The sequence below is a fragment of the Perca fluviatilis genome, chromosome 17, assembly GCF_010015445.1.
Source record: "Perca fluviatilis chromosome 17, GENO_Pfluv_1.0, whole genome shotgun sequence".
NCBI lineage: Eukaryota > Metazoa > Chordata > Actinopteri > Perciformes > Percidae > Perca > Perca fluviatilis.
In genome coordinates, this window is record NC_053128.1 from 12037127 (window position 1) to 12181305 (window position 144179).

A 144179-nucleotide genomic window follows, 5' to 3' on the forward strand; every position below is an offset into this window, starting at 1 on the left:
GCTCATTTTCAGGTTCATAACTGTATTTTAAGGTTGTACCAGAATAGGTTTACATGGTTTAATTTTCAAAAAACACCATATTGTTGTTGTACTGCACAGCTCTCTCTCACTGCTGCAGATCCTCTTTTCACCTGGTCTCTGTTTTAGCTACAGAGTTAGACCTCTTTTCATCTTCTTCTTCTGTACTATCTTTGATTGCACTCGCACATGCGCAGTAGCTCAGATGTAGAGCATGTCAGCTAGCTAACTCTAGAGACAGTAAAAGAAAGCCTGTTTCTCCAACTTTGGTCAGTTACAAGGCAGGATTAGCTGGGAGACTTCTAAAAAAAATTTTTTTTGTGTGTTGAATTTTTGTAGCAGTGCTTTGCTAATGTGAGAACAACGTAGCGTGCTGCGTTAAGCGTTAACCCCATTCGCGCTAGCATTAGCCGGCTAACGCTACGAGCTAACGGTTGTGGTTAGCCAGCTCATTTCGGACTGTGATGTCACAGTCCGAGCCGATTTTGAACAGCTCACTAGGAGACTGAAGGCAGGACACATTCAGAAACCGTATCTCACTCAAAACAGCATGGATGTTCTTTTTTCAAAGTTTGTATGTGTGTGGAAGCACCAGAGACACAAAAGAACACCCCAAATCCCAGAAAAAGTGTTTTTTTCATAATATGGGCACTTTAAAGAGAGAAAAATGTACTGCATGCATCCTCGTGGGAATTTCATTTCATGGGGCACATTTACACATCTTCGCTGTTCCACTTGTACACTGTGTAGCAGCATGTATGGGATGTAAGTAGATAGTAGAAAAGAATACATTAATATACCAGTGCATCAGAGGTTACATTCCATAGACACTCATTAACCAACACATGAAAGCTTGTTTCTGGGGTAACGTTTAATGAGTTCCTCTATGGATATTACATGTACGTGCATTTCATTTCACATGTTTCCCACTTATCGTGACACAATTAATATTAATATTTTTATATATAAGGGTCATGGCATTTTACGGAGAAGCCGTCAGATGATCCATCTGCCATTTTTCCTTTGTGCTCCACTGACTATTTTTATATGCACATAATATTTAAATTGTTATGAATCTCCCAACAGTGACAGCAGTCTGACTTGTGTCAAAAAGATTCCATTTGGCTTGACTGCCTCATGACTGACACCAATACTTTAAGTCTCAGTCAAAATTTATATTTTGCCAATATTTCAATATTTTGCTTTCCTCTATGCAAATAAGGATCTTCTGGTGGTAGGTCAGCAGACAATATAAGATGATGATGTGAAAGGGTGGCCCAAGCACAGCAGCAGACCTTTTCACATTTCAGATTTATTTGATTCATACAAATTGATGCTACACCAACACAGACCGGTTGCAGTGTGGGATTTCCATATTGTGTCTACTGCCAAAAAAAACAACCTCAACGTTTTCATGCAAACCTGTCTGTTCACCTTGCTGTTGCTGATGAATTACCCTTTACCATGCGATACTGTATGCAGTGCTTGATGTTCAGAGGCAGATAACACTGTCATTACCAGATAGGCCATTGTAGCAGATGGGGTCAGACTAAAGCCCTGCACACAACATGAAGATGATGAAAAAGCTAGATGGGGAAACTAGTGTGCCAGATTGAGGAGGACGAGTAGCTTGACTCCCTGGTCCTGCTGTTACATCCTACTGTAACTTCTACAAGAGCAGAGTTAGACTTGTGTGTCCTGGCTGCTGCCTCGACCCATGCTAAGGACCCCTGGCAAAAGCTAGGAGCAAGACCCACGGCTGCGCTTACATCTACTCCACTCCTTTCTAAGCCCTGACTGCAGCCTGTAATGGTTCACATGATAGCAGGCACAGATCTCTTGCTCCGCCACCCCCATAAAGCCAGTTACAGATCTTGATTTCACTAAAGAAAAAGCCACTCGGATATTGTCGTACACTGAGGCAATAGTGCAAATCTCACCAGTTAATCTTGATTTCCCTGACCTCGTTCAGCTACAAATGATGTGCTGGCATTCACTGTAACACGCCAAGCAGATTATATCTGTCACATTTTAATGATTATCATTACACTTTATATTTTTATGGCACAGAGTAATATAAGATCTTAGATTGTAGATTCCCTAACCACCAGGGAGACTTTGGTTACATGTCATGTCATTGTGATGTGAAAAACGGCTTCCAAAGACTCAAACGCTTGACATAAGTAACACATCACAGTTGATATGTAGCCTATAGCCCCATTAAGTCTCTGTAAACATGACATTGTCGTTGCATAGTAATGCAGTTATGAGCATGAATGATCTGACGCCTACACCAAGACTGTAGCCGATTGCTAGCTGACGGCTGACACGCAGTAAATACGTAATTTAAACTTTCTTTTATCAAATTGCATGAAATCTGATGAATGGCTTCAAGTGATGTCACTTGTCTGCAGCGGAGTTGAATTGTGGGTAATATAGGCGCCAGATTTTGACTGTATCATTTTTTATTTTTTTTTGTCTAGTGGTCTTTTAACACTCTACCTCCCATTCCACTGTATGTTCCTAACCCAAACAACCAATCCCTCTTCACACAAGACTAAACACAGTAGGGCTGTGTGAAATACATGCTGAATTAATAGGACCACAGCTCTTATGGGACAGTAAAAATCCAAGACGTAAGAGGCCAGACACAATAACACTGTAAAAGAGCCAGTGCATAGACATGAGATGTATACACTATATTATTTGTTGTAATTATTTCAATCAAGGCAGAAGGTAACAGGATTGTAAGTTACAGATGTATCATTGTGATATGATTTGTAAAAGTGAGAATTGCCAAAGTACATCCAGACATAATCCACTTACACTGCACTGCTGAATTTATTCAAGGTAAAGATATTCAAATATCAGAACATTCCTGGAGGTTACTCAATGTGATTTTGAAGGACGGCATTGAATTCTCCACCATGTCCCATTAGCCGGAAAGGCCTATGATTGAAGGGAGCGGATTTTCTTATTGAAATTTGTGGACCTTTTTTTATTTATTTTTTTTATTTTATAATCTAAAATCACTATAAAAGTATGGCCGTACTTATTTTTTTCTAATATTGTCAAAGACATTTTACTTAAGACTATGAGGCAGGTAAGGGTAACCTCAAAATTGACATAATATAGACATGAGAGATGGACAATATTACATTTATTTGCAGATGAATTTATGCTTATCTTATCCATCCACATACCAGAATATAATATCTATCTATCTATCTATCTATCTATCTATCTATCTATCTATCTATCTATCTCAAAGATGTAACCACACGTGCATTATGTCTTCTTAACATTGTTTTTACACCTTTTTCTGTTTCACATCATTGGAAATACAACTTACTGGACGGTTCTGCAGGATTAATGTTTTAAAAAAAAACAAGTGCAGCTCAGAACGTGATAAAAATAAAAGAAAATGGAAAAAGACAGAAAATCTATGTATTCAGGGAAATATAACAGGTGGGATTATGCTTTACTCCTGCCAACATCTCAAGGAGTATAATTTAGAGACGCATCTCTTGTCCTGTTATGAGCCGTCCCCTCACAGTGGACAGGAGTCCTCCCTTCTCTTCCCACAGGAGGGTGCTCCTCCCATATCCCTTCTGGCTGCGTAGAAAGTCAGCACAAACGATGATGGAGGTCCTGCAGGGTGCTATCTTCACTCAGCCAAGGGTGGTAATGGGGTTACATTGTGCAATTTTCTGCTCTACCCCTGCAAGCTTACATCAGCCTCCCTCATCATTCCTCTTAAAAGCGGTTCTAATCGTTCTGCAGGCAGAAATATAGTTTGGGCTTTGAAGATGTTATTTTCTTTCCGCCAAAAGAAATAAAGTTTTGGCTTTGAAGATACAATTATTATAGCTATATATTTATTTATGTATTTTCTCAGAATGGACTTGAGTCTTAAAGTGTCTGAGGCATTTCAGATTTTAAAATTAAAACTTCAAAAGTGTTTTAAGCATAATATCCGACAAAGTAGTTTGCAACAGTGTATTATATTTTCAGATAAAGTTATATTAAGTATGGAAATATGGTATAGATGAATCGGTACATTCATTCCCCAATAAATTGTAAAAACTGCATAAATGAATACCCATCAAATAATTGATGTATTTTGTATTATCTATAATTCATTACTAAGTTTGTAACATACAAGAAAATATTCCACCAAAATTGGAGTATGAGAACTTTTTTAGTAATCTCAATATTTTGAGAAACACTTTTCCTCTTTTTCTTTATTTTTATTTCATTTTTTTTTTCTATATTTCTCTGTCCTTCTTTGAAATCCTTTCTTGGCTGTTTTCTTATAATGACATTCATTAACGGTAGGAACAACACCCTGAGGTTTCAGCCTACACGTTTTTGCACTCAGAAATATTTATTGTATTGTCTATAAATGACTGGAAAAAATAAACCAATATGTATTTTACATCAGCAATGTAACTCCAGCTGTGAAAAGTATTGTGTTGATATAGTGCAATGGGGAAAAAAGGGAAATCTAAGTTGTTGATTGCTGGTTACTGCACACATGCTACACATAGACATCCACAAAACCAGTGTGTGAACTACAGGGGAGTCAGGGGGAGCTTGGCTCCTCTTGATAAGGCATGACCTCCCCTGAAAACATAATTTGTGGAAGTTTGGGGGGGGTCTCTGAAATATTGACAGTCTGTTATTTCTATTTTCCTGTATCTTCATCACCATGGAACATGCATATGGCTATTATTGATGAATGATTCATGTATGAGGGTGATTCATCACTAAGATACCGGCATGCTATTCCTGCCTTCATCATTTAGTGGCAGCGCAATATCAAAAACGTCACTAACTTTAACTCAGTGATGAGAGAAAAAACTGACTTTCTTAGGCCTTCAGATGTGCTCACATAAAGCAAGTAGACCTACGTGCTTGCAGCTATGAATGTTTCTTGGAATGGAATTCAGAGTTTGCCATTATTATAATTTTAAGAATAAGACTGTTGATGTCCACAAAAAGGATGATCCCAACACACAATTTTAAAAGAAATGATGCAACAAGTAACAAATCACAGAGACAAAAGGAATCTGCTAATCGGTGTACTGTTGTCCATCCTTGCTTTCAGGTTGGTTTGGTTTATGAAGGAACACCCATATTAATGTGGATTATTTGACAACAATGAGCCGTGTAATTATGCTGTTGCGAAAGCCACTTTTCACATTCATGTCAAGGCTTGAAGGGCGCAGTGGAGGCAATCCTCCAGCGTTAGTTCATAGTGCACAGTGTAACACAGAGCTGGCGAGGATAAACACATGAGGAACAAAGAAAAAAAAAAATGCATACTTGTGGTTGGTGACATTGTGGTGAACTCGCCAGTGAAAGGCTAAAAACGTGTCTCACTGACTGGACACTGTAGATTCACCTGTATGATTATATTATTTCTTTCCTATATGAGCAAACATGCAGAGACACACCTGAACAGTCCAACTCGGATCATTATTGCCTTCATAAGCAAATGAAAAAAATACATTTGCAAACAATCATTTTTTTTAAACGTCTTTCAAAGCATGCAAATAGGGGCCTAATTTGTTTTGTCACAAGCTAACCCCCGTAACTCCCTGTTGTATGAGAACAAACAGCTCAGCTTACCTAACATGCACTCCTAATGTGTTGTTAAATGAGTGTTTATGAGGGAGAGAGCATGCTGCAGTGAAATTACAAACGAATAGTTGATCCCACTAATAGTCAAAAACATGACAAATACAAATGTCTTCTTTAAACCCATTTGAGCCCATAGTAATGACACAAGAAGAAATCTAGACACACAGACAGATAGACCGACGCTATAAACTGAGATTAATGATGCGTGCCGTATGACTCAATGTGAGCTCATTGAACATCTGCATCTGCAGCAGACAGCAGCCAATTGGTTTGCATCATGACTTTCTATGTCATGCTTCTATGACTGGGGGGAGGACCAGCTGGGAGAAGTCAGATTAATTTATTTCATTACGTGCTATATTGGATTCATGAGCTTTGCATATCATAATATAGTATGAGGTGAGGTGAGTAAACCGAAATCAGACAGTAAGATCGAGAGAATCGACAACCACCTGTAGCTCATATATTGATGAATGTGTCTTTATGATGAATACAGCATAGATATGTGAGTTATAGTGCCTATATGTAATAATAATTATGATGATGGTGGAAGCATTCATTGGCAACACTTTTAGAGAATTTAAGTTCTTTGACTTGACAAAGTGCCGAGATTGTCATGTACTGAAGTGGAAAAAGCGAGTGCATCCGACACTACAGCATCGGCCCTTCTGCATACTGCATAAGTAACATGACTCTGGAGGTACTTTAGGTTAATATGATACGAGGCTACCATGTGAAATATATTATTTAAATATAGAAAAGAGATTCTGAAACTAATTGATTCTTTGTACATTTATCGAATTGAATGAAAAAGCCTTTTTCTGAAGCTGTTCTCAATGCAGCTGTTTATTACTTGTATTTCGAAAATAACTTTCACTTGTGCTCTCTATATGAAAAACAAGCTGACTCTTAATTAATAATTTGACCCCAAGGCTCTGGCCTTAAACCCAAAATTTCCATTTAAAACAAGTATTGCTCCAAAATATGAATACTCCTAAGGTCCCATATTATGCAAGTTTCCAGGTTCATTCTTTTATTTCGGGTTTCTACTAGAACATGTTTGCATGCTTTAGTGTTCCAAAGACACATTATTTTTCTCAAACTGTCTGAAACGCTTCGTTTAAGCCACCGTACGGAAGTCCTGACTGCTCGTTTAAAGACACTGTTTCTGAATACAGGCTGTGTGCATTTCTCTGTGGGTTGACCATTTTGGGACCATCTTTCCCAGTATACAGCACCTTGACCTGCTTCATAATCAACAAAGACATGTTAATCTCACTTTTTACAATACGGGACATTTAAAGCATTTTGATCACTGCCATGTTATAATCAGATCTGAAAAGTAAGGCACATTTGAAAAATGAGCCCTTATAAATAAAGGGGAAATAAAGCATTTTGTGAAGGCACAGCTGGTGGTGGAATAGACAATATTCATATAATGGTATTGCTGAACATTTACTGTATACCTGCAAAAGTGGTTATGTTCAAGTTTCATCATTGTTATATATTTATACGCTATAGGCACAAAGCCAACCTGTATTAACCATAGTGAAACAGTAACAAACATATAGGAAACAAACCAGCACTTTCTTTGTTATCCTTTAAATTCACAGCCCAAACATTTACTAGACTGACATGAGTGTCCTACTTTTACATTTTTGCCAACTTTGGGTTGTGGTACAATCCATAAAGGGTATTAGCATACACCTCTTTTCATGAGGTTGAGCATACAGCCCTTTTTTTTCAGAATACACCCAAATACACATCTCATGAGAGCAAGCAGGTGGAAACCAAACCATAAAAGAAGATCCCATATCTGTCAATCGGAAGGTTGGTGGTTCAATCCCTGGCCCTGCAGTCCCATGTCGAAGTGTCCTTGGGCAAGACACTGAACCCCGAGTTGCCCCTGATGCTGTGCATCGCAGTGCGAATGTTTATCTGATGAGCAGGTGGCACCTTGTACGGCAACCTCGGCCACAGCGTATGAATGGGTCCTGTACTATGTAAAAGCGCTTTGAGTAGCAAAAAGCGCTATATAAAAACCATTTACCATTTACGCACAAATTGCTGACGTTATTCAATTGTAATTCGTCTTGCCATCATCAGGTGCTGATTGGCACAATCTACCACCAGACAAGCTGCAAGACAGACAGACCAATAAAGTGAGACTGAAGACAGATACACTGAGTGCAGGGGAATGTGTAAAGCCTTACTCACTGTTTCGTTATGTGACCTCACCTCACTTGTGAAAGTCTGCATAAAGGCCATACCATGAAAGCTTCACGTGTGTGTGTGTGTGTGTGTGTGTGTGTGTGTGTGTGTGTGTGTGTGTGTGTGTGTGTGTGTGTGTGTGTGTGCGCATTTATTTATTTATTTATTTATATATATATATATATATATATATATATATATATATATATATATATATAGGCCAAAAGTTTGGACACACCTTCTCATTCAATGTGTTTCTTTATTTTCATGACTATTTACATTGTAGATTCTCACTGAAGGCATCAAAACTATGAATGAACACATATGGAATTATGTACTTAACAAAAAAGTGTGAAATAACTGAAAACATGTCTTATATTTTAGATTCTTCAAAGTAGCCACCCTTTGCTTTTTTTGATAGCGCTGCAAACCCTTGGTGTTCTCTCAATGAGCTTCATGAGGTAGTCACCTGAAATGGTTTTCACTTCACAGGTGTGCTTTGTCAGGGTTAATTAGTGGAATTTTTTCCCTTATTAATAAAAAAGCAAAGAGTGGCTACTTTGAAGAATCTAAAATATAAGACATGTTTTCAGTTATTTCACACTTTTTTGTTAAGTACATAATTCCATATGTGTTCATTCATAGTTTTGATGCCTTCAGTGAGAATCTACAATGTAAATAGTCTTGAAAATAAAGAAACACATTGAATGAGAAGGTGTGTCCAAACTTTTGGCCTGTACTGTGTGTGTGTGTGTGTGTGTGTGTATGTATATGTGTGTATGTATATGTGTATATATATATATATATATATATATATATATATATATATATATATATATATATATATATATATATATATATATAGTAGTATGCAGCCTTCATGACTCTTAGCTTTGCTGTCTCTCTGCAAAGGTCAAACATTGCTGTACTTTAGGTGCATAGGGAAAGGCATACAAGATTGATTCACCTTGTACAACCTATATCATTTTTATATATTTTTTGGACATTTTAACACATGGCTATTGTTTATAGATTGTTGATTTGCACAAATAAATACATATACAATGTGTTGCTCAAACAAAACACTTAGACCGGTGTACTATCTGTTTTCTTAGACAGCGCCTAAAAATTATTGGAAGTCTCTCTCAGTTAATTAACATTATTGTTACAACATTGGAATGTTGCACCTGGGGTGCAGCATGGTGAAAACTCCCAGACCGGCCTGAGCCTGTTTTCAGCAATGTGCCAGTAGAAACTGTAACACAGGAGATATATACAACATATTAAAATATATCACAAATTGGAATTTTAGGAAATGCACTTAGCCTGCTAGCTCTCTTGCTGAGAGTTTGATAAGAAGATTGTTACTGTTCTTTTAAGGGCATTCTCTCCTTCGCCAACATCAAATCTTAATGTTGGGCCATTTCTTTTTATGCATTAGAATTTTCTCTTGAGGTCCATCCCTTTATCCACACATGATTAATGGGAAATTCTATTTTTTAAAATTTAGAGTCTACTTGGATATTGTGCTCTCAGCTATCCTTTATCTGAAACTGGGTAAAGGAGTAAAATGTAATTTGATAGGGCTATCCATTTATATTTTTCATTTTCTCAAGAGGCTTTGGCATATGTTAGGCCTACATGTGTAAAAATACATGGCCCAAACTGTATGGATACGTGTCGATATGTTCCACTTTATTATTTATCTTGGGTTCCACCATAAACTAGGGGTAATGTCTTTAACTACATTTAGAAAAAGGAAAAAAAAGTTTATATTTGTTCAAAATTTGAGCAACTGGATCATGACAGGAGAATTCCATGAAAGGAGAGCTTGGAGGCCATCCATGAAACAGTTCTTTGGGGGCAGGACAAAAACAAAAGAGGCTTCACTTCATTGGCTGAACTCTACCCGCATGGTGTTGTCACAGAAGTATGGCCTCGTTTCTAAACACACAGTAAGCTCCAGAGAGAGCCGAGACAGACCAGAGCCACGATCCTCTGGTCCACCCATTGTCGTTTCAAGCCTGTAAGTATATTTTGCTTTGGAATTCTTCTAGACATTTGTATTGTGTATATTGAATCTGATTGGGGTTTAATTTAGTTTCAAGAAGTTTTACTTGTTCACTAAACCTGATTTCTGCGTATAAATTATTTTTTTTTTGCTTGCAGCCCTCCGGTGAAGACAAGATACGTACAGTGTAACAGTCCGTAGAAATGAATTGTGCAAGGTAAGATATTGTGCTTTTCATTAAACTCCTTTTACTGCAATTACACTGTGCATTTGGTAAAAAAATAAAAAATACATGTAAGGTATTAGAGCAGTGAAATCAGAATTATGCTAAAAGAGAAATATGTGTGACCACTCCTTCTTTGATCTCATTTTAACCCCATCATGTCTTCCTTCTCAGAGTTCTCCATGCCTTCGGGAGTCACCCACCGCCAGCTGTGATGCCAGTTGACCTCGCTAAGTGTCTGAGCCTCAGCAAGCGTCAACCTCTTTATCAGCGGCTGTCCACGTCTCCTCTGAAACCCACACAGCGTCGTTATCAGCCGGCCAACTGCCTGCCGAGGACCGGCCTTCGCTCTCCGCACCCCTCCTTCTCTTCCCCCTTCGCTTCATCCTCATCGCTGCCCTCATCCCCTGTGTCGTCAGAACCTCGCAGCTGTTTCCGCAGGGACAGCAATGGCCTGAACAAGAAGCGTGTGATCTTCGCAGACGCCAAGGGATTGGCCCTCACTGCGGTGCGGCTATTTATCCCTGAGGCCTCTTCCCCTGCTTCCACTCTGGTGATGAAACCGTCCCTTGCCCAACTGCAAGGCCAACAGCTGACCTCAAACAAACTGCAGCGCTACAAGTTGCGCCTGGGTTTCCCTCAGCCAACGCTCGACTTCAAAGCCTTCCTTGCACGTCTGCGAGACATGCGTGTACAGTTGGAGAGATGCAAAGTTTCCGAGCACTCCTTGAGCGGCAAAGTGCGTGTCTCCCATGTCGGTATCGACAAGGCTGTGCATGTGAGGGTGACTTTTGACTCTTGGCGGAGCCACCATGACATCCCCTGCACATTCCTGCAGAAGCAGCGCTACGGGGGTTGTGATATGGACGTTTTTGCTTTTGACTTAAGCTTACCGAAGAACATAGATCCGAATGAGCGAGTCGAGTTTTGTGTGTCCTTAACGCCTGGACCTGGCTCAACGCCACACTGGGACGACAACATGGGGCAGAATTACAGGGTGTGCGTGGAAAAAGACGGATCGGATGGTTATCAAGGCAACGCTTTCCACTGTCACCCCACACTTTCGCACCATCGGGCGCCATCGTGGCCTTCACATGTGTCCCTCAGGATGCAGAACTCTGCTGATCTACAACTTCAGAGGAGTTTGTCAAAGCAGAGTCAGAACAGAGTGGAACACTGTGTTCAACAAAACAGAGAGTTGAAACTAGCCCTCTCAACACAGCTATGAAAATATATAAATAATGTATATGCGTTAATTAAGAAATTAGGGCTTTTAGGGATGTATGGACTTTCTGAAATCTCCAGTGTTGGATGGTCTGAAGCCTACTGTTCAGAAACAGCTCACCCACATTAGCTCAACTACCCTGCTGGAATATGAATAATACATGCTGCCTTAATGTTCTGATTAAATACATTTTTTTTAAAGAAGCTTTTCTTGCGCTTTTCTTCCCTCTGCAGAAGTGAAAGCCTAATAATTTAAACACATGCCCTTTTTAGTAAATGCACCTTCAGGTTTTAAAGTGTGTTTTTGTGTATTGTAGCATGACACTTGCTTGATTAAGCAAGTGGGGGGCATGATCATGATGTACTTTCACACAGACGTTCTTTCTCTTGGCTCAGATTTCCTGTGTGTCATGCACACCAGACAGAGTAGTAAAGAAGACAAATCCTTTATTGTGATTGCAAAACGAAGTACAACTAAATTTGTTGCAATTTTAAAAAGTAGCAATCCTGACAGCGTATACGCACATATTAAAACAGTAATTAGAAATAGAGAAAAATTTAAAATGGGTAAAAACAACAACATAATTAAATGTTATAGATCAAATATTGCTGTGACTAAAAGAGTTCATAGCTATTGTACTTGTAGTGGATTTATATACAGGTAATACTTTTGGGAATAAATATGTAAAAGTTATATGCTATGGTGCAGTTGGTTAACATCTGCCCCATGTTTTTTTTTATGTGTGTGTGTGTGTATATTTTTTATATATATATATATATATATATATATATATATATATAAATAAATACAAAAATCAATACAAAGGTGCAGTTGAAATGTCCCAGTGCAGATGATATCAGTGTAAACAGTCAAGAGTCAGTGTTTGACCGTGTTCAGTTCTCTTATGGCTCTGGTAATAAGTCAACAAACTGAAAACTCTTCTGGGCACACATGCTTTGCATGAAACAGCCTGTTCTAGACACTCCGCTTCCTGCTGTGAAAGGTGGAATAACACGCTGGTAAATGTTATTTATTGTACTGTTCCTGATTGGTATGGCAAATAGCAAAGTAACCATGGCAGCATCAGCGCCAGTATGTACTTTGCATAAATGTGTGGGCCTGTGTTTACACGCAAGGGTGGAGTCCTCATTAGATAGTGTTGAAGCCACAGTGAGAACGTCTCTCTGTCGGCTTCTCTTGTTCCACTCCTTCTTAGTCACCTTTCTGTTAGACTCGTTTCTTTGTGCTTCACTTTCTTTTCTTTCAGGCTGGTGTCCTGCCAGGACCACCGCCTTTGTGAATTATAACAGTGACATCAACTGGAATGTCGCATCAAAAGCAGTTCGCACATGTGGCAGGTTTACACACCTTGTACCCTATAAGCACTTATTTATTGATAAGGCTCAACAGTGTCGGGCTGGTGTCAGATGTTAGATCTTTCCCCTCTTAACATCCAATGAATAATAAGCTAAACCGAGCCATGGAACAAGACACATTATCACAACTACAGTAAAGGTAAATTACAGAGCCTTTTGGCAGCCTATAATCTCAAGTGCAATACACTATTAACATTTTAAAGGGGTTTGTTTATTTATTCTTTATTTATTTGGGACATTTTAGCAAGATCATGATCTCAAGAGACACCGGTGAACAAATTACATGTTGAACAGTTCAGTCACACAAAAAGAAGTAATCACGCTAATTAAAACATTCACAAATATTCAAACTGGCAGGAAAAGGGGCATGCTGATAGTCTATTGTTAAGCTGCATTCACACCAAGTCAGGCGTTGCGGCGATTAGCGCAGGGTTGTGCAGCGGTGTGGGGGTGTCACTTAAATGGCTCATTTGTGTCTCCTTTGTGTTCCCCATGGCGCTAGTATTTAACCATGCTGCTAGTATGCTGGGTCCTATGAGTAATTGTCTGTCCGCGTCGACAAAAATAAAAGTAAAAAAAAAACATTTCATTTCACACAAACTACCCACATTCAAATAAATCAGAGGACTGGCGTTTTGGCTGCAACACCTGATTTGGTGTGAATGCAGCCTTTTGCTGAAAACACACCAAGCAGCGGCGAAGTGCCGCTCATCGCAATAATTACTGTTCTTTTGTAGCCGAGAGGCGTGTTCCGGGTTGGAAATTAACTTTTTTGTCTACCTGCCACTGTGGCTGATGGATTCCAAAATGTTCCAACCATTCAATGGACCTTTTTTCACAGCAGACATTTCGACCTGTCATACTAGGAAAAGCACAGCAACTATAAATTAATAATCTTAATGATGGCTCAATTCCATCAAATGTCCCAGTAAGCTAGTCACAGTGAGTCAACATGCACAATACCAGGGCCTCTCCTAAGTGGAATGCAGCCATCAGTAATGGTTTTGAATACACCTGTGCTTTTCCTACCATGACATGTCAACATGTCTGCCGTGAAAAAGGTCTTTAGATTATTATTTTTTTTTATTTTGCTGGTGAGTGAAGCAAATCTAGCAGCCACTTGCCAGCATTTGGCTGGTGGCTGCTGTTAATTTCCAACCCTGGGCATGTTCATGTGTTTCAGGCAGGAAGGATTTTCTCACAGGACTCTCTGGCCACACTTCGCCAAAAAAAGTTATACCATCCCCAACTTTTAGTTTGGCCGCACTTCACTGCAGAATCAATCAAAAGACCACAGCTCAGACCTATTGTCATTTTGTTTTGGAAGACTGTAGGAAACACTGTTTTGGCATCAAAGTGTAAATCATGTTCATCAATTTGACTTCAGACAACATGTCTCCTGCGAGGCACAACCAGGTGCCTTAGCCACTACTACCAACCATAACAACAGCAAAGCTACATATAATAACAACTAGTTGCACACATTTACAAAAGGTATTAGGTTAGATAAAGGTTTTTCAGTGGTCAATATGTATTTTTTCTCTTTGCATTTGTCGTTTCTCTCATTCTATCTTTAAGCCAGCAGAAGGCACAGCTGGCTTGTGGCCAGCAGCCAGCTACAAGCTGCTGGTGCTTACAGTGCTGATGCTTAGTGCTGTCTGCACAATAGCCTGAAGACTGATTCCAGTAGGCTGCAGCCACAGCTGTGATCACAAAGAGTGAGCTGCTGGGAGCAAACAGTGGTGGCTTGCTGAAGCTAAAGACACTAGGCTGCAATGACCAGAAATTGTTTTATTCTGGTGCCAAGTAACTTCAAAAGCAACCAAAATGTCACTTGCAATCGTCAGTTGTGTTTAGCAGCTTCCATTATAAAAATAGCCAGCGGTTGTGTAACCAGCTGTGGTGCCAGCGATACAAAAGCAGTTGGAAATTGACTGTTTGTTACCCAACACTGTGTTTGTAATGTTTTTGCCAAAAGTGGCTGATGGCAGAATTAATATTCTGGTTTAGAGCGACCCAACCTCACAAAAGTAGCCATTTCATGGTTGGTTTGCAAACTGTAAGCCTACATACAGTACTACATGTGTACATTTGTCAGGCAAGAAGACGTGCTCAGTAAGTGTCAGAGCCTCTGAAACAGCCTTGGCCCGTTTCTCGAATTAGATTTTAGACAATGGTGAAATGGATCTTCTACACTTAAAAGTTTCATGTGATCAACCTATTCAGATTTTTTTCTATCTAATGTAAATTAATTAAGAATAAATGACATGCAACATGCAAATGTATGTTGTGAATTTTTTTCAAAGTATCAAAATATGTGTTCTACTATACATCCAGCCAGAACTGCTTACGGACAAATCAGAAGTTAAACAATAAGCAAAAATAGTATTGGATTTTCATTATTTGATTAAGTACAAATATTAGTAGTTAACAGTATATGGGACTTTTACAGAAAGCCTACCAGCGGGCGCCTGGATAGCTCATTTGGTAGAGCGGGCGCCCGTATGTAGACTTAGGTTTGACTCCGACCTGCTGCCCTTTGCTGCATGTCATTCCCCCTCTCTCTCCCCTTTCATGTATTCAGCTGTCCTGTGGCCTAAATAAAGGCCTAAAATGCCCCAAAAATTTTCTTTTAAAAAAAAAATAGAAAAGAAAGCCTACCAGGACAGCTGACACGGACACCAAATGTTGGGAGTCTGCTGTAGGCTACTCTACTGCCAATTTCATCCTGCAAACCAGGAAAGAAAAAAGATAGACTGCAGTGCCCCTCTATGGTTAAAACAGCATGTGAGGTAAAATAAGAGATCAAACTGTGTTTATCATCAGAATAATTCCACATTACATAACAAACCCAGCAAAAGTAATTCAACAGATGCAGAAATTGATATAAGGTGAATATTTCTAATGAGCCAACAAATTGACCAATTGATCTGTCACTTTTTGTGAGCTGTCTTTACTGACAGCGGTCGCTGGGCAGGTGCTCGTGCTCAGGGTTCCAAGGTGACACGCCAAAGCACTCGGCGGCCTTCCTGTCACACTCACAGATGAACATCTCGCATTCGTTGTTTTTGTCTGAGGGAGATAAAGCAGAGAGCACTCTGTGATTACCAAAAGGCCCATACATTCCTAATTCCTGAATTAAAGGAACTGAGAATTGGCAGAGAATTGCCAGTTTCGCTGAACTCACTGCCACAGGTGACCTTCTTGTTTTCCTTGTCGCAGCTGTAGTCATAAAACTCGCTGTACGGGTTGTCGAGGATGGGCCAGCACTCAGGGTGTTGCATTGCATCATTGAAACACTGATCATGCACTTGGCAGCACCTTCAAGTCAAAAAGTAAAACAAGATGTTTTTTTTTGTTGTTTTTTTAAATGTCGTCAGAGTATGAAGCAGAGTGAGGAAAATATGACCTGTCCAGATCATCCACAGGTGTGCCGGAGCCTCCCTTTCCACAGTAGCAGCCGTAGTCGGCGTAGTCAAAAAGAGGCCAGCTATCAGGCATCACACACAGGATCATCTTTCTAAACTGGGTGAGTGCCCTGTAGTCCAGTGAGTGGGCTGAAGCACAACAAGCAGAAGCAATCAGAATTCCGTTTATACTGGACGATGCATCTATTCACAACTACCACCACGCGTACAGATGGACAGCTTTTGTTGATGTGTACTCACAAACAGAGAGGCCTGCAGCCAAGAGAACCAGAGCCTGGAGGGTGTTCATCCTGTAAGTCAGACAGCAAGTGACAGAGTAGCTCTCACTCTAACATCAGCCACTCTTTTTATATCAAGTAGGAGACCTTGGGAAGTGCTCTGTCAGCTGTTTACACCACACAGGGTCTCACGGCTCACAACGCACGGACTCTGAGAATTAAACACAAGCCAGCATTATGTAAAGGCAGCTAAAACTCTCAGACTCTCGAAACCCTGAACCCTGAGCCGTGTGTTTGATGTTCTGTCTGGACTAGAGTTGCTCAGCTTTGGAGTTAGGGCTAAGTTATGTTCCAGACTCATTTAAAAGGTTTGAAATGTCTCATCCGCCTTGGTTGAGTTATTTGCTCTCTGAGTGATTTTCTAGTCTCTATGTCCTATATTTGTATGCAATGCTTAAATTCACAATGACACTCGAAGGCTGTAATTGATAATTGGATGTGGTTGTGCCTTAAACATGGGGTTGAGGGTTCCGAAAAAGTCGAGAAACCCTGGTCAGACATTTGTCAACTCTGTGTGCATGACTCCATGATAAAGGGAAAATTATCACAAAGCAGACAGCAATGTGCAATACCCTCATGTTCAATATAGATATGAACATGGGACAAATAAAACCTGCAAGTCTAAACGTTCTGCCATGTGTACAGAGACAAAGAAAATCCCAGACTACATGATCAGTGGTGATATAAATGGGGACGATATAATGAGCACTCAGATGTTGGGAGCAAAGTGTTCAAAGGTTATACTGTACACAATATGTTTTTTTTCCCTAGGATGGCATAGACATGACACATCCTACTCTGCCTCTAATTGCCTTACCTTGGTATTCTTGCCCTAACCCTAACCAATCTCACTCCTCATGCCTAAACGTAACCTATCCAACCAATGAAGGCAACAACTACTAGCCAATCAGAGGGAGAGTAGGGTGGGTCATGACTCTGCCAACCTAGGGAGAAAAAAATTGGCTAAGTGTAGAGTAGCTGTGGAGGAGAATGTGTCAGATTTTCACACACATCTGTGAATTCAAAACACCTTTTATTGATAATGGGATTTCACATTATAACCTTTCAATAAGTGGCCATTCGTAAACAACAAGTGAGGTAAAATGAGAGAAGCAGATCAAAATGTGTTTATTATCAGGATAGCTGCAAAATTACAAACACAACAACAACAAAAAAAAATCAGCAGATGAAAAGTGATGGATGGTTATGGGTCGCCAATATCAGTGGACTGCCATACAGTAACTATGAGACATGCATGGGCAAAATGTATACGGTCAATATGTGAATATTTCTAATATGCCAAGGATAATCAACACATATATTTACTACAGTAGTTTGGTCTTTACTGACAGCGGTTGCTGGGCAGGTGCTCGTGCTCAGGGTTCCAAGGTGACACGGCAAAGCACTCGGCGGCCTTCCTGTCACACTCACAGATGAACATCTCGCATTCGTTGTTTTTGTCTGAGGGAGATAAAGCAGCACTTTGTGATAACCAAAAGGCCCACAAACATTCCCATGAATGAATTTTTTTTTTTAAAAACCTGAGAATAGTATCGATTTGATGATAACAGATGGCAAGATAACAGTTTTTCATCATCAGCATTTACATACTTTAACACTGATATGTACAGTGTATTACCTGAGACGATAACTAAAAGTAGGGCTGGGCAATATGGAGAAAATCTGGTATCACAATATTTTTGGCCAAATATTGTTACGATTTTCACCATTAGATTTAAGATAAATAATAATCAATAATGATGGAAATAATGACTAAGTTGTTTAAAGGCAAATAATAGAACAGCCAGAACAGTCACAAAGCAATATGATATTGATATATTGCCCTGCCCTAACTTAAAGTATACTGATAGAAATGGAGAAAAAAAATCTGCAACTTTAATGAGCAAAAAAAAAAGTTAAGCAAGTTTATAAGATCAAGTGAGCAGGGTACTCCCTTGGTGTCGGTGTACTCACTGCCACAGGTGACCTTCTTGTTTGCCTTGTCGCAGCTGTAGTCATAAAACTCGGTGTACGGGTTGTCGAGGATGGGCCAGCACTCAGGGTGTTGCATTGCATCAGAGTAACACTGGTCATGCACTTGGCAGCACCTACGGGTCAAAACGTCAAACAAGATGACTTTTGAAAACCCAAAATATTTTATTTTTTAAAATTACGTCCGAGTGTGAAGCAGAGTGAGCAAATCATAACCTATCCAGATCATCCACAGGTGTGCCGGAGCCTCCCTTTCCACAGTAGCAACCGTAGTCGGCGTAGTCAAAAACAGGCCAGCTATCAGGCATCACACACAGGATCATCCTTCTGAACTGGGTGAGTGCCTTGTAGTCCAATGAGTGGGCTGAAGCACAACAAGCAGACACAATCAGAATTCCATTTATACTCTATTGCAAATGTGTCAAACTCAAGGCCCGTGGGCCAAACGCGGCCCCTGGCAGGTTTTGATTCCGGCCCGCATATCAATTTAGGTTCACGATAAATGTTGGCCCGCCTAGTTGTGCACCAAAACAAAAAGACAGGAAACCGTTTTTCAAACGGTAACTACACGACACTTAGAGCATAATTTGGTAGATTTGCCGACTTTGAGACTCCCAGAAATTCCCACAGAAGCAGAGATTTTTCGAAATTAAAGCTGGGAAACAGGTTGCTGTGAGTCGACTTTTAAAATGTAATCTTTGTTTTGCTTGATTTGCTAAATTCCAAGATTTCTAAGGAAATATTTGCTGCCTTTTTTTTAGAGCTTTATGTGGACGAAACTGTAAGTGAGAAGACTATATGAGACATGGAATAATACAGTCAAAGATATTTGACTTTTTCAAAATAAAAGCATGAAAGTAAACTCTACATGTCTGGCCCTTGATGCAATTCTCCCTTTCCAGTGTGGCCCTTAGTGAAGTTGAGTTTGACACCCCTGCTCTATTGGGAGGATGCATCTATTCACGTCTACCACCACGCGTACAGATGGACAGCTTTTGTTGAGGTGCACTCACCGACAGAGAGGCCTGCAGCCAAGAGAACCAGAGCCTGGAGGGTGTTCATCCTGTAAGTCAGAGGGCAAGTCACAGAGTAGCTCTCACTCGAACATCAGCCCCTCTTTTATATATAGTAAGAGACCTTGGGAAGTGCTCTGGCAGCTGTTTAAACTAGACAGGGCTGCACGCCTCATAATGCATGGACTCTGAGATTCAAACACAAACCAGCATATGTAAAAACAGGTACAAATTCCCACAATCCGTGACGTGTGGGTTAGGGCTCCTAGATATAATAAAGAGGGTCACAAGTTACGTTCAAGACTCATTTGAAAGCTTTGAAATGTATCATCAGCCTTGGTTGACGTATGTGTTCTCTGAGTGATTTTCTATTCTCTATGTTACGTATCAGTGGTGGAATGTAACTACTGCATTTCTTGAAGTACTGTACTTATGTACAAATTTGAGGTACTTGTACTTGCCTTGACTATTTTCCTCTGTTTCCACTTTATACTTCTTACTCCACTACATTTATTGGACAGCTTTAGTTACTAGTTACTTTACAAAGATATTTGCACACAAAATATATGAAAATATACAAGGATAGCTGAAGCAATAAGTCTATTGACAATACATTTATTAAAAAAAGTTTTTCAAAAATGGTTTAGTAATTTTTCATGCAAAAATGCCAAACATTCCATTCTTCCAGCATCTCCAATGTGAGGATTTGCTACTCATTCTTTTAAATATTTTGATCGTTTGAATTGATCTTAATATTTTAGAATTTTTAAATATGGTTGATGGCATTTCTCATTATGTGTTTCTACAAACCAAACCATACATCCATTACTTAATAAAATAATCACGTTAATCCCTAATTCAAATAATCATTAGCTGCAGTCCTATACAAAATAAAAATAAATGTCTCTGAAAATGGAGAGAAAAAAAAGTGTACACACCAGCATGGTTCAAAGGGCCAACAACATTGTTAGCGATACTATCATTTCCGCATCAATCAAATATTACCATGTTAGTTCTGAGACAACAGCAGAAGTAACACAAACAAATTGGATCTTTTTTCTGAGGAGATCTGTCAGCCTCTACCGGCCTGTAGCATAGAACAAAAAGAATTAACACCATGGTCTCATTTTTTCATGGAAACTATACCAAGATAGCAATGTTTGACAATAATGACACATTGATGTAAAGGGATGCTACAAGTCATATATTTAACTTAAAACACATTCCAGTCTTTCATACTTCATGAAATACATAAACCATGAACAGTACAAACATGTCAACTATAAACAAACAAAAAACCCTAATAAACTCATAATCCTATGTTGGTCCCTTCATTAGTCATTTGGTAATGTCTACCTAAATATTAATGTCTTAAGTGTTTTATCATTAACCATCTGAAACTGGCACTGCTGCTGAAGATTGGGTATGTTCCATGTCACAAAACCAATGGTGCCATATTGACTAAGCCGGCGGGCAACAACTACCTCATGTGACTCTTAAATTTTTGGAATGCATTCATATAGAATTAAAGAAGGAACATTACGTTATTCAGTGTAAAGACCACTTAACCTTCTTTTGCATTCAAAAGGGTAAGCATCTTCCGATACATTGTCGTGCTGCAAGTGTACATACACTGTATGCATATTCTACATTAAAAATACACTTTGTTCTCGTAGTGCAAAGCTAATAAAGTTTAGACCAAAAATTGTCAGAAAATCATAAATCATTATGTTTTGGTCTAACTACGTTGTCTTGATCCCAACTAACAAGCTGCTCTTTTAAATCTTTACCACAATACCGCAACCAACTATAGAACACTTTTGACAACAAAACAAACCACATCATCAACCAAAGTAGAAAAAAAAGACAAAAGAAAATACACATTACTGAACACTTGAATGATAAAAACATATCTACTGTGTGCTTTTTCACTATCACTAAATAAAACTCAGCAATTTATCAATATAAACAGGCAAATGAAAACAGTGGAGAACTACTGCAGTGCATTTATTCCTTCTTTTGACGTCGACGTTCACATTCTTGATTGTAGCGCTGTTGTCTTCTCAATGGTGGGAAACACTACAGCAGCCTCAAGCATCTGAGGACTTTCAGTCACATTTTCCCAGCATTACCAATCCTCCTCTTTCTGTCTGTTTTGATCATAGACATGTCATAGTGTCCTACCTCATTAGTACTGCCTCTCTATGTCTACTAAGCAAAGATAGTGTTGAAAACCTCAGAGGGTAATCAGTGAACAAATTAAAGGCAGGGTATGTAGGATTGGAGTGACTGAGCGGCATTGTATCATCCTAAACAGATGTGTACGACAACTGGGTATACAGTGAGTGTACAAGATATAATCTCTGAGCTGTTAACCTCTCATTAGTTTGAGCTTAATCTGAGATTCTCATCCAGGCGTTGTGTCCCGGATTCACCTGCTCTCTCTGAGTTATAGAAAGAACAGGCAGAGCTAATATTTTGTACACTCCGTGTACAGTTAACACACTCGGTCGGAATTGAAAAGGCAAGTCTTCAGTCAGATGGGCTTATATAGCAAGGTGGTGACATACTTCTTCTTGTAGCGGTGTGTCGCACTGAGCACCATCACTCCATCCTGTGACAGAAAAAGACAACATAAAGGAAAAATTAAGTTACAAAAGACAAAACACTTGAAACAATGAAATGCATGCTTGCAGCCAAGATACATGTGGGCCAATGGGAACAATGGTATCACTAAGTGTCACAATACTGTAAACCATAGAGACTTGTGGGAGGGCCGCCCACTAATCTTGTAAAAACAAAATGTATAGAGAAACTTAAGTTACTCATCAGTTGTGGATGCAAAGCTGCAATAGAGTCTACTGCAACTATTACATGAAAGGATAGGTTCACAACCTGTTTTAAGTTTACAGAAAACAAAAACTGTTTCACTGTACATATGGGCATGTAAGCATTGTTTTAAGATTACAGGTGAGCAGGTCATTGTTAGAGAAAATTATCTACTATCCAGGTAGATAAGGACATGTTTCTGTGCTTTTTTCAAAGTAGATCACTTTCAACTATTGCAATTGCAAACGATTGATTACATAAAGGTAAGGAGGTGAACCTTCTGACATGTCATTAAGGTCAACTACACCTTTAACTTTGCCGTTCCTGTTGAATGGGGGGGGAAAAACAAACACTCAACATGGGCTCTGATTACGGTTGCACACAGTATGGCTCAGGTATGTTTGAACTTTCAATGCAAGGCATATATAGCGCCCTGTTTGTTCTATTATACAGCCAACAGAAATGTGGCTTTTCTATTAGGCTTATTTTAGCGTAGTAGCTATGAAACCATCCAGTAAGCATGCCATGCAGCAGCATTTGTCAGGCTTAAAGAGCAAACCTGACAGGCAGCATGTTGATTTGTGAATATTCAGAGCAACATGGGACAACTAACAGAGCTCCAGCAGGGCCATATCTGCTGTTCCCTAATTGCCAGTGCATCTATGAAACCTCTGGGAAAAAAACCAAAAGGAACAGTCTCATTATTAACTTCAAATAAAAAAAAAAAAGTTCTTTTTCATATATACAGTGGGGCAAAATTTAGTCAGCCACCAATTGTGCAAGTTCTCTCACTTAAAAAGATGAGAGAGGCCTGTAATTTTCATCATAGGTACACTTCAACTATGAGAGACAAAATGAGAAGAGAAAAAAAATAAATAAATAAATAAAAAAAAAATCCAGAAAAACACATTGTAGGATTTTTAATGAATTTATTTGAAAATTATGGTGGAAAATAAGTGTTTGGTCAATAACAAAAGTTCATCTCAATACTTTGTTATATACCCTTTGTTGGCAATGACAGAGGTCAAACGTTTTCTGTAAGTCTTCACAAGGTTTTCACACACTGTTGCTGGTATTTTGGCCCATTCCTCCATGCAGATCTCCTCTAGAGCAGTGATGTTTTGGGGCTGTCGCTGGGCAACACGGACTTTCAACTCCCTCTGAAGATTTTCTATGGGGTTGAGATCTGGAGACTGGCTAGGCCACTCCAGGACCTTGAAATGCTTCTTACGAAGCCACTCCTTCGTTGCCCGGGCGGTGTGTTTGGGATCATTGTCATGCTGAAAGACCCAGCCACGTTTCATCTTCAATGCCCTTGCTGATGGAAGGAGGTTTTCACTCAAAATCTCACGATACATGGCCCCATTCATTCTTTCCTTTACACGGATCAGTGGTCCTGGTACCTTTGCAGAAAAACAGCCCCAAAGCATGATGTTTCCACCCCCATGCTTCACAGTAGGTATGGTGTTCTTTGGATGCAACTCAGAATTCTTTCTCCTTCAAACACGACGAGTTGAGTTTTTACCAAAAAGTTCTATTTTGGTTTCATCTGACCATATGATATTCTCCCAATCCTCTTCCGGATCATCCAAATGCTCTCTAGCAAACTTCAGATTGGCCTGGACATGTACTGGCTTAAGCAGGGGGACACGTCTGGCACTGCAGGATTTGAGTCCCTGGCGGCGTAGTGTGTTACTGATGGTAGCCTTTGTTACTTTGGTCCCAGCTCTCTGCAGGTCATTCACTAGGTCCCCCCGTGTGGTTCTGGGATTTTTGCTCATCGTTCTTGAGATCATTTTGACCCCACAGGGTGAGATCTTGCGTGGAGCCCCAGATCGAGGGAGATTATCAGTGGTCTTGTATGTCTTCCATTTTCTAATAATTGCTCCCACAGTTGATTTTTTCACACCAAGCTGCTTACCTATTGAAGATTCAGTCTTCCCAGCCTGGTGCAGGTCTACAATTTTGTTTCTGGTGTCCTTTGACAGCTCTTTGGTCTTGGCCATAGTGGAGTTTGGAGTGTGACTGTTTGAGGTTGTGGACAGGTGTATTTTATACTGACAACAAGTTCAAACAGGTGCCATTAATACAGGTAACTAGTGGAGGACAGAGGAGCCTCTTAAAGAAGAAGTTACAGGTCTGTGAGAGCCAGAAATCTTGCTTGTTTGTAGGTGACCAAATACTTATTTTACCGAGGAATTTACCAATTAATTCATTAAAAATCCTACAATGTGATTTTCTGGATTTTTTTTCTCATTTTGTCTCTCATAGTTGAAGTGTACCTATGATGAAAATTACAGGCCTCTTTCATCTTTTTAAGTGGGAGAACTTGCACAATTGGTTGCTGACTAGAGCTGGGCGATTTTTTTTCCCTAAACAAATCTGCGATTTTTTTTTAATAAAAAACTCGATTTACGATTTGATTTTCCCCCTTCCATTTAAAACAAAAGAACTGTCAATATATTTTAAATATATATATTTATTGCATTTAATTAAAGTGCATCAACATAAACAAAATTGCAAAGGTAAACCCTTTCTCTAACTGAAAAGTCACTGTGCAGTGTGCAACAAAGATTGTTAAACATCCAAATTATTTATACTGTATTTGGATTGAGCTAATAAAACAACAAAAAATCCTGAGGTAACTCTTAGTTGAATTGAACATGTAAACAGTAACACCATTCGCCATAAAAAAATTTTAATTGCATTTTAAACATTCTTTGCAAGGAAAATGAGCCTATCAACAACAGCAGGCTTGAGGCAACCTCGGTGACAGGTGACAATACCCCCACCCACACTAAAGACCCTCTCCGATGGGGCGCTAGTTGCTGGAATGGCCAGGTATTTTCGAGCGTCCAAAACTTTCAGCATGTTGTTAAACCCTCTCTTCTCAACAGAATAAACTGGCAGCATATCCGTAGCTAGGTAGAGGGTAATTGCCTCCGTTATGGCTTTCCACCTTGCCCCGCTCTTCTCATACGGTAAACTGTTTGAAAAGCTTTGTTGAAGAGTTGTTTGCTTTGCGAACGGGGTGCTAGCGCTAACGCCACTAGAGTGGTTTTCTTTTCGAAGAAGACAACACTTCTCCCACTCAGCCACATGTCTTAGCTTTAAATGCTCAAACAGATTTGTCGTACTGCTACCAGCAACAACAAGACATAGTTTGCATCGAGGTGTTTTCTGTTCCTCATCAGATGCCGTAAATCCAAACCAACTCCACACGACTGAAGTCGAAGAGCATTTCTTTGGAAGGAGCTGCTCTCTTTCGCCGGCTGTTTCTGCCATGTTGTTTGTGTATGCATGCGCTGCCCTCGGGGGAGGGGAGGGGCAGAGGGCTGCGCCGCAGGGAGCGTGCTTAGGAAACCCTGAAGGAAGATTTGGCGAATGCAAAATGTATGTATGCTATACTGAAGATGGGGAGAAAAAAAATCAAAAAAATCGATTTTTTGAAAATATGAATCGATTTGACCTACCAACTCGATTTTTAAATCAAATCGATTTTTTTTCCCAGCCCTATTGCTGACTAAATACTTTTTTGCCCCACTGTACATTACAGCATTTTATCTGCCTTTTTGAAAAATTGTGGGATCACAGTTGCAAAGCTCCTAACAGCCGAGTCCCTTTTTTTTGAGAGAAAAACTCGTACTAAAAACAAAGTTAACCATTACAGACGCATACATACAGATGAAGCCAAAACAAATGTTAATAACTAACTGACTATCTGGCCAGCTGCTAACTCATATGGAAAATACCGCATGTGGTCTAGATGGGAATCCACGAGCAGGGTACAAGTGTGAGCTCTATTTATAAATATTTCCCCCATTTAGTCTGACACTGCAGTTAGTATTTATATCTATATATGCACGGTTAGTTTTTTTTCCCCTGTCACAATGTGATAAAAAGGGCAATTATCTGTCCTTCAGCTCCCTTATTTGCAGCGTGTTATCATTGTTGGCATTTCACAGATACAATCCGCTGTGCAAGCTATGCAGAAGCACGCTAACAGCTGGAGCAGCTCACAGTTTATCATTTATTAAAAATGCTAACAAAGCTGGTCATTTCTCAAATGTCACCACGGAAAGTTTTTGCCACAGTCCAGCAAACACTCAATTATTTATTGATGTGATTCAGTCAACTTGAGTCCTTACCTTAATGGAAAGAGCATAGAGGTGGTTGAGCATGACATGGTTGGGTTCTGGGAGTAATGCAGGGTCACACTGAATATGAAAAGATATAGAAAGAAAAAAAAAACACATGTTGAACCACATTCTCTTCATTTTTCCATGTACAATATTCATGTTTTCCGTTTCAATTGCATTCTGTAGATCTTCTGATGGTGTAATGGTCTCAGATGTTTGTGACTGGACTATTTTTATTATAGATCGGTTAGTTGACAGAGGCCTTTCTTCAAAAAACTTGTCATGTTTTGATTATATTTCAAGTTAACATATTGTATAGAATGTGACAGACATAGAAAAGAAAAATTAGGACAAAAAGCTCATTCTTCCAGGAAAAATCCACAGTAGAAATAACTGCGTGGAATAAGCTTCATATAACTGCATCATAGCTACTTACAGAAATCCCAGTGTCTTTGTTGAGGATGACCTGTAGCAGGTGGGGTGGGAGTATGGGTGGAGACTTAAACTTCTCTTCCTGTTTAGGAACATAGGCATCCTGGTGATAGGGCCCGGGAGGAGAGCTGGAGAGGTCTAATGAAGGGAAAAAGGCAGAGCAAGGGTGGAACAGTATGAATGAGACAGAACATAACTTTCAAACATATCCCACAGTTCTGTTTAGAAATCATGGCTACATTTTCATTTTAAAATTCAACTACTAATTTTTCATTTCTAAATGAACATGATTATCATGGGAAATAAGGCCCTTTTGACAAGAATAAGCACGCGGGTGAAAACGACAAAATATTTTATCAGATGTGCCTTTCGTTCAGACTTTTTTGGGGCTTAAAAACGCAAAAAAGTTAAACCACCCTCCAGAGTGGAAATCTTAAATGCTCCACCGTCGCGTTCCTGTCTAAAGGGTAAAACGCACTGTGCGTGTGTGTGTCTGTGTGTGCAATGTTTGGAGCAATAACTCCACCTTCCTCATCTGTCCAGACAAAATTGTCAGCTTTTGTTGTTCGCTTCGCGCTACTAGGGAGAGGAGAGGGAGAGAGACAAGTAGAAGAAAGGCGCGGGGACTTGGTGGCGTTGGGTCACACTACCACCTAGCCGCCTGGTGTGCATCCTACATCGCATTTCACACACTTTTGCGTCACCATATGCACGCAGATTTCCGCCCCCATAACCCTCGTCTAAACACAGAATAAAAAGTGAGAACGCAAAGCCACTTTTGCGTTTTCTCTCCAGATCGTTTCCGTCTAAAGATAGCCTAATTCAACATGATGTTGACTAATAGTGGCTAGAGTAGAAATTGACAAATTCATATTTCAGTTCTTTTTTGCACACTTTTCTGTACCGGGCCGTCACAGAATCTAACTAGGACGGACATTGATAAGGGTTGCCAGCACTCACCTGACATGTCGGAGCATTTCTGCGAGTCCACCATTAGAGCATCAAACACCTCAAAGTCCGTTTTCTTCACCTGGATGATATTGTTGACTGTCCCGAGCTGACTGGTGACAACTGGCTGTGAGGGAAAAAAAACATGAGGCAATCATATTCACAACTGAAACTCAGAAGCATAATCCAGCTAGACCCAATATCATTTCTAGAATAAATGTCCAATCACTGTTTAAATTGAAAAGCATTTTAAAGGCAAAATACAGGCGAACAATAGTGATGCAAGCCAGACCTTTAACTGTCTCTCAAAAATGTCTCTCACGGCACAATTTGCCAAGAGTTCAGGACAAATTAAATTCCTGTGTTGCTGTATTTCTACAGATAAACAGGACAATGCCTGTTATATTTACACAGTTTAATAGATATAGTCTCCCTCAGATTACTGCTTGCAGCCAGAATACACAATCTACACTTGCGGTTATATACTACTGATATTACTATAACCTACCGCCCTTCATAATGATTAATTATGTAATGCTGACCTCAGCTGGGTCGTGGGTCCACTGGCCGTCCACATAAAACTTGTACTGATGCTCCCCTTCAGGTAGATCAACAATGGCCACAAAGGTGTTCTGACTTTGACACAGATGACAAAAGGGAACATTTGGCACATCAGTGAGTTAACACAGCACCTCCACCTCATTAATAATGTGCACGCCCTCTATTTAGTGAGGGCACACAATGAACAAGTCATTAAACTGGATCTAGAAAATCATTCTTACTCCCAGGCACTTTGAGATGTAGTGAAATTCGGGGTATCACTTCACCTGTTTCATTCATAAAACATCCTGTTGTTTTGTGAAAATCACTCGCAACAGCTGCATTTGAGCTTTATTAGCTTAAATGAGAAATGAGAAATCTTTTCCCATGAGTTAACTAGTAATGGGTCAAGAATTATAACATTTCATACACTGAAACGCACTATTCCATAGAGTTTAGGACGCTCCCTCACCTTCTAATAAGGGGAATCTTGTTGGCCCAGTTGTTGAAGGATCCAGAGAGGTAGACCTCTTTGCCATCTCCAGTCCAGCGAAAGACTGTGGGGCGGTCTAGAGTTGGCCCTTTGTCATCTGCTTCTAAGTCTTGCTGCCATTTAAGGAACTCTTCTTTCCCTAAAGGTGCCTAAAAATACCCATCAAACAACCAGTATTAATAAACCTAATGTAAAATGGGCATGGCCATGCTGGCAACAGATAACCTGTCTCTGAGCCAACAGCACAACTTACTTTCATGTCATCACCATGAAAAATATCTGCGTCCTCAGGGCTGTCCATCAGGATTTTAGGCCCCCCTCCGTCCTTGGTTCCTCGGCTGTCCCTCCTCTGAGCCTTCTCTCCATGTCCCATGGCAGCCCTCTCACTGTTGGTATTCCCCATGGCGTTGTCTTCTTGTAGGCTGGTGCAAGGTCACTATAAGTAAAGAGCCAACACAGAGAAGACTGTACAAGACTTGACTTTTTTTCCATTCATAAGGTAGGCATATTAATCATTAATAGATAAAATACAGGAAACAAAAGTTGCTTTTTACGACCTCATCACTCAAATGAAAAGCTATGCTATACCTTGGGCACTAACGATCCTAACTAGAATGATTTACAATGAATGAGTTAACTCAAATGTGCAGATAGCAATTTACAAGCAACAGTGGGTCCGAGCCATGTAGAAGGACTTGACAGGCTTATAATTTACTCCATTTTAGGGAGAGACACAACACTTTTCACTACACCATATCACCGGACATCTGAATGTACCAGTTGTTTGCAAAATATGGCTTTATACACAAAACAAACTGCACGATCATAAAACAAATCCCTGTACCTGGGAACTGAATAGTAGTGGACAAGTATTTATTTATTTTTTTTTTTTAAACGCACCACCTGGGGGCCTGCAGTTATAATTTAAGCGTCTCGCTACGTTACGCTCCAAATTACCCACACATAACATTTCTTTCAGCGTGATACCATCTCTCTTTAAGGAACCAACATGTTTGTATGGATACCCTGACTATTACTACATTTTCAAAGTGTATAACACTTAACACTTAACTATAACACTAACTTGAAAGTTTTTCCTACCTACTAGAAACCTTCTTGAGATTGTTTTTTCATTTTTAGTTTTAAGTCAGTAATGGTTACATAACCTTGACAAAATAAAGGCAGATATGGCTTTTACAGCAATGGATTACCTATTTCCAGGATGTTTCAAGTCAGTGCAAATTCAGTTTCATACCTTTTGTTTAATGAAATGAAACCAACTACCAGAGGTGACATAGCCAAAGTTGTTTAAAGCTGGAGAATGTACTTTTTAAAAGCAGTATACTTGTTTCCCTACACGTTATTGACACGTGTTGTTGATTCAATTATCATTATTGGATGTCTCATTAATAAATAAACTCAGTTTAAAGTGATTCAAAAAGGGTGACAGAAAAGGTGTAAGTATTCAGTGTCTGAGTCAGGGTTAATGTGAGTGCTAGTGTTCAACTGCCCAACTACTGTAGGCTTTTCTGGTGAAATACAAACAAACAAATATGATCATTTCATGTCAAGGGTCTGATGATTAAAAAAAATCGTTTACTGCAGTATCTTTTCTATAATAATCGTTTGTACATAATTATAAGTCGTTATTTCAGGGTTTTGCTTTTCTGCATACATTGCTGGTGGAGTTGGGAGTAACCTACTTTCCCACTGTATGACAGCAACGCTATCAAGATTGTAAGTAACGTCACTGCTGTTTACACCTCATAGATATATAGCTATATCTATGTTTACACCTCTATTCACGGTGTTCTGACAATATTCATGTAAAACGGATGTAATAATATGCAGGCTATACTAGCAAGTTAGTCATCTAGCACAACGGCACTGCAGTGCTTCGGACGACTTCTTGTCAAGTTTATTAACGTTAAGGTTAACCTTAATTTTACAGCCTGTAAAATATACGTTAAAGGCAAAATTATATTTACATTAACGTTAGCCACCAATGGTAGCTAACTAGTGCCCCCCGACCACGGCTAACGTTAGGTTAGCTCATCTTAAAACCTTAGCTATGTGCAATAAAATAAGCTCCATAACATTACTAGCTAACTCTTGTAGGAATATAGCTGAAATCGCCTGTAATGACTGGACTGACGGCAGGTAATTTAGTTTCAGCCACCTGAGTGGCAATAAGAGGTACCGTTGTCTCCTAAAGCTAACGTCAGTTAGCAGCTAGCTAGGCTCTGTGTGTTGTGTAACGTTAGCCGGTTGGACCTCCTGTTAATTACTGGCTGCGACATAGAAGTGATACCAATTTAAACAATGCATGCATTGAGTATATATGCAGACAGTTGTTTAGTCTTTTACCTAAGAAGCGTTTAGCGTCGTAGCTATCCGTGTTAGCTCATCTGACCCATTTCATCGGGTTAGGAAACAAAACATTTTGTCACGGTAAACAAACTCGCCCCCTGGTTTGCGCACGCGCAGTTGTCCAAACGTAAAAACCTAAGCTATGGGTACACTTTATTAAGACTTTAATATTACACACTATAATATTTCCCAACATGTAATTGTTATTGTATAAACAGTTTATATCAATGGCTGTCTTGTAGTATTTTATAATCATGATTATATTTGAAAGGCTATGTAATGTAATGTAATTTGATATACTCAACACTAGATGGAAGCGTGGGTCAAGTACAGTGCAGTGAGGACCACAATGGAAATAAGTTTGTAACTTTCTTGTGTTATCCTCGACAGTTCTGATAAATGTACAATGTCACTGTGTTGGCATCTTGTTATGCATTTATTTCTGTTACTGTCTAAGAAATCAACAACAACAAAAGAGCCGATTAAAGGGTAAGCCTTAATTTTGTAATGTACTTAAAATGTTTTTGTTTGCTGTAAAACTGATGTAATTTAAGGGATGTCTGAATAAATGCAACTGTTACAAATAGTATCCATCTTAATTAAGTAGGTGAACCCTGTAACACTTCCCAAAAGAATATGAACTACAAAGACGGACCAAAAATGTAGTCAGGAAAAATGTCAATGCTGCTAAATATTAGGTGATAGAATAATAGCATAGCATATTGCACCATGGATCATTAGTAATGAAAAAAAAATATTAGGATCTGTAGTTTTTAATGTCATGCTGATTAATGATTTCTTTCAGCTTGCGAAAGTGCCTTCAGCTAAATTTAGGCTACTGACAGAAGAGGGAAAACACAACAGCTTTGTACCATCCTTGACATTTTACCGGGAGTTTGTTCAGCAGTACACCATGTGCAGTGGGTGAGTGCAACTTGCCATTCCCGAAAAAATAAGGTCTTTAAGTGGCCTTTGAACTATGGAGGTCCAGCTGTAGCAATGTCTTATAAGGTTACCTTCAAAATTCCAAGGCCACACTTTGTTTCCTGTAAGTTATGTGATGCCTAAAATATCACTCTCTATAGAGGAGAGTTCCTAATGTCAGGCAACCCAATCTGATCCTAGGACAGCGCCAACCCTCAGCACAGCTGTTGAGGTCACAATTGCTCAGAGCAGCTGTTGTGCCAGTATTCCTGTCAATAGATGAAGCAGATATTTTGAATTGTGGTAGCAGAAAATGCACAGATGTAATTAATAACATTAACAATGTTCCAATTCCGGTGCGCCAGTGAGCCAGCATGCACGGGGTCACATGCCTAATGGAGTGTAGCCACAATCAACGTTATTGGTTACACCTGTGCTGGACCACTTTAAAATATCTCCTGTTTGTCAATGTTCTCATTTTGTGTCATTTTCACATTGTTGTTTTTGGATTTCTTTAAAGGTCCAATGTGTAGGAATTTCTCCCATCTAGCGTTGAGATCATATATCGCAATCAACTCTCTCGCACCACGCAGTTCAAAGTAGGCCTTTGTATTACAGCTACGGTAGCCTTCGCGCTGCTAAAAAAGCCGGTTTTTTGTTTTTTTTCAATATCCTTTTTTTTTTTTGGGGAAAAAAAAACTTCTTTTTCTTAAATTTTTTTTTGTCCTCTCCCTTTTTTTTTTTTATGGGAAGAAAAAAAAAAACGAAGACTCTGTTCTGTTATATTCATGTCTTGACAGTGAAAATGCGCGAAGGTGGAGCAGTATGTCCTGTATGTCCCTTACCGGCTAAGATATTTCAAGATGGCACATGAATATGGAGCGTCTACCCCAGTTCAGATTGCAAATGTAAAATTTCAAGCCAAAATGAATACTTGGAATTGATGGTGGAGGTAAATATTCATGAAAAAGGACAAGTTTGTGAATGGGCAACACAGATTTTGATAATGAACAACTAAACACGTTACACACTGGACCTTTTAAAGCTGCACAATGAAAGCTGAACATATAAAACAGTAGCTGTTTTGTTTTGTTTTTTGCCATCAGCATTTTTCTTTTTGGGGATACAGTTCAGTACCTTCTCTTACAGTATTTTCTGTATGCAGAGTCGTGTTTAGCTGCAGCAGAAGCCAAAACAGCATCTTTGTTTTATCCACTCACCAACATTCTCTATAACGCCACCAATTATCTTTTCCTAAACTTCGACACAAATTTAATAGAACTAATGATGTTCACCCCCAAACAGCACACCAATATCCACCAGACACAGGGGGGCTGTGAATGCTGGAGGCTTTTGTCACATAATGAGGAGCTAAATAAAAAAATAAAAATAAAAAAGTGTCCAGCAGAGATGTGCAAACTGAAGGGAGGTTAGATTTCACAGGGCAATTTAAAAATGGAATAATCTACATTTCACAAGGCCCTGTTATCTACAATGTCACAGCAGACACAGCCCCAAATTATGGGCATGGTCACAGTTGAATGCAGTACACAGATGTCAGTTCACACCGGGTGTTTAATTACAGAGATTTAATTTTTCCCTTCACAGCCTTCATGACTTGTAATAACCAGCTTATATTGTTGGTTTCTTCTCAGATGGCTTGTTAACAGTGAGAAAACATTATTGAAAAGTGAAAACAAGAAGACTGTTCATGTATGATAAAATAATTTATATGTGCATGTTTTTGTTTCAATAGAGTAGAGGAGAGATACGTGCCACACATCAAATCTTTTTAAAAATCCAAGAGCCAGCCATTTTTGACTGCCGTCCTGGAACCAGACAGCTGTAATTGGCTCACGACAGCCAAGGAGACTGAGTGGGATCCAAGGAAGAAGTTGGGCTGGCTGGTGGATGTGGGATGTGATGTTTTCGATTGCATGCGGAGGTGGATCTAAAAATGGATCAGAGCTATGGTATGGCGCTGTTGTTAGTTTTGATGTGTTGATAATCGGTTGGCAATGGTAGAACAAGGACTGTGATGGGAGTGGGTAAGCCCTGATACTGGATCTTCTTGTGACTTTTTGTCATCCATTGTGATTAGAGCTGCTACTTTCTGTCCGTCTATACCTCCCTATATCAACCTTATACGTATCATGATTTATTATATAGATTAGGAGAATTTCCATCTTAATAACAATAATCTGAATGTCCACTTTGATAGAATTTCACTCTACAACCAAAAATACTAAAGCTAAAGCCCAAACTGGGAGAGCTCTCAAAGCCTCATTAGAAATCTTGAATTGGCCAACAGACCTGCTGATGAACTCTGTGATGTGACTGATGTGCTGACATTTTACTGTGGCTCCATTCTGATACCGCTTCCCCAGAGCCATGACCATAGTGCCCATTGTTGTTTACCCTTACTCATCCCTGCAGAGTGAAGCCATCAGACCGCAGCAGGCAGCACCTCAGAGCAGCTGGTCCTGATACATTCTCTGTAGGACAAGCCAGATAACCTTTATACTGAGCTCCTCTGGGCATGGCATGACTCACAAAGTCACACTTGTTGCCTTGGCACTCTTTTCCTTTGTGAACCATTGAATGAAAGTGTGTGTTATTGAAGTGCTGAAATTTGATTTTATGGAATAGGATTATCTTTCTGTCGAGGCGTGAAGGAAAAAAGTTGGTGTTATTCTGTGTTTTTCTTATCTTTCTTATCGTCCAAAAAAACCTATTAAGCCAAAAAAAACTTCCCTACCCTCCCTGACGTTATTTAAACAGGAGTAAATTGTACATTTCTTAAGGACTATTTTTAGAGGTGGATTTATACACGTTCAGTGCTATTTCAGAGTATTTACAGCAACAAAATGGTGTATGTGGGACTGATTTAAAAACTACAGTGCCCATGTTCATGGCAACGGAACGTGTCAGCCAGTGTAGCATTGTGGCTCATTGATGTGTATACTGTGGATTGCACAGAGGAAAAAGCTATAACAAACTTTGGCTGCACAACTTTGTTGACTACAAGAAAAAAATAGAATATTGCCAGCTTCATCCTTTTGACAGCATGACCTTTAATTAAATCCTGAAAACATATACTGTACAGCAGTAATTTCAAAATGTGTCAGTTTATTTTGTCTGAGTTTCACACTGCTTGCTTGGAAGCTTGCTTAGTCAAATGGCCTTGCAATGTACATCTTGTCAAGATTGGCTATTGTCTACTAGAAGTGGATGCTTTCACTGACACCTCCATCAAACTGTGTCATACGGACCACTGCAGCTGTAAAACTCTGTTGTACAGAATATAAGAGCTGTCAATATCCTCAGGCAATACAGGTCGAAGCTAGAGTGTCATATTTAGACGCACTTGGTTGGTCTTCTTGGCGTCACTTTTTAACGCTCTGGGTCGGGACGTACGTTTAACTAACACGCGGCACCAGAACGGGACAGTTAGGTTTAGGAAAAGAGTGTGGGTAGGGTTACAAAATGTACGTTTCAGTGACACGCCAGACAAGAACGGGACACGAACCCCGATCTCCTGGGTTAAAGTCCTGTGTTGTTGAAACGTAAATGTTAGGTCTTTCATACTACTCTCTACCATTGTCGCTCTTAATACTACGTCATCTTACAGCGCCGCAGCCAAGCAGCTGCTCTACCCTGTGCGTCCCGTACAGACACTAGAGGGTGATTTTTGCGTCGGTATCCGACGCTGCGAGCCACTGACCAAATGTCAGAAAGAACGGGTTGATTCTGAAGTGCTGGTGCCATTCAAATGGGTGAATTTGTTTCTGTGTGCTGGTTTGACAGCCACATTCTGCTTTATGATTCAGAAATTTGAGGAGCTGGTGGGATAAAATTCCACTGGAATTGTACGTTTTCATGTGACAAAAAAAGAAAGAAATTGAAATTACTTTGTAAGATTTGCTATTTGTACAGCCACAGTGTGTTTTATTAAGACGTTATAAAAGAACAAAAGAAATAAAGGCACATTTTTATGTTATTCACTGTTTTACATGCTGTTGTTTTCATGGTCTATTATCAAACCGGCTTTATTTTGAACCATTTTCAATATTTTGCTCCAACATTGTAAGTATACTAGGCCTTTGTTTGAAGAAACAATCTTTCTCATTAGCCCAATAATTTGTGAGGCTATTTGGGTGGGACAACCTTGGACTAATTCAGAGCTCAAGTTTCGCATTTGGCTGAGCATTAAATGTAGCAATTAGCCCGGTCAAGAACGCCATCATCAAATCTTTTATGAAACAATTACATAACATCCTCATCTAAGCAATTTCTCTCTCTCACACACTCACACACACACACACACACACACACACACACACACACACACACACACACTGTTTCTTTGTGTCCTTTTATCTCTATTTTCTGTTTTGTTTTTCTCTCTCCCATTCTTACTGTTTGACCTTCAGTTTAATATTTGGAGAGATGCTACTGCTGGACGTTCTATTTTTTGTTTTATTGACAGATAAAAAAGTAAGACAAGCTTCAGGGCATTTATAGCTACGCTATCTGAATACTACCAAGTTTACTTTTTAAAGCTTGAAAAGCCTTCGAAAGCTGCAAAGCACTGTTCAAACAACAACAGTTTCTGTCCACCTCTCTCTGGCAAACCCCTTAGTGAGAAAACTATCTATTGGTGTGATAGGAGTTGCTTTTTCATTTTAATTGTAGGCAGGTGAAAGGTCCAGTGGCCATGAAAGGCATGCTGTCGTCTTGATGTAAGCTTGAATAGACAGCTCCTGTCTGCTGCACAATTGCTACTTCTGACTGTCCCTGTGCTACGACCCTGTTGGGTAACGTTTTCAGAGAAAACCCTTTTCCCTCTGTGCAATATATAATCTGTGCAATCGCACTCGATGAAGCAGCAGTTACATCATGCCATGTTTTCTTCTCCAGCTACTTGGAATAGTAAGCAAAAGGCAATCAAATTGAGGAAGCTGATAACTGGCTGAATGTTAAATTCAGTGCTACTTTACTGCCACTTTAATTGACTGTTGGCTAATCCCTGCCCCCCAGAGTTATGTTTGCTACACCTGTCAAGCTTTCCAGTCTAGCATGGCGCTCATGCAGTTTATTGTTATGGAGCTCAAAAGTGTGGTTCTGGTAGTGAAAATCCCAATCATTTTCTCCATAAGGATTTTGTTTAATAGCCATAATGTCTAAACCATCCAAGGTAGACTCATCACGAACTATGGGATTGTGAAACAAAGGTTTATGCATCTGTAGAAGCCACAAGTATGTATGATTGTTGTTTGTTTATCACACATGTGAACCTACGAACGGCTATAGCGAGCTGCTACCACTAAAGTCTATGATCATTTATTATCGTAATAAATCAGTAAAATGTTTTTTGCAATGGGATGTGATGGAAGCTTCGTCCATTGTTTTTAACAGTCTACGGTCAATCCACATAGACCCCCATGTTAAAAAATTCTAAATTTACAGCAGAAACTAACATGTTTCTGTACAGGGTGAATTTTTTTTTTTTTTTTTATAACTCACATGTTCAAATTATATTAAGGCTTAAAGCCATGGACTATAACCATCTACACAAGATAAGGAATTTTATTTTAACCAAGTATCCTGTAGCATAAATGTCTGACCTTTGTAGCACAGCAAACTGCTCAAAAATCGATTGGGAATTCAGCGAGAAATTATGACTTTATGCATGGAGGAGTCGCTTGTATATCCCGATATGGCATATCGCTTCTATTAAAACGGCTGCGGCCATGAGGTATCTATCTATCTATCTATCTATCTATCTATCTATCTATCTATATATGTACACAGTGTTGTATCTTTGTTAGCCTTTTTCAAAATGATTAATGGTCACGATTCATCTCGTAGCTGGTTGGCTTTTTTCCAGGCTTAAAACTGCCTTTATGTAAGCATGTCAATGGAGAAATTAAATGGGGAAAATCACTTCGGGAACCAGAGGCATTCTAGTCTGGATCGACAGTTCGTTTTGTTAATCGTATAACAGCCGGATGTCCCTCGCCTTGCAAAACTTTGTTCGTTTTGGGAAACAACTAAAAGAATTAGAGCTAGCAAGCGACACGCTGAAAATGGCAAGTTTTTTGGATCGTGCAACAAGGCAGGCCTGCTTGGTTCTTTCAGGGAATGATTGTAAAGATTTACAACAAATATGTATACGCCATTTACTATTTAACTGGGACATTTAGGGACTGATTGGCAGGGATTTGCACACAAAATGCACACGGTGATACGCTGGTAGGAGCAAATTACGTTGAAGCAGCAGGTTGAACAGGCTGTGGATGGTAGACATTGGCTTTTAGTATCCTGGCTTTGGGCTCATCTAAACAATATCGCTGATGCTCGGTAGATGGGTACCATGATGTTCTGGTCTGTTTTAATCACGCTCTGCAGAGCCATCCGGTCTTGGGCCATGCACATCCCCTGCCAGTGGGATGTGCCACTTTGCCAGTTTCCAGTCACATGCCAGTTTCCAGTCAAAATGCTTTCTATTGCTCCTCTAGAAAAGTTAACTAACTTGGCACAGGGATTTTGCCTTCTTAAGTTTTCTTAAGAAGTTAAGCCATTGCTTGGGCTTCTCATTCCTCATGATGACAGAGGTTACTGTCAACTAAAAGTAAGCCATATTTTATCAGCTGTAACCTCATGTTATCCCTCTAACTCTGTGAATTGGTTGAAAACACTATCTCTAACTGACTTTGTAATGTTTCCAGTTGCTATGTTTTAAAACAAGAACCCTCTTAAAGAGTCTTAAATATACATATGATGGCAACATACGTCATACATGGCATGCTGTGGCATATGGGCAGCCCACCCAGGTGCAAAACTACGGACAATTGCTGCCCAAGGGATGGTTTTAGGGAACAATCAAGTGTCTTTGTTCTCCTTTTTTTTGGCCATTTGCCTCTATATTTTCTGCTCGTTTGACTGATTGTATATCTGGCTGTAACTTTTGCAAAATAAGTTTCAAACCTCAGTTGGACTTAAAATAAAATATAAAAAAGAATTACATACCCTCTTTGCCTAGATCTCCTACAGCAATCACTGTCAACAGGTCACCTGTGCCTCGCTAGGCACAGGGTGGAGCCATCAATCAGTTGGTTTATTTCTAATTTAATCAAAGAGATATGAAATGAAATAGGTTTTCCTTTGTTTATATGCTTGCCTATGCAAATAATAACCTTGGTGATGTTTTCTAAATTTAGATTTTCCTTTTCTTTTTTTAATAGTGTTATTGTGGTCAATTGGCAATTTGGGCTGAAAAAGCAGGGGAGGGCCCAGTAGTCTCTTCATCTTTCTGTGTGACCAGACACTGTTGGCTAAGAGTGGGAGGCATAACATTCATCACAGGGGGAAGAGTTTATTATTAGTTGTTCACCTTGAAATATAGTTGGCATTCAAATGTTTGCTATGTTCCTGTTGGGATCAGGTTTAAGTGGAAATGTCTTCTGGTTTATCTAATCCCCACGCATTGGTAAAGTCCAATTAGGTAATCCCCATGCAGTGGTTTAGTCCAATAAAGTAATCCCCATGCAGTGGTTTAGTCCAATAAAGGTGGAGCCAGGAGGAATATATAAAACCACTTAGGCGTTGACTGTGAGAGAGTTGTTGTTGGGAGCAACTTTCTGTGAGGCTGTGTTAGTTCATTGTTAGCAGTTCATTTGCTCTGTGTTTATTTTTTGATCTTCTCCTCTGTTCCATTGTGATTTTTGGTTTTTAACCCTTGTGTTGTCACCGGGACCCGAAAGACAACACAAGGGTTAATTCAACATCTGATTTTCTTTTTATACTCCCCTCCAGTGCCAGGCAGCCACACTAAATCCCCTCATTCATGTAGAATTACTGTCACTGATGCTACAAATAGCATTTTCATTATTAAAGAAAACATCATGGTCATTGTATTATACTGAACAGAAACAGACTTTGGTTTCCATATGACTACAATGCTAAGCAGCCCCATGCTACAGTAACAGTAGTGGACATAGCAAGTTCCACTTTCACATGATAGCAAACAAATAAGGAAGAAGATATGTGGGACAGGTGACAAAAACTGAAAGATAATAGTCTAAATACACAATTTTCTTCTTTAGTATCTTAGAAATGTATGCAAATCCTATGTAGGAAAATACTGGACTTTAATTTCATGTGTCCATGTTAATGATCCATACACATTGTAATTAGCCCTTAAGTGGAATGTCAATTTGATGATTACATATGTAAATTTACACACATTTTTACATAACTTATCGGGAAATTATTCTTATTAATATTATGATATCCCTACGGTAAATTGTTTTTGTCAGCATTCACGCTTAAAAAAAAGGTGAAAAGACAAGATTGAGGAGAGTAAATGCCATGCATTTATTTCAGCACTTTGACATATCCCTCAGACAAGATTCATGTCATAACCATACTTTTTTCGCTAAGAGGACCTGGCATTACATGGCATAAACACTACATGAAGATTTACATGTTACAGTATGTTTCCAGTGCTTCTATGGGCAGTATTATGTGCAGTAATTTAAATTGTTGTATAACCTGTAACATTATAGAATTCCAACCACATTTTCCATAACAATATTTTAAACAGTGCTTCTGCATATTGACAAAGGACAAATGTTTGCACCAGAGCTCCCATTGTCTTCCAGTATTTCATTACAGTGATTATGTCACACAGTAGTCCATCCACATCTCATTCCCACAGTGGAAATAATGACAGTAGAACAGGAGGGCAGACGTTTCCACATTGTCAAAGTGCAGCTCTGAGCACAACAGGAACAACATGTACTATATGGCAGTATATGCGCGTCTTTTTCTGGGTTAGCTTTAATCAACGTTCACATCCTTTTTCACGGTTAGTACTTCAGAAGAACATACACTCTTGGATGAGACTGGGGAAAACAGAGGATACATCAGAGGATACAGGAATAAATACAGCATTTTAATGCATGATAATAATTTATACTGGCATGAATAGCACTTCTTCTCATATAATAGTATGTACGCAGATAGCTTTGATTCCTGTTTGGTATACGTTCTGATAATGGCTGCAGAATTCTACCCACTCGTCAAACAGTACCAGTAATGATAATTTGAATTTGCATGTGCCTCTGTGTACTGTGATTAACAATTTTGATGGCGAATAACACAATTCATTTTACAGTAGCATAGAATTATTATTAGGACATGATGAGGCCCAACGGAATGAATACTTGAAAGAGTAACAGCATGTCACACTAATGTACCCGCATGGAGAGGTGTGTTATGCAGCTGGAGGGCCATACAGTGTGTGATGTTTGTCATTTCGTAGAGTCCAAGCATCCTAGGAGCTTGTCTGATTGTTTGGATGATCGCTATACTACTAAGTTTCAGAATTATCACTAACTGAGTCGTGGGTGGGTAGTTGTCTTCCTTTGTGCTATCTTTCACATTTGTTGGAAGCCGTCAAGTTTTTGGGAGTCGGGACCTGTGACAGCTGCTGTCACTTGCGTTGTTGGTGTGTCAATCAGCGCGCGTGTGTTTGTGTGTGTGTGTGTTGTCAAGTGTTGTGGTATTGTGGTGACGCAGAGGAGGAGAGATTCTGTCGATAGCTTGATCTGCTGTCTCTCAGTGCTTCATGCAGTTCGCTAAGTTGCCTTCCACATGTCATCGTGTCACCACGTCTTTCTTCCTCCGCTCATCTGTAGACTATAGGGTTCTCTCTCTCTCTCTCTCTCTCTCTCTCTCTCTCTCTCTCTCTCTCTCTTTCTCTCTCTCTCTCTCTCTGCTGGGGTGCAGTGGAGGATCCTGGACTATAGAGGCAGACGGATGTGCATGGCAGAACTATTGGCCCGCGCAGCCAAAATGTAGATGGCACTCTCCTTTAAAAAGTCTTCCCAGGTCACTGGCCTGTTGAATAAAGAGAGGTTTTTGTATTTAATAGTAAAAAAAAACAAAAAACACTTTGCAATCATTTGTTTTCAATGAATGACTAAAATTAGTGGTCTGGATAAGGTTAAGCCGCCTACACAAGAGCCGTGGCAAAACCGCAAGGTAGGGCGCAGAGCAAAGAGGTGCAGCGCAGTAACGTTCTGGAATTAGTTGCGCCTTGAAAGGTCAGCGGCAACGAGGTCAAAGTTGAAATAATTTGAACTTTAAAAGCCAAGGGTAGTGCTGCGCCTAGTTGGGCGGCAACGCTCTCCCCCAATAGGAAAACAATGGAACGGCCAGCGCAGAGCAGTTTTACCGCAGATCATGTGTAGGTGGCTTTAGGGTCATGAATCATGAGCCACTAAACACAAGAAATAGATGCCAACAGTGAAAAGGCTTTTGTTTGTTTGACTATAGTTTCTATACTTTTCTTAGTGTCAACAAAAAGCCCAAAATCAACAATGAATTGAATCTACTAACAAGTACACATCTGTAGCCAAATCCTGATGTATCTTATTTATGTGTGTAATAGAGCTCAAGTTTTGCCCCAAAAAACTATTAAAAACACATCAATGAGCTACACTGTTGCACTCTGTGACCTATCCCTTCATTACAATGAACATGGCCACTGTAGTTTATTTTGAGTCAATCCTACAAACACCATTCTGGTGCCAAAGATACTCACTATTGTGTGCCAAATGTGTATTTATCCACGGGTAGAAATAGTCCCCGACAAATGCATTGTTCACTCATGTTAGAGTATTTGCTGAAACCCATAGTGCCCAGCTGTTTTCACAATGTACACTTGAGTTACAACAACTTCCTTGTTCATCACTAAACACTCAAAATGGCCACCCACACTGTTTGACTTTAATTATTAATTATTCAAAATGAAAGTAAATAAATGGGACCCATTTTTAAACATTCATTATTTCTGTCTTCATAGGAGCAAATGGTCCATTCAAAATGGTATGAAAGTTGGAAAATACTGAGATGGACTAACCAGATTGTTGTTTTTTTTTCATGGATTTTTTTTGACAATCAGAAAAACAGAATTACACCAGCTTTTTCTTGACCGCCATAAAAAATATAATTCTGATCTTTATTTTTGGTCTCGCTCATGATAACCACACTAAATATGAGCATGTGAAGGTGTTACCCCACACAGCATACACCACTGTACGTAAGGGATAGTGTAGAGCGAGCTGCTCGTTATTGCGAATTAAAACCCCAACAAGGTGTCTTGAATCAGTCTGAAGTGTCCCGCTTTGACACTGCTTATTACACGGCTACTCATAGGTCACCCATCCCGGTCAGGACGGTTAACTTTACCAGTGATGAGCCACGGAAGCCAGGTCGCCCTGGTGAGCTAAAAATGGAGCTAACTAATGTTCTGCTTGCACGGTTGCCATTAGCGCCGTTAGCAATCCCTGTTTCCTCCACTCTCTCTCTCCCTTTGTGATCCTCTGATCAGTAGTATGAGCTCTGTATGAGCACAAATATTGATTTAAAAACAATTTTATTGATTTAAAAATGGTCCTCCAGAGTCCATGATCCAAATTCTGTCCATGGCAATGGCCTGTTATACAGAAATAACAGACCGTAGAGTGCCGTGATTGACCAATTAGAATTGAGTATTCAACCAAGCTGCGTAATAAAATTCAGTAACCATGCAGTAAAAAATTATTTGGTAATATCATTTGAATAAGTATCTGGCCTCTGCTCTGCTGTAATTTGCCTCCTGCTGCTTTGGAAATTCATTTATGAAACAAAAACAATTTTGTCAAACATTTTGTCTGCATGTTCTGCTAATTAGCATTCAACTTAATATGACTCTTGTGTAGCTCTTTTTTTAATTGTGGCTCCCTGTAGTCACTGCCTCAGTGCTGATGCATGAGCTGCAATTATTGCAAAATGTTCTAATGTGGCATGAAGAAAAGTCTCAAAAGTCATGTTATGCCAAATAGGATTTGTCTTCATTATCTGGGGATAGTTAGAAAGTGAGTTTCAGGTCACTTGAAGGGGCAGCGAAGCCTAAACCAGGAAAGCCGTTTCCATCCACGCTGCAGTCTTCTCGGTTGTTGCACTCAACATGAATCCTACTTTTGCTGCCCACAAAATGATTCCTGTATTTGCACAGCGGGGACCACTGCAGGGACACGACAGCCGTACGGTGGGAAAAAGGCTTATTCTAATAGGGTTAATAAGTTTATGCTAATTTCACTGCTGAAGGCAGTTTGCCTGCCTTTAAAGCCTTTTAGAAGCAAGAGCCTGTGAGAGGAGAGCTTCAACAAATTGATGTCTAATGCAAGGCTGTACTATTGTAAGGAATTTCTAACCATTTATTTCCCCGCCTCACACACATTCACTAAAAATATGAGAGGACAAACCTGCTGTCTTCAGTCTTGCTCCTTTCACTGCCAGAGCTGGCTGGGCTGCTCTCGCATATGGGGCCAACATGACTTATACTGTACCAAAGGACAGAAAAGTATGAGTTAGATAGGAGAATACATCAACGGTCAATGAAAGGATAAGACATTTCCTTGTGCTGTAAAAAGAGAGAAACAAGGGAATTTATAAAAAAGAAAAATGCACCCTAAATTGTTTAATCTTCTCAACTTTTTGAACAAAGGAGAACCCATGATGATATCCCTGCGAAACGAGCACATTTTCTGATCCACAGCTGTAATTTTTGCATGCAAATAAAACTCATTTGGTTGGAATATTGGTTAGCCCACAGTTAGTCAGTATGTCATTGTATTTAGACAAATCTGAGGTCATATGAAGAGGCAGAAGCCGCCACTTGTGAACCTGTGTATAACACTGTAATGCTTGTGAAGGATTCAAGTTTCAAGGATTGTACTTTCTAAGTGCTAAGAAATATGTCCAAGGGATCATGTGAAAGGTATAGTCACCAGATGTCTTAAAAATCCAGTTTTAACAGACTGCAAGAAGTCTTTTTTTTGGACTGTGCTGTTATCAGCTGCTCCAACAGTAAACTTCAACTTGGTAAAATTTGGAAAGTCCCAATCTCCGCTCCATAAAATTAATTTACCTCCCATAAATATCCACCAAATCCTCATGTTTATGTCAATGTTCATTGTGAGCTCCATGCCGACAAGGGATGGACCAGGAACCACACAGTGTAGAGAGGGGCACATAACACGTGAGCCATCACCCTGCTGATCTGATACAGTATGTGTTTGATTTTTATTACATGGTGCATTTCTTCAGAATAGAATGCAAGGAATCACAGTCATTCCTGGTAAAGTTAAATGCAATTAGCTACTCCAACCACTATACTTCATTTCCAGACTGTGGAGCTATGACCGAAGAGGTACCATTATTCTTCTGACCGGTTTCTGTCATAACGATGTTTTCAGCTCCACTCTGGCACTGCAATAATGGCCGCAGTGCTTGAGAGCACAAAACGTAAATCAGTCAACGGATTCATTTATAGGCCTAAAAGTGTCATGAGATGACATCACTGTCGTCCGCCTTAAATAAACTAACAATTGTTGTTTTTTAATCATGAATTAATCTTTTGATTGTTTTTCATGTATTATTGCAACACATTCTCACTCCCAACATACGGCCACTTGGTCAGGACACCTTAGCCGCTTGTTTTAATGCTCTGAATACCCCTTTGGAGTAATTTATCATGCACAGTATGGTTAGGTTTGGTCAACAAAACTACTTGGGTAGGTTTTAGGAACAGATCGTAGTTTGGGTTAAAATATGTTTGTAACGTAACTTACGTACATGTTAGTAAAGTGTTATGTACGTAATTTATCTAAAATAAGTCAACATTGATAGCGGTCCCCTGGGTGAATGTCCTGTGTTTGTTTTACCCATCCTTCCACCCCATCTTCCCCTACACTACTACACTACACTTTGTATTGATTTGTATTGATTTTTATTACTATCCTCCCTACGCGCACTTTGTTGCTCTTTGTACTACGTCATCTCACAGCGCCCCGGTCAAGCAGTGAGCACTTTTAGTTACGGTTACGGATCTGATTTGCTGACTTCCCTTAACTACCTTGATCTAACATGCCAGAGGCTGTTCAGCTTGGAGACCTGTAGGGTGCCTTGTGCGTCAGTATCAGACGCTGAGGGCCACTGTCCACGCTGCCGTATTTGGTGAGTTGGGAGTGAGAACGTGTTGATAATTGATTTAGGCTATATAGTATATAAAATATGAGAAAAGCCCATTACAGTTCGCCAGAGGTCATGAGGTAACCTCTTCAAACAACTTGTTTTGTCCACCAACGTTCTAAAAGTCCAAGACAATCATCTCACTGTCATAAAACAGAGAAAAGCATTGCTTTAGGATAATGACTTTACTGTCCAAATTCAGTGTGTTATTGGTGCAATGTAAATTCTGAAAAAAAAACTTTACTTTTTAAGGACAACCTACTAGCTTTTCTTCCTCAGCAGATATAGTCTGTTCCATTCACACTAATGGAAAGCTAGAAAGTGGACCTAAAGTAAACATCTGCCTGCCTCTATGGGAATTTAACATAGGGGTGTACTCACTTTTGTTGCCAGCGGTTTAGACATTAATGGCTGTGTTGAGTTATTTTGAGGGGACAGCACATTTACACTGTTATACAAGCTGTATACTAATAATACTAACTTAATAATCTTCAGTGTTGTCCCATTAAAAGATGTAATGAAATATTTAGTAAAATATGAGGAGTGTCTCACTTTTGTGAGATACTGTGTGTGTGTGTGTATATATATATATATATATATATATATATATTATAGAGCAAGAAAATGTTACTTCAGTTCACTAGAAACCAAAATGTCTCTTCCACACTTACATGAGTCATGAGTTTTTGATCTTTCAGAGTCAGACAGAATCTCTTTTGATGAACCTTCTGAATGATGTTCTCACTGAAAAACGTGCTTTCACTTCACAAGCAACTCACACTGTTGCTTGTGAAGGTCTATAATCCAGTGATCAAAGGGAGAAAAGTTTTCTAACTCATTTTTGTTTTATTTGCTTTTCAATGAGCATGCGAATGAGGTTGCATTTTGGTGTGGACCTGATGTGCCCAGTGCACACTCACACCCCTTTGGTCCACAATGTCCTCTTACATTGATAAGTGAGGCTTATAAAGTGAAGCTCCCCTAAAGAGAACTAAAGGCTTTCTATTTGATCCCTATGTTTAGAGGAATTTTCTCCATGCAAGACCTACATAATCATATGAAGGGCTCACATTCAAGGATGCATGTGTCTCTGATTGCTGTATTTTTGAAAACATAAAGCTTCTCTCTCTCTCTCTTTTTTTTTTTTTTAAGAGCGAGGGTGAAATTACGAATGAAATCTAAATCAAGGGGTTGTCTGAGAATACTTGCAGAGTGCTCAAGGGTTTTGAAGTGAGGAAAAGGAGGCAAGCCATGCAGTGCTGAGTCACACTCACCCACAATACAAAGGAGAGCAGAGTCCCATGAGTCTGTGGTGAATGGCGCATGTTGAATAGGTGAGAGGGACGAAATGGTACAGCATAGGAAATTTGACAGCACAAGGTTATAAGCAGTAACAAGCACATGCACACATACACATACAGTGAAAAGTACATCTATGCCAGTACAAATAGCATTTACTTTACAAATGCATTAGTGCAACTGCTTAGCAATTTAGCATATATATATATATATATATATATACATATATATATATATATATATAGTTATATATATATATGGTATGTGTAAAATGTATGTATGTATATGTGATGTATATGTGTGTATGTGTATATGTGTGTATATGTGTGTAGTATGTAGTGTATATATGTGTAGTATATATATATATATATATATATATATATATATATATATATATATATATATGTATATATGTGTGTATATATATATATATATATATATGTGTATATATATGTGTGTGTGTATATATATATGTGTATATTATATATATATATGTGTGTGTATATATATGTATGTGTGTATATATATATATATATGTATATGTGTGTATGTGTGTATATATATATATATATATATATATATATATAGTATGTGTATATATATAGTAGTATGTGTGTGTGTGTGTATATATATATATATATATATATATATATATATATATATATATATTTAAATTTCCCATGTATTGTGCAATATTGCATTTTCTGCCATAAATAATAGTAACCATCAAGTAGAGACTACAAGGCATGGACATCATACAAACAGCAGCTGTACAATGCAATCCAGTACAATAATCATCCAGTAAAGACAGCGTTTCTGAAGCTAATGATCTTCAATTTTTGATAAGACTTTGTCAGAAAGGCGATTCAACTCTCTGGTCATTTTCCCGGCTGTGCTTTGTGGTGGAGCTGCACCGGATTGCATTATATTGTGAAAAGTATCTAATATTGTGTCTCTCCTTTGATCTAGTAGGAACACAAATGTATTTGTTGCAGGGTTGCTGTATTGGATTTACCCTATAATGTACATAGGTTTCAGTTATTGTGTCCAGACCCTATAGACATTTCAGATCCGAGCCGAACAAAGCGCAAACAGCTATGCATTGAGTCTCCTTCAAAAGTCTTCAAAAGAACACAGTTCAAGTAAGTTTCAAGCAAAAGCAACCAGCTTCATAATTCTAATACATGACAATTTATTAATAGCAGGATACTCAGCATCAAAGCGGCGGATAACTAAGTGCCTGCTAAAGACATGAGTGGCAGCACAGAATACATTAAGTGAAACACATTAGTTTGGTGCGTTTTAATATGAAAGGAGGAACTGGCTGCATTAACTTTTCACTTTTTTTCTTTTCATATAGACATGATTTATATGTTTGATTTTGCTCATCGCAAGTCCCTTTGCAATTTCTCTTGTCGCGCTTGTGTGAGCATTCATTGCATTCTGCAATGGAGATGTGCCAGTGGAAAAGCAATGCCTTCAATTCTTCAGTGATCTGTCTCAGCAGAGAGCTCCTCTGCAGAGGGACAGAGAAACAACATTATTCCGCCCCATGTCTTGTTACAGCGCAGAGCGAGACAGAGGTAAACAATAAGTCCAGTTTGTGCTGCATTACCTTGGGGCAATTGTAGTCAAAGCAGATACCTGATGGTTCATAGCTGTGGGTTTTGCTGTGGTACTTATGGTACCGTGGTACAAGAATACCTGTAATAGCTGTTTTAAAGTTTACAGCATCTCCAAAGGCTGGAGCAAATGAGCCCTGCAACCTCGCAGATTGTCTTGATTGTGATGACATTTCAAAAGCTACTATATGCCTGGATGCCTTATTGACAGACAGTGCACATTACCCCCTTCATCGGAGGTCAGAACACTTTGGCGAAAAACACTTAGTTGATTAGGTTCAGGTTGTGATTTAAGGCCTTTCTCCTTAATATATAATATAATAAGATAATTTGTCAGTGAAGAGTGGCAGTGCATTCTGATGCATTAACATTCCATCTTAGCAATACTTTAAACAGTAACTGCAGTAACTAATTAGTGAACATAACATTGACATATCATCACCTTTTAGGTTGACATGGTGAACAGTTGCTTGATTACACATCTAGCAGTTACAGAAACAGTATTATTAATTTGGAGTTGTGGTTTTTTGTTCACCTGATGAATGTAAGTCTATTATGCACTCTTTTAGTTGTTTTTGGTTTGTATTAACTCTTGAAGAAAATATGTGCTTTGAAAATGAAAACATGTCTTATATTTTAGATTCTTCAAAGTAGCCACCCTTTGCTTTTTTGGTAACTCTGCAAACCCTTGGTGTTCTCTCAATGAGCTTCATGAGGTAGTCACCTGAAATGGTTTTCACTTTACAGGTGTGACTTGTCAGGGTTAATTAGTGGAATTTGTTCCCTTATTAATAAAAAAAGCAAAGGGTGGCTACTTTGAAGAATCTAAAATATAAGACATGTTTTCAGTTATTTCACACTTTTTTGTTAAGTACATAATTCCATATGTGTTCATTCATAGTTTTGATGCCTTCAGTGAGAATCTACAATGTAAATAGTCATGAAAATAAAAAGGAAACGCATTGAATGAGAAGGTGTGTCCAAACTTTTGGCCTGTACTGTGTGGGTGTGTGTGTGTATATTTATATATATAATAAAATATTGTTTATAGCTGCTTTATGATCTAAAAATATAGAAGGGAGATACATGAAAACCAAACAGCAACAAATATAAAATAACTACATTAATTTGTTTAATTATTGCTAGTAGTTTCTTGGAAGTAGTAATAGTATTGTTTATAAAACAGAAATGAATGTAAATGATGCATGCAAAAATGTGATGCAAATGTAGCTCTATTATACGATGTTTTGATTTGGTGCTATTATGTAAGCCTAACACCGAAAACACACCAAACCAAGTACATGTTTTCTGCGACCAGAAGGAGTGTTAATGTGTTTCAAGGGAAAAGCAATTATTTGTCAACATAAGTCAACATGTCGCAGAAGTCACAGGACTTTGTTATCGATTGGCTGTGGGTATTTTCTGGCCGCACTCGCAGCTAAAAGTTAAACTATCCCCAACTATTAGTTTGGCCGCACAAGTTCAATTAGGTTTGCAGCCCATGTTTTGGGTGGAACTGACACTAAAGTTTTCCATTTTCCATCATTGATGCTGAAAACAGAAGCTTGTCTCAACTGATTTATCATTTGATATTTTGGGCAAGTAAAGATGTGTGTCATCTGCAAAGCATTTAAAATGGACACAGTTATGTGAAGACTATGTCCACCAGTGGAAGAATATGTATTGAGGAAAGAACACAGCTTGTTATCTTGCTTCCAGTCTTCATTTTCACTGTCTCTACTCCATAAGCAGCCAAACCTAGCTGCAGTTTGCATGCAGATGAGAGCCTTACTTCCCAAACTCCCACCATACTTGAACATTGACATGGGCCTTTGATCTTAGTCTAGACTTGAAATACTTTCATTTTCTAAAAGTATTCAAAATAATGTTCTAGGTTTAATTGTTTAATAGTTACTATGTACTGTATGTACTATGCTTTACTGATCCTCTACTTGTGCGCTCACCTCACGTTGCAAGACTGCGAGTCTTTGCTGAGTTTGTGGAACCAAGACTGCTGGGCCTGGCGGCATTCTGCTTTTGTGATCACACCGTCTTTATCCAGGTCCAGACCCAGGAACACTGACCGTGCGTTGTTTCTCTCCTTGGCAGTCAGCAGACGCACCATTGAGTTCTAAAACAAATTAAAATCCAAAGAGATTAGTTGGCCTGGATCTATTAATTCCCTTCCTTTTTCATGCATGTGATTGTTGTAATTTAGGGGCATGGAAAAGGTATTTTAGGGCTGATTTCTATGGCCTTAATCATTCTCAATCACATTAGCACTATATGACATAATCTGCTAGCACTGCTTTACCCTGTGTTACCGCACAGTCACACAGTCCACAAATTGCAAATTGAATCTCACAAACTAAAAAAAACTGCTGTGACAATAAAAATGAGTCATTCAGGCAGGTGGATGCAAGCTATTTTTGTTTCATTTCCCTCCGATCCTTACTATCAAAACTAACTTTGACATAAAGTAGTCTCTGATCTGTGTTCCTGCATTCTCTACAAGGCTGATAAGATAGTATTTAGACCGACCGGAGGATAGAATGCCTTTGCCATACACTTGCACAGAGAAACAACATTATTCCGCCCCATGTCTTGTTACAGCGCAGAGCGAGACAGAGGTAAACAATAAGTCCAGTTTGTGCTGCATTACCTTGGGGCAATTGTAGTCAAAGCAGATACCTGATGGTTCATAGCTGTGGGTTTTGCTTTGGTACTTATGGTACCGTGGTACAAGAATACCTGTAATAGCTGTTTTAAAGTTTACAGCATCTCCAACGGCTGGAGAAAATGAGCCCTGCAACCTCGCAGATTGTCTTGATTGTGATGACATTTCAAAAGCTACTGTATGCCTGGATGCCTTATTGACAGACAGTGCACATTACCCCCTTCATCGGCGGTCAGAACACTTTGGCGAAAAACACTTAGTTGATTAGGTATGCAATGCTATGCTTGAAGATTACTATTGCTGATCTCTGCCCCAGTAAATGAAAGAATGTAAACACCATTACTTTGGCTATGACTGACTGCAAGACAAGTCTCTTCTTAAAGAGTGAGATAAGCATAACCTTCTCATCACTCTAGTTGCTCTATATCACAAAGTGAATTAAAGAATATAAACACAGCTTGAGTTATACCATGGCCATGGAAAATTCTGGACTGGATTTGGTTGGAAGGTGTGGATTAATAGGGTGAAGTAGAGAAGACCAGAGAGAAAATGCAACGTCATCTCTGCCGGAAAGACTATTTTAATAAAATGATGTAGCAGGATGCAGCGGCGTTTTTTTGTTTTGTAAGTTGAGCATGGTCACGATTTGAGAACGTTCGAAATTCCATACTAACATGCTATTTAATAGGTTAAAATACAGCAGCATGTGATTACTTAGTAGGTCCAAAACCTTATGAAATCAATAGTACGAGAATTGCAAACCATGTCTGGGGAAATATTATAGTATGCAAACAATTGACACTACGCCGGCATAAATTTCCCATAATGCAATGTTGTAGTAACAACGTTCATAACAGAAAAACGCACAGTGACCAAGGTAGCTCTGTAACATCAACAATGCTTTAATACATTTTTGATTTTGTCACCTGACTAGTCGCTTACCCTTTCCAGTAATTTGTCCAGTGATGTCAGTAGAGCTGAGGTTGACACTGGTTACCATGGTAAAGCATCTCCAACCGGAAAAGATGCTCTCGGGAAGTGACTTGATAATTACAGCTCAGTGCGTCCGAAAAAGATACATACATACATACATACTGTTTATTCACACCAAAGGTTGAATAACCAAAGTATGTAAGTATGTTGAACGATAGTACACATATTGAGTATGTAGTGCATAGTATGCATAATATAGTATCGGACGCAGCCCTGGCTCAGTCTTGTGAACTTCTTCCTGTTTAGCTTGATGTTGCCTAGCAACACAGAACGCAAGATATTAACGATTCAAGAACTGTATTTCGTGGTGTTTAAAACGAAAAAGTGATTAAAATTATAAAAAAAAAGGATTTTCAATTTGATTACACATGGTATTTTGTTAGCAAAGGGTGTAAGCGGGATAATGCCCTCCAAGTTTGTTCCATGTTTATGACGTGTGATGCTTTACTCTTGCTGTACAAACTAGTGAGGAGGATATTTAAGGATATTTTTTAGGGCGCCATTGGATACCCTAGCCAATTCTGGGAGTTTACAAGCTGTTTTATAATTATGTTTTGAATATATTCAACTTGTTTCCTCATTCTAATACTTTACCTCCGTGCGAAACTTCCTCAAGACTGCCATAGACTCAAAGTAAAGGAAGTCCGACCATTCAATGTGACCCTTCTTCTCAGGATCCAGCGCTGCAAACTGGGCGAGGACTTCCTCCTCTTGCTCATCAGTTAGGTCCTTATCAAACTGCTGCTTGGATACAAAGTGGCGGTACTGCAGCAGCTCATCTGACACCAGGCATGACTCTGCAGCAAGGAACAATTCATGACATCAGACCTAATTAGTGACCGAGCAGGCTTCCCGATGTAATTAACTTATTGTGACTCATTCTCTACAAAAGGCAAGACCACCTCCCACTGTTTGCCCTACATTCAAGCTGCAGAATAATATCACATCTGGAAGTAGACAGTGGTGAGGGCAAATAATGTGATACCTCTGAAAATGATATGATCTAAGATATAAGGAAGAAAACAGTGTATGCAGTACACAATGGTTTTTTTCACAAAACCTTTTTTCAAAATACATACAGTATGGTCAAGATTAAAAACAAACAAAACTGACAAAGTACTACTACTACTTTTCTTTTTATTATAATTTCCTTTCGGGAGTTTGGAATCTTTTGTGAAGAAAAGCCAAATGTGGAGAATTAACTTTGGAAATATAAAATCAAGACTCTACAAAGATTCTACGGCCAACATTACCATCCTTAAACCTATATTAGACATCCCCTAACTGCCAAATGTTTAATGAAATGGACAGTATTATCAAAACGCATTTTTTAACCTTGATCTGGTGACTCACCTGGGATGATCTTGCACTGCTTAAACGTCTCCAGAAGGCTGTACATCTCTTCCTCTGTTAGGAGTAGATTCAAATTATCCTGCAGAGAATGGTGAGATGAGGGCAGAGAATTACACTTTATAAAAAAGTGACGCTCTCACAATTTCTTTTATAGTCGAGTGGTACATTGCTTGATGTTTAATATTTGAGTGTGCTCTAATTACATGGACTTAGTCCCAGATGGGCCACCCTCCAATTAGCCGCACAAGCACACAAAGTGTTGGATTATGAATCCATACAAGCTACTAGTGTTTCCCAGGTGATTCACATGTGTGGCTCTATCTCTTGATACAATAATAAAGAATAATGAAGAGTGTGAAAGCAAGCTGGAAAGAAAAGAGAGCTTTCCAGTTGATTTCGATTAAAACAGTTACAGTAAGTGCAAAGTGGCATGAGGCTAGATATTTCATAAAATTAAAAAAAAGTTTGGTTGCATGAAATATGCCATGTCATGCTAGTGAATAGTATGTTTCCCCTCTTACAATTAAATCCAGAAGTAGTGTAAACTCATTCTACTTTAATGGCAAAGGGCACAGTTCAATTACCGTAAATGAGAGCATTGATCTTCTTAAAATACACAAAAACATAAATGTCAATGAAATATGCAAGTATATGAAAAATGTATACGGATAACAAGCAAAAAAAAAGAGAAAAAAAAATTGAACACTTAATCAGTTTTTGGAAATGAACACGAAAGACATGTACGAAAGACATGTATAAAATATATATATATATATATATATATATATATATATATATATATATATATATATATATATGTATATTAATCGTCATATTAATCGCATGTTTTATCACATGATTAAAATTCTATTATTTTGCATTTCAGAACTGTTTTTAAGTACATATTAACAATGGGAAGCAATTCTTACCAGTGTATCTTGATTGGGAATCAAATGAATGCAAAGAAAGTGACTTTATGAACTTGATTTTAAGATTTGTATTTGTTTATTATTTATTTACTGTAAACAATGAATGAGTGAATCTAGTCACACATTTGAATCTAGAGTCAATATAGTGTGCAGTAACTCCTAAAAAATGTTCATTACTCACTGACGTCCAGTGATCACCTCGCATCACTTTGCAGCAGTTCCAGAGGGCTGCTTTCTCCGTGTCGTACAGGCTGTGTGTTCTCTTAATACATCCATGCTGTGTATGCGTGCGTGAAACTACTGTCCCCCTTCGACGGCAATGTATAAGACGGGTAAGAACATGTCAACCGTAGTCTTTAAGACCCAAGACTGCTACGATGCTGACAGGTCTGCAGTTAGTTGCCACCCACTTTTTCGCAAGAGCTGTAGTTATTTTTTGGGATTTGGTTTCATCCGCAGGTCGGCAAGTAGCACTCTCCAAAATAGTGCTTTGCCTGAGCCTGCTAGCATCAACCTGAGTCCCGTTAACTGTACTACTATGCTTAGTTCGTAGGTGGTAGCTCAAGCTTGAGGTGCTTCTGTGATATTTTAATGTGCATATGGCTTTCGACCCATCCGGGAGTTTTGGAAAATAAGAAGCGCCATTCAGAATTGTGTTGCTGCTGTCTTTCTCCATCATGCCTGCAGCCTGCAGCAGCAGGATGTGTTACAAGGAAGTATGGCAAAGTGCAGCAAAGGGTCATGTTAGGCACGACACGAAGCTGAGTGAAGTGAAAATAAGTTAATAAATGGCTGCATGCGATTAATGCCATTAAAAAAAATTAACGCGTTATGCTCAGCCCTTAATTGCATCATGATTAACGCGTTAATGCTGACAGCATAATTTGTGCATGTATACGTTTCTTCCCAGACATCAGCAAATCACAGGAGAAGCTGATTTAAATATTTATATTTGTATATTATTTGTACATTATTTATTAGATGGCATAATGAAACTTTAATGATGCCTTTTGGATTACTGAGGTTCATCAATTACAGTTAGTTTATAGGCCTTGTTCTGTCAGGGCTTCAAAAAATCCACATCTAAATGAAAATGTGCAACCCTTTAAAAAACTAATGAAAAAACACCCTCAAGCTCAGAAAGTAACAGCAAAATCAAAAAAAAAGGTCAACCAACAAGTATTTCAAAATGATAAAGTAACACTGAAATACCCCTGAAATAAATAAGATGAGTTCAAGGAGCTGGTTAAAACACTACTCAGACATAACTTGCCCTCGCCTCACACACTGCCTCATCAAGATCACAGTAACTGCCAACACCTTCCTTACCCCGCTGTCTGCAGTGTTTACAGATCAAGAGTGTGTACTACATGTGTAGCTAGCTATTCATTTACTAATATGCACTGCTTTTAATACTAACCAGTCCCTCCTGTTAATATCTGGGTGCTGCGAGTGGGTGGTGCTGCTTAACTTAATATTTTAATGGATACGGGAATCTCGCTCATATGAAGAAACTCACTCTATTCTGCACGATTAACCTACACATACCCACCTCTATTGGCTATTTCAAAGTCAAGGAAATCTAAAAAAAGGAAACCCTGAACCAGAATAATAGACTCACGTACTGTCTGCAACACTGCAGCAGAGTGCAGGGATGCAGTCTGGGACGTGGCATCCTTGCTCAAATGTCAACAGAGTAGGAACTATTAGTATAAAGTGCGTAAGCTGACTGAGAGCTATGCTGCCCTACAAAGGCAAAAGGCCTTAACTTTGTTTTTTGGTCGAAAAAGGTATCTTGAGTCAATTCTGTTTTTTCCAGAAAACAATGGGTTATCTTAACAGTAACTTCTAAAAGCCCAGGAAAAACCAAGGAAGAACACCGTAACAGCAGTTACCGCTCTTTGACGTAGTTTTGGAATGCTCAAATTGAGTTAAGGTACTCTGCCTTTGTTTAGCCGTGGGTCAATATGAAGTCACTGTGTGTTGGCCTGTTGTTACGGTACTCTACCTTTGTTGTACTGTCCATTAAAGTCTGCTTCGTTTTAAATTACAGAGTAGCCGGTTAACTGTTTTAAACTAGATTTTATACAGGTGTTACTATAATGGTTTTGTAAATGGTGATAAGCAACCAAATATTGATAATGTGGAAGTTTCTGCCTTTTGCCTTGTGACTTCTCACTTTTTGCAGACAATACAAAGACAGTACAGTAACTTAATAGAGGTCAAAAGTCAAGTTTGAGCAAAAAATAATAAATTCATGTCTAACTTTCCTTACTAAAACATCTAATTGCCAGATTTCCAGTTTACTATCTATAATTAATTTGGCTGGACAGCTAAAAAACTTTAGTAAGTCATTTTCATCTTGAAATTGAAAACCCCTCCATGCTTTCTCCCACATTGTTTTGCACTCATTCTTTAGTGGCTGCTCTCTGCAGCTTTGCAGTTTTTTGTACAGTCACCAAAGCCATTCAAAAGCCCAACATGGATATATTTTAAGAAGAGGACAGCATGTGAAACAGAGCATTAGCACCATATATGATAATGTCTTCAAATCTATTGTGTATCGCAGCGTATTAAAGGTATCTCGCTGTCAATATTGTTGGCAATGTATCTTAATAGTAATAGTATTGAAACGTTGTGGGCCCTATCTTGCATCCAGCACAGCACAAAGCCCGACGCAAGAGTCTTTGCTAGTTTAAGACCGAAACAGTTGTCAATTTCCCGTCCAGAGCCCAAGTCGTTTAAATAGCAAATGCACCTGCGCCCATCTGCGAGCCCCTGGGCGTGCTGGCCTTACAGGGACGTGTGTTCAGGTGAATTCTTGGCGTATTGCTATTTTGAGGCAGCGGGAAGTGATCGCGCCATTGACCAACTAAAACCTGGTCTAAAGTCAATAACAGCATTTCATTGTTATTTTAACAGCGAATTAGTAAAATGCGCCTAGGCTCGTGCACAACGCGCGCACACTATGCTTGTTACACACACAGGGAAGCGCAGCAGCACACAAACATGCAAAAGATTACAAATTACAAAAAAACTAATTGGTTTATTGCATGTTACGACCAAAACACACCTATGAATTTATGAAGACACTAAGTACAACCCTTTTGAACCATGCGCCCGGCGCACGGACCCTTTTTTCCGCTGTCAAACTAACAAAAGTGGATTTGGACACGCCCTAAACGCACCTACGCCCTATGTCTTTTCCATCTCTCATGCACAGTATGTTACATTAGATATCAAGCTGCTGGAGATCACTTTTAGCCACTGGTTGATTCTAGGGCCTTCAGTTCCAGTTCAGCCTCCAGTGGCCGCATGAAATTGAATGTCATGTTTGTCTTCTAAGTAATGATTTAAAATGTTCTTTAGCCATGTGGGAGGGGTTCAAAAGTGCGACAAAATTCTAAATGTTTCATATCTCTCTGCATGGCCTCTCTTATGTAGCCTACCCTGTTTTTGTTTTGTGTCATTGTCATTATTAAAACGTTTAGTGCTCTGTGTGCATTGTCCTCTTGATCTCGTGATTGAACTGAAATTCCCACAGGAATGAATAAAGTATCCATTTATCTGTATCTGTCATTATAAAAGTGAGATGAGAATCAATAAAGAACCAAACAAATTGGCCATGCCATCATCAGGAAACTGCTTCCTTTATCTGTTCTAAGCCAGACGTCGTGTCTGTGCATCTCTAATGTTCATCAAGCGTTAACTCTAACATCATCTGTCTTAAATAAAATAAAACCGGCCATCTGCTATGGGTGCTATTAATAAATTGTTGTCTGTCTGATAACATTTTTATCTAAACGTAGGCCTATATGAATGTCCGATTCAAAAATTAGAAACCTTAAAAGTGATTTAAGGGTTTTAATGCAGCACTGACACTAACAACATCTGGAAAATAGACACAAAAGGTCCCTGAGGGGGGTGGGAGGGGGGAGTATAATAATAACCCTACATTCTCATCTTATTCTGGCAGCTTGCATAAATAGCTCTTTGAGACTGTCCTGTTCAAAAGCAAATGACAGCATTGATTGTGTGTTCAAACTGATTTAAATAACTCACATTTAGGTTCAACGCAAAACAAGTTAAAAAAAATCTTCTTATTGAATTCAAAGCTGCAAGAATCTGTATTTATGTGAACAATGAATCAGATGTCTGTGTGATGTGAAAGATGTCATTGGTAGTGACATTACCACTAGGTCATGACATAAGTGAATTATCACATAACCCAGGGTGCGAACTACGGGGGAGCTAGGGGGAGCTCGGCTCCCCTGAAAACGTGATTTGTGAAATTTTGGGGGGTCTCTAAAAATATTGACTGTGTCATTTTGACGTGCAATTTCAGTTTTGTGTAATGTGATCATCGTGGATTATAATGTGTAAAACTGCAAAAATATAATTCATGCGTGATGGTGATTTAAACCAATTCACTTCAATAAAGAAAACTATACATGTTATTCTTGTTATGAGCATCAAGGCGTGGCGGCGCTGCGGTGCAAATCCAACTCATGTTTAGTAGGCTACATGTTAACTCAAAGATTCGTAGAAAAAATATAAACGTTGGAGGCCATTAATCGGTGCGCAAAGTCCTTGAAATCCATTCTGCAGTAAGCATCATATAGCCATGGCAAAAAGAAAACAAGGCAGTTTAATTAATTTTGGTTTTACTAAGAAACTGTGTAGCGATGACGTTAATAGCACCAACTAATTCACCTGCTGCAAGCCCTGTTGGCACACCTCCCCGGGGTGACAACGCAAGAAGAAGCTGAAGAAATAATGTCCTCTCTGGCTGAAGATGATCCTAACCTTCTCTCTCTTTTTCCCTCTTTTCTCTCCCGTTAAATTGGAACAGCCAGCAGTGGAGAGCCTGGAAGAGCCCATATACATGGCTGTTTGTTAAGGATGGAAGCTTGGGGTGCGTCGCTATGGTCTAATTGAACGGAGGAATTCTGGTATTCTTCTTATTGTTTATATATTTGTGGTTGGCTGTTTGCCCTATCTATTCCTGTCGATAAAGTATGATAGGGTAAATCCTGTATAGTGCATACACTTGTAGCTGTTATGTATCTTTGTAAGTCATTGTAAGTTGCGAGCGCACGACCCCCCCCCCCGCGTGGAAAAAAAGTGGGCTCCCCCGAAGGCCACGGTATAGTTCGAACACTGACATAACCCTATCAATTAACCTCATTTCCAGCTGCACTTTGTAAATGAAAAATATTGATAAAGCTGCATATTAGCTTCCCAGAAACATCTTGCAGCTAATTTATCATAGTGGACACGAAAAGGACTCAAAATGAATTCTTATCTTGCTCCATGTCTGCTGTATAAATGCACTCTTTACTTTGACTGAAGCACGACGCCAGGGTCTTCACCCTTACCAGCTAGCAGCAAGCATTACAAAGTCTGAGCTATAAAGAGGGGTCACTCGTGGTCATGAACCCTTTCGTCGTCTGATTGGCTGCCATTGAGCCATACATGCTGCTTTAAAGGCTGACTGTAAATCCACTTTCAAGGAAAGTCAGTCCATCTGCCAGGAGCAGTCTCCAGTTCCTGTGTGAAATTAAATGTCAGATGCAATGACGGAAGAAGGGAATGTATAACAGCTGACTGGCCTGCTAACCAAAAACCTGCTTTCTTTAACTGTGAGGACTAGTCCATTCAAAATTTGAATAAAACAGTCTCTCGCTCTCTCTCTCTCTCTCTCTCTCTCTCTCTCTCTCTCTCTCTCTCTCTCTCTCTCTCTCTCTCCCTCGCTGAATTGTCCTCTTCCGCCCCCATTCCTCACACACCGAAGGATCCAGCCAAAGAAAGAGGACCTTTTCAGTGTCCTCTCTCTGATTGTGTGAAAACATCCCCCTCTATGTGCAAAATTTGGCAAGTCATTTCGCTTCTCAGGGCTGCCGAAAGACAGCGAAGCCCCCACTCCACTCTGAAAGGTCCTCCAGCAAAAACGCTCTCCAGCTGCTTATGCTTGAATTAAAACAGATTGCATTATGGCTCTCGATGATCACCAGAGCATCATCAGCTTTAGCATTGGCCTTGAATTCCTGATGCGAAGCTGGGCATTTGATTTATTGTTTAAAAAAAAAAAACTCTCCCAGAACATTGCCTCGCTTTATTTGACCAAGTTGAATTAGTTTCGCAGTAAAAAGAGCTGCTGCCCCACATGGAACAATAACCTGAAAAAACATAGTTAGGCTGTATGATGTTGATGCTTTTAGCTTGATACATGACTTTCCACAATCTTTGGAACGTGTGCGCAATGTACGCCAGCCAGTCGCCTGTCACAACATCCTTAGTCCAACATTTTTTTTTTTTTTTTTTTGGAGGGTGCAATGTTAACATTGCGACAGCCGCAGTTTTAATTGTTTCTTGACAAGCTGTAGCAAGTGAACGCTTAAGGCAGCAACAGTTGATTTCACCTGCTGCTATGACAACCGGTAAATGAACTCAGCTGTGGCTAATTAATGTTGCCAACTCACTGACGCTTAAAGGAATTAGAGTCATTGTTAATGACATTAGTTCCACCTGTGCTTTTCCTGCTATGACACGTCAATATGTCTGATGTGAAAGAACGTCTGTTATGTTGTTAATATGCTCTCTGTATGTCAGTGTCTGTACATTTACACTCGCATCATAGTTTTAACAACCCCTTAAAAGCTCTGAATCGGCACAGTCACTCTATGAAGATAACGTTAGCTCTAGCAGCTACGCTATGGAGCAACATTAGGCGTCATCAATCGGATGTCAAGACCTTGTCAGATGTGATTTAACAGCAGTTTGTCCTTATCACCAGAACTGGCCAACAAGCCAATATCAACAAATATAATTGCCACTTTAAAATGTCATGATCAATCTCAGTTAATTTACATAGAAGTTAAAGGTGCAGTAGGTAAGACTTATAAAACTAACTTTCTGTCATATTTGCTGAAACTGACTCTATGTTCCAGTAGAACTACATGAAGCAGGTCATTTAAAAAAAAAAAAATCTGGCTCCTCTGGCACCACCTACAGCCTGTAGTGTGATTTGCAAAAATCCACCGCTCCTTGTTCAGATGGACCAATCAGAGCCGGGGTCTAACTGCGTGTCAGTCACTGCTCATGCACACACACTCATTCTCCCTTGTGGGGGCAGGGGCTTAGGAGACCGTTTTGGGCTTTAGCGGAAAGGGGGGGAGGGACCGAGAAGTTGTCGATGTTCAAATTCTTTGGCTAAGTCCTGGATCTTCACAATCCTACCTGCGGCACTTTTAACTTTCCTCTAAAAGACAGAATGGTTGTAGATAAGAACCCTGGGATGATTTCAAGAACATGCAAAGTTGCATTTTATCTAATCTGATTTTACGCCTGTAGAAACATAAGATAAGCTGGTGATTGCATTTATGCAGTTATTTGTCCAGCAAGTGACAGTGGCAGTGAGCTGTGCAGACTTACGCAATAGTAGCAGCTCCAGCCGGTAACGGTGTGGGCCGTGTCTTTCATCTCCTGCAGGGCCTCGGCACGCAGGTAGCCCAGCTCCCTCAGGCAGCCGTCGTGGAACATCCGAGTGCAGATCCTGCATGGGTACAGGTCGTCGGCCGTCCACACCTCACACACTTCACACATCTCATCGCTCGGTGGCTGAGGTAAAAACAGAGTCAGATTGTGTCATGTCCATTAAGACTGTTGTTGCAAACTTCGATCAGGCAGACGCGGCGATTACAAACGCACAAAAACAAGAATTGCTTTTTCTGCTGTGCATGAACGCTCTGAATAACAGGTCAGGTGGAAAGATTAGGAATCAGTCCATCAGTGGTAGGAGTGTGGTTTGATGGGGGGATGGGTATTGTATAATGTATTAGTGGTTTTTGTTTTCTTTTTGCTCAGGGTCTACGTTAATGAAAAATGATATCTGTGTCCTCGTCTGACATGTGTCTAATATTTGTTTTGTCAGTTTTTCTCCAAATTCTCAGTAGAATGTATTCATACCCAGGATACACTCAGCTGTCAAGCCAGGGAAAATGCTTGATTGGTAAACTATGCAGGAAACCTCAGTCATGCTTTTCAAAACAGATTTAAGTTAGATTTTGTCAAGCCCCACTGGCCTTTTTGTACCCATTGTTTGAAACTTTTCGATAAACATGGATAGAGTGTTTACATTTGAACAATCCAAGAAACATTGTCAATTTCCATGCTTCCTTTTTATCTCTTTTCAGTGCTACGGCCCCAGCTTCAGGGCGGTAGACACATCACAGAAAAGACCTTGTCAAATTTCCTCAGTCACAGCTTATCTTATAATATTGGCACACCGGTGTGATCTGATGACTCTATTTACATCAACAAGCTTCCTGCATCATCGATAGTCCCAGTCAAAATTAGATCAGCAGGGACTTTAAGTGGTAAAGTAAGTAATTCCTCAACTTCTATGCAATACTTTGTGTAAAAAACCAAGACTAACAATTTCTTTTTCATTATGCCACACAGTCTTACATGTGTTTTGGTTGTAACAAACAGCATTGTGACTTTAGCTGCTCTTAAACTTAGCGGGGCAACGAGAGAATGAATTATTGGTCAATAAAATCCAGAGGGATCCCCCCAGTGGGTGTATGACTGTGCTCAGCAACTTTCCTTGTAGTCCGCCTGATGAAGTGTGAAGAATGGTGTGTTCACAGTTGACAATTCGGCCCAAGAATAGAGCTAAAGTTTAGCTTTGATTTTATAGAGATAAAGTTTAGCTCACCGTGGAGAAAATAAATTCCAACTCTTGGAAGCATAACTGCATTTAGAAATTTTATAGCTAGCTTAGATTTTGATATTTCTTGCATACAATAGGAAAAGTGCATTACCGTAAGTGAAAGCAAACAACAAAATAAAAAGCACTGGATCCACTGGTCAAAAGAAGGAAGATATTAATATGGGCTAAAGAAAAATAAGAATAAGTTAAATCCACTCCAAAATTAATAGACAACTCAACACAGGATATTGTAAGGATTTCATTTCCTTTTTGACATTTTTAACATCAACACACTGACGTACAACTGAGTGTCGCCAGCATAACACTGAAAAGTGACACCATGTCTATTTATGCTGTGGGGAATGAGGCACAGTCCCAAAATTGACCCCTGAGGTACACCATACATTACATAAGAAAATAAAGAGACAGCTGCTAATGAAGATGCAGAACTTTCAATGAACCCAATAAACCCACCCATCAGGAGTATTAGCCTGGATAAAACCATCCTATATTGCTTTACCCATTGTGGTCTAGATACCATTTGAGTTCAATTACAACCTTTCGAAATTACCAAGTGCATATCTCTTATTATTGCTAGGGAGATGCTTTTATTTCTGTGCCTCTTGTTAAAGTGCAGCACTGGCTGTACAGCAAGTTGCCAGGCAATGTTTACTCTTTGCAAAATAGAAAACCTGATGGTGTCAGTGCTCCTGTGATCTCCATCCACTGTTAGTCAGCGTCGCCCTGCATATGGTCACCTCTCTGGGCCACATCGAAAGCAGCCCGCCCACAAGGTGTTTTTGCTGTGAAGAGCCCTCACGCAAAACCACACACAACACATCTCACAGCTAGTGTGGAAATAAAAGGGGGAAACAACTTTGTACTAATACTTTCTCACCTTCAACAAGGGTGTTGAGATAAAGTTAAGAGTCCATTTACAGCCTGGCGGAACTGCTTTATCATAGTGCCTGACTTGGGGGAGGAAAAGAGATAATGCGCTGCTGTTGCCATGGTGATTCTTTGACATTTTGCACACATCTCTTTAATCCCAGGATTTGGGGATTTGTAGTGTGTGTTTTGTCAACATAAAAGGTATTTGTTTTTATATATATATACCTGATTTAAATATGAATTAAGATCACTAGCCACCGCTCTAGGCCATCATTTAATACCTGCTCTTTCTTTTCCAGCTCCACCTCTACAGGCTGGTCATCATCGGCTTCCCTTTTGGGACGCACGAAAGCAGGCGGCGTGAGCTGATGGCTCTTGTCAAGATCTTCAGGCTCTACTCCTTTCCCGTCCCGTAGCCTGGACCAAGACTCCTGGTTGGCCTTACACTCGTCCTTCGCCGGCCCCGAGGCCTGGTGGGAGGTCGACGGACCTGCGCTATTGTCCGTTTCCTCTCGCTCCGCCTCCTGGGTGTTCTTGTCAGGAGCGGCTGAAGGTTTGGCAGGGCCCTCGCCGTCCTCCACTTCTCCGTCTGCCTGTTTTGCTGGGGCAGGGCGGTCCTTAATGCCCGCCTGGAAGGCAGAGACAACAGCGTTGCATTTCTGCACCTTCTCCACCTGCTGCTTCTTTGACATGAGCACTCCCATGGCTGCAGACAGATGGAGAGAGAAAGAGACAGAGAACATTTACACAAGTCCGCTGTGTTGACAATTTATTAACCATTTGTTAACAGTTCTTATGCAGGATTAAAGGTCTCTTAAAGCTTGGTTTCACATTTTAAATTTTCATTATTTTCAACAATATAAATCGTTAACTATTCAAGACTATATAAGGAACAATACAGTTTACAGTAAATAAAATCTCCCTCAATATCATTCATTATAAGATAAAATCTCGAAATGTCCGCCAGCCTGCATCATCAGGAGTGTGCGGGTGCGGTTTGATCAGCAGCGTAAGCAGACCAAAAACCAACAGCTGTCATCAGATTGTGATTCAAATATTGTTGAATTTTGATTAGTGCACGGAAGAACGTGATATCAGTTTTTGCCAATTGAGGTCCGCCCACATAAAATCAGTAAGAAGAGCAAAAAACAAAATGCAGTCCCCCATAGTAAGAAGCTGATAAAAAACACATTCTCAGGGCCTTTGACTAACCTTCACCTTGACCAATACATACTGTATACACTGAAACATCTACCATATACTGTAGGGTTGGGTATCCTTTGGGTTTTTTCCGATACCGGTGCTAAAGCGATACTTTGGAAACGGTGCCGTGCCTAATCGGTGCCTGTTGTTTTTCCAACAACAGCAGCTGCAGACTGTTACATCCCAGTGTTGGAATCCTCTACAGTGAAATACAGTCACACTTTACACCGTTAAACATTAGCTGTCAGCATTTTAACCGTGTTTAATCCAGCTACAAGCTAACGGTAGTGTAACGTTACTGTTTAGGTAGGTTATGTCGTTTAGGCACCGGTGCCATATTAGCATTGGGTATCGGTACCCAACCCTAATATACTGCCATGTACAGTGCATGCATACACACATGCATGTCCTTTAGTGGTGCCTCCAATCAAAAGGAACGTTTACTAGACCAGATCTTTCATGAAAAGAATGAGTAAAACTCTTATTAAAAGATGATAGCTGATAGAGCTACATCATACGGATGGTGAACTCTCTGGCGAAATCATGTTTTTTCTTGTAAAAGAATACAAGGACAAGGTGGGAACTTGCTGTCGTCAAACAGAGATGAGATTATCAACCTATTAAAAAATATATTTAGTCTCTTTGCACATCGCTCCTTAGACTTACTGAGTGGCTTTCTCGCACTGAACAGCTCGGTCCCTTAAATCTCTCAAATCTCTTTTTTATCAGCAACAATTTCCCTGAACTCCTTTCCTCCTTATTACTAATAAACTCTCCCCATCTGCTCCACATTTCTGTGACTCACACTCACTGCTATAGTATTTCACTGTTCAGTCGGCATGAAGATGTGGATACTGACTGTTGTGAAACAATCCGATCAGCGTTGTTTGTGGTTTCGAAGCCTATGATCTGCTTTGACCCCTGTGAGTAGATTCTGAAAGCAGTGGCGAGATCTCAGAGGACAAAGCGACACGAAGCAGGGTTCAGTTCACAATGTTCTAAAGGTTTGATGAGACACACAAGGATGTGCATATTTCTAACAATCGCTTCATTCATTAAGTCGACGTCTAGTAAGATAAGAGAGTCAGGATGGGAGGAGGGATTGTCTCAAGGTCTCCTCACACAGACAGGAAAACAGTGTTGCACTAACAACTAACAACTTTCTTCAAACTTCTCACAGAATGGAGTGTAACATTATTCACAACACTGACTGAGATTAGGTTTTTGCTTGAACGATTCGAGTGAGAAATATAAATGTGTAAACTAAGAAAGTAAATCCCGCAACTCACAGCACACTGAAAAAAAAAATCACTACATTGCATATTTTTCTAAACACCAGGTGTGCGATTTCAAATCCTAAATATGACCCCCTGCAATGGTAGCAGATGTTTGAGAAAACATAAGCTTGTGTGTCTGTGATGCCATTACACACAAAGGCTCCTCTTCATATCTTTGTGAGTAAGGGATACTTTACATATTGATGCGGAAATCTATCATTTGCACTAATATGTCTGTGGCTCTCCACAACTCAACATTGTGAGGGTGTCATGCATCTGAACGGCAGTGTATAACTGCTCGTCAGAGTTCTGAGAAATCAGAAAGATTGTCTAATAAAACTCATTTAAATGCTCGTATTATGGTCACTTTTAGGTTCATAATTGTATTTAGAGGTTGTACCTGAATAGGTTTACATGGTTTAATTTTCAAAAAACACCATATTTGTGTTGTACTGCACATTGCTGCAGCTCCTCTTTTCAGCCTGTGGGTTGAGCTCTCTGTTTTAGCTACAGAGTGAGGCATCTCACTTCTGTTCCATCTTTGTTAGAAGTCACACATGCGCAGTAGCTAGGTAAGGACTACTAGCCAGTCAGAAGCAGAGTATGAGGGTGTGCCACGCTAGCAGCTAGGCGAGCATTATAACGTGTGCTAAGTAAAGGCTGGACCACAATAAAGCTGTTTGGAGCAGTTTGTGAACAGTGTTTTCTGTTGGAGATGGTAAGTCCCTTTGGGGTGGACTTTGGGCTTTTTCACTTTTTATACCTATTACATGCACAAGATATATAACACAAAGGAAAGGGGAAAAGCCAAAAAAGCATAATAGGAGCACTTTAAGATTTGTGAAGGTTTGAAAGGTCACGTATCCCCATTATCTTGTCATAGTGGGAAAAAAATGGATAAAGGTTTTAAAATACAGCACACACACAAAGCCTTTTAGTAACATGCAGCTACTGGCCAGTTATCAATTTATATTCTACGTTGTGTCTGTCCAGGAGCAATGTCCTAGGTACTTTTTGGAAGAGATCTGTGAAGAGTTTCTCAAAATGGTTGACCACCAACTAATCTTCAGTGCTTCGAGCAGCAAAGATCGAAAATGTCCGACATTTTTACAAGCCCGTGTTTTTATTTTTACACACATGCTTTTTTTCAAGCAATGTTTCACGTTCATACATGCTCGAGGGAGCTTCGATTTTATGCTGAGCAAGTTTCCCATCCAATTTCCAACCAACCAAATTTCCAAAATTGATCAGGGATTCATGCTGGTGTCACCTTCCAACCAAAGGTCATCCTCTTCAACCTTTGGGCCAGTGAGTAATGCACCTGATTTCTGATCGGTAAATAAACTTCCAGAATTATGTCAGGAGGCCAGGTTTTGCTGACAGTTCAGAGAATAGAGAGTTGACATTTGGTGTGTGTGCATATCAAATGTGTGCTTGTTTTTATTGGTTCCAACATGTGCATGCTCAATGCTTATGCACAGCATCAATCAAATTAATAAATAAGTGACATCACTTCTTCTCAACTCCGAATGCAGAGTTGAGATAAGATACTTTAAGATAAGAGAAAATTTATTGTATTCTCTCTGCATGTTTTGCTGGATATTAAAGCAAACGCCTCTAGACATCTGAGCATTTCCCTAAATGAAGACAATTTGATTTTGACAATGCTAGTGTTATAAATATAATATATAATATAATAAAACCTGAATCATGGAATAACTCCTTTTCATTTCGTCATTGTGCTGGAATCTGCCAACTCCTGCGTTTTCTAGGGTCCCAAAACGTTTCCAGTGATTACATAACATAACTCCTGAACACATAAGGTGACATCATACGCTGTAAGATGCGGTACACTTTGCAGCAAAGTTAGGGGAAAAAAAGATGCATAAACTGACTTAGTTCTGAGTTCCACTTAAGTGAGACACAACCGTGAATTCCATTATTGAAAAAGGGCGCCTCGTGGATTCAAGTTGATTACATGGTACTTATTGGACATGTGTCTTTGCTCTCAAATGCAATCCCATCCATCCACGTTTCACATAAGTGCTTGTGTGAAATTCAATCGCATTTATCTGAAGTGAAATGGGAGTAATTCCCTCTCTCTTCCTCCCAGGCTAAGGGTTTAATTGCCTTGCAGGCCTTATGTGCTCAGGTTGCTGCTCCAGGTGTATCATACACTGTAGAAGCTACAACAGTCATTTGTATCGCACAGACCTTAGCACAAGCTGCACTGTCTCGGGTTTCATGCATTAAAACGATCCAAAACACATCTAGGGATACAAACAGTGAAATTGCATGTGTTCACAGATAAAACACATCAAAAGCGTTTTGATTTCTTTGTTCTACTTTGGTTTGCTTTCATGCAGACATAACAGAGGCACAGTAATACATTATTTATAACTGCATGAATATCTATTTTGGCTGGTGTGTCTCTAAAATAAGGTCAAAGATCAAGTCAGCTGAAACATGGACTCCTGCTGCTGGTAGGGATTTATTAAATGTGTCCCATCAGATTCATTAAACCAGGTTTTTAACCATGTTTTTGTCATGACATATGTCCACACTGGTAAAAATGACCAAATGAAGTATACTCCAAAATGCCAACACATGGTCGAATTCATCACTGAAACTCATGTCAATGGATTTTCTGATGCTAAATGGTCTATAACAAATAAAAAGGAGCAAACAGTCAAATTTTCGTATTGAACAGCCAAATAGTACAGCCCTAGACTGCTTTGTGCCGCAGAGCAAAATAGGAATGGAACAGGTTATCAGGGATGGACAAACTGGTGAGAAATTAGCAGAGGATGGTGAAAAACCTTTAGTTACAGGCCAGAAAACAAAAATGACTCGTATACTAACTGCTAAGCCTTGCTCTGCTTTGTGGAAAAATTGGGACTGACCATCTTCCTTAAGGCCGCCACTCAGTTTAAAAGGTACGTAAGTCTACCTCGTGACAAAGCCCACCTGTAGTTTAATAAATGACAGCAGCAACCTGAGAATGTACAATGATTAAAATACACATATTCTGGATAGGTTGTTATCCTAAATGCAGAAATGACAATCAGCTCACTTGGTTTAGCATAGATAAGCTTAGGCTGAAAGGTTGTGTTCCATTATGTTAATGCAGCAGTAGTTTTTGAATAGTATTGAAAAGAGAATATATAATAAAGATGTTTCATCATGTCTATTGACAATAAGTAGAGAATTCACAGTAACAGAATCCAAATGCATCTATCTCCACTAGTATTTCTTTCCACACACTGATTAAACAATAATCTGCCAACTACACATTGTACGTCACCTTTTTAAGATACCTTTTATGCATTTTGGCTTTATTGATAGAGACAGGAAATACGTGTAGACCCTAACCTTAGGGTCGAGACCAAGGGGTCCCACATAAATCTGAAGGCATGGGATAATTAACATGCTGGGACTTCTGGTAAACAAAATATTTGTATTTCTTCTGATTTTATCTTAAATCTATTGCTGTAGTTTAACTGGTCACAGGTAATAGAATATGCAGTCTGTGACGAAGGGTCACAAAAAAACACGTAGCATGAAGCATCACAAGGAAATCCAACAAAAGGCTGGGACCTATGATGTTAAATTATTGAGTAAATAGGGGGCATCTACACATTTCATGGCAATCCATCCAACAGCTGTTGAAACATTTCACTCAAAAACACAAGTGTCAACCTCATGGTGGTGCAAGAGGTAAAGTCAGCATATCACCAAAGTCAGTAGGATTCATCCTCCAGGAACCATGAATGAGTACTTCATCAGTCTGGACAAGGGGTGGACTGACTGACTGACTGAGCGTCAGACTGACATTGCCTTCCCAAGAGCCAAGCTAGCATGGGGAACAAGTCAAGATAGCCCTAAACTGGATACTAGTTGAACCACTTGAATATATAAAAATCCCCAAGCAGAAGTGTCCAAAACCACAATGTGGTGATCGCAAAACAGGATGTCTGACTGATTATTAGAGGGACTTCATTATCCACTGAAGTGACCTTCCTGCTCTGGCTCGGAGCAGCACTGGCACAGATATCAGCGACAGCCTTTAGGTGCCAGAAATGTCAACTTGTAAACTGCCGCCTCTTTCACATGAACCCAAGATAAAAAAAGGGAGTTTTAAAGCTTTAGAATGCGTGGAGGCAAGGCTTGCAATAACGGTATGGTTGATATATTGATTAGATGCTTCCACCACAGCTGGATCCTCAATTACACTGCAGTGCAGATAATGCACCGTGCCATTTTGAATGAGATAATCAACAAAAAAACAAATTGTTCTTTAATGGCCAGCAAAGTGAATAGGCTTCATAAACACTGGGAGGGAAATGAGAAATAATAACAATAAACTAAGTGCTATTACAAGCCCCAAGGTCTTAAGCACACTCCATCAAATCAATAAATAGTCAATGGCACAAATATAATTGAATTATTCTTTGAAAGTCAAGCACTCATAAGTCTAAGTCAAAATCGGATTTATCCATGATAGAACAAAACATATAAACAAACACAACAAGGAAAGAGGGAACAATAGTGTCTATCGTCCTGCATTATTAATAAATACCATTCCGCAACTCATTTGTCACTACAATTCAATAGCAGATTTAATGGAAACGTACACTCAGATATGTACAGGGGAATTGTATGATGCCAGAGGGAAGATGAAGACAGGTTGCTAGGAAATCATGTATCTCTCACAACACGCATTCTTCAAACAAAGCTGGAATTGTGAAGCCACTGTTGATGAGCACACAGAAGACCTTGTCATATTCCGGTTAACTTATGAATTTTAAATGAGGGCCTTATGTTTTTTTTTTCCTCAGTGTACAAGTCTATTCTGACACAAATGGGTCAGTGGCTGGCTTTGATACCTTGGGTTATTAGACAGTGCTGAGTAACCTGCCACTTGGTTGCCTCACATGTCTAAGATCCTAAAGCCTTTGACCACAAGCCTGTCAAAACCCTCAACGCAATTTCCCGCCCGACTGACAGCAGCATTTGTGCAGCTCAACACCAGCATGCACTTTATACTAACAAGAGAGATAGGTGATGTATTTGTTTTCCATGCGTGACAGCACTCTAGTAAGTATCTACAGCAGATACATGTAAATCAAACCGTTTATTACAATCTTATTTTTGTACCTCTCTGTTATAATAACATTGTCCTCACCAAGTTAATTGCTGAAATCTGACAACGCTAAAAATGAGGGGACAAGAAACGAGCAGTCGGACAATCATACAGGTTTTAAACACAGCACCAAATTAGCCAAAATCATTCAAAGACACAATTACAGGCCAACTGTTAAAGTAGTATCCAAACAGTCTGTTGTAAACATCCATCACAATTTATAGATTTACAACCTTACTTAGTAATGCGTTACAAGAATATTTCTTTAGCAAAGAGTAGTGTAAGGGATTATAATTTGAAATTAAGTAAATAATTACAGTTAACTAATCCAAGTAATGCTCTATTCTCTGAAAATGTTGGGCTCGGCTTGTTCACCGTTTTTCTTCGGAGTTTGTTGAGTGGTTGATATCAGTTTGGTTTGCAGTCAGACAGACAGACAGGCATAGACCCGTCCTCTGATTTTCTTACGCTGATATTCTTACCCTAACCAATCTCCCTTATCATGCCTAAACCTAGCTAACCCAACCAATGAAGGCAACAAGTACTAGCCAATCAGAGGCAGAGTAGGGCGGGTCATGACTTCACCATTCTAGGAAAACAATTGAGGCATCCAGTACATCCGTTAGAGTGGAGCAGGGCGCTAACCTCTCCCGCTAACTTCAAAGTTGCCTTATGTATATGTTGTGTGCTCTTAGCTAGCTTGCTAACATTAGCGAGCATGTGGTTTTGTTCAGACTTTGTTGAGTGCTGCTTAGCCAACTTTGGGGCTAGCATTAGAAAGCGGCTAGTAAATAACTATGTGATTGACCATACAATCTTGTTTTTGTTGTATGTAGCTGACCTATTGTTTGCAACCTGTTTGATCATCTGACTGCTTGTGTTTCCTTCTCCATCACACTTTTTTGAAATGATTATGCCAGATTTCCCAGATCTCAGCAATTAGTTTGGTGAGTACAAAAGTTATCATGCCCCAAACTACCAACATCCGACACAAGTCGTTCCAGTGCCAAATATATCTAAAAAGTGACACCACTAAGGCTCAGCAGTCACCAAAATTCACCCCCTGATATTACATTTGAGAGCAATACAATCTGAGGAAGATGGTATAGAACTCCCTCAGGCTTGACGTTCAGTAGATTCTTGCAGGAGCAGCTGCCTCTGCTGCTGTGCTCTCCTTTCCGGAGCCCTCTGAATGATTTACATGCCCCTGGATAAAAAAAGATCTGGATGAAGGGAAGGAAAATAGTGCCATTCCTTGGGGCAGAATCTGACATATATGGTGGCGCAAATGTTATTCTATCGAGCTGCAGTGCTCACAGAATATTCTGAAGATGGTGAGATATAGCAGCAATTCACTCGTTTTTGTGTCTCGTGTGACATGATCTCAGATTCTCCTATAGTCATCCATATTCCAAATACGGTACGGAGAATTGTATCCTTCATTTTGTTTTCCCCATTTTATCCGACACTTTATAAACTTTTTGCATTTGAGTCGGAGAAACATTTTAGGTTCAACATTTATATACTCAGGCTCCTGATTTATGTCAGCAATTCAATGTGACGTGCTCTCGGATGATGTAGCCCTCAGGAGCACCTTGGTTTAATTAAATATTGATGATTTCAGAGGGAGGTGGCACCAAAGTGCTTTTTAAATCCTCATGATTTTTTTTTTTTTTTTGCTCCTCTGAGTAATCCTCTTCACACTTACAATTCAACATTTACCTAAAAACAAATTCATTTAACACTTTTTTGTATCAGTTCACAACAACAATAGCATCCAACACACTGGACTGGAGTTCCATCATCAAATTTATGAATGTAATGCATCTAAGACAGAATTTTTTGTTCACATTGGTGGCTAGAGCTAAGGATATTATGCCTAAACAGGAAATTAATCTTTAGTTTGTATTGGAATCCATTTTCTCCTATAGGCAGCAGTGTATTAGAGGAACACCTAAGGTCTGCATTAGTATTCAGTCCTACGCTGCCCAAGTGCCACCATAGGGATGTTATTGTGGTCTACAGGGGCTCATATAACAGCCATTTATCAGTCTACAGAAAACAACTACTTCATTAAAATGTCCCTCGGGATGAATAAAGTATCTATCTATCTATCTATCTATCTATCTATCTACCTAATATCTACTTACAATGGTAAGTGTCACTCGGTCCCTCTATAGTTAATTATACTGCTGAAATGGATTATTATTTCCATTAGAATTGTTTATATAACCAGCTCTGTTGTCATTATTGGTACATTTGGTTGACCAGGTGCCAGAGTGGATTTACTGTAGCTTAAAGATGTTGCACAAGGTCGCTGTGATAACGTGACAGACTGCCGTGTTCAACAATTTAGCTCAAATAACTTCACCTTTTAAGGTGGACCTTATACTGCATGTTTTCCAAAGAAAACGTAATTGAGTGTGTGTCAGAAGAATAACAAAAAACAACACAATGTTTTCTCCGTAACATATTTGAAGGGGAAAAAAGCGCTTTACTTCAAGACAAGTCAATAAAAAAATGTGTAACAGAATCGTTTTCTTTTTTTCTTTATGAACCCTTTAACCATCTTGTAACACCTTCGATTTATCTTTAGGACCCCCATGAGTGGCTACGTTAGGATATGAACTGCTGGTTTACAAGACAAACAATACAGCAGATACAGTCCTTTAAATCTGCAGTTTTTGGTTCTTCTTACACTACGAGACAACAGACCTCATTTACAAGCCCCATTTCTAACACACTGTTATGTTAACATACATTTTACATGAAAGCGTGACGCTAATCTGTATCCGGCTTTACTCCCATGTTATGTGACCCAGTGTTCCTCTGACTGTACGATTCCCTTCCCAAAGCTGTTGGCTGTCACTGTTATGTACTGATTAGAATCCCAACCAGTCCTCCTTTTCATTCCCTGTTTCAGGGGAGGAGGGGGAGATTTTTTGAATGGAAGCATCACAAAGCATGCCTTTTCATGGGAATGAATCCCCCTTTAGCCGAAGATCTCACCCATGGACCAGGGAAAGCGAAGACCTGGAACTAATTACACTAACGAGTTCACCCTGATCCCTGTAGTAGCGACTGAGTGGAATCATTAACAGATGTACGTGCACTTAGACACACAGGGCCAAATAAATCAAATACAAGAGGTAAAGTAGGATTCTCTTGCTGCCCCTGGAGTTCTCAATTCTTCTGGAAGAAAAACTACTGATTTGTGCACGAACCAACATCTCTCCCTCTGGCATGGCATTGCCTCATCTCCCATCCTTGTACCGTACAACAACATTCTCTCCAAAAACATGCTCAAGGCTCGACAAATGCGTACAAGGGTTTGAAATTCAGCTAGTGAACTGACCGAAAAAAAGAAGAAAAAAAGTGTCTGAATGGAGGAGGAATTTAAATCTCAATGCATCGTTGGACTGGAGACATCACGTTGGCATTCAGGCGCTGCCAGCCAGAGAGCCTGTGCCAACCAAAACGCTCTTGGAGAGAGTAGGCTGCAGGCAGAGTGAGGAGCAGGGCTCCTTCCAAGGTTAACACCAAAACTGGCTTGTTTGTGGACCTATGTGGGCCGGGACATAACAACAATAGGGTTGTAAGCAAAGACTGAGGGGGAGCTTAATGGACAGCAGCACTCCCCTGTGGGATATAGGGCTGGGAAAAGTGGACAGAGCGGCTGGGGACTGACTGAGTAAAGTATGTCTGCTGCAGGAATTCAGAATGATCCAGCCATGCCATTAGTTGCAGAATCTCTCATTGATACAACTTCCTGTATAAGGTCATAGGAGGGGGAGAAGCAGAAGTCTGGCGCTTTAACACTTATTCACCCAATGACGTACATCCACCAGTAGTCCAAGAACTCCCTGAATTTTGTCTTTTCACTCCAATTTCTGCGTTTTATCATCGCACTGTTATAAAAGGAAAGAGACCCAAAAGCAGCCAAAGCCACATAGCAGCGTGAACTGTAGTTTGATTACAACCACGACGCCCTGACCTAAATATGCATCCCATACAATAAGCATCTGCAATGAGGCTTCCCAGCACACCCAGCTATGCGAGTCCCGTCACAGCCCAAATGTTTCGCAACATCAACAAAACAAAGCTGGATGTAGACCAGTTTGTTATGTAACCTTTTTAAAGAGAAAGCCAAGCATGGCATAGGCTACGTGGACTCACCTTAAAGAGTAAAGGCTGGCTTTTTCACCTCGACTTGTGTGGTGACTTTATCCTTTCTGTCTCAAGCCCGGCCGTCCAGCATGGCAAGACTTTGCTCGAATGAAGTAGCCTATGTGCGCCGTTACTCGCCTGTCGGAAGCCCCGCAGAGAGATGAATGGCACGGCAGTTTATTATTCCCTCCTTCCTCACAGTCCCACAGAGGACAATTTACAGTCGGAAGCAGCCTCTCTCCCCTTGGCAGCAATCGAGACTTCTCCAAGAGCCGCGGACAGCTCCGGTGCTGAAATGTCTTTCTCTTGTTTTTTTTTGTGTGTTCTTCCTCCACCCTCCTTTCTGAGCTACTCCCTCAGCATCTGAGGAGAGACACGCAGATTGCTGGCTGTTGGAGGCAGGAGTCCTTAGCTGCAGACTCACAGGCGCCCACTGAAGTTCAATCACGGATTTATAACCATCATATTTGCAGCCCCCCTCCCTCTCCGAGAGCCCTGCGAGTTCAGTCGTGATCATTTAGGTTAACAACTTGTGGGCTTCCTCAAGCTTGATCCTGGAGCGTCTTGATTGGCCCGGGACCACCTAGGTTCCCGCAGGTCCCAAAATAATGACGTTATTAGGAAATATTCCTCAGCAGCCAATTATGTCAGACCAACATGTTATACGTAATAGGGGATCATTTAGAGAGTGGTTGTGCTGCTTCAAAGTTTAAATCCCATTTGAGTCACTTTTTTTTTTTTTTCTCAGCAAAGGAAGTCAGAATTTAGCATATGTGTGACATGGAGGCACATTATGCACCTAGAGCTGCATCTGCACGGATTAAACTGCTGAGAGGAGAAGAGGAAAAAGATGAAAAGCCGCTATCAAATGTTAAAATTCAGATTTCTAAGCACTTTAATGTTGAAACAACAACTTGTGTTGTTCTGAAATGTTTTCTAGGCTACATAATGAGTGAAGTGTGTTCACTTTTATTTGGAAATTGCAACAATCTCCCCTTTAGCACCCGGAAATATGCAGTATATTGAATATTATTCTCATATTATGTGATTTTTTTAAAAATACCAGTGAAAATGCGTTTAGCCCAGACAGATGATACACAGTAAACCATTGAATTATCATTGATTTGACAATCCCCACTGCTGTCACTTGTATTAGAGTATCCCATTGTATCTAATGGACAGTGCCCAAAAATATATCAGAATTTCTCTTTTAAAAGAACATAATTTCCACAATTCATGCAATACCTATACTTTGTCTTGTTTCATATTTATCTTGACATTAAGAAACAAAGCCACTTGACAATGGGCAAATATAATCTCATATATGTAGGGTTGCAACTAATGATTATGTCCATTTTCAATGAATTTGTCAATTTTCTTTAGACTAATCGTATAGTCAAAACCCACATTGATTATACTATAAATAGACAAAAGCAGTAAATCCTACCATTTGAGAAGCTAGAAGCAGTAAATGTATTTGCTTGATAAATGCCTTAAATGATTAACCAATTATCAAAACTGCTGGTGAATAATGTTCTTTCAATCTACTGTGCAATCAAACAACTCATTATTTCAGTATGTACAGTATGTTTGTCTAAATAGGTAACTGCTACAATATACTGCAAAAGTGTAGACAACGGTGCTTCTGAGTGAAAAATTACCAACCAAATGATAATTATCTCATTTGTGCTAACATAATTTTTGTCACTCATAATGTTTTAGTAACTAGAAATCCTTTTTTCTTTCATTAATATAAATCTTAAAGAATTGCTGTTACACAGATATGCTGTATCTGAGTATTAGCATCCAAAGTAAGTGGCAGAAAATAATTTCAAAGTTGTACTATAATAACCTCTGCTTTGCAACACGCATAGTTTTTTTCGGGGAGTCCCGCATGAAATTGATTTACATATAGTGACATGTTTGTGCAAACATAAAAAAAATATCCTCTACAAGTAGAATAATAAAACTTGAAATTCATCTATATGTCAGCATTTTTATTCAAGCATGGCAACCATACACATACAGGATATTAAAGCATAAATGTCTTACTCCTTGCAACATAATATAAAAATCCAAGCATAGATACATTATGTGTATGTGGTGTGACAGCTCACAAAGGTAAAAAGCTGAGTCAGTATCGTTACAATGGGTTCCACAGTGCCTCTCTACAGCAGGGGTATATGGTTAATGTATGAACAACTGGTATGCACCATGTCCCATTGTGTGGTTCCATGACCTGCTGGATCAAATGGAAGGCCATGCATTATTGATGACGACGTAAATGCCCATTGGTCTTTAAGGAAAGAGAAAGAAATGACCAGCTATGGTATGTCACATTGGAAGCCTGACCCCTCGCCTACCAACCTGTGACACTTTTCCTCTGCGCTTTACAAAAAAAAAAAAATACAATATAGATTTTCTTTCCATGCTGGCTAGACTGTCTTGGACTACTATGACGTATTGGTTAGGAGAGTAATGTATAACCTTAAAAAACTGCATGAAATATGCTAACTAAACATATATATATATATATATATATATATATATATATTTTTTTTTATATTATATTTTTTTTTTATAATTTTTGCCATTGTTTGCACTTGGACGTGGACATAAAAGAGTCAGTTTTTAAGAGGTGAGAAAATGTGTTATAGCTCATGATTAAAACTTTTATTTTACTTTTTTTCCACAGAAATGGGCTCTCAATGAGGACAAGTGGCGAAGGCAAAGCCAATCTTGGAATGTTTTTAAAAGAAGAATTAGGCTGGGAAAGCAAATAGCAACGGCCTCAGTTCCTCTTTCAGAGCAGTTCTAATGGTCTCAGTGGGGCTGTTTGTCACTATTAGCAGTCCATCCACAGCCTTGTTGCATTCTCACTATAACAGCATTCCCATAGATTTGGAGCTGGAATTTGGAGCACTGCAGTCACTGCCTTTTCAGCCCTGAATTACCTACCCTGTGAAGAGAGAACAAAGGGCCTGATGTGGCACCTGATTGGTCCGTTCAAGTGAGCAGTCATTTCACCTTTCTCTTGAAAGCCTATTGTGTCACTTGTTCCTGTGCTGAAGGAGTTTTACTGTAGGAGCAGCTATTAGAGAAATTACCCCTTATTCAGTACCTGTCATGTTATCGCTCTTAGTCAAATAAGGTAGCAAGCAAAGATGAAATAGAAAATTTGGGGGGGATAAACCTGCTTGAGGTGGGGGGCGGGGGTAATAGTTTAATTATTTACACATACAGTAATGAACATCAAAATCAGTGTATTTTAGAGTCAGTTAAGATAGATTTGAAAAGTGTTCTTAGACACAAACAGTATCTGCTGTTTAGAGAATTCAACACAACATAGTGCATACATACATTAATCCTGAAATATTGAGGGAAGATAAATAGCTTTCATTTAGCTTTTGGTGATTCTCGGAAAGAAGCTTTGGTGCAGAATGTATTGCAAACATAGTATGTAGACACAATACAGTAGCTTCAGTGAAGCCACCACTAGGTTAATGAAAGCAATGCTGCATGCTGCCTTGAGCTAGTCAATGATGATGAAGACATAAGAGCTTGATACATTATCAGATCATTTATATGATAATATATCTCTGGACACTCTGAGATGCTTTGTGTATATTTAAGCATGCATGAAAAGAAAAATCTAAATCGTGATTATCAAATCCTTAAGTAAACCAAATAATCAGTGTCACTAACAGAACCATTTGTGCATTGGAGCTCTACCCGTTGGTGACTGATAAGACTATTGTCATTTTATACAACATATGTGTTTCTTGTTTAAAGCAACACTATGTAACTTTTCCCGCTTCGGGCCCCCTACAGGTTGAAAGCGGAATTATCCATCACATTACATTATGCAAGGTTGCCAGATCGGGCAAGTGCCCCTGACTGCAGTATGCAGATCGGGGTTGGGCTAAATGTGTGGGCGGAGCTAAACGTTTGACTCCACCCATATATATATATATATATATAACGATATTTGAATTATAAAAAAGGAAAAGAAGAACCGGTTGGGATTAGGAAAAGAAGAACGGGGTTGGGTTTAGGAAAAGAAGAACGAGGAAAGCAAACGTGACTCGGGGGGGGTGGGAAAGAGCCCCTGTCTCTGGGAGACGCGAGACAACAACGGACAGTTGGGTTAAGGAAAACAACAACAGGGAAAGCAAATGTCACACGCGGGAAACTAGCTCCGGTCTCCGGGGGTGAAAGTCCTGTGTTTTTCCCATATATATAATGGACCAATAGACCCCGTTGCTCTGGACGGAGACCAGTGAAGGCTATTAGAAGCACTTTTCCGGTGATCTCTTGCTTTACTGCGCAGCCTCCAACTGACAGAGACAACGTACATGTGATGTGAGCAACCTGTCTGAAAGTTGGAAGTCTTCTGTTAGCTGTGCCAAGAGAAATCTCAATCATTCCCAATCTTACAGAGATGGAGAGCGTAGGTATATGTAAGGAGATAACATAAGCACAGGCTAATTATTGCTAACTAACATGCTAGTTAACATTAGTAATTAAACCTAAACAGCTAATGTAAGTCGAAACTGCCTGCGAGCTTCTCCTGTACTATACGGTAATTCCTCTACTGTGCGACAGTAAGTCACTTGGTTATGACCCAATCGTTAGCCTATTTTTATAAAAGCGTCTGCTATGGAGCCATAACGTGAGGTACAAGGTAATGGAGCCTTTTATACATTGTCGTGTTCCTTTAGAACTAAACAATGGACAAATAGAGTCTTTAAACGCTTCAGATGTAAAGTTATTCGCAGTCAAGTGACGTAAAAAAAAAATGGCGATCAGTGGAATGCTAACAGGAGGTGATACCTTTGTAGCAACAAAATGGCGCCATCGGAGGTTCGAGTTCTGAAGCGAAGCTTACCCCCTTGGTTTTTCCCTCAGGCACACATTCTTCCTCCTCCGGTTGCTATTGGGCAAGTGTGCAGAGTCAGATGTATAGCTCCACCCACGTTGAGCCACTCCTTGATCTGCGTACTGCAGTCAGGGCTTACTCAGATCGGGTAGCGGATCTGTAATTCGTATGAACTGGACAATGTAATGGACAATTTCACTTCCAACCTGTAGGGGGACCGAAGCGGGAGAAGTTACATAGTGTTGCTTTAAAGCTTACAACACCTCTAAAGCTCACTAATTACAACCTTGTATCTCTTCCGGCAGGCATTCCAGGAAGTCACTGCAACCGCTCAAGAGTTAGGTCGCCACATAACCTATATAACCACAACATGTTGTTTTCATACTTTAGTTTTTGTACGGAATAAACAAACAAGATTTAATATGTTAATTAGTGAGCTATACCCCTATTTTCCGTTGGGCACGTCTGCACTGCGTTCCAGATGCGCTGCGGCCCCCGCGAGCAATCACAGCCATTCAAATCAATGCTTGATATTCCACCAGCTACGCCACGGTGCGTCCTAGAAGTGTGCGTGAAGTGACTCTCCACTCCGCTAAAGATACGCGCCAGGTCTGTTATCACGTGAACCGCGGGTCGTTCGAACAGCCGGACAGACCAAAAGACCACCCCCCCCAATATCCTCTACAGTCTCCTCTACAACACCGTGGACGACGAGAGATTCATCTTGGAGGTGGAAAAACATAATAGACATCACTGATCTTTTTATATGAAGACAACGCCAGAAAAGAGAAGACATGGAGTTTAACTGCAGGAGTGCCTGGAGTGAAAGGTAGATACTATCTTAATAAACACTTGGTTGTTCTGTAAATTACAAAGTAGAGACAATATAATCTGCAAGTCGGGCAGCAAGACGCTCCGCTTCTGAGGCGCTCTCGATGTGGTATGGCGCGCGGCGGAGGACGGAACAAAACCGGAACGCAGCACAGACATGCCCAGTAGAGAATGTGGGTTAGAGGTGATGGTAGGTTGATTGTTGCTATCTTTGGATAGGCTACTGTGTCCCCCCCCCCATTTCCAGTCTTTATGCTAAGCTAAGCTAAGTGTCTCCTGGCTCCAGCTACATATTTAATGGACAAATATGAGAGTGGTATTAAGCTTCTCCTCTAACTCTTGGGAAGAAAGTGACTCATTTCTAAAAAGGCCAAACTATTCCTTTAATGGCTCAACATTCTCACATTCTGATAGTTCCTGTACAACCAACAGCTTGAATATGTATCGGCCAGATATAGAGTAGTATCAATCTTCTTATCTAAATCTCTGCAAGAAAGCAAATGAGTTTATTTCCTAAAATGTCAAACTATTAGTTTAACTTCATCAACAGTAATCATGTAGGCCTAGTTTTTTACTCAATAAAGTGAAACTATGAACCAGCAACCTACTCACTACTACTCATTACGGAGCAAACAAGGTGAGGATGAAATGTTCTTCTCTTCAGAAACAATTGTCTGAGTGCACAGGATTTATTAATTAATTTAAAATCCTAAATGCTGCTGCAAAGTAAGCAGAGGAGGGGACAAGCCCCCAAGGACAGAGCTGCGCCTGTCCAATTTGGCTTATTTCAGGATTAAATAATCTTATCATTGGATATATGAGCACTGACTTGCAAATCTTAATGAGTACATGAATATTAAGATATTTCAACCACAGGTGATGCTTTTGTAAAGTCAGAAAACATTTCATTCAACATGGGTCATGTTTCGCTCACTATCCCCAGTTTTCATCCAATATACGTCTGTATGCAATATTTTATTTCATTCCATACACTTTCATTTTGTTTCCTCAGGAATAACTATGGGTGTCCAGTTTTAACTAAGCTACCTGCTATAGCTCAATAAACTCCCCACTGGAAGGGTTTCAGGACAAGTACAGCGGATACAACTCGAGCCACTGATGAACTTTTATTGCGCACACATACACAGTAAGCATCCACACACTAGGTAGCCTGACTGCTAGGTTGTAAACCTGCAATGAAAACACAAACACAAAACCCAGAAATAACCAATGAAATTAAACAATCAGGTGATATTAATTCTTGATTTGAATTACTAGCAAACTGCTAGTTTACAGTCACTCAACGGCAAGGCGTACCAGTCCTGACCATCAATTGAATGAAAAAAACCTAAAGGCGAACCGCCTGCGTACTGTGGCTAATTGAGCAGACACATAAATAGGAATGATAATAAAACAAACCTGTAACCTGGTATGATTATAACATATATGAAATATAACATAAAACATGCCTGCATTTGGAACAAGATAGTAAATGTATACACTTGTTTTCTCAAATACTCCAGAACATAATCATAACATCCATCACTTTTAATACATATATATATATATATATATATATATACACACACAATAGTAACAACTGCTGGAAAGTTCTACAATGGGTCTTTTAGCATTGTTATTACTTGTGGTATTACTGATTTTGTTCGTTTGTTAGTTAGTCTGTTATTAAAAAAAATAAAACTCTCGAGGACAGGTGTTGAAAAATTTGCAAATGTGCTAAAATACATAAGCTATAGCAACTGGTTCGTCCAATGTAACTGTGATGTCCATGTCAAACACAATCTTAACTACATACAGTATAGTTCCTGTATGTGGTTGTACCTCTTGACACCACTGTCGGTCTCTTGCTACATACAGCCTACAACTACCTTTGTGCTTCCCAACCTTTTTGGTCTAATGTACCTTAGTCTCGCTTTGCCAGACCTTCCTCCGCAGGCGGCAAGCGCCAGACGGAGCCAGGGTGCCGCTGCAAAATAGCCGGGAAGGAACTTGTTTTGGTGGAACATGTGCTCGTCCAAAAGTTGTTTTATTCGTGTAACAGAAAACTCAGATTGGACAGATAGTCTAGCTAGCTTTCTGGATTTACCCTGCAGAGATCTGAGAAGCAGTTAACCATAGTTTACCGGAGTTTAAAATTCCAAAGAAATTACACAAAGAAAGCGGAAGGTAACAGATATCCGGCCAAAAAGAGGGACTCCAGCGGCACTGGAGCAATCCCAGAAGTGGAACGTCGTGGATATACTGTACGTAGACTACATGTACCCCCACAGCCCTGTCAGATGAACTCACGTACCCATTCATCTATGGAAGGTCTGGCTACTGCACATAGCATTCCAGAATGGGAGAAAAACATGCTCTGGTTTATTGGCATTTCTTTATACCAATCACAATCATCATGGGCGGTGCTAAACTCCGCACAGAACCGCTGTAAAATTGTCGTGTGAGAGAAAACAGAGATTGGACAGATAGTCTAACTAGCAGTTAACCATAGTCCTCATTAATCAACCGGAGTTTAAAATTCCAACACAAAGAACGCGGAAGGAAAGGGAAATGGGCGAAAATACATGCATCCGGCAGAATTTCCTGCGGCACCGGAGCAATCCCGGAAGTGGAACGTCACGGATATAGACTAAAGTAACAGTAACAATGTAACCCACTTGAGGTCAAGGCATATTTATTTACTAAGCACATTTTATCAACAAGGCAATTCAAAGTGCTTTACATAAAACACTAAGAGCATCGAGACAAAGTGCAAAAGAAACACTAGAACAAAGGATATTTTAATAAAATTAATTTCAAGAACATAGAGAATAAAAACAAGCTAAATAGAGTAAGACAAGTGCATTGTGAGAAATGAATAGTCTTTTCATCTAATCAAAGGCAAACAGAAAAGTCTTCAGACTCTGTAGACAGAAAGCAGACCTGTCCCAGACATCTTGAGTGCTCTGTATGTATCCTAGCAGGAGATCAGAAATGTATTTTGGCCCTTAACCATTCAGTGCTCTATAAACCAACATGAGTATTCTGAAATCAATTATTTGTCAGGAAGCCAGTGTAAAGACCTCAGAACTGGAGTGATGTGATCCACTTCTGTTGTCTTAGTGTGGACTCGAGCAGCAGTGTTCTGAATCAGCTGTAGCTGTCTAAGGCCGGCCACACACTGGATGTGTGGCGTGAGCGTGGCGTGAGCCGCGTGGCGTGAGCGTGGCGTGAGCGTGGCGTGAGCGTGGCGTGAGCGTGGCGTGAGCGTGGCGTGGCGTTTCTGTTGTGTGTCAGTTGCGTGGCGGCTGCGTGGCGTTTTCTATGTCTTTGCACACCAGAAACGTGTCTGACGCGGCGCTGCTGCTGCTGCTAGCCTTGTCTGTACACATGTATGTTTCCCATTGATAAAATGAAATACCATGTTAAACATAAATATATAATGATTTGATTACACCAAAGACGGCAACGTCGGCAGTATTGATGGCAAAATAGGCTACAGAATATGTTGTTCTGTATTGACAGGTGCAATATTTGAAAATCGATAATTATTAATTTTTTTCAATTACATTTATATCTGCATTTATGTCAAAACCTAGAGACTTTCAAACATCAAAAAGTCATTTATTAAATGTACTCGTGTCTAAATGACGTATAAACATCTTTTCCTATTCTATTTTGCCTGGAAACACTTCCAACACGCTTGCGTGTCACGTGAAAAATAGGCGTCGGTTCTATTTCTAGCATGCACGCCTTTTCGTGAGACATGCGTGTCACGCAGGTAGTGTTTTAGCTCTATCATGGGAGCCAAAATAAAAACGCACACGCCACGCAGCTGACACGCTCACACCACGCAGGCAGTGTGTGGCTGGCCTAATTTTTTAGGGAGACCTGTAAAGACACTGTAACAGTAGTCAAATCTACTGAAAATAAGTTTTCATCCAAATCCTGCTGAGACACAAGTCCTTTACAATTACAACTTTGTAATTGTGGCTTGTGAAATTCAGGTCTAAGTCCATATATGACTACACCAAGATTTAACCCCCTAACCGTAACCCCAAACCAAACACTGTTCTAAACCAAATTAAGTAGTTTTGGCGCTTAAACGTAACTAAACTGCGACCGTTTAACAGCATTAACAACGTGTTTAAAACTGTGACCGATACGTTCTCTGTGGGTTGTATTTACTGCCACTGCTAGGGGGGGCTAATTTATGAAATGATCGTATGGTAGAAATAAAAGACTTATAAGCTTGTATGGTTTGGAGGACATGTTGGAATCTGCCATTGGTCCATACGAGAATGGATGACGCTTGACAAGCACAGCAATAAATAAGGGGGCTTTTTCTCCTCTCCTCTTTGCTTTAATCATCATTCATTGCCAGACCGTGATGTATATTCATTTCAAGAAGTCCTTATCTCTTTTGTTCATGCATCTTTAAATTGGTGAATACGACCTTTTTTTATTCAGCCAACGTAACTAAACAAATAGCAACAAACACAGAAAGTCAAAGATACACACTCATTGGCCAAAGGCAGAAACAGCTGTGAATGCAAAATAATTAAGGAGATTGCTATTCTTTGGAGAATGGCAATGAATCTTTAATGTCACGTTATCTAAACATTTATTTAGCATTTTAAAGAACGATCTTGACTGGAGGGGTTCAGCCTGAGTGAAGGCTGCGGTTGTAGCTGTTTGATGTTCCAGCATGATCAGATTAACTGGAAGATGACTCAGCCTTGCATCTCGCAATGTGGATTAGGAAAGAAAGATTGACAAATGTTTCACAATTTAAAAACATGAAACTAAAAAAAATGTATGTTGTCCTGTGTTTGTAGAATGTGTTTTTCATGTATCTTAACTTGTGGCCTACATTCTTACTTATAAAGTGTGTAATAACTTCATGATACTAAGGTATATTTATTTTCCATTCAGAAATCTCTGCTGTATACATAGTGTGGTCTCGTGTAGCCTCCCTAATCATGTCTTTAACCAGTGTAGGCTGGAAAGACCTGTTGATGCCAATACCAACACTGTTGCCAGGCAACTGATCAGCCTCGTTACTGATTTAGATTCACTCCGATTCAGCCAACGTTCTCTTTTCTGTTTCTAAAGTTTATAGTATGAGTTCAGTCCCTCAGACACCAAAATATTCTTATACACCTTAACAATACAGGTTATTATGCTATCACAGAAAGCAGGGTTAGTTTTAGTTACTTGCTTAGTTGTTTTATTATGCTGCATAGACGATATAATGCCTTATAGATATCTCTGAAAGCTGGAAATTGAATGACATATATAATGAGTTGTTTGTGATTTCTGCTAACCAGCTAGAGAGCATTACCATAAATTGGTGACATTAATATTATCTGTGGCAAGAAGGAGGGTGACAGCTGCACAAATATCCATTTCTTTGGGGCATTCATGTTTTTCCAGAATGTTATCCAAACCTTCCAGCTGGGACTTTCTGAGTCATGCCAGGTCTGGTCAAGACACCACATAATGTACTATGTATGGCATCTAACTGTAAATCTGAACTACCTGTATTTATTGTGGTAACAGATCGGTTGAAGAACATAGCAAAGCCAGAAAGTTTGTAATAAATAGAAGCAATAATGATGTTGAACTAGATTTAGCAAATGGGCTTTGACCCATTTGTTTTGTTCTTTCTTTTATTGCAGTTTTCTGTCAATTCAAAAGTTACTGTATCCCTGCACTGTAGTCTTTAGCCTTAAAGAGGGAGTTATCAATATTTCATATAAACAATGCAATGGCTCATCATTACTTGTATGTACTTGATAGGGGGCAATGTTCGTGATGAACCCATTAGCCCTACAGAGTACGTTATCATCTTCCAGCTAATTAATTTGGTTTTACAGCCAGCAACTTTACTGTTTAAATGCTTGCACTCTTAAAAAAAACAAAAAAGCGCTGATGAACCAATTGTATTGTACACTACCCAGTCCTTCCAGAAAAACGCGTTTTTTTGTGATTGTTGCAGGCAAAAATCCTTGATTATGCGGCACGTTTTCTTAAAAAATGCGATGGAATATGCAGGATATTTATGCAATTTTATGCGATGAAATTGCGTGAACTTGCAAAAAATGCGTGAACTTGCAAAAATTGCAGGAACTTGCAAAAACTGCGGTTTGATGAAAAAGAGAAGAAAAAGTGATTCCCCCAACACCCTGCTTTTTTTTAAACTTAATTTCCAAAAATAGTTTACAGATATTCAGTCATTGCAATAAGTAAACAAATAAGATACAAAAATATATACAAATAATATAATACTAAAGTAAAAATAAAAGTAATCGTCTAAACAGAGGGAAATAAGATACAAAAGAGACAGACTTTCAAAAATCGTTAATAATATAGACAGCATGAGCAATTAAACTAAGAAATTTGAGTAGACCTCAGATATTAAGATAGCTTTCTTATTGGATACCAACTTAAGAGACTCAAAGTATCAACCTCCAACACCTGCTTTTCGATGATGTTCACGTCGCATAATTACGTCACTTTGTTACGTTCCCATGGTAACAGGAAAATGGCTGCTCTTGTGTGAAGTAAACGCAACATTTTTTCAACTTTCTGCTAAGATATGTGACTTTTTTGCAACGAAAATGCAGGGATTATGAAATCATGCAAGCACCGCATATTTTGCGCGGAAATCGTCAATTTATGCGGCGAAAGTGCGGCATATTTGAAAAAATGCAGCCCCCGCATGAATATGCGGACTTTGGCTGATTATGCATTGAATTATGCGATCGCATAATTGCGTTTTTCTGGAGGGACTGACTACCTGTCCAACACCACACAGATTACAGACAAAGTTAGCAACTAGCTGGCAAACATAGTAGAGCATTTAGCTGCTAAAGAGTCAGGCATTTCCCTCAGGAGTTGGAGGAGAACAAAACAGAGCTAAAAGGCGAGTGAATATTGGACTTACATTTTTCAAGTGACCAGAAACACAGCTCCAAATGCATGATAATGTTGATCTGCTGGACTCGTAAATAGTAGACAGTGTACTAACAAGTTTGGCCTATCAGTTAATGTAAGACATAATGAAATAAAAACAAGTTTGTATCCTGTGTCTCCATGTTACTTGTTTCGCTATTCTTTCTATTTTTTTATATGTAAATTATGTATGAGGGGAAAAGTAAGTACTTGTTATAAATATTTATCTCTCTTTTATTTAGATTTTTTATTTTGTAAAATATTTCCGATTAGTCATGCTGCAGTCATGTAGACAAACAACATATTCAATCATATGTGATTCTTTGGAGTGACAATCCTAAGCATTACCCCCAAAACACAGCAGAGCTTGAACAACTTCATTCCACTAAGGTTTTATGGTTGGTCTAGTCTATATCAACAAAGTTTAATTTCTGGGATTGCTCAGGTGCTGCCGGATGTCCCTCTTTTCATCCAGCTCTTTATCGATGTGGTTGCCCAGAGGCTACATTTGATTAAAGCGTAACTTTCGCCAAAATGCAAACTAGGGTCTCTTTTTGTGAATGTACCTGAGTCAAACTTTAGTTTAAAAGCATAATTAGGACGGAAACACCAGTTTTAAGATTTACGGTATTCTCGTTTTTCAGTCAAATGGCCTTTTGATGTGGGAGAGTTAGGGGCACTACTATGATAGCATCAAAATCACTATTTTTAAAACACTAAGAAAGCTCGACACAACATGAAACTTTGCTCAAAGTATCACCAGGGGCTCTACACATGAACTCCAGCATTGAGAACATTGTTTGTGTACACAGAGTTTACTAAAAAGAAAGGTCAACTCACTTTAGCAGTTGTTGTTTACGCTATCCGCCATCTTGTCAGTCAAGTGTCGATCTCCGAATGCGAATGAATGGACTCCATAGGAGGAAATGTCGTTCTTTATATGAGGCTCCTTTTTCAACTACAAAGTCAATATTGTTTTTCACTAACGACAAAACAACAAATGATCCGTGCATTTATATGGAACTAAGGTTTAGGAGCTTTCCATCTTTACTCTCCTCCCTTTTACGTTGCATTTCGAGATCGACTATTTTTGACTGACTAGATGGACGGCAGTCACTATACTATAGCTTGGAATTGAGTGCTTGTCCCCTTTAAGACAACTCCTAATGTCTCTCCTGTGGAGTAGTGTATTCCCACACTCACACACCCTTGCATGATATGATAGAATGAAGTGGTCATTGGATTTCCATCTTTTCACTGAAATCCGATAGACTGCTGCCAAATACTAATCTCTTATCTACCTGTCAATCACTGCGGAACAGTATGACAAAGCAGAGATGAAGGACACTGTCTAGCGCTATTACTTCTGGAGCGCAGCTGCTCTGTGTCACATCATGGAGCTCATTCAGCGACATGTGGCTTACCTCATGACTAAGCACAGTTGGTGTGATTTTATCCAGATGCTACCTGCCAATGTATGCTGCTCGAGCCTTCCCGATAAATCAAGGCCACTGTCCTTTCTCCTCCTCGTCAAACCGGATCAGAGGATTTGGTCTGACAGCACTGTTTACCTCTTTTGTTTAGCTAATTGCCCGTCACGTGAATATTTTCTAAATTAAATTTAAATTGCGCATTTACGTGGTCATTTCCTCAATCCTCGTGGTTGATTAATGATTGTGAGATGTGCTCTTTTTCCCCAGACAATTTGACGTCTTTGTCTGACGATGTAGATTTATTACCAGATCTGACAAAGCCCCATTATTCAGCTTCATTCCCTAGAGCTGACAGAGTGGATCTGGCATTGAGGCATTATGGACCACAAGCATCCATTAGAACCAAGAGGAAGGGAGGGCCAAACACAACGTCAGACAGCTTGAGCTTTTAAATTTAATTAAATGTGTCACAGGTTTTTACCTATTTATGGCCCTGGTGCAGTAATAGGGACAGGCTCTAACTCCTGCGAGCGCAGCAAGAAAATCCACCTCATTTATCTCCCGCTGTGAACAGAGAGCTACATATTTTCAAAATGTGAGCAATTGGAGGTGTAGCTTCAACAAGATAAATTATGTGAAATGTGAAATAAATTGTTAGAGAGAAGACAAGGGTGATATAACACCTGTGGCAGTATTGTCTGTCAGCTCCAAATAACAAAATTGTAATACAACTTTATTTAGAGATTTTATCTACTCCACCACTCCATGTTGGAGTACTTTCTGCTCACACCAGCAGACATGGAGATGTAGTGTGATCTGTGGCTACCAAGGTAACCTTCTGCTGCTGATTGCTCTGAAAGGATCTGGCAGGGTTAATTAATTAGACATGAAGTGACAGAAACGTAAACATCTGAGACCACCAGAGAACCAATTTAACTAAAACCTTGTGAAGTTTTCAGAGAGGATGCTTTCTCTTGTTTATTCAGAGAAACTATCGGAATAGTTTCCACCCATGAAATCTTCATCTTTTTAATATATGGAGGTTAATTTCTGTGCACTACGAGGGAGCCAGTAATGAAAGGAAAAGCCATTAGCTGAGCATATAATATCCCCTTCCCTGCCTCTTTAGTGAGCAGAAATTAAAAGTAGATAATGTTTACAAATGGCGGTACATATTTCCATGGCAGCAGCCCAACAGAGCATTTTAGCACAATTTAATATTCGAAAGGACCCCTTCCTGTAATGGAAACACCCCATGTTTCAGATGCACCTAAGTTCACAATAGGCAGGATGTGGTCAGCAGTCCAGATGTCCCCTATACAAAAACAAAGAAAACATACAAACTACTCTACTTGTGGTTGATTTTTTTGCAGTTGGTGGGTATGTGGGCTTAAAGAAGTGGATGCAGCCACTGAGAGGTCAACCACTGGTTTGTGGAATACTGTTTTTTAGCTTCAAGTTTGACATCTTGTTTTTTTGGAGCCAGATGTGTAGGTGAGGGTGGAGCAAAGTAATCCGCTAACGGTAGCGCTAGCTGGTGCATCCGTTATTCACGTTTACTGTGTAATTAATCGGAATGCTAATTTTGGCGAGCAAGAAACAAACTTAAAACAAAATGTACTTATCGGAAAAAGTTGACTCCTTGTGTCGTTTAGTACAACTAAATGCTAAACCCGAAATGTTTAGACTACCACAATGCTACAAATGACTTTCATGAACTGAAACACACCGTAGCACAAGTTCATGGCTATTTAAATGTAGCCTATACAGTGCCATGGATTGCTAAGCTTCTATCCTGATTGACAGCGACCTCACCATGGTAGCGCCTAGTCAATCACAAGGGAGACACTCCCAAAATATACCCAGCTGTATCGTCTACTTTACTCTAAATGGGAACATAATTTACTAAACGAACATCATGCTGTATTGAAAAAGACTTGAAACTAGCGATTGAGACTTCAGACTTATTTCTGCAACCTGTGGAGACCCCCCCCGCCCTGCTGGCCATTAGAAATAACGCAGGTTTAATGCGCTTCTAATATTAGCTTCACTTTTAAGACCCAGAGGCTATGTCCACCTTTTTCTATATAGTTTAATAAATGACACCTTATGGTTTGTTGTTTTAAAGCACAAAAGGCACATACACCATCTCTAGAAATCATCAGCAACTCAGTTGTCAAAAGTTCGATTCATTGTATTTATAGTATCAAATCAACAGTTATCTCGAGACACTTTACAGTAGGTCTAGACCACACTCTATAATTTACAAAGAGCCAACAATTCCAGTAATTCAAAAAGTCAAAAGCAGTCCATCAAAAGCAATCCGTTTGGATTGTCAATCCATTGCCACATCCAATGCATTTTAAACAACCATTATTGGACACTCAGTGAATTATAATACACAAATAAAAATGTGATTGGACTTCTGTGCGGATGAAGAAGGAGGGATCTGACCAACCCATTTGGAAAAACTGATGAAAAACAGACAGCTGCAGGCAAAACACAGCATTGCAATGATCTAATTACATTCTTCCGCACTTCCTCCACAATTACAGTACAGCTGCCTCCCCAAATCACTGGGTATGTTAATAAGTAAAATGTCTCAAGCTACAACTCTATTACACGGAAACAAACAGAAGTCCCAGGCTGAGCCGGCTGGCTAATTGGAGCTCCGTATAAAGTGTCCTGAGGTGTTTATTGCAGTATGTCAGGTATTTAATTTTGAGATATTATGAATGAAAGCACTTAAATGTATTCTTTTTCAAGTGTGAGGAAATTAAAGCCCCTTCACTATAACAATAAATATCCGTGACCAAATAGGCAACAATCAAAGTTTAATGTTTTAACGTTAAAGTGTAGCACTCAAAAACAAATAATTTGCCTAATCTGGACTGTGTAAGTGTGGTTTTAATTAACACATCTTTAATTAATGCATGGATATTTTCAACTTCACCTTTTTTCCATCTAAGCTCCACCCACTTCAAACCAATGAGATGAGCACAGACAAAAACACATACAGTATGTCTAATGTAAAATTAGCTAAACTGTTTGGCAGAAAATGTTCATAAAGAACCCCATCACTGATACTAAAAAAATGATTGAGAAAGTAGGTTTTCAGGGCCTAACATTGTCATTAATGCCAGGATTTACTCTAGGTTGAGACTGTCCTCCCCCAAAAAACGACCACAATTTGATTTAAGCAGCTTATAAAGACCCATATTTACATTTATAGTGTCAGCGACCACTAGTGTAAAGAGCGAGAATGTCAGCGTAAGGAGGAGGTTGGGGTAGATGGACTGGTCAACAAAAACAGGACTTTTACCCAGGAGACTGATGTCCCTGGGTAAAAGTATTACAGCTACGGTAGCCTTCACGCTTCAAAAAGCCGGTCTCTTGCTCTTTTCAATATCCTTTTTCTTTCCTGGGCAAAGAAGAAGACTCCTGTTCCTGAAATTTGGATTTTGAATATATGTGGTCCTCCATGTTTCCTTCTTCAAACTTGCAGGGGGCCGGGAAGCTACGATACCCGTTAGCAGCATTAGCAGCACCTGTGAGTTCATCATGTGACAGGGAAAACGCGAAAGGCGGAGCAGTATGTCCTGTATGTCCCTTACCGGCTAACGTATTTCAAGATGGCGCATGAATATGTTGCGTCTACCCCAGTTCATGCGATTGCAAACGTAAAATTTCAAGCCAAAATGAATACTTGGAATTGATGGTGGAGGTAAAAATTCACGAAAAAGGACAAGTTTGTGAATGAGCAACACAGATTTTGATAATGAACAACTAAACACATTACACACTAGACCTTTAAGGTTACATACGTGAGTTAACTTGTAATTTAAGTTACATACAAGTTACATAAATACTACCTTACGCTAGTTCCTGTACATTACTACTGTACGTCACATAATTACATAACTGAAGCTATGTAACAAATATACTTATTTTTACTACTTTGTAATACTTTTCCTAAACCTAACCAAGTAGTTGTGTTGCCTAAACCTTACCAAACAGCAATAGTTTCACCACGTGTCACAAACAAAAGGGGCATATTTTAGGAAAAGCACATGTCGATCGTAATAGAGCGTAGGAACAAAAGACACATATGGTCGTATGAGTTGGAGAATAAATGTGACTTATGAATCCCATTGTAGCTGTCTTTTTCCAGACTTAATGAACATGGCTTTTAGGGATGCCGGATCACGCAAATCTATTTTAGGACACATTGAAACTTGATGTATAACTACACCTGTGGTATGAAATGACTGAATAAACTTTCCAAAAAAAAAAAGGAAAAAAAGTTTCATCTTGACCCTTGTAAAGTAAGAGTTGAAGGTTGGATCACAAGCAGGAGAGAAATAAAGCATTGCGACGACACCCTGTCATTATACACAAACACTTTGGCGCCTCACAATATCGTCCGTGATGCTCTCATGTACTTGAGTAAGAAAGGCGTGCTTCGCTTGCATGCATAATTGATCAAGTCACTGGGTTAGATGAAAGACGGATATGCTGTTGTGCACAATGAGAGTCGGAAAAAAGAAAAAAAAAACATTTCCCTTTGGCCGGGCCTTAATGTGAAAGGAAATGGACTGCCACTTATCGAAGATGCACTGTTATGGATGTCTTGTTTCTGAAGCGATGCCGCTCTGGCTGTTGCCAAAATGGATACGTGATGGTCAAAAGGTTAAGAGGGAGGATTTATAAATAGGACTGCATATCAAGTCATATAAAGAACATTTGAGCACTTATTTAATTAAGAAGAGTGCTCGCTGGGTAAGGCACCCACCATGCTACTCGCTTTTGTCTCATGTTTGTAACTTTGGGTTTTTAGTCTTTTAATCTCTTACCTTCATTGGTATTTTATTTATTTTCGCTTGCTTATTTTCTGTTTGGATCCTACTGTATTTTAACAAATGTTTATCATGTGAAGCACTTTGTCAAGTACAAGTACTTAATTTGGGTACTTGCCGATACCGAGTACCGATACGAGTACTTAATAATCCCTCTGGGGGCCGAGGGTGTTTTCAGACACACAGATGATTTTGGCCTTCTCTGATATTGTTGTCAATTAGAACAAAGCAGTATTTTCAAAGTACCATGCCTTTTTTTCTATTCAAAGCTCAGTGCCTGGGCCTGGACATTGTCAATAAAATAAATCATATAATTCCTTAATATCAAAATACTGAGTGAAGTTTAGAAAGAATGAAGAACGCAAAGTCCGATGACGTCATTCACGTGCATATCAAGAACCCATGTGGATTTACCGATCCAGCGGAGAGGACGGTTTGTTTAACGCCAGCGGCTAAGTTCACATGATTTTGTCCAAATTGAAAGACTTGTGGCAAACTATAACAGTTAAAACAGTTAGACTACACACCGAGAGCTTTCGTTTCAGCCTGTTTGTGTGAGTAGCACTGTGGTTAAAAAACAGCGCTGTGTAGGAACCTCATGCAGACAGAGCAGTTTTCTTCATGTTTATGCCCGTTAAGCTGACGAGAGACATTGGGCTAACACCGCTACTCCAAATCTCAGTGGTGAAGTATACGGGCGACAGGCTGCTGATGTGCTTTTTCACCAAGCAGCTTTGGAAACACGGTTTCTGTGATGTGGTGACGGCTGGAAAATCTCTCGGCTCCAGTAGACTGAGAAGACGTCGAAACCCAGAATTATTAACGACAATCATGCATTGGGCAAGAGCCTAGTTATTATTTTACAGCCCAAAATCTCTAAACGGCTGGCATTGCTCCTCTTCCGTCACCTGTACCTGCTTGACGGAGAAGTTATTGTCACGTTGCTATGAGGTGGTATCGGGTGTGGTAGTATCGGAGTAATTCTATGACTACAAGTACGAGTACATGCGTACGGCATCGGACCGATACTGGCATTGGTATTGGTGCATCCCTAATTATTATTATTATTATTATTATTATGTTGCTCGGTCTTGAATTTGAATTTGCTTCATTCTTTACCAGTCTGACCTGGTTCACTCAACTTTAAAATGTCAAATAAAGGCAACAAGAACAATGTTTTGGAAGTTACTACTTCAGAGTCTACATGCTGTTTTTAAATCGGGTAATTTCCTTTTTTTTGTCTTGGTGTGGGGAGAAAAGGCTTATGACATTTTTCCACAATAACTAATGGCTTTGGTAATTTACTGCCAGACTTTATAGCAACATACTTTTATTTATTCATGCAGATGTATCAGGATGAAAGCTGACAGAGTAATGTTTATTTGCATTCATTCATTCATTCATTCTTTTAACATTTATGTCACTTATGCATAAATTCACCTTACTTTTGATTGATGGATGACATAAAGGTAGAGTTGCCAGAGTTTGTGTACTTTAAGCTTTTTTTATAGATGCAAAGAAACTCCCCCACACTGTCTTGACTTGTTACGGTACGAGACCATCATCAAATTGTTGCCTGATGATGCACCTGTCTCACGTTATAGATGTGTGTGCAAAGTATTTTTCTGTTACCCTTTTTTATAGACAAAAGTGTGTCTATGGTACATCAAATTGTCTACAGTTTTAAACTGCCAGAAGGCACAGCACAGATAGGTCTATATTTCCACCTATGGCATTTTGATTTTGTGTTATATTGGTCATCTGAGGTAAGCGTTCAAACAGCAGCACAGAACTGTTCATCTTTCTCTGCTTCATCCCGAAAATTTCATTTGATGCATTATTGAAGCTGCTTTATTGCTGCTCCATGTAATCTGTCATCTTCTGTGCCCACCAGCTCTAGGCAATGCTGCACAATGGATCATGGAGGCAAGTTAGACCGACAGCTTCTTGAATAAAACTCTCAATCGCATCAACAAGTTAGACAGCTACAGTTTTTCTCATCCTTCCGTTTTTGCAATGAAAAATAAAAAAATAAAGTTGCTGTTGTTCTTTTTTTGTATTTATGTAATTCGTTGGAAACAGTATAAATGGAAAATTCTGTTTAAAAGATGCGTTCATCCATTCCCTAGAAAACGTGGCAGCTTGTCTCAAGAGTTGTGGGCTACAACTGAATAGCAATCATCTCTCTGTTCACAGCAATGCCATTTTTTTATAGTGATTCACTGCTCACTGCTTCTGACTGATGACTTTCAGACAGCAAAACTGTTGCAAAATAGATGCACTCTGCGTTATGCAGTCTTCTAGTACTTTACTCCACTTCGAGCAGCAGGATCCAATTTGCCTGCTAGGTGATCCCTGGCATTTCTGGCCACCTGGCAAATGTAAGACTCTCTTTTTATCTCAGATTTTGCTCTTAACAAAGTCATCAACTGCTAAATGCTCCACAATGTTTACCATCTAGTCGATAACTTTAAGTACTCATCAGATAGAGTGCACACTGCAGAATACACATGGCAGCCAGGGCGTAGGTTTCAAAGGTGGGTAGGACACAATTAAGTACCTGATCCTCCTACATCTTCAACAACCTTTTAACATTAAGATGTGTACGTAGCCTAAGAGGCAAAACCCAGGGCATACAATCTCCACAGTGGTTTAATGTGTGTCCATTAGTTTGTGATGATTTGATTCAACACATGTTTATATAGGAATATACACTGTGTAAGTGGAATAACCAGCAGGGACAGAGGTATTTACTGCCTCTGGACTGATGCTAAAAAGGAAAGTGACACATTCAGTTGCTTAGCATTTTGTTGGATGCTGGTATTCACTTACTCGCTTACAAGCTTACTATTTGTGCCAGTAGTGAATAGCTACACCATCCCAATTAGGATATACTCAGTTCTTTGGCTCTCTGATTGGCACTGAAGTGAGCACAAGTCCTCAGTGGATGACTACACTTTTCCCTATGTGAGTTTGCACCAAAGAGAGCATCCAAACAAGCAGCTACAGTAAGCTGAAGTCTTAGTGGGAGTCAAGCTTCTCTTTTTTTGCCCATTCACAGTGCTAGGATTTTCACAATTTTCTTTTTTTTTATATTTCATATTTCACAAACAAAAAGCCTGAGGCCATCAATCTTTGGGGATTGGGAATCAATTATTCCGTGTCCAATAACTTGACACCCACAACATTTTGTGAGGATGACATTGCACTTCTCAGTGGCTCATGCATGAACAGCTTTAAGATATGTAGACTTATTGTTTTGAATCATCAATCTTCTTGTAGCGCACCAGTAGCAGAAGTTTTCCTGCAAAAGCGTCAGACGACAAAGATTAGTAAGGTTAGAAACCATAACAGATGAAACAGCCTACAGATGTTATAACCTCAGGGTGATGCTGGTGTTATGAGTCTACAATTACAGGGAGGCTGCTAGTTGAAACGGCTTAAAGCTATAGTGCGTAGTTTCTGTCGGCACGTCCACATGATACAAGCCTTCGTAATCGCGCGCCACCCCCCTCTCCCCGCAGTTGCTAGTAGCCGAGGAGGATATGGAGGATTAAAAAAACATGATGGACTCTTCAAAGGGTTTCTGCACGTGAAAGTCGCCGGACGACACAATCTTTTGAACATAGCATTACTGATAAATACAGAGAGTGTGGAGCTGATGGTCTTAATTAGCTTTGTAGCAACTTATATGGCAATGGCTAGAATGTAGACCGGACGTTCATTAATATCAAAAAGTTAGTTAATAGACCTGAGGCTCTGACTTTAGTTACCATATCCACGTTCAGAGTCTCCAGTCTTTAAGTTCCTTGATAGAAGTTTAAATTTAAAACACTTTTTTAATTTTCTAAGTACCTTATGCTGAATGCATCAAAGGTATTTCTGTCTCAAACCACAATGAGTGTTATGGTGCGCGCTTTACCAATGCAGTCAACCAAAGGTGCATGGCGCAGGAGCATTCCAATTTGGAACCAGAACTTCACAACCTATATCAAATAAAAATGATATAATAATTTATTTTATTTATTTGTAGTTTATTTAAATAGGGACAGATACAAAAAACATAGATTATTACAGAAATAACAATCCGATGCCTGTATCACAGTGTTTGTAGCCATGGCTAATTCTCAACACCTGTCCCTAGGAGGGCTTTAAACAGTTCAAATAATAGAAGAAGTCAAATTTTTACAGTGAATACAATAAAATGTCCAAAAAAACAGTTAACAGCAATAAAAATAAGTGTAGTAAATAAACACATTAACTCGGACTCACACAGATGCACACCTCACATACACACAGCTATGTATTTCATATGGCATGATCACACGGCTGCTGCTGTATTAACCATGCTTTTACTAATTTACTAATGATTAAATTATTTAAATCATTTTATGTTAACTATCTATCTAGCTCCTCTTTCCATTCTTCCAGTTAGACTCTCCTGATTGAACTGAGTTTTCTTTTGTTGAGTGCCAAAACTTGCATAGCTTTAAAGTTATAAAAAAAAGTTACTGCTAAAAATATCAATTCTAAAAATACTGCAGCCGAAGTAATTGTCATCACAAGATGAAATAAAGGAGTTAAAAGCTTTCTATGGCTCAGAAGCATTACAGGTATTTTCAGAGTAGAAACGAGACAGACTGAGAGAAGAAAAAAACACTCTCCTGCTCTCAGTGTAAATGATCTTTCTTCTCTGTGCTGTAGTAAATCTCACTAACTGTATTGATCTTCCTTCCATCTGGAAATAAGTGCTGAGGTGAGAGAGTCTCCACCGCGTTGCTTTGGCTCTCACATCCGTCTTTGTTGTCTGTTGGCAGGTTACAGCTGCAGTAATGTGATAGACCGTTGTTGGCCATGTCATTCCCCAATGCATGGACTTTATTATGATTATAGTCCCCCAGGGAATCTCAGACTAAGATCTGCTCAGCCTAAATGGAAGTATATTGACACAATACAAAAGATTTGAGAGTGCTGTAAAGAAATTGTGAGCGCAACTCTGTGAGTCAACATTTGAGAGCGTACAGGCACAGATCCGCTAGAGCAGAGTCAGACTTGAGAGTGCAAGCCCGATGATGCGCACCCTTGTTTCTGAGTCTGCTTTTTCAATTATCTCTAGCTGTTTTGGCAGATTCTAAACAATACTTTGCTTGCCAACCATTTTTGTCAATATATTTTATCATTAAGCCTACAATTTCAATGATTGTTGGTTTGTGGGTCTACACTGTAGATTGAAGTTGAGCCAAATTCTGACGAGCCAACTGTTCGCCTTACTGCTGCTGAGTTTATTCATATTGCCATTCTGAATGTAGCCAAATTAAATTCATAACAACAGAAATAGAAGAAATAAGAAAACCCTACATCTGGTTCAGAAAAGCACACTCGAAATATAAGTTAATACGAAGCTAAAAGGCCACTATGATAGATAGTAACTAATTTTAAATGAATCTACTCTCAAACTTAAAAGATAATTTGCCTAGTGTCAACCAATCTGATTTTTAAGATTATACAGACATCAAATACTGCTATTTGTCCTCATTTGGTGGTTATAAAACATTTCTGTCTCAGCTTTTATTTTGAAAGTAAAGTACGAGAATGACCCTTCACTTCCTGGTCAAATTTAACAGGTGAGGCTCTGCTCTTTGTTTGAGTTTGCGCTCAGAGGATTCCGACTGCTAAAAGTGAGTGCTGGCTTTGATCATTCCGAGCAAATGTGGTTACATTATTCCTCTTGCTGCTCAATCAAATTAGCTGTTACACTCACTCCTTTTCACTCTAAAGGGTTGACATGCAGACTGAGTAGTGCCTTAATTTGTTTTGTGCTCTCTTGAATGTGTTGCCGTCAATATTCCTGCTCGACAACTTCTCAGGAGCATTTAAAGGAGGTAGGGGAATATAAGTGACTGAGTACGTTGGCTACCCATTTTTTACTCAATTTAGACCTGTAATTTACTAACCAGCAATAGCCTAAAGACTTTCCTGCAGTCCACTGCCCCCATAACCTTTGACTCTTATGTGTAAGGCATTCAGGGGTTCTTAAAAGCGAGCATCACTCATAAAGCAGAAAAGCCTGACTGCTAACAACATGCCAGTTGGATGAGGAAAGTGCTCTTGGAAGGTTGACAAAACGCCGCCAGCCCTTAATGACACTGGGCAACGACAGCCCAGTGTGATTCTTTCTAATTGTGGCTTTGCTAATTATTCACATCAAACCGTGGGACATATATGCACCCTTCCTATCATCAGTAAAAGCTGACGAGCATTCTCATCGATTCCGAATCCTGTTTCAGTATGCCAGTGTGGATGTCATCCTTTCTGCATCCGCTGCCCTAACAGGTTAGCCAGCATTAGGTGGATGTTACAGGAAGTAAGAAGCTGTCATAAAAGGAACCCAAAACTCACATCAAAGTCTTGCTGCAAAGGTTGTTTGCCTTCCCTGATCCCACAATTCCCTTTCATGATATGGTGATATGGTATGATATCATTGATGGCTACTGCTTGAGTAAAATATTTGTTACACAGCCTACTGTCAGCTCACCTTGAATGAAGGTGAATCTACCTTCCCTAAGGCTAAGTCACTAAAACTAACCACAGATCAATAATTCTGCTTGGTTCAAAGAATCCCATAAGGCCTCAGCTGTCAAAAATAACGTGATGTCTCATGGTGCTGTCTTTGTCCTTGTCTTTACTGCGAGAGAGCCTTCTCTGTCCTCTTGGTGTGCCTCCAGTTGTGTAATCAAATACCCCTGAACATGAACTAGTTTAATTTCTGTCGATTCATTCATTGAAAGTCTTGAAAGATGGCTCGGAAAAGTTGGTTGAGCGCTCCTTCACAGAGGAAAGCTATAGTCTGCTTGGATTCAATGACCAATTTTCTGCCGTTGATCCTTCTCCAGACACAACAGAGCTTTATGGTCTCCTCATAGCTTTTCTAGCTATATTCAGCAATTTATTAGCCAAGAAAACCATAATTAAACATACAGATCAATAGCCCCAATATGTGCCTCGCATATGTTACCATTACATTTGAGTCACAGAGCTAAGCAGAAAATCTTCTGAAAAATACATTCCAGTCGATCTATGGTAAACTCAGAATGTAGTTTAACTACAATTAACTGGTAAAGCGCTTTTCAATCGAAATATTAACATGTTATTTTGACTGAAAATATGAAAGACACATGTATTAGTATAACGGAATGGTGCAACTTAGCTCTGTTGACTCAAATGTAATGGTAACACATGAGAGGCACAAACTAGGGAAAAATTATCAGAAGACACAATACTCCAGAAATGGTTTTATATACTTTTTTTTATTGTGAGGTTGATCATATTACAATCATACAATTTACTTATCAGAATTGACACAATATATATATATTTTTTTCCTTTTTCCCCTTCCCTACCAGAAATGGTTTTTAATAGCCTGGGAACCAGACAAATCTGCAAGCTCATATTTTCTTCCCCCTCCCATTCAGACAGATTTCCAGCCGGTCAGGCCCTGGCAGGGCCAATCACAACCGTTTATTTTACTATTTTACGCATGTTTGAGACGATGACTGACAACTTGCGGAGTCCTGGTGCTTTATGCAAAATATGTGATGACTTCATTTTTACCTCGCGCCTGGGACACTACGGCGAGCATAACCTAGCTTAGTAAAGAGGAGCTACTTTGAGGCATTTTTTAAAAGAACCGAGATGGCTACATTTGATGTGGAACTTTCTGTGGAAGTATTATTTTCAAATTCTGATGGCAAAAATCAACTCGTTCACGGACGTATTGATGTAACACCACCACAGCTAACCTCTGCACACAGTAGTCATTTACATTTGTAAGTCGCTTAGCGCTACATCACATGTTTCATTGCTATGATTGGTTGTAGGTCTATCCAATCGCATCCACAGGCATAAAGGACAACGGCTGTTGATGACACCACTTGGAAATCAAAAATGAACTGAGAGGTTCCTGACCAACTCGCATTTGCAATTTGGTCCAGTGATGTCAGGCTAGATCTTAGACGTTTCTATGGATGTTTTCATGTGTACTGACTATTTCATTTTACGTAGGATATACTGACATTTACAGTTTTTCATCAAAATCTTCAGGCCCCACCTGCCTTTCTCAGACCTCAGTATTCTCTTCCAAGATGCATCCATAAAAAGCAGCTCATCTAGTCGCTTAGGGAGGATAGCAATTGTCCAGCACGCCTTGGAGGGATGATACATTAGTGTGCAGTGGTTGGAGATGGTGTTTGAAGGCTCAGCTGAAGAGCACTACCATTGGCTTCATCCATTAGCCTAATGTGTTCTTTTCCTCAATGCCCCAATGACTACTTTGTCATGTGCTCTTCTCTTTTCACCTCTTCTGTTGTGTTTGGGGAGATGAGACAGATACTATTGCAATGTATTAGTGAGTTATGCCTCCTCTAACACACAAAAATGAGTCATATTCCTTTGTATCTTTCCTTTTCTCAATGCCCTGTATTCAGAATAAGAAGATAAAAGAGACTGCATGTTTCAACTGCATGGTACGGCTCTACTCAAATCTCTTTTTTTATGTAGTTGTGGATAGTACATGGTGCTTTTATTTAATACTACCTTGGCCAAAGTTCCAATCTAGCTGAGCCAATACTAGGAGGTAGGGTTAAACTGCAGACTACTGATTGGTCTGAGAGAATCGTCACTTGGGACATCCTGCACAAAACCGCAATTTTTAAATAGCCAAGCTACCGTCAATAACAACCGCAATTTTTTATTCACTTGACCCAAATGGCAGCACAGAAAACTAAATGGCGTTCCATTCACAAAGTGCAGGCATTCTGTTTTGTTGCTGATGAAAGGATTCAAGAAGTGCATATAAGATGAGGCGGCCACACTATGGCGACACTAACTGCTTTGATCTTTTCCACACAGACATTGCTGGGCAAAAGAAAATACAGTTTCTTATAATTGTGAAAACAAGTGATGGTTTAGTGATGGTCAAGGCATATTTCATCAGATAGCAAAGTCTTTTATAATCAAAACGTTAAAGCAAAGTAACAGACACACACAATCCTAGCACATGGAAACAGTTGCAGTCTGTAATCAATGAGAGACAGAAATCCACTGGAGTATAAATGAGTGAGGTGCTGAAACAATCCAAAATGAGAAAAGCATTTTCTGCACACCCAAATGAATGTGAAAATGTGAATGGCAAAAGATTAAATGAGTGTAGAGCTGTTTAATTTATTACATTGGATGGTTTCCAATCAGGGGCTCCCATATGCAAGACGAAAACGGCAAGAAAAAGTTATAATTTACAGCTGGTAATTATGTGTTGCACAGCTTAGTTTTCAGTGAGAACTGTACTATCTGTGTGTCCCAAATCCTTTGGAATAAAGTAGCCCTGATTCCACATTTGTTCATATCCAAGTGGAAGTGTCTACCATCGAAAGGCATCCAGTGGATGCATCGAGGGTATCTGCAGCAGCCACAGCAGCATATGCCTCACAGCTGTTAGTGCTACTGAAATGTCCAGAGCTTAAAGCTCCAGGTTTTAAATATGCAAACTAGTGATAATTAGCGATGCAAAGGAGAGGCATCACACATTTGATGATGTACATGAGAATATCACGCTCACTCCGGGGATGTTACTAAAATCTAATTTCACTCGGAAACATGCAATCAAACGCGCATGAATATGAAATATTATGCTACGTGCTTTGAAAAGAAAGTAAGAACACAAAAAGGCTATTTGGTCACAGCTGGAGAAATACTCTCATCAACATGTTTTAAACCTGGCAATAAAAAACAGATGAGAAGGTTTCCCAACAGAAGGACCTTAAAGGTCCCATGGCATGAAAATTTCACTTTATGAGGTTTTTTAACATTAATATGAGTTCCCCCAGCCTGCCTATGGTCCCCCAGTGGCTAGAAATGGCGATAGGTGTAAACCGAGCCCTGGGTATCCTGCTCTGTCTTTGAGAAAATGAAAACTCAGATGGGCCGATCTGGAATCTTCTCCTTATGAGGTCATAAGGAGCAAGGTTACCTCCCCTTTCTCTGCTTTGCCCGCCCAGAGAATTTGGCCCACCCATGAGAGAGAGAGAGAGAGACACATCATGGCTTTCAAACGAGCAAAGTGGCAGTTGGTCAAGGCCACACCCCCACCCTCCACCTTGCCGCCCCCTCTCTGGGACTGGCTCTCGTTGCTGTAATTCTGCACCAAGGCTGAATTTCGGGAAAGAGACTTCAGATACAGTATTAGGGGACCACTAAGGTCTATATAAAAGCATCCAAAGAGCACCATGTCATGGGACCTTTAAATTCTGCTACAAACATTGAGTTTTTATGTTAACTTCCCATTTAGCTCAAAGCACCAGTGTGTCAAAGTACAGCTGCTAGCATGGCTGGAGACTCTCTAATCACAGCAAGAAGACACAGACCACCTGCACCCAGACACACAGTGACAGCGCTGTACAGAATGTCTGAAAATAATGAGTCCCAGGTTAGAGTTGTCCAGGTGGGCGAGGGTGTCTAAATGGGTGGCTAATGTTTGAGAATGTGTTTAGGGTTTTAATTATAATTTTTTTCTGTTTATATACCTGAGACCATTTCAGCAAACCACTTTTGGGAGCATTGAGGTGAGGAGTTTCTTTTTTTTTTTTTGGCTGAGCCATCAAAGATTGTTGTGCAGCTGCTGTAGGCAGATGTTTGGTAGAATGAGGACAACTTCTTATGTTATGATAAGAAGGAACACATACAGTAGCACCACCTATTTAAGTACGTCTATTGAGCATGACGCTTATTAAACTTTTTGTCTTAAACTTTTGCTGTCTGGGTCTGTCAATCAATTATATTTTTATTTGATCTGGGGGGAAAAAGAGGCCTGTTAAACTGGGGTTTAGACGAGATATTGCTGCCGTATGTGCTCCAGGCAGCGGAGAGACATCTGACGTGTGCTAGTACTGTATGTGTGTGTATGTGTTTGAGTTTGTGCCGGAGAAAGCCTGGGATCTCAGGAGCCACGGAGAAGAAAAATATTCCCCCAGAGAAGAAGAAGGAACAGCTGAGACTAATTTTTCAGATTACCTGGCAGCTGGGGGAAAAGTAACACGCCAAATAACCCAAGAGTTTTGCTCTGAAATTGCTTTCATTTGCAATTTATATTTGTATATATGTGTGTGTGTGTGTGTGTGTGTGTGTGTGTGTGTGTGTGTGTGTGTGTGTGTGTTTTTGTGTGTGTGTGTTTCACAGGTGTGGTTAATGGTTGCAAAAAATGGTACATCTTTTCACTTTGTAGAGAGTTTTCAGCCTGGCAGCATGACAGACAGACGAAGCACCTGAATGAGGCTAAAGGTTGTTTTTGCCAGAAGAACACAAGCAGCACCAGGGTCATTTGTACTGGCCAGGTGACATTCCTTTCATCGTCTTCCATGGACTGAGTGACGAAGATGTTTTGATACTGGATTTTAGAAATTGCCTTTCATTTCACATTTCACATTATTTAGAGGGATAATTAGACATCATCAGCTGCTTTTCCTTATTGGAATGTGTCAGTGTGGCAAACAGCATTTCCTTGCAGCAAGATATACAATCTAGTGGGAAATTGATTCAAACTAATTTAGATAAGACAGATGTTACTATCCCAATGGGAAATTTGCCTCAGCCATCAGTGTCCATAGCATAAAATCACAACATCAGTTACTTTCAAGTAGTCTCGCATTGCCAGACCTTCCTCCACAGCGCTCTGGAGGAAGGTCTGGCTAGTCCACACAGCATTCCAGGATGGGAGAAAAACGTGCTCTGGTTTATTGGCATTTCTTTAAACCAATCACAATCTTCTTGGGCGGTGCTAAGCGCTAGACGGAGCCACGGTGCCGCTGCAAAAAATAGCCTCGGGAAGGAACTTGTTTTGTGTACGTTCAAAGGTTGTTTTAGTCGTGCGACAGAAAACTCAGATTGGACAGATAGTCTAGCTAGCTGTCTGGATTTACCCTGCAGAGATCTGAGGAGCAGTTAACCATAGTCAGAGTTTAGAATGCCAACACAAAGAAAGCAAAAGGAAACGGACATCCGGCCAAAAAGAAGGACATCCGGCGGAATTTCCAGTGGCGCCAGATCAATCCCGGATGTGGAGCGTCGTGTATATCGACTACAAGATCAGCTAATATCCATGCAAAGCTGGTGTCTGGTTGCTCCTTCCTCACAGAGCGTGTTATGCTTGGTCACTCTAACTGCAGGAAATGTTGCTTGTTGACTATCTGATCTCTTCTTGGGCGTGATTGGATGATGGATTAATGGAACAGTGTGTTCTTAGTTGATTCAATCACTATGGATTAGAGTGCCCTTTTAAACTACATGCACTGTATTGTAAACTTTTTCAATTCATTGCATATTATGTGACATTTTGTCATTTGATGCACATAAAAAAACATAAAACTTAATTATGTATACATAATATTAATGGATGAACACTGAAGACAGCAACAGAGAGCTTTAACTTTGATGAATTTAGGGATCAACATCCACTGTGAAACAGTGAGGTCAGCTACAATTTTGAAACACACATATATATATATATATATATATATATATATATATATATATAGTGCTGCTCATAAGTATTCATACCCATGCTAAAGTTGACTAAAATAAATCATCTTTTGGAAATTGATCTTAATGCCTTAATTAAAAAATGAGGTAAAATCAGACCTTTTATAGACACCAATTCTTTTTGTGAATGAATAATGTATTGTAAATAAATAAATGTTCTTCCTTAAAATACAGGGGCCATAATTATACATACCCCTATGTTAAATTCCCATAGAGGCAGGCAGATTTTTATTTTTAAAGGCCAGTTATTTCATGGATCCAGGATACTATGCATCCTGATAAAGTTCCCTTGGCCTTTGGAATTAAAATAGCCCCACATCATCACAAACCATATGTTACAATTGGCATGGTTTTATTTCAGTTAGCCTAATAGCTAACTGTGATAAGATCCATATCAATGCAAATCAAACCAGCTATTAGGCTAACTGAAATAAAACCATGCATATATATATATATATATATATATATCACAGGCCAAAAGTTTGGACACACCTTCTCATTCAATGCGTTTCCTTTTTATTTTCATGACTATTTACATTGTAGATTCTCACTGAAGGCATCAAAACTATGAATGAACACATATGGAATTATGTACTTAACAAAAAAGTGTGAAATAACTGAAAACATGTCTTATATTTTAGATTCCTCTAAGTAGCCACCCTTTGCTTTTTTTGATAGCTCTGCAAACCCTTGGTGTTCTCTCAATGAGCTTCATGAGGTAGTCACCTGAAATGGTTTTCACTTCACAGGTGTGCTTTGTCAGGGTTAATTAGTGGAATTTTTCCCCTTTATTGATAAAAAAAAGATTGCTTGTAGAAGGAAAGTATAGTGATTTTCTTGAAAATATTGCCAAAGTTGATTTTTATTAATTGTCGAAAACACCTCAAGACAAGCAGCCATATATATATATATATATATATATATATATATATATATATATATATATATATATACACACACACAGTACTGTGCAAAAGTTTTAGGCAGGTATGAAAAAATGCTATAAACTAAGAATGCTTTCAAAAATGGAAGTGTTAATAGTTTATTTTCATCAATTAACAAAATGCAGTGAATGAACAGAAGAGAAATCTAAATCAAATCAATATTTAGTGTAACCACCCTTTGCCTTCAAGACAGCATCAATTCTTCTAGGTACACTTGCACAAAGTTTTTGAAGAAACTCGGCTGGTAGGTTGTTCCAAACATCTTGGAGAACTAACCACAGATCTTCTATGGTTGTAGGCTTCCTCACATCCTTCTGTCTCTTCATGTTATCCCAGACAGACTGGATGATGCTGAGATCAGGGCTCTGTGGGGGCCATAGCATCACTTCCAGGACTTCTTGTTCTTCTTTACACTGAAGATGGTTCTTAATGACCTTGGCTGTATGGTTGGGGTCGTTGTCCTGCTGCCAAATAAATTTGGGGCCAATCATATGCCTCCCTGATGGTATTGCATGATGGATAAGTATCTGCCTGTATTTCTCAGCACTGAGGACACCAATAATCCTGACCAAATCTCCAACTCCATTTGCAGAAATGCAGCCCCAAACATGCAAGGAACTTATTATTGTAGCGCTCTCCAGCCCTTCGGCGAACAACCTGCCTTATTCTACAGCCAAATATTTCAAATTTTCTGCACCCCAGTTCCTGTTTTCATGCATAGTTGAGTCGCTTGGCCTTGTTTCTATGTCGGAGGTATGGCTTTTTGGCTGCAACTCTCATGAAGACCACTTCTGGCCAGACTTTTCCGGACAATCGATGGGTGTACCTGGGTCCCACTGGTTTCTGCCAGTTCTGAGCTGATGGCACTGCTGGACATCTTCCGATTTCGAAGGGAAATAATTTGATGTGTTTTTCATCTGCTGCACTAAGTTTCCTTGGCTGACCGCTGCGTCTACGATCCTGAACGTTCCCTGACTTTTTGCAAGTGTACCTTTTTTAAGAATTGATGCTGGTTTGAAGGCAAAGAGTAGTAACACCAAATATTGATGGGATTTAGATGTTTTTGTTGGTCACTCACTTTGCATTTTGTAAATTGATAAAAATAAACAATCATTTATATTTTTGAAAGCATTCTTAGTTTACAGCATTTTTTCCACACCTGCCTAAGACTTTTGCACAGTACTGTGTGTGTGTGTGTATGTGTATATATATATATATATATATATGGCTGCTTGTCTTGAGGTGTTTTCGGCATTGTCTAATAAAACATCAACTGTGGCAACAATCTCCAAAGACTGATGTATTCAAGCACACACCACAGAATCACTCCATACTTTCCTTCCTTCTACAAGCAATCTCCATATTCTCATACTCTTCATGGAAACGCTACATAGCACTACAGCAAACACTATAGGGAGACTGGTGTAGAAAACACTTCTTTCACCCCCCACATCAAACAGTAAGGGCGATGGAGCCTGCAGTCTGCTGCACGCCTCCATCTCATGCATGAACATTTTAACAGTGGGGAGTCAGCCAGTCAGTGAGGGACATTCAGTGTGATCATCCCACTCAGTGGTCTGGCAAAATAAGGATAACTACTTTTATATGACCAGGGTGAGGACGGCTATAATGTCCATTAATATGGTCGGTATTACAATCATTATATATATCCACAACATTCCACTTCCGGGATTGATCCTGTGCCGCCGGAAATTCCGCCGGATGTCACTCTTTATGGCCCGATGTCCGTTACCTTCCGCTTTCTTTGTGTGGGAATTTTAAACTCCGGTGGATTTCTGAGGACTGTGGTTAACTGCTCCTCAGATCTCTGCAGGGTAAATCCACACCGCTAGCTAGACTATCTGTCCAATCTGAGTTTTCTGTTGCATGACTAAAACAACCTTTTGAACATACACGTGTTCCACCAAAACAAGTTCCTTCCCGAGGCTATTTTGCAGCGCCCAAGACGATTGTGATTGGTTTAAAGACATGCCAATTAACCAGAAATTCTATGTGGATTAGCCAGACCCTCCTCCGCAGCGCTGTAGAGGAAGGTCTGGCAATATGAGACTATTAAGACTATTACAAATGTAACTCTTTAGCACTGACATTGAGCATACCGTTTGATTAATTTCAAACCATACTATGATAATTCATGCAACTACAATGTCGTCGAACCAAACCAAAGTTATTCACGTCATTCACCCAACAAGTCCTCCAAACCATACAACGGTAAACTGTAGCTAGTTTATTCTTAACCTCTAATACAACCCATAGGAGCGTTTCATAAATTAGCGGTGGTAGGAAAATACGACCCACAGGAGCATTTTTTCGAAACAACAAGAAACTTAATAGTCACAGTGTTAAACGTGTTATTAGTCATAGTTTTCTTACGTTTAGGGGATAAAAAACTACTTGTACAACTACAAGATTGTGGTTTCAGTTACTTATCTCATGGTTATGCATGTGACGCAGAACATAATGTAGTTCCGTTTGTTTCGTGAAGTAAAAAAACAAAAAAACTCTTACTTACTTTTATTTTCAAAAGGGACAAATCCAGACAGCTAGCTAGACTATCTGTCCAATCTGAGTTTTCTGTTGCACAACTAAAACAACTTTTGAACGTACACACGTTCCACCAAAAGAAGTTCCTTCCCGAGGCTATTTTTGCAGCGGCATGTCGGGTTCTTAGTGCAGCCCACGAGGATTGTGATTGGTTTAAAGAAATGCCAATAAACCAGAGCACATTGCACGTTTTTCTCCCATCCCTGAATGCTGTGTGGAGTTGTGAACTAGCCAGACCCTCCTCCGCAGCGCTGTGGAGGAAGGTCTGGCAAAGCAAGACTACTAATAACATTAAAATTTCTCTGTTTTTATTCAAATGTCCATGTAAGCCGTGACAGCGAGCCAGCATGCACAGTACCAGGACAAACTCAAATGGCTAAATGGAATACATCCATGGTTAATTGCTTTCCCTCCTCTGACACGTCAAAATATCTTGATTAAAAAAGGCCTGTTTCAGAGCCTGCCATTCCCTCCATGGCCTGCACTAGTCGTTAGTGTATCTACTCCCAGCTGTCAACATCACCTGAGCCCCACACTCACCTGCACACCTGCTGCCAATCCCCTAATCAGCTCCCCAGGCTATATATATATATATATATATATATATATATATATATATATATATATATATATATATATATATATGCCCTGAATGTTTAGTGCAGATGTGCCATCCACACTGTAGTTCAAGCCTCTTGTCCTGCTGCCTCCCTTTGTGTTTTTTTTATTTTTTTACCCTTGCCTGTCATTTGGGGTTTATGTCTGCTTGTTTATGCCCTTTTGGATTTCTGTTCTGACTGTGTTCCCTGCTGCTGACCTGTACCTTGTTTTTTTTTTTTTTCCTTTCCATTACTGTTTGTAAGTCATGCTTTTGAGTCCTCACTTCTCTGTGTTGTTGAGCCATTGCACACGATAGTTCAGGGAAGACTGGAAACTGAACTGAACTGTGCTGTTGATCTGTCAAGTTAAAAAATAAAAAAAGCAGAATCAAGAAAATGACTTACTTTATATGACACTATGAAATGCATTTGTATATATATATATATTTATTTTTTTTATTTTTTTTATCTACTGTAACATAGGACATGTTTTGAATTAAACGCATTATTTTGGTATTCCTGGAAAAAATACATTATTGTGATAACAGATTGATGAGAGCTTAGCACGGTGATAATTTATCTCCATAAAACGACAGCCATCTTTTTAATATTCTCTAATCCTAGCTGTGGCTCAACACTTTAAATTCCAAGTCCAAATTTAGAAACTTCTGTCTGCCACAAAAGCAGCAAGCAGCTTAATACTTCTATCCCTAGCTTTCTGAATCACCAACACTGGATTGTGTTTTAAGGTGGAAGCTGCTTTGATATCACCCAAGGAATATTGTGTGTGTGTGTGTGTGTGTGTGTGTGTGTGTGTGTGTGTGTGTGTGTGTGTGTGTGTGTGTGTGTGTGTGTGTGTGTGTGTGTGTGTGTGTGTGTGTGTGTGTGTGTGTGTGTGTGCGTGCGTGTGTGTGTGTGTGTGTGGAGTAGCTGAAGTAAAGTGAATCTATTCGACTCCTATGGAGCATACATATGGCCCTTGAAAACACATTCTTCATAAGCAAGACAAGTTGTATATTATCTTGGGTAATGTTCAATTGTACACTAAGTGGACCACGGGAGATTTGAATGTACTGTATAGTTTTAGAAAACCCAATGGCACAAGGCTACTGATGAGCTAATAGTCGTGGAGGGAAAAATATTAATAATGCAAAAAAAACAAATTCTTCTTAACTGAACTTGCTGAACGGTTTTGTTTGCTGAGGAAATCCTTTCAACGTTACAAGGTAACGGTGTCTGATAAGTGTACTTTACGACTTATGACTTCTCTGCCACTATCTACTTTGGCCTGAGGCAGTGACCCCAGTCTGTGCATCATGCTGCTATATTAGACAGGGAGAGCGTGTTAGCCTGAGTTCAAGCCTCAGCAACCTGACCTTTTGACATTTTGTCCTCAGGAGGATCAATAGAAAATCACTAGGTCACTATAATGCCCTCATCAGATCTAGCTGGTATTTCTTCCACTTCAGAGCCTCAACGGTGAAGTAAAAGCATCTCAGCATTTCATTTAGCAGCTGTTCAGCAGGAGTTCACTGTCTCAGCTCTGCTACCTTTTTAAAAAGAAAAAAATAATAATAAAGTGGCACAGACATAAGACTGAGGTTTCCCACCAGCACAGAATATTTTACCAGCTCTCAAAAGCAGCAATGAAACCCTCTTTCATATTAACAGAAAAAAAAAATGTTGGATGAGATCACTATCTTATCACAGCCAATTCCTTTTTTCTTTCACACTTCGAACGCCTACAAGCTCTTTCTGCACCAAGGACTGAAACTAAACCACTCGGCCAATCTGAAGCCTTTTGTCTTGTGTGTCTGTTTCTGTTATGTTTGGTTTTCTTCCAGCTAAACATGATATCATCCCCCTGGGAAAATCTATTTCTAGTGAGGCTGTATACTGTAGAGGAAAAATGCCTGAACATGATTTGTGATTTACAAATGCAGAACAACCAGACATGTAGAAACAAATGCATGGAAAGACCAGAGAATTGACTGGCCAGGGAGGTGAGAATATGTCAGATTACACACACTGGATGCTGACTTTAACTCTCACAGTGGGAGCTGTCTTGGCCCCATGATGCGTGAAGGCCAGTGGTTTTCACCACTTTTTAGAAGAACCTCTTATTGTTCAATTTCAAACAGCAGTCAGTGGCCTTGTGTGTGTTTGCTGCCAAGTGGGCGAAAGAGCATAGTTATCATAAGCTACCCTACTCCTGCCCATCTGTGGTTGCCATCTGTAACATCTCATCCACGCTGCACAACTCCAGTCTTGGCCTCCCTGATTTGGCTTCCTATGGAGCCTAGGGCTTCTCTGAACAAATAAACCATTAGCATAGTCTTGCTCCACCATACTTAAAACAATATTCATAGATTTATTTATTTTTTCCATGCTTGGGGGCAGCGGAACAAGCTGTTAACACAACACTGACTTGTTAGCAAACTATTTGATTTACAGATCCAGAGGACACAGAGCAACCTTAGCATTCATTTGGAGTATGTGTTCACATGTTAATATTTACTTTCATATTAGGTCTCCACCAACCTCCAAAGAAAATATATTGCTTGTTGGCTGCTTGTTAGCTTCTAAATGCTCTGCTATTGTCCCAAGCTCGTTGGTAAATTTGTCTGCCTGCTGTTTGCTGGACATGTGCCATGGCACTGTGCTATAGCTGTTCAAAGAAGGTGAAGTCCTCACAACAGCTTAATGCTCCGAAAAAATACTTTTAATAGTGCAAAATAGGGCGCACAACGTCGGTGATCACATCACATGGTTAGAGGTCATGTGATATGCAAAAAATAAACATACGGAATACTATTCAGACATAGATCTACATAGTAATACTATCCAAATTGGGCAATTAAGATGACTAAATGACGACCTCAGTCATGTTTCCATCAACGTATTTTTATGCGCATTTTGAAGAATCGCATTAGAAAATGTTGATGGAAACGGAAAAATAAAAAAAAAACTGCCTCAAATTCGCAAAAACGATTTTACGTTTGCTTGAGGTGTGTTTTGCCTTTTTCGAAAAAGTTAATGCGCAAAATGGGAGATGGAAACCGCTTTGCCGAATAAGTTGTGACGTAGTGAACATGTAGCTCACATGACTAATAGTCCTGGTATCCATTGGATGGGAGAAGGATCAGGATACGGGTCCCATCCAGTGCGCCGTACAATTGTGGCACAAGGTGCGTAGTGGAGTTGCAGTGCACTATTGCCTGTGCCTCAGCCACGTCGGGTAAATTGACGAATTGGTTCAACAGCTTGAATCGTATGGCCCTGCACACCGAGTATACACAGCGGTGTACGGTTGTCTTGCTGACACCAAATGTCTCTGCCACAACCCTGCGTTCTGCATAGGTGGCCAACTTGTACAATGCTACCTCTCTGGATTTAACAAGCCGGTTTGCAATCTACAACCATGCGTAACGTCAACTTGTTTATTTATTAGCTCTAAACCAGTTGATGGAAAAGCTTCTAATTCTCATTTTCTTTTTTGCGACATATTAAAATTTCGCTTAAAATTCGCTTGACAATTAGATGGAAACAGGACTACTGTTTCACATTGCAAATAATGCATGTATGCGGAATTTTTTTGAACTATGCTATTGCTGGACATGGTGTTGATGAGAGCGGCGAGAGTGAACCAAAACAGTAAAGTTTCAGGCTGGAAAACCCAAATAATGAGCTTAGAGATGGTAAAATGAATTGGCAGATTGTTCAGCGTTTTGTACTTACGAGCGACACCTAACATTGCACGTTGTGATTTGATCCATTGTTAATGTAAAACTATTGATTAGCGCAGCTTTAAACTTAAGACCTTTTTAACTCACACATTACTCATGTTGTGTAGTCCTATAGTTGTATTTTAATATTTATATTTGTTATATTTTGTTTGTTTGTTACAACTTTCTGATTCTTTTTTGTACTGTTGCATCCCGAGCCATCTGCGTGGGGGGAGATTACTTTTTGAATTACCTCCTCCTGAAATGTATTCTATTACTTGCAGCTCAGTCTCAGTCAAAAGCGTACAAATAACACGGATTTCTCACTTTGAAAATACGTGCAATGTGTACACAAAGTCAAAATGTGCGTGCAGTAGATACGTGGAGCGCTCCAATAACAGTAATGGAGACCGGTGCGTTTTATATGCACGTTTTTGTGGTTATGTGCCGTGTTTTTGTCACTTTCTTGTTACCAAAGCCTTTCCCTGCATTCTTTTCCTAAACCCAACCATTTTTAATTTTTTTTGGCATGACGTTGTTCTCGTAATACTACGTCACGGTCTTGCGATAACACGCAACATGGCGACGTGAGCCGCGTGCTTATAAAACGCACCGGTCTCCCTTATTGTAATTGTACCGCTCCACGTATGTACTGCATAAAGAATTTGACTTTGGCGTACACATTGCACGAGTGTAAACCCGTGTTATTTGTACGCTTTACCGGGTTGACTTGCAAATGTGCAAGTTTTTCCTAGACCTTGGGCTAGATCAGGACTTATTGCTATTGTGTGTCTAAAAGACATTTATTCGGGCTCACCTGGTAGAGCGCGCGCCCATATACAGAGGTTTATTCCTCGACGCAGAGGCTCTTTCCTGCATGTCTCCCGCTCTTTCCCCCTTTCATATCTGAGCTCTCCTATCAATTAAAGGCAGAAAAGCCCCAAAAATATTTTTAAAAAAAAGACATTTACTCCCACAAAGTGTTTTTTCGGTGTAAGGGTATGATGGCTGGACTCTATGAAATAATGTTCTGAAGTTCCTAAACTGCCTTTCAGAACTTGACTTTAAGTTGTCACATTTTACAGCATGTGAAAAAAAAAAAAGTAACTCTGCTAACTCAGAACATTCAAGCAACAACTTGTCTCCCTCTGTGGATATACGCATATATCATTTTGAAAAGAAATCTCTCCTTGGCTTTGGTACAGTTTACTGAGGCAGATCTCCCTGACAGAAAGGACCAAATAACAACAGAAATGCAGTCAAGTGCAAGCAGCACATGGTGACTTATCGCTCCTCTGTGTGTGCGCCTTTCAGTTGTTTATGTGTGTTGCCGCTGTGACCCAGCCGAAAATCCTTTCAGCCGTTAAACTTTCACTCTTTCTGAACGTCAGTTACCAATTTTTGTGTAAGCCAAGACCATTAACCCTCAACTGGAATATGTCCAGTTTGATTCATGCTATGCGCCTGTGGGCCCTGCATACACCATCATTTCTGTGTGTGTGTGTGTGTGTGTGTGTGTGTGTGTGTGTGTGTGTGTGTGTGTGTGTGTGTGTGTGTGTGTGTGTGTGTGTGTGTGTGTGTGTGTGTGTGTGTGTGTGTGTGTGTGTGTGTACAGCCTGTAGAATGTCCATAGAATGGTAATTGGGGGCCCTCATGCATAAGTAATTTTTTTTTCTCTGTAAAACACAATCCCTTACAAAAACAAGACACATTAAGGAGACAACAGCAACACAGGACAGGCCATCACTCTTGGAGATAAAAACATACACAAGGAAAAACACAAACAAGAACGTTCAAACAACTTCACAGATACAACATAAAACATCAACAGATTCTCCTATCAACAGTCAGAATACATGGTGTGATGTACTACAGATATTAAAGGTCCCATGACATGGTGCTCTTTTGATGTTTTTATATAGACCTTAGTGGTCCCCTAATACTGTATCTGAAGTCTCTTTTATATAGACCTTAGTGGTCCCCTAATACTGTATCTGAAGTCTCTTTTTTATAGACCTTAGTGGTCCCCTAATACTGTATCTGAAGTGTCTTTTATATAGACCTTAGTGGTCCCCTAATACTGTATCTGAAGTCTCTTTTTTATAGACCTTAGTGGTCCCCTAATACTGTATCTGAAGTCTCTTTCCCGAAATTCAGCCTTGGTCCAGAATTACAGCAACTAGAGCCAGTCCCACAATGAGCTTTCCTTAGGATGTGCAATTTCTGTGTCCCATAGGCGGCGCTAGGCTATTTTTAGGGGTGCTGAAGCAGAATTGTGGGTCAGAATAGCAAGAAAAGCATGCTGGCCTGGCCTAAAGACTGCAAAATCTGACCGGATGCAGCAGGACATCCTGGTATTTTTTGGCAGACTGACATTTGACATATGTATTGGGACGTACTAAATCTTTCTCTGGCATACTGAATAGAATGATAGTAAGGGTAGGAATGCAGGGTATATGTCTTGTACAACCTATAACCTGCTGCCCTCACTGTACATATCAAGCCTTTTTGTATCTGACCCTTTAGATAGCACTCAGCCGTTTACTCTGAACATGTTCCTTTTCTGAGTATGTTGAGTTCTCTGGCATGTCCGCTGGCATTGACTGCAGCAGATTCAGATCTAACCATATTTACAGCAATATTACCCCTGTAGAGTGAATATAGATGTATAGAGAGCTAAACCATTCCAAGTGCATTCAATTCAGTAAACATCCTTTGACCAACAACTTATCTGGTATTATGGTATTTATGTAAATGTATACCATATTATAAGTTGTATGTTTATAACTATGAGCTAGAACCCAAATTTACCCATTTAAAAACCGATACCCTTAAGTAAAATGTCTCTTTAAAGAGTGCATTTTTAAATCACAGCCGTGTACATTGCATTATTACTCAGGCAGAATACAAAATGACGTGAAAATGTTTCTTGGAAGCTGCTAAAGTAGGAGAACTACAAGCAGCGTTCATTAAATTGTTTTCGTAGTCTTTCCTTTAATTTAAAATTCCGTTTTTTTTTTTCTTCAAAGACAAGGTCAAACCATCAAACAAGTAATTGAACTGAGACTGCATACCTAATCAACTGATAAACATTCTTCACTGCAATAAGCGGTGTTTTCTCTTTCACATTGGACTCTGTCAATATACATTTCAGTGGCTGCTCTGATCTTTTTTTTTTGGGGTAACATTTTTATTGGGGAAAAACAAAGATCTGAGACATGCAAGTTACCATAGCTTGGGAGAGAAATTAAAAGACAGATTACTGATTATATAATGTATACACTGACTAGCCCAGCGGCAGATATTTGTATTGAACGCAGGGTTTGCTGTAAAAGCAATTAAAGTACAAATTCAGAAACAATAACACCACTGGGATGAATAAAGTTACATGCTACTTAAATCCAGATAATGAAGACATTTCTGTCTGTTTGTTAAAACACAAGTAGCCCAATGTATATATTGTGACAATGCAAATGAATGAACATTGCACTTTTGATAGTATTACTAATAACCCGTCCATTCACTCCCACCATTATAATTCATGTTAAAATAGAATATCCAAGTATGTCCCTAATCACAGAAATCAAACACCCTGCTGACTTCAAACATGTTTAATAATCCAATAACTTTATTTTCAGATCCAGAATCTGATTTTTACAGCATTTCTTCTTTCATTAAAACCCAGTCAACCAACACAGCAGCCTAGCACACGGCTACTATAAGCCTATACAAAGTTATAATTCTGTTGTTTTTAACATTTACGAGATGTATTCTTTTCAATAGCCATTCAGTGTATTTAGCCTACATTCTGTAATTACCCCCATTCTGGTGGTCTTCATTGTTAGTTGGGGAGTCTGCCATTCCCTGTTGACTCCCTCACCAAACCTGCATCAAAGCAACACTGCGTAACATTGTATTTGTGATTTGGCACCCTACAGTTTTCAAAGTGTAATTGACTTACACACCGCAGTCGTAAATATGGACAGCTGTACATGTGCATTTTTTATGACTATATAACTTATGATCAAAAACTAACGGGTAGACAACTTTGCTAACACAAATATCAACACCAAACTACCTAGACTTTACCAGAAAAACGTTCTTTTTTTCCTCTTCTTAGTATCGTCTTAACACAACAACAAAACATTTAAGAGACGTGGACGCTTTGGCTTTGAGTTCTTTATCCATTACAACTAACTTTTGATCTTATTGGCACTTTTCAGAGGCCAACTTTGTGGGGAAAAAGTTTGCCTTTCCATAGCCTGTAACTTAGCCTTGGTTAGTGGTGTAATGGCTGAAAATGTTACTCCCATAAATCCACTCTGAGTCCGGACACTCTGCATCCTATTCATTCTCTGCGGAAAGTGATTATGGATATCATCATAACAGTTTTATGTTTGGTCCCCTGTGGAAAGTTCCAGCCCTTTTTCACTGGACTCAGAGCACAAACATCAGAGGGCAGCCGGATAATTTTCCATCCCCGTAATACAAATTGGTCTGACTTTAATAGTTGATGCAAGCGGAAAATGCTGGGATTGTTGTCCAAAGGGCTGCTCATCTGATAATTATAAGCAATTGGAGAGGCACTGATGCTTTGAATGAAGACAATCTGATCCACAGCTTCAAAGTCATAATGGTGTTTCACATCCAAAATAATAAGAGATCCAAAGCTTCAAACAGCAACAGCTAGCGATAATTTCCTGGATTTTACTGTGAAGTGTTTTTAATTATTTATTTTTACGGCTAGAACCACATATTGGCAAACTGATCATTAAAGATAGTGAACTTCTTCTGCAGTAACTGCATTTAACAAAGTATGATGAGTAAATGCAAAATAAAGATAATAGCATCTTATTGTTGAATACAATGTATGGAATTTGCGTGGTGACCATAGCCATAATCACTTAAGCAGTTTCTTCTAACAGTCTTTTATTATTATTATTATTATTATTATTATTATTATTATTATTATTATTTAATTAATTCAAAATGATGTTTTGACATTATTTAATAGAGCGACTGAATGCTCTGCTCCCCATGGTGGTGAGACGGGCGGAGAGGGACAGACAGGCGTATGGAGGAAGAGGATCTGAGGGAACGGGAGGGAGTGGGAACCTAGAGGAGATCAGACATATATGGGGGGGCGAGGTTGTATTAAGAGAACAGTAATACTATACATAGCTATATGCCTACATAACGTCCCGTTACTACAGACCTAGTGATTACATCTCCTTGGCTCTCTCTTCTGATCCATCCGAGGGCTGTATGCTGTAAAGCTTGTAACGTGGATGAGGGATGAAGCCATGGATGAGCTCTGTTCACCAAACTGCAGGCTAACCTTAGTAGCTAGGTTCTCCTTACTGTTTTTTTGGATTTTCAAACTTGAGATCTCGAGTTTAGTGTTTGTCCCCAGTACATGTTTTTTCCCCTCCCCCCCCCTCTCTCTCCCCCCCTCTCCCCCCCCCCCCCTCCCCTCTCTCCCCCCCCCCCCCCCCCCCCCCTTCCCTCCTTCTCCCCCCCCCCCCCTCTCCCCCCCTCTCCCTCCCCCCCCCCTCCCCCTTTTCTTTTCCCCCTTTTCCCCTTCCCCCCCCCCCCCCCTTCCCAAACACCTTCAAAAAAAACAAACCCCCCCACTTTTTTTATAATACACCCCACAAAAAAAAAAAAAACCTCCCACACCCCCACAAAAAAAAAAAAAAAAAAAAAATAACACAATAAAAGCAGAGGTACCCAATATAAAAATAAATGCAATAAAAAACAATTTAAATAAAATCAAAATAAGTAAACATCAATTAAAATAAGCCAATATGCACATAACATCAACACTCTACCTGGTGTTAAAAGCCAAAGAAAAATGTTTCGATTGAAAACACAAGTCTGAGATTTTTGTTTTCTGTTCGGCATTCATGTCTTCCAGCTAATTGTTTTGGATTTTCTTGGCATTGATGACACATGATTTGATATAGGAGTAACATAATAGTCATTTACCTGAAAAGGGAACAGTTTTAGGTTTATGTTGCTTCAAAATGTTAAAGTTCAGTCATTTGATTGATGCAGCCACCCTCTTCCAGCCCAAATGATAACTGCAAGATGTGAAAATACACTTTGAATATTGATTTATTGAATTCATACACTGTTTTTAATGATTAATGATACGGAAGATTTAAGCTCTTCAGCAAAGACTTTTAAAAAAGCATCCCACCTGCATATCCATCCATCCCATTCTCCAGAACCTGTGGTTGAGGGAGTTCCAGTGGGTCCCCAGCAAAAAGGAGGAATACTTATTTTCACTATAAATCCATCCATAACTAACACAGTGGCAGATGGTATGGCTATTTTGGTCATGGGTTTCATACACTTTCTGTAAGAAATCTTTTAAAAAGCAAAACTCCTATCAGATGGGGGACCCTGGGACGACAACCTCGTTGCACAAAATATATCCCTGTTGGCTTTGGATCAATACCAATAACTCGGACATTACTGCGGCAGGGGTTTTCAATTTTCCACATTTTGTTGCTGGAATTCCTTTGATTTACTGTATGCAAAAGTTGTGCCGCAGGTCCGTCTGTTGATGCCTCTGCAAAACCTTGGCCTCTCATGAGGTCTGATTCAGTGAAGTTATTGGGTACTTCTCATGTCGCTTAAATTTTAAGGTCCCATGACATGGTGCTCTTTGGAGGCTTTTATATAGACCTTAGTGGTCCCCTAATACTGTATCTGAAGTCTCTTTTATATAGGCCTTAGTGGTCCCCTAATACTGTATCTGAAGTCTCTTTTATATAGACCTTAGTGGTCCCCTAATACTGTATCTGAAGTCTCTTTAATATAGACCTTAGTGGTCCCCTAATACTGTATCTGAAGTCTCTTTTATATAGACCTTAGTGGTCCCCTAATACTGTATCTGAAGTCTCTTTTATATAGGCCTTAGTGGTCCCCTAATACTGTATCTGAAGTCTCTTTTATATAGACCTTAGTGGTCCCCTAATACTGTATCTGAAGTCTCTTTTATATAGGCCTTAGTGGTCCCCTAATACTGTATCTGAAGTCTCTTTTATATAGACCTTAGTGGTCCCCTAATACTGTATCTGAAGTCTCTTTCCCGAAATTCAGCTTTGGTGCAGAACTACAGCCACTAGAGCCAGTCCTACAATGAGCTTTCCTTAGTATGTGCCATTTCTGTGTCTGAAGCTATTGAGGAGAAGAGAGGGGGGGGCAAGGTGGATGGTGGGGGTGTGGCCTTGACCAACTGCCACTTTTCTCGTTTGAAAGCCATGATGTCTCTCTCTCATGGGTTGGCCAAATTCTCTGGGCGGGCAAAGCAGAGAAAGGGGAGGTAACCTTGCTTGTTATGACCTCATAACAAGCAGATTCCAAAACGGCCCATCTGAGCTTTCATTTTCTCAAAGGCAGAGCAGGATACCCAGGCCTCGGTTTACACCTATCACCATTTCTAGCCACTGGGGGACCATAGACAGGCTAGGGGAACTCATATTAATGTTAAAAAACCTCATAAAGTGAAATTTTCGACATGGGAGGCAAGCGGAGGAGTCGAGGAGGCAATTAATTGCCTCCTCGACTCCTCCGCTTGCCTCCCTTCCAAGAGCGGCAACGAGCAAACGTGAGAGGAAAGGACGTCTCATCCCTCCACAACACATTTGCTCGTTCCCTCTCTCCTCTGATTATTTCCTCGCGTCTCTCCTGTGCCTCCTTGGTGGGAGGGACTAAGACGCAAGATAAGAGGAAATCATCGGAGGAGAGAGGCAACGAGCAAATGTGTTGTGGAGGGATGCGACGTCCTTTCCTCTGAAGCAACTCCTTCAGCTGCACGGCTTCCGGGGAGGCTGCTCTCGTGTATCCTCGGCTAATAGCTCCTCGATGATCCCTCCTCGATGCTCGCTACTCGGGGCAGAAATAAGAGCTTTGAGACGGCCTTCGCCGAGGAGGGACAAAACCACTTTTTTTCACCAATTGTGAGCACGATCCAATATGGGTTCCTTCAACCCGGTCCAGTTTATATTCTGTGTCCATTGATCAAATGATTTTCTGTAATTTGCATTTAACGGTTAAATACAGTATATGTAACAAAATGGACAATCTAACTTAAAGTGTTAATATTATGCTTTTTGGCTTTTTCCCTTTCCTTAATTGTGTTATATATCTTTTTTGTGCACATTATAGGTTTACAAAGTGAAATAGCCCAAAGTCCACCCCAAAGGGACTTACCATCTCCAACAGAAAACACTGTTCACAAACTGCTCCAAACAGCTCTATTGTAGTCCAGCCTTTACTTCAGAGACAAACGTGCGTCACTTTGTAACACACGTTATAATGCTCGCCTAGCTGCTAGCGTGGCATGCCCTCATCCTCTGCTTCTGACTGGCTAGTAGTCCTTACCTAACTACTTGTGCGACTCCCAACAAAGATGGAACAGAAGTGTGACGCCTCACTCTGTAGCTAAAACGGAGAGCTCAACACACAGGGTGAAAAGAGGAGCTGTAGCAATTTGCAGTACAACAAAAATATGGTGTTTTTTGAAAATTAAACCATGTAAACCAATTCTGATATAACCTCTAAATACAATTATGAACCTTACAATTAGCATAATATGAGCACTTTAAATTCAATGTATTGAGTTTCAATATGCATCTTAAAAGCTGGCCGCTAGTCTTTGATATGAGTGTAGCAGATTAGTGAAAGCTGAGGAACCAACAGACATTTTCTTGAATATGATGTTGCGGTGATGGGTGGTGATGGCATAGTTGATATGACACATGCCTTTGATGTGGGAGATCCGGGTTCAATTCCCACTGCAATGCATCAACCAATGTGTTCCTGAGCAAGACACTTAACCCATTGTTGCTCCAGAGGAATGTGGCCTCTGACATATATAGCAATAGTAAGTCGCTTTGGATAAAAGCATCAGCTAATGACATGTAATGTGATGTGATGTAATGTCGCCCCTTTGCCCATTCGTACAAGTGAGACGTTTGACAACTTAGACTTATGGGAACTGGAAATGTGGAAGGCCCCCGGTGAATAATGAATGACGCACCTTGACTGATGGGCAGTAAAAACTTATGGCAGCACCCGTCTTCTCCATCAAGTCCTTTTTGAATCAATAAAACGTAGACATTAAATACAACTTTTATGCACCGCAACAATAAATAATGCTAAAGTGAAACATGGATGCACCACAAATCATGACAGTGAAACTGTCATGAACTGATATTTCCAAATCATTGTGAGGCCAAGAGGTCGTGTAAAAAAAGTTTTTATTACATTTTTCACAGAATGGAAAAAAATCATCTTAATTAATCAGATATTTATATATTATACTTTTTTTTTTTTTTTTATTTAAACAGAAAAAAAAATGCCCCGTCATCACACAACCTAGCCAAACCATCACTTGGGCTAATCACTACAGCAGCCGCTATAAATGACCAATCACTCCCATACAACAGCCTGAGAAATGCAGTACTATTGCATTGTAGCTAATTCATCCTGAGTCGACATCCCTTCGTGCATTAGCTAATGAGCGTCAGCTGCTGACTACAGCTGCATCACATCAACAGATCTCGCATCCAACACTGACTCAGACGTCCCGCAGAAATAAATTTACTGACTGCGTTTCTGGAGGTCCTGGATTTAATGACCCTTTCAACATAATGACATCATACACGAAAAAAAAGGCATCGGTCAAAGCTAGGCACCTATTCCAGGGGGGGGAAATTGGCCTAATTAAGACAAAAGTATAATTTGAGATAAAAAAAAAAAAAAAAAAAAAAAGGATTAAAAGAATCTAAATTATAAATAGGCATTAAAGTGAGGAATCGGAACCCTACAATCACAAAAGCGCCAGATTGAACAGATTGAAAACCCGAACGAAAAAACAAACAAAAACGTTCACAGTAAAACTATGAATTGGCAGTAACAAGACACGCTGGTTATTTCAACATCTTGAAAATAGAAAACATAAAAAAAAAAAATATGGAAAAGTTCCTTCAGCGATGACAGACATGGTGTAATGCATTTTTCACCAAAACGGAGTAGATTGGCTTGCAAATTGATCGTGAAGTAGCGCCAGACATTGGGTGGCTTTGGTGGTTGAAGTGGTCATTCTGTCGCTGTGGAGTCCCAAAGTCAGGCTTCAGCAGCAAGACACTGAACCGACCAAACATTCACCTGCTCCTTTAGTTCCATTTCCCCCTCTATAACACTGAACTTTCACATACATGTGAGCCTCGGTTACAAAGTTGGGGAGGGGGAAAATTCCTTAAAGGCCAATTTGGTTTAAATGTTGTAGGTAGCCAACTGTGACAGCCATGTTGCTAGTGTAAACCGTTTAGTGTTATGTATTTCGGGAAGCTCTTTGACCGCTGCACCGTGAACCATTTGCCGGACTGTCTGGCTTGGAGAGCTCGGTATGTTTCATCCATTCTATTAAGTTAGAAAACAGGAGTCCAGGAGACATTCAGAGACTGTGGCTCCTGCTCTAACCACTCCCAAAGGCCTTCAACCTCATGAGCTAAGTGAGGTGGTCTACAAGCGTATTACGGTATCTAGGTGAGTCCACATGCGATCCAGAAGAGTTCAGTCAGTCTAAGATGTCCTTAAGTCTCTCTGGCTGAAAATGTCAGTAATGCATGACATAGCCCTCAAAGAGAGTTACAGTACGTGGCAACCTCACACGACGTGTTTGTGGGGATCCTTATGCGAGACACAGATGGCAATGTCATTTTTTTTCTTGTGAGAGGTCGGTATAAAAAAAACTTTAAAGTCCCTTTTATGTCCCTTTTCACTGTGGCGCGTTGAGCTCTGGTGGGCAGCGCCGGCGTCGCTACCTAGACGCATCCGGGACGAGTCTCTTAAACCAGCGGCCCACGGCCACGTCTACTCTCAGCACTAGTGTGACCCCGATCAGTAGAGACACGCTGCTCACCAGGAACCCTGAGGCCTCGAACATTAACCTGTGGAGGGGGGAGTGAGAGAAAACAGAGGACTCTGTAATGGCGGCTGGTAGACGCACGCACTTAAAACAATCCCAATTTTCTAATTTCAATGTAAAGTCCAACTTTCCAACTGTTCTAAACCTTGCAATGTAATGCAATTCAAAGCCAACGGGCTGTGCACTAATACTGGCTGTGCAACACACATAGTCAAAACACTTTGTCCCCCATGGTTTAGAAAAATATAAGACAAATGTATAAATAAAAGGTAGGAATCGTCTACAGGAAAGTAGACCTTTTTACTAGAGTGCGCTCATACTTCAATACGATATCAACGCTGAGTATCCTCAAAAGCCTTTTACTGTAAGTGGGTTTATGTGAGCTGGAAAATCCATTCAGTCACTTACTTGGGTGCAAAAACCTTCCACACCATTAGGTGTCTCCTGAGGATAGCAGCTGCGCAGACCGAAGCAAAGACCTGTGAAGAGACGCACAGATACAAGCACAGACTCGCGTGATGTGATAAAGATATACATGGAATGGGCGGGACTGCACACACACACGAGAGAAAACGATATGATAAATATGTATCACACTTAAAGGGGACTTAGACTCCTGAACTGAATGAATGATTTCCACTGATGACCAAACGGACAGTTAATCGGTAACCGGTGCTCCTCTTAACGTGGGAATCTATACCGGCCGAACAAAGGCGTTCCGTGGTGTGTGGGCGTACTGTACCTGCGCTCCGAGAAGAAAGAGGTAGCGCGTCGAGAGCTGAAGAAGGGCCGAGCTGAACTGCTGGGGGTTTTCTCGCAGTCTCATCTCCATCACGGCGTCCTCGCCCTCTTCGCCGCAAGCTCTCGCTCCCCTGCTCCCGCGCACCTCGCACACCAGGGGCCAGAACAGCAGCAGCGGACAACCCGCTGAGGACGACGTGGACGTGGACACAAATGCAAATCAGCATGGCGACAGGGTCACGGTTTCATTCCTAGCGCTGAGCTGCCAACTCTACAAATCGGCTGCTTTGTTCGACTGAATTTCTTTTTGTATTCATTCTATTTGCTTTCAGTTTTCTGTATCTCCCCTGCATAATATCAAGTTTTTTGAGTGCTTTGTTGTTATAACTAAAAAACTTTTTTTTTATATATATATATATACACACATATATATATATATATATATATATATATATATATATATATATATAACTGAATAAAAAACAAATATACCTTAGCCATATAGTCAAAATAATCCAGCTTTTTAAGTTTTGTACTTCTTGAATTCGGCCCATCCATTTCCTATCTACATGTTACAGTGAAAATTGTGTTTATTTAAAAAAACGTTGTATCCTTTTCCATTGCATCATGTTTTTTTTTATCCTTTTCTATCGCATATGTATACCCTATCTAATCTTTGTTTCTATTGTAGCTTGTCTTTTGTCCCAGCTAAATACTAATACTTTTACAGATGCAATGGCCTTATTTCCATTAAGAAACGTGAATTAGTAATCGTATTTGTTTTTAAAAATCACATTAAACTCACTTAACCCCACACTTGCTTCTCTGTTAGTAACTACCTGCGAACAAGATGTGTGAGGCAAAAGTGTTGAGGGTGACCAGTGAGGCGGGCAGTAGGGTGCCTGTGTGTCCGTCAGGGAACCCCACGAAGGCAGCGCCCCACTGGATGGACGGGAAGGTGGGGAGGTGACCTGTGGCGTGGAAAAACTGGGTGGCCGCCAGGGACCACAGCACCACTGGAGTCCAGGGCACGTCAAAGCCACCTGAGGGTGGGGGAAACAGTGAGAGGGTGGGTGAGTGGAGTCAAATCTTCATAGTCATAAAGGGAAAAAAACTAAATAGGGCTGGGCGATCTGGAGAAAATCAAATATCACAATATGTTTGACCAAATACCTCGATATCGATACAGCAACGATATTGTAGTGTTGACTATTGGTGCTTTCACAAAATATTTACACAATGAGATTTTTGATAATTAATCATCAGGAGTGGATATAATGACTAAGTGGGTAAAGGCAATTAATAGAACAGTTACAACAGTCTGGTAAGTTCAGAAAATGACACAACTTTACTGTAATGCAGCCTTTAAAATCAGGAAAAAAACAACACTTATGCCAAGGGCTGCTCCCTCTCAGTCGATTAGTCGACTAATCGGTCGTTTTGGTCTTAGTCAACTTAGATTTCTTTAGTCGATTAGTCATGTTCTACGCTTTTTTCATGCTGAATGACTTATTTCCAAGAAACGTACGAGCACATCTCTGGTAAACACAAGAATTAAAGTGGTGCTTTTAGCACGACTCTTTGCGGAGAAACTCAGATTTCCAGATCTGTCGATTAAATCAACTAATCGATTAGTCGATACAATTGAATGAGTGTTAGTCGACTAAGAATTTCTTCAATTGAGCACAGCCCTACTTATGCCATATTACGAAATTACGATATCCAAAATCTAAAACGACATCTAGTCTCATATCACGATATCGATATAATATCGATATGTTGCCCAGCTCTAGACTAGAGCAAAAGAAAAGAAAGAAAAAAAAAAAAAAAGACGTGCGATTCTGAGGAATCTCACCAGAATAGGTTCCGTGCAGGCTACTGAGGTTAGTGGAGGAAGCGTGAATGTGCAACAGCGCTCCCATTTCGAGCAGCAGCAGGAGGAAAGACAGAGCCATGCCCTCTGGGTGCAGCAGCAGCAGGCCAATTCCCAGCAGGCCGCAGAACAGCAGCAAGGGGGCGGAGTAGACGGTCCCCAGTCCGTAGGCCTTCACGGCGGGACTGCTGTCCACCTCGCCGGCCCCGCTCAGCTCGCCGCCGTCGTCCATGGAGCGCCGCATGCGCTGGTAGATCTGGGGGATGAGGTGGTGCAGCTCGGCCTGGGGGCTGATGCCCGTGCTCGCCCGGTAGCTCGGCGGGGGCAGCGGCGACGCTCTGGCCGAGGCCGCGCCCCTGGTCTTGACAAAGACCGTGAGGGGATCCAGCCAGATCAGGAACAGCCCCAGCGCCAGGAGACAGAAGGCGGCCCTGGGGAGGGCCAGCTGGGCCAGGCCGATCAGCTCGGCCAGGTTCCTGAAGCTGTCCTCCGGGGTGGCGCTGACCGCCCAGTGGAGCGCCAGGCACACGGACAGCAGCGGCAGGACCCAGTGGGCCGTGAACGCCGTCCCGCCGGAGGAGTTGAGGTTGCCGTAGTGGCGGAGGCAGCGCCTCAGCAGGTACGTCCACAGCCCCAGGGAGAAGACGGAGAGGACGTAGTGCAGGTTCTTCAGCTGGCTGTCCTGCAACCGGGACAGGGGAGAGAGGAACGGAGACGGCTGGCAGGAGCCCTGCTCTTCCCGACAGGCGTGGAAGGAGAGGGAGAGGTAGAGGCTGCCGACGAGGAGCCCCAAGCAGGCCAGGAGGACGCTGCTTTCTCTCCTCACGGTCGACGGGGACAGGGCCGCGGGCGGCAGGAACCCCGCGGCCTTGAGAGGGTCGTGGATGGGCGGCAGGAGCAGGCCATCCCAGTTGAGGTGGATGGGAATGTAGAGAGCCAGCGAGAAGACCAGAAAGGTCACCGCCCGGCCTTCGGCGATCACGTAGCTGTCCGAGAGCAGGGAGGCACAGCGGAGCAGTGGCACCAGGAGCGGCGGGATGAGGAGGAGGCGGCACGGGGTCAGCCAGGTGGCACGCTTCGGCGCTTTGGATCCGTTTTTGTCCGCGGGGACGGCGCCGCGCCGACGGGCTCTCCAGAGAAAGAGCAGTTCAGAGCTGAGGGCGGCGGCCGCCAGGCACCACGCCGCCTCCACGGAGCCCCGCGCCAGCAACTGCCAGGCAGCCGCGCAAGCCCCCGCCGCCAGTGCCACGACGAGCGGGGCCGTCAGCCCGGGAGCGTTCTCCCTGATCAGCACCGGGGACAGCTCAGACAGGACGAAACACGTCAAGCAGGCGAACGCCAGGATGGCCAAACCGACCGCCATCTTGAGGGGGTTGAATCGAGCCCAGGTGGCTCGGCACGTGTCTCGGACGGAGGTGAGGTAGGCCTGCAGCGAGGCGGCCAGCTGCGGCGAGGGTGACCGACCCTCTCTAACCGAGCTGAGGTACTCGGAGGAGAGGCGGGAGAATTGGCGCTTCAGCTGAGAGAGGCTCTCTGGCGGGATGTCTTTGGCCATGCCGGAGTAAGTCTCTAGGAAACGGTTAACCTTCAGAAACACAATAGGCACGAGGTGAATACACAAACAACAAAAAAAACACCCGCACACAATAACTGAACATGCTCCATGATATGTGAAGTCTGATGGGTCCCCCCCCCCCAAAAAAAAAAAAACTGTGCTAGACAGCTCCTAACTGAGGAGAGCACCTGTTTTGCATTGATCCACAGCGCCTCCAGCTGGCTGAGACGCCCAACTGCACCTTCCGTCTGCCCGTGGGGGGGGAATAGAGGCAAGAGAACCTGCCCCACACTGCTGTACGGGATGGGAACTCCAAGCAGCAGAGCCAGGGTGGGCACCAGGTCTGTCTGGGGCACCACGTCCGGTTCACTCTGCAAAGAGGAGGAAATAGATTACTACTCCCATTATCTGTGTACTTTCAGGGTCAGATTCGTAACATTGTTTACTTACTGTGCTTATTCTTTGATCAGTTAGTTCCTGATTTAAAGGGAGACCACTTTTGAAGGAAGAAATAGAAATAACCTCTTCCTTTTTACAAATGAAAAGATTACTTGGTCTAGTAGCTCACGGTGGCTAATGTTAGTTAACTTTAGATAGATGCCGTCTAACTGACATTGACTATTGAATAGGTTTGAATACTCTTTTTGTACTTGCAGTTGACGTAAGAGAACTTTAGGAAAATAATGCAAATCCAATATGCCATTATCTTGCAATCTAACATCTGTGGCCACAGTGGCTGATGTTCAGTTAAAGTTACTAAATCACTGGATTTATTTAGGCAACCTGCTTGTAACCCAGCCCTAGTTAAGAGGACAATAAATAGATCAAAAAACTGATTCACCTTCACGTATTTTATACATGAACTGTGCATGAACTTTATTTCCCCATAAATGACCATAATTAGTCCTTTAACTGCAAGCAGATTAAGAATAAAAGGACTCCGTTAACTCAAGCAGTCAGTGAGCCACCACGGCAGCGCCATTTATTATTGAGATTGGTGGATTAGTTCACTCCTTGTGTAGCAGTGGTATTTTCTGTGTACTCATGTAACCTACGATTCTCCACAACGTATTATGCAACGCTCCAATTACACTGCAATTATGGAAATAATCGGTGAAGTTCACTTTTCTAGTGCGAGATCCACTTTTATCCCTGAATAGGCAGAGACCAGAAACCTGCCAGCATCAATTTAGTGGATTCGGGGAACTGCACAGCCAACCATGAACAGAAATGGATCATGCACTGAATGGCTTGATGTTTCATATTCATAATATAGCAAACACTCTGTTGCTTTGGTGAGATAATCCATGATGTAAATGTTTTTTTGTTGTTTTCTGATATAATAAAATGACATAAAACACACACAAACAGATAAAAGGTTCCTTATTTGTGGACAGAATCCCGTTTTTTTTTCGTCTGTTTGACGGCATTTCATGTTCTTTCAAACGGTCCAGCAGTCAAAGGTTTCTCTCTGCCAGTTATTGATAGAATATAATGCGTCTGTTCTGTCAACTTTCAGCAGTCTAAAACCGTGCTTCTCTCTCACTCTGCATTTCATTTACATCTAGTTAACGGATTACCGGAATGAGGCTTTTAGCAGAGACACAAGAGGAAATCTGATGTTAAATGTGACCATCAGCAAAATCAGTTTTACAGAGCCAAGACTGGCCCTATTATCACTTAGTTTTTATTATTATATTATTTATGTTATTACCATTCTTAGTAATGCATAGAACGTCTATGCTTTTGCAAGACTTGGTGTGTTATCGAGGGTCTTAATCAAGTCTTAAAAGGTGCTCTGAGCGATGTTGGGTGACGTTGACGTGTTGACGTTCAAAGTGTTGTCAAACAAAACGAGGCTAGCTCGCCACTCCCTCCTCCTCATCCCGTCCCCTCCCCCTCCCTTCCACGCACTAACCCCCCCCCAACCCAAACCTCCAAATCCTTCTTGTCGGTTATTGGCTGGAACTCTGTTTGTTATGTTTGGTGGTGCAGGTTGGCGCAGTTTGTTTTTTTTGGCGTTTGTGGAGCCTGGGCTGTCTACAGAGAGCACTTTTTTTTTACAGTGTGTTCAGGGGACCGGCAGCTCGCGGACAGTGAGGAGATGTTTGCTGTATGTGACAAAAAATGTTGCAGCCTAAAAAAAAACGCACAAAGGGTGAATACAGGTGCAGCAGCCATGGACAGTATGAGGAAAATAAAGTGCTTTTTGAACATTAAGCATATAAAAAAAAAAAAAACTGAAAGCAGTATATGTTAGGTCTCCTTTCTGTCCTTTGCAGACCTGGCTATAAACCCCTTATTTCTTAACTGGCAGTATAATATTTTACTTACTTAAAATGTGGGCTAGAACTGTCATTTAATTAGGTGTATTATTGTTTTTTACGTAGACCTGTATTTTATTTTGATTTCTACAGTATGTCAAAGTACATTTAACATTAGGTTTCTACTGTTTTTATTTATTTATGTATTTGATACAAACTCATAGGGATATAACGCATAACGCTGCAATGCTGCAAAGAAATAGACCAAAAAGATCTTTTACATTTGTCTTTACCCTTTCCCTCAATAATGCACAAAGCCTTTCTTTAGACCGATTCATTGGCTAGACAATCATCCTACTGCGTTCTTGACCACAAAATAAAAAATGTTCTTTGTGCATGTCTTTCCTTCACATATTAATCATCTCATGTGAGAAAACTGACTGTGAAGAAAGAAAAAAAAAAAAAAAACAGCTGTCTACTCTACCGACCTGTGACGGCGGTCCGGGAAACAGAGGGGACGGGCTGTAGAGGAAGATGGCAGCGTCGGTCTCCTTCTGACTTTCTCCGCCGTGATCTCCAGTGTCCGTCATCCCGTGATCTCCCATCACCACCAGGAGGGTGTCGTTGTGCAGACGGTCAATCACAGACCTGGAGGAAAAGCGTGAATATGGTGCGGGGGGGGGTTTCAAAGAGAGATTAATTAGGGTTCCTGCAATTCAAATCCATGGTATGACATGTGGAATGTCTGATTTTAATATGAAATCATTAATCAATTGCAGTCATTGTAAGCAGGGTTACCCTTTTTAAAAAAGAGCTATCTGGATCAGCATCTTCTAATAACAGTGTTACTAAGTGACAGGACTTATCTACAGCACTGCTGCTGTGAAACAAGCTTGTAGCAGCTGACCTGATGACTCCATCCATCTGGGTGAGCTTGTCTGCCATGGCTGGGTGGTCGGGACCAAACCTGTGGCCGCAGTGATCCACACCGAGGAAGTGAGCAACCAGGACATCCCAATCGTCCCCCACCACTGTCAAAAAACCAACAGCAAGGGACGGGCGGACAGATGTGAAGCGCGAGGACAATACAAGAACAGTGCAGAAGTGCAGAAGTGGATACGTACTAGTTGTGTAGAGGTGCTGGAGGATCCCATTGTCCACGGTGTGCAGATCCTTCACGTTGAAAGAGGGGAAGGGCAGAGAGCGGTGGAACTTCTTCGGAAAAAGATTCTCCCAAGTGTCGTCGCCCATGAACACCACTCGTTTGCCTGTGAGGGGATTACGCACATTTCAAAACAAACTAAAATCAGACAACGGCATTAGTTTATCCCAACACGTTTTCACCTATTAAAATGCACTTTTGGAGGTGTGATTAAGTATGGTGTAGGAAGAATCTCTCGAGACTTTCTGCACTGTCCAATTCTAAAACTTTTCAACCCTTTGGAAATTTCATTTTCAATGCATATTTTGTTTCTTATTCAAAATTGAGATACGTCAGACTTTTTACTAGGCTACATATTGTTAATATACTGGCACCATTGTCGTGATAGATTATCTTATGACAGTGAAGCAGAGTTGTATCCTTCCTTTCTCCCACCGTTTGAAATGCTGGACTGCTCTGTGCTCCCGCAGTTCAGCTAAAACCCAAAACTCTAAAGTCTACACAGTATAGGTTTAAACTTTCAAGCATTAGGGTGTGGTCAGAACAGACAGTGTTGCAGCCCTTTGATTTAATAGCCACTACTTCACCTCAGCCTTATATAAAAGACTAACACACACGTATATGTCTGTTTTTGCTCTTTGATATATAATGCCATGGGTATACGTGCAGTTTAGTGTGTCCCAAATGATGAGGGTCTTATTTGAGACAGGTTAGTTTATAATTTTCCAAAAACTGAGTGTCCCAAAGCTTCCGTCTGCGGGATCATGACTGAACGCCTAACCCTAACCCATCTTCCAGAGAATTTGGGACACTAAACTGCATGTATACCAATGCCATGTATGTAGTATGTCATGTGTAGTATTGCAGTGCACTGCACACCATAGATAACAACTGTGTAACTACTCACCCACTTGCCCAAACTGGTGGATGAGGTTGTCCTCCAGGATGGCACTGGATGCAAAGTTATTACCTACATCCACGAAGGTAGGCAAGGAGCCCGTGGTGAAGCCCTTGATCCTCTGCATGGTGGTCGTAGGCGGGTCAGCGCGGAAAGGATACAGGCGGCTGTGGGAAGGCCTGGATGAGACCGTCTCCTCCAACACGGGCAGCTTGTTCTCGTACGGTCTCGGCGCCGTGTTGTTGGGGTCGAACCACGCGAAATCGATCTTCAGGGCGTCGATGATGAGGAGGACAGCCCGGCGGAAACGCGGCTGGACGCGGCAGAAGTCCACCGGCTCCTCTCCGGGCTGCAGCACGTCTCCGCAGGTGCTGGTCCTGTTCACTTCCAGCCTCACCAGCAGGAAGCCACCCACAAACAGGTAGATGCCCACAAAGTACACCGCACACATCCAAAGGAGCAGGGACAGCACCGGGAGCCCCTTCATCCTACACACACACACACACACGGGTGACAGGAGTAACGTTACCGTTAACGTCACAGGTATAACCCAGGCACACTTGTTTCACACAAGGTAAAAGTCAAAGAAACAAGTCTTTGGTAAACACCTGCTACACGAGATGCTAATGCTAATAACGTGCAAATTGGGAGAAACCTCAAGTTCCACTTAAACCGAAATACACAGCACACGCGGCGTCGAGACGTGACAGGTAATATTAACAGTAGGGGACGGTTATAACGTCTGTAAGTTAACCCCGAGTTAAGTTAGCCCCGAAGCTAGCTTGCCTCGGTCTTATTGTCACTGACCTTGTAGCAGTCGGGTTTTCGTCCTCTCTCGGCCGGAGGGGAGGGGGGGGGGGCGTCAATGTGTGTGCTTACAACACAGGCGTCCCAGGTGTTTTAGGTAAACAGAGAACGGCGCGACACCCCTATCACCTTCATGGATTTCAGTACGAGATTAGATGGCTGGTGACAGCTAGGAACTTCAGCGTGCATGCAACCCGGCGGAAATGTGGGACGGACCGTTTTCTATGTAACACCGATTTTTTTTCCCCCCGATTGGAAGGATTGGATTCCCTAAATTCGGACTTTCAGGCTTGCTTTCGACCGTTCTTTCCTATATACTGTCTATGGTTCTTTCAAATGACCTAAACCAAATCTTAAACAGAGGACATCTTCAGCTCTTATTTTTACAGTCAGCTATTCTCCAAACCATTATTCATAGATATGATTTTTTTTGCACCTATATGATGTGTGGTAGTTAAAACAGATTAGATTAGATAATACTTTATTCATCCCAGACAAACAGACAATGTGCACAAAGTACTGAATGATGTATATAAAAAGTATTGTAAAGTAAAGTGAGGTGGCCATAGTACGAACAATATTGTAATGTAAGTAAGTAATTGACGTGAAATTAGATTGAATAATATGTAATTAAATAACATAGCAAAAGTAATTAACCATAATATAAATGATATTGAAAAAGTAAGTACTTGGAATGGAAAAATATAAATACAGATAATAACAATAAATATATACATAGCCATGGTGAGTGGTGGGTAATTGAAATGAATGAATGAACTGACAGAAATGTACCAAGGATACTGGATTACTTTTTTTATTTGTTGGCAAAATTATTAAATTGGGTTAAAATGCAATGCGATACATTGCAAACAAAACTATACCGTCTGTGAGGCAAAGTAGAGGGCTAATCATATCTATCCAACATAGAGGAGGAAGGAAGCAACGATGGGTCACTCTGTCAGCATGTCATGGAACCAACAATTCATTCACTATTCTGTAGATTGTAATCTTGTAAAACAAATAATCTAATGCAGGTATATATTTGGTAAATAAATACATGCAAGGTGCATATGCAGGTATATATTTGGTAAATATATTTGGTAAATAAATACATAAAATGTAAAGTCTATATGCTCCCAAAAATTCCTGAGCAGTTTCTTTAAATCCTTGTTAGTACATGTTGCATACTTTGGAACTCAAATGTCAAATAATGGTATGAAATCTAAAGCTGCTGAATTCTGGCACTTTGTTTCTCCCGCCATGCCCCATGGAATCAACCCTGGCACATTTGTACCATACCTCTGCTCATTTAAAATCATAGTGGCACATTTTAAACGTTGCACTATGAGTTCCTGCATGGTTTCAGCGCAATTTCATTTTTCGTCTCAAATCGTAGGCATCTCTCCTTGATCCGCTAGCTGCCTGCCCCCTGAACACACCGTGAAAAAGCCCGGTCTCGGGAGACAACACAGGGGTCGTAAACGTCAAACAAACACTAGAGGCACAGGCTGTGCACCAAAATACAACAAACCACTCCAGCCAATCACAGACAAGATGGTTGGGGGAGGGGGTGGGGGGGTAACGACAGTTATGCTATGTTTACACGTGGCCGGCTATTTTCATAAACGGACATTTCAACCTCTCCGTTTTCAAAAATAACATTGTGCACAGCTGTCAGTTTTCAGAAAAGTGTTTGTTTACACACATATACATATATATATATATATATATGCCATCAAGAGCACTCCAAACCTGTAGGTGGCAGTGTAACGAGAAGCTCAAGCCCACGTTAGCCAATCAGAACCCAAAAATAGCAACAACAGCAACAAATCACTTCCTCTTTCTCCTCTTCCTCGGCTGCCTAAACCTCCGTTTGTCTCAGTTCACATGCAAACGAAGATTTCAAAAATCTCCACTCTGGCCGGAGTTTTTACAAAGACTCGTTTTCAGAGGCAAATTCTCCGTTTGCATGTAAACGAAGAGCACAAACGAAGGGAAATGTCCAAAAATAACCATGTACGTTTAAACAGGGCATTAGTCAGTTAGTCATGACAGTTACGGAAACACGGGGGGGAGGGGCGAGCTCGCTCTGTTCCGTTTGTAATTTACTTGGAACGTCAACAGAAGTGACCATGCAGGAACTCATAGTGCACCTTTAATGTCTATTTATTGACACCCAGACCAAGTGAACCCGTGTCTTTTTTTTTTATTTGATGGCAAACAGTGACCCAAAACATGGAGTTCAACTTTAACATCCTTTTTCAAATCCTACTTGGAGTTTTTCTTCATCACCAGTCAAGGTTTTCCAAACATTACATTTGAGTTGCAGTTGTTCATCGTTTTACACATATCGTCCTCGAACATAATTGTATATTTCCAAACAAGTGCTTTACAACTTCTCATTCCACCAAGGCATACATTTACTGAAATCTCTTTACTTGTCTCTCAAATGACACCAATTTAATTTTTGCATTATTTATTATAAACCTGTAAACACCAATGAAGCCTATGACATGACAAACTTGCCATCTTTGCAGAGAACCAAGAAATTGACTACATATTTTCCAGAAGACATACGAGGTGAATATAAATATGAAGATGGCAGGAACATTTGTTCTGAGGGACGTCTTTGTATACTAACTAGTAATCGAGAAGGAATTGTTTATGAAATAATATCAGAAAATATTCCTAAATAAATAATAGATTAGCTTTTTTTCGGGGAGAGGTTTCAGTCAAACACCGGGGCCAAGTTGTGAATTAACTACACTTTGAGGAATCTTTCACCATTTCGTTGCATCGCATGTAGCAATTTGAAGTTGCTGGTCCCAATGACGCTGAAGACAGTTGAAGAATTTGTCGATGTCTGTAAACAAGCCGTAACAAAGCAGATGGCTCCGGAGCTAACGTTGGCCAGCCCTGAAAAACAAGCTCCAAAAATTCTAAATAGTCGCGTGATTCACTTAAATTTTGAAGTAGAGCGGTAAAATTAAAAAACCTTTACATCCAATTCTAATAGGGTTTATGCAAAAATACAAACCACACGCAACAGATCTGATGCACAACAGAAATTGCCCACAAAGGACTTATAAATCATACACCCAGGGCTTATTCCTGCATCGACTGTCCACAAGTAGCTGATAACTCCCAAAACCTGTCATCAATTTCTCCGTTTTGTCAGCCTGCCGAAGTCACTGGTGTGAGTATATTTGGCCGAAGGCTGGTGTTAACTTTCCAATCTGACAATATCTGAACATAAATATACAGCGAAGATTAAAAATCCTCTTTCAAAAAAAGTGTTTTTTCCACCCGAGACTCCAAGGAAAAACATCCCAGGAGTTAGTAAAGGTGATAGTTTTCCTGTCCGGTCAGTAGAGGGGGTATTGTGATCATCACACAGCGATGCCTTTGGAGCTCCCCGTAACTGTTTTCTGCTTCGGTGACATTTTACTGCTTTGAGTTCATTCGCCGAGTCCTCTGCTATTGAGATGATTGGTTCGCATGGTCTTCACTCTTCAGCTGCGCCGCTTCTGGTACGTTTGGACCCTTCTTTGCCATGGTGCTGTAAATGGTCATAGCCTGAGTGGAGAGAGACAGGGAGAGAAGCGTTAATGTCGCGATTGAAGACGGGGAAAAAAAAGTTACTTTCTCTGGTGGCTATAACAGAGTTTCACCAAGTCAAATTGTAGGGCTCCTGCACACTGCCTGCGTGGCGTGAGCGATGTCAGCTGCGTGGCGTGTCCGTTTTTTATTTTTTTATTTCGGCTCCCATTTTAACAGGTTAGAGCTTGCGCACTGCCTGCGTGACACGCACGTCTCACGCGTGCACGCTAGAAATAGAACCGACGCCTATTTTTCACACGACACGCAAGCGTGTTGGAAGCGTTTCCATGCAAAATAGAATAGGAAAAGATGTTTATATGTCATTTTGACACAAATACACATTAATGAATGACATTTTGATGTTTGATAGGTTTTGACATAAATGCAGATATACAGTAAATGTAATTTAAAAAAACAATACTAAATTATCGATTTTCAAATATTGCATCTGTCTGTGAAATATTCTGTAGCCTATTTTGCCGTCAATACTGCCGACGTTGTCTTTGCTGTAATCAAATCAGTATATATTTATGTTTAACATAAAGACTTTTTTTTACCTTATTAAGACCATATTGAATGACATCTAAGACCTTTCTCACAATATCGCTTAACTTGCACTTCCCCCGTAGCTGAAGAATAAAATCCATTTTATGTCTGTGCTATAATCCCAGAGACTCGCGCCAAGAACACGAAGGCTGATTGGCTGCGATATAAGTAGCACGCTGGTCTCATTTGTGGTCGTAATACAGCAAAATTCTATTTGGACTAGCGAAAGAAAGAACTACAACAACACGGAATAAAAAAATAAAAAAAAGAGCATTCGAGGTAGCGTTGCATGGCTGTAGGAAAATTAAGATCCGTTTAAAATGATTTAAGACTTAGAACACAATACTTGAGCAAATTTAAAGCTTTTTATGCCTAAAAGTTTGATTTTGAAATTTGAAATTCTTTTTTTTTATTTAAGACCCCGCGGAAACCATGTACGACTCGAAAAAAATCCAAGAACAATTTTATAACGGTCACCCTGCTCTGAACAGGAATACAAATAATGATGCGTACACGTGTACATACCTGTGTGATCATTCCGCTCATGTCCCCGGTATTAGAGGGCAGGAGGATGGTGTTGGACTCTTTGGCGAGTTTGGAGAAAGCAGACACATACTGCTCGGCTACACTCAGCGAGGCTGCCGCATCTCCGTTCTGTACGATGCATGATAAGAAAAGAATCAAAATGAACTTCCATGAATAAGACTGCGATCATGGGTATCGCTAATAAAAAAAACTTCAACTATCTCTTCACCTGCTGGGTCAGAGCCTCTGACAGCATACAGATAGCCTTAGCTTTTGCCTCTGCTCTGGCCAGAACTGCTTGGGCCTCACCTGGAGGGAACACAATAATCGATCAGTGACATAAAACGTAACAAAGAGCAGCGGATGAACAGGAGAAAACAAGTGGCCTCCCTTTAAGCAACGAGGCTGGGTAAAAAACTGCAGGGATAAAACAACTAAACTTGGACTCTAAGTGCACCCACCAGCTGCTTTATTGATCTGCTCTGCTTTTTCACCCTCCGAGGCCAGAATCTGAGCTCGTTTCTGACCCTCAGCGACATTGATGGCCGCTTCCCTCATCCCTTCAGAGTCCAACACCGTGGCTCTCTTCTTACGCTCGGCCTCCACCTACAGAGTGGAATAAAATACATATGTCTGTTAAAACATTTTATGTCATTAATCTCACCCAGATCTGAGCCAGAATCTCACCAGTAAAATCCAGAATTTTATACTCGGCTTGCTACAGTCAAAACATGACCTCCTGGGCGTGCCGTACAAAAAAACTAAATGTTTCTGACAGACTTAGAAGATTTAACCCTTGTGTTGTCCTCGGGTCAAATTTGACCCGTTCTCAAAACTTCTATAAGAGAAATATGGGTTTCTTTTTAACCAAATTACCCAAAACGTTAAGTACAACTGCAAGTCCTTGATCACTACTTTCATTGAATTTTGGGTATTCAATGTTATATCATTTGAAAATGATTTAAAACCTGACTAAACTTTGAGATACACATTTGTGATTTCATCCATCAACATAGGTTCCTCTAATATTAGTCAAAATAATTCTTCATTTCAAAATTAGGTATAATTTCCTATAAATGAAATGTATTGACGAAAACAAATACGTGTAGTGGTAATAAGTTGGTCTTAGTGAAAAATAGCATTGAAAACGTCAAAAAAAGTGACTAAAACAGTGAAAAAAAGTGCTTTCAAAAAGGGACAAAAATGTCATGAAATGTGTCAAAAAAATATTAATTAATTTAATTTAATAAAAAAAACTTGTTAATTTTGACCCAGAAGGACAACAAGTTCCTGGTCAACCGGAAGACAACACAAGGGTTAAAAAAATTACATTTGCTGATGAAGGTATTTGAGTTTAAAGGTCCCATGGCATGAAAATGTCACTTTATGAGGGTTTTTTAACATAAATATCCGTTCTCCCAGCCTGCCTATGGTCCCCCAGTGGCTAGAAATGGTGATAGGTGTAAACCGAGCCCTGGGTATCCTGCTCTGCCTTTGAGAAAATGAAAGCTCAGATGGGCCGATCTGGAACCTTGCTCCTTATGAGGTCATAAGGAGCAAGGTTACCTCCCCTTTCTCTGCTTTGCCCACCCAGAGAATTTGGCCCACCCATGAGAGAGAGAGAGACATTATGGCTGCCTGCCTGGCTCTAGTGGCTGTAATTCTGCACCAAGGCTGAATTTCGGGAAAGAGACTTCAGATACAGTATTAGGGGACCACTAAGGCCTATATAAAAGAGACTTCAGATACAGTATTAGGGGACCACTAAGGCCTATATAAAAGAGACTTCAGATACAGTATTAGGGGACCACTAAGGTCTATATAAAAGACACTTCAGATACAGTATTAGGGGACCACTAAGGCCTATATAAAAGAGACTTCAGATACAGTATTAGGGGACCACTAAGGCCTATATAAAAGCATCCAAACAGCACCATGTCATGGGACCTTTAAAACCCCTTTTTACACACGTTAACACAGTTAACAGGAATACAAACGGAGGAGGTGAGGTTCTTGGGTGTCCACAGTGATCTAAATCAGACGAAGGCTATCAGCAATATATATTGGTTCTATTTGCCCCACCTGCATCTGCATGGACTCCTTGACACGAGGTGGAACGTGTATATCTTTGATTTCATAACGGAGGCAGCGGATCCCCCACTCATCTGAAGCCTGGTTGATGGAGTGGACGATGTTGGAATTGAGGGACTCCCTTTCCTTGAAAAAAAAATCAAATACAAATGTAAACAAACTAAAAATTGTAACGTCACATGTGCTTGCGACACCTTTCGTTACAATTCGCTACAAGCAGTTAGTTTGTCATTACCCTGAAGACTTTGTCCAGTGTGAGTTTGCCTAATTCTGAACGCATGGTGGTCTGCGCCAACTGTGTCACGGCATATTCTGGCTCCTCGACACCGTAACTGGCCTGGCAACAAACAGAATGGGTCAAAAGACAAAACAAATGGTATTACTTTTGATCAGAGTATAACAACACAAGTGAGGAGACCAATCAATTCCAGCATGAAGGAGTTTCTTAACAGCATACCTTAAAAGGGTCTAGGATCCTTAAGTAAAGCACTCCATCGATCTGTAGTGTTACATTATCTGTAAAAGCAAACATGTCATTTTAAATATACAGTGCCTTGCGAAAGTATTCGGCCCCCTTGAACGTTTCGACCTTTTGCCACATTTCAGGCCTCAAACATAAAGATATAAAACTGTAATTTTTTGTGAAGAATCAACAACAAGTGGGTCCCAATTATGAAGTGGAACGAAATTCATTGGCTATTTCAAACTTTTTTAACAAATAAAAAACTGAAAAAGTGGGCGTGCAAAATTATTCAGCCCCTTTACTTTCAGTGCAGCAAACTCTCTCCAGAAGTTCAGTGAGGATCTCTGAATGATCCAATGTTGACCTAAATGACTAATGATGATAAATAGAATCCAGCTGTGTGTAATCAAGTCTCCGTATAAATGCACCTGCTCTGTGATAGTCTCAGAGGTCCGTGTAAGCGCAGAGAGCATCATGAAGAACAAGGAACACACCAGGCAGGTCCGAGATACTGTTGTGGAGAAGTTTAAAGCCGGATTTGGATACAAAAAGATTTCCCAAGCTTTAAACATCCCAAGGAGCACTGTGCAAGCGATAATATTGAAATGGAAGGAGTATCAGACCACTACAAATCTACGAAGACCCGGCCGTCCCTCTAAACTTTCAGCTCATACAATGAGAAGACTGATCAGAGATGCAGCCAAGAGGCCCATGATCACTCTGGATGAACTGCAGAGATCTACAGCTGAGGTGGGAGACTCTGTCCATAGGACAACAATCAGTCGTATACTGCACAAATCTGGCCTTCATGGAAGAGTGGCAAGAAGAAAGCCATTTCTTAAAGATATCCATAAAAAGTGTTGTTTAAAGTTTGCCAAAAGCCA

General features: G+C 40.2%; 7 protein-coding genes and 1 long non-coding RNA gene across 12 annotated transcripts in view; 2 read left to right on the plus strand and 6 right to left on the minus strand.

Annotated features, from left to right (window-relative positions):
• Positions 1 to 9790: 9790 nt before the first annotated feature.
• Positions 9791 to 11538, plus strand: si:dkey-242g16.2 (uncharacterized protein LOC336380 homolog). The gene is given in 4 exon segments (XM_039778887.1): positions 9791 to 9901; positions 10045 to 10103; positions 10284 to 11259; positions 11261 to 11538. Coding segments are annotated over 3 exon segments (1041 nt in total). The 5' UTR covers positions 9791 to 9901; positions 10045 to 10089; the 3' UTR covers positions 11312 to 11538.
• A 3970-nt stretch (positions 11539 to 15508) lies between these two features.
• LOC120544994 (phospholipase A2-like) lies at positions 15509 to 16453 on the minus strand. Its single transcript, XM_039778915.1, has 4 exons — positions 16379 to 16453; positions 16120 to 16267; positions 15898 to 16031; positions 15509 to 15782 (listed from the first exon to the last, which is right to left on the minus strand). The coding sequence occupies exons 1-4, from the start codon at positions 16425 to 16427 to the stop codon at positions 15664 to 15666; spliced, it is 450 nt and encodes a 149-aa protein (XP_039634849.1). The 5' UTR covers positions 16428 to 16453; the 3' UTR covers positions 15509 to 15663.
• A 1104-nt stretch (positions 16454 to 17557) lies between these two features.
• On the minus strand, positions 17558 to 19486 carry LOC120544995 (phospholipase A2-like). Its single transcript, XM_039778916.1, has 4 exons — positions 19422 to 19486; positions 18625 to 18772; positions 18391 to 18524; positions 17558 to 17877 (listed from the first exon to the last, which is right to left on the minus strand). Exons 1-4 carry the CDS (start codon positions 19468 to 19470, stop codon positions 17759 to 17761), a joined length of 450 nt encoding a protein of 149 aa, XP_039634850.1. The 5' UTR covers positions 19471 to 19486; the 3' UTR covers positions 17558 to 17758.
• A 1118-nt stretch (positions 19487 to 20604) lies between these two features.
• On the minus strand, positions 20605 to 31293 carry prkab1a (protein kinase, AMP-activated, beta 1 non-catalytic subunit, a). Of its 2 annotated transcripts, none has more exons than XM_039779877.1 (8): positions 31170 to 31293; positions 29056 to 29238; positions 28782 to 28951; positions 28312 to 28405; positions 27782 to 27896; positions 26826 to 26959; positions 26399 to 26467; positions 20605 to 22035 (listed from the first exon to the last, which is right to left on the minus strand). In XM_039779877.1, exons 2-8 carry the CDS (start codon positions 29203 to 29205, stop codon positions 21958 to 21960), a joined length of 810 nt encoding a protein of 269 aa, XP_039635811.1. In that variant the 5' UTR covers positions 29206 to 29238; positions 31170 to 31293; the 3' UTR covers positions 20605 to 21957. The 2 variants fall into 2 exon arrangements, with proteins under 2 accessions (XP_039635811.1, XP_039635812.1); XM_039779878.1 differs by having other exon boundaries at positions 29056 to 29267.
• A 697-nt stretch (positions 31294 to 31990) lies between these two features.
• On the plus strand, positions 31991 to 65071 carry LOC120545503. 2 transcript variants are annotated; one of them, XR_005636704.1, is made up of 4 exons: positions 31991 to 32096; positions 62546 to 62679; positions 63250 to 63437; positions 64958 to 65071. It is a non-coding gene; the product is annotated as an uncharacterized LOC120545503 (long non-coding RNA). The 2 variants fall into 2 exon arrangements; XR_005636705.1 differs by lacking the exon at positions 31991 to 32096 and adding an exon at positions 38643 to 38730.
• Positions 40452 to 76939, minus strand: phf24 (PHD finger protein 24). Of its 2 annotated transcripts, XM_039779879.1 has the most exons (9): positions 76458 to 76939; positions 64940 to 65364; positions 62489 to 62674; positions 54126 to 54204; positions 53367 to 53569; positions 51067 to 51233; positions 47456 to 47488; positions 44414 to 44491; positions 40452 to 42002 (listed from the first exon to the last, which is right to left on the minus strand). In XM_039779879.1, the coding sequence occupies exons 2-9, from the start codon at positions 65360 to 65362 to the stop codon at positions 41906 to 41908; spliced, it is 1266 nt and encodes a 421-aa protein (XP_039635813.1). In that variant the 5' UTR covers positions 65363 to 65364; positions 76458 to 76939; the 3' UTR covers positions 40452 to 41905. The 2 variants fall into 2 exon arrangements, with proteins under 2 accessions (XP_039635813.1, XP_039635815.1); XM_039779881.1 differs by lacking the exon at positions 47456 to 47488 and having other exon boundaries at positions 76458 to 76927.
• Positions 76940 to 125166: 48227 nt separating this feature from the next.
• On the minus strand, positions 125167 to 136258 carry pigo (phosphatidylinositol glycan anchor biosynthesis, class O). Of its 2 annotated transcripts, XM_039780753.1 has the most exons (11): positions 136071 to 136258; positions 135273 to 135751; positions 134328 to 134471; positions 134111 to 134234; positions 133692 to 133851; positions 131128 to 131310; positions 129367 to 130969; positions 128351 to 128554; positions 127513 to 127697; positions 127179 to 127249; positions 126663 to 126792 (listed from the first exon to the last, which is right to left on the minus strand). In XM_039780753.1, exons 2-11 carry the CDS (start codon positions 135748 to 135750, stop codon positions 126663 to 126665), a joined length of 3282 nt encoding a protein of 1093 aa, XP_039636687.1. In that variant the 5' UTR covers position 135751; positions 136071 to 136258. The 2 variants fall into 2 exon arrangements, with proteins under 2 accessions (XP_039636688.1, XP_039636687.1); XM_039780754.1 differs by lacking the exons at positions 127513 to 127697; positions 136071 to 136258 and having other exon boundaries at positions 125167 to 126792; positions 135273 to 135750.
• A 1998-nt stretch (positions 136259 to 138256) lies between these two features.
• Positions 138257 to 144179, minus strand: part of LOC120546050 (stomatin-like protein 2, mitochondrial) — a 9101-nt gene continuing 3178 nt past the window's right edge. The window contains exons 4-10 of the mRNA XM_039780806.1: positions 143290 to 143348; positions 143068 to 143169; positions 142824 to 142958; positions 141203 to 141347; positions 140971 to 141050; positions 140742 to 140870; positions 138257 to 139646 (exon numbers count right to left, since the gene is read on the minus strand). Coding sequence (XP_039636740.1) covers positions 139548 to 139646; positions 140742 to 140870; positions 140971 to 141050; positions 141203 to 141347; positions 142824 to 142958; positions 143068 to 143169; positions 143290 to 143348 — 749 coding nt within the window. The 3' untranslated portion in view covers positions 138257 to 139547. The remainder of the gene's footprint in view (positions 139647 to 140741; positions 140871 to 140970; positions 141051 to 141202; positions 141348 to 142823; positions 142959 to 143067; positions 143170 to 143289; positions 143349 to 144179) is intronic.

Excerpts from the sequence above, each read along its gene's own strand:
- phf24 (XM_039779879.1), bottom strand. The coding sequence starts at position 65,362 with ATGGGAGTGCTCATGTCAAAGAAGCAGCAGGTGGAGAAGGTGCAGAAA. Across the intron at positions 53,570-54,125 it reads GCAGTGCAAGATCATCCCAG|AGTCATGCCTGGTGTCAGAT; the intron begins GTGAGTCACCAG and ends TCCTTGCTGCAG. Across the intron at positions 51,234-53,366 it reads TGAGGAAGTTTCGCACGGAG|AACTCAATGGTGCGTCTGCT; the intron begins GTAAAGTATTAG and ends AATTTGTTTTAG.
- prkab1a (XM_039779877.1), bottom strand. The coding sequence starts at position 29,205 with ATGGGGAATACCAACAGTGAGAGGGCTGCCATGGGACATGGAGAGAAG. Across the intron at positions 28,952-29,055 it reads TTCATGGTGATGACATGAAA|GCACCTTTAGGGAAAGAAGA; the intron begins GTAAGTTGTGCT and ends GGGTATTTTTAG. Across the intron at positions 28,406-28,781 it reads AAGATTCCCCTTATTAGAAG|TCAGAACACCTTTGTGGCCA; the intron begins GTGAGGGAGCGT and ends TCTGTGTCAAAG.
- pigo (XM_039780753.1), bottom strand. The coding sequence starts at position 135,750 with ATGAAGGGGCTCCCGGTGCTGTCCCTGCTCCTTTGGATGTGTGCGGTG. Across the intron at positions 131,311-133,691 it reads TTCCCGGACCGCCGTCACAG|AGTGAACCGGACGTGGTGCC; the intron begins GTCGGTAGAGTA and ends TCCTCTTTGCAG. Across the intron at positions 130,970-131,127 it reads TGTGGATCAATGCAAAACAG|GTTAACCGTTTCCTAGAGAC; the intron begins GTGCTCTCCTCA and ends GTGTTTCTGAAG.
- LOC120544994 (XM_039778915.1), bottom strand. The coding sequence starts at position 16,427 with ATGAACACCCTCCAGGCTCTGGTTCTCTTGGCTGCAGGCCTCTCTGTT. Across the intron at positions 16,268-16,378 it reads GGCTGCAGGCCTCTCTGTTT|CCCACTCACTGGACTACAGG; the intron begins GTGAGTACACAT and ends GTTGTGCTTCAG. Across the intron at positions 15,783-15,897 it reads CAAGAAGGTCACCTGTGGCA|ACAAAAACAACGAATGCGAG; the intron begins GTGAGTTCAGCG and ends TATCTCCCTCAG.
- LOC120544995 (XM_039778916.1), bottom strand. The coding sequence starts at position 19,470 with ATGAACACCCTCCAGGCTCTGGTTCTCTTGGCTGCAGGCCTCTCTGTC. Across the intron at positions 18,773-19,421 it reads GGCTGCAGGCCTCTCTGTCG|CCCACTCATTGGACTACAAG; the intron begins GTGAGTGCACCT and ends GTTGTGCTTCAG. Across the intron at positions 18,525-18,624 it reads CCTGTGGATGATCTGGATAG|GTGCTGCCAAGTGCATGACC; the intron begins GTTATGATTTGC and ends TTTGACCCGTAG.